A 144179-nucleotide genomic window follows, 5' to 3' on the forward strand; every position below is an offset into this window, starting at 1 on the left:
AGCAGGGCAGGACAGGACTGCCAGAGCAGCGGGCAGAAGCAGGGCAGGACAGGACTGCCGGAGCAGCGGGCAGAAGCAGGGCAGGACAGGACTGCCGGAGCAGCGGGCAGAAGCAGGGCAGGACAGGACTGCCGGAGCAGCGGGCAGAAGCAGGGCAGGACAGGACTGCCGGAGCAGCGGGCAGAAGCAGGGCAGGACAGGACTGCCGGAGCAGTGAGCAAGGAGTCAGAGCAGGACGGACAGGGCTCTGTTCACACGGAACAGACAGGAAGGGAAAGGCAGAGCCAGATACCCACAGGGTACTTGCAGTGAAGTAGCGAGGGGACCACAAACTCACAAACGGGAGTACAGAGACAACAAGCAGGAGTTAGGTACGAGTTCAGACTCTGCAGAAAAAGGAAAGGAACAGACAGAGGCAAAACAGGTAAAGGATAGGAGAGAGTTCAGACTGGAACTGAGTGTACGGAAGAGACCGACACTGCAGCGGGATACAGGAGCGCGTCTGGGAATACGGCCCCCAGAGAGGCGGGACGAACAGGCAAGGAGCGTGTTCAGACAGGACAGACAAGATACAGGAACGGATCTAGGTAATCGGCCCCTAGAAGGCGGGAGGAACAGGCTAGGAGCGTGTTCAGACAGGCCTGGAAATACAGCCTCCAGGAAAGGCAGCAGGCAAGAGTACACAGACAGGACTCAGTTCAGACACGGGAACTGATACCACAAGGCAGGAGACATAGACAGGACTCAGTTCAGACACGGGAACAGATACTGCAAGACAGGAGAAATAGACAGGACTCAGTTCAGACAGGAACAGATACCACAAGGCAGGGACACAAACAGGACTCTGTTCAGACGGGAACAGATACCGCAAGGCACAGACAGGCAGATCTAGGAATACGGCCCCTAGAAGGCGAAAGAACAGGCAAGAAGCGTGTTCACAAAAACAGACCACAGTTCAGACACAGAACTGGAAAACAGGCAGGAAAACAGGATAGGACCTGGCATGTCAGAGACAAAAAGCCGACTGACAGGACACAATGCTCAGGCGCCATCTTGAGGAAGAAGGTGGTATAAATACCCAAAGATGGACAGCAATAGGCTGAAGGTGCAACAGGGGCGTGTCCACAGCAGGTACAAGAAACAGGAAGTTCAGCGGGTGTCGCCCTATGCAGCCAAAACAGACAAACAGACAGCAAGGAGGGAAGCCAGAGAGACATTCTGGACTGGAGATCAAGTGCGCGCTCTTGCACAGTGGGAGATGGACCACCATGCAAGGACGCCGCCAGGTATGTTACAATTTTGCTTGTTTGTCGGATTTTGGGATGGACTCTTTGGCTTTGCTTTTCTTCTCCTCATTGGATTTTTCATGTTCAAAGTTGCAGAAGCCAGATTACAAGCTCATTTTGGTTCAACTTCAGCAACTGTGCATTGCATTGCCATGTAATGTGATGCAATGCTATCTTTCTAGCTCTCCCTTTTTACTTCCTTTTGGATAAACAGACATATTAGGCAAGTATTTTGGAGCTTTCACCTAAATAACTACAGGTGGTGAGATAAGCTGCACAATATAATTGACCTTTCAGTATATTGTTGCACACACACCATCTATTTAGCAAATGCCCTTGTTATCAACAGCAGCCTTTTAAACTCACCTGAGCTAACAGGTATGTGCGCTGGTTACTCTGCTGCGCTTAAAATTTCTTTTTTGGTTTGCTACAATGCCTTTTCTGAAACGTTGTCTCCTTCTGCTGGAACACTGACTTCTTTCATTTAATGCCTGCAGACTATAAAAGAGAACCCAACCCAAAAAGTTTGGTTGATTAGTCTGTGGCATTCTGTTAAACTGATGCTTATGGCGGTCTCTGTGAGCTTCTCAGCGACATTCAGCCAGCCAGGTATCCTGCCTGCAGTAGATGGAATGTGGCAATGGAACGCTGGCTGCGCGTGTCATAATAGGCTCTGAGCCTTTATATACCTGTGCACAGCAGCAGCCACCTTCAGTCTGCTGCTGGACAGCCAGCAGCAGCAGCAGGAGAGGTATGTAATCAGGAGCCCTCCTGCTAAGGGTAGACAGCTGCTCATTCCACCCCACCCCCCGCCTTAATTGGTTCTCCTCCCTTCCAACGGTGTTGAGGCGGGTGGGAACAGCAGGGGGTGAAGGTGCTGTGTTTAAAGAGGTGGAGTTATGCAGATCTAAAACGCGTGGATTGCAGCAGCAGCAAGCCGAAAAGTGCAGGCATGTAAGGGATCTAGAGGTTGACAACATGTCTTCTTAACGGGAGTCCAGGAGCTCATCTCCACAAATGGACTTTTCAGGATCCTTGGGTGGCTCCATAGTTTGAAACCAATTCTGGTTATCGCTTCTCGGCCTTTTGGCTAAGATCAAGTGTAGTATCTGTTCTTATCAGTTTAATATCTGATACGTCCCCTATCTGGGGACCATATATTAAATGGATTTTTAGAACAGGGAGATGGAAAAAGAGCTTGCTCTGTCCACTCCACGCATTGACCTGGTATTGCAGTATCTCCAGGACCGGTGCACCCCTTCTTTAATGCAGTTTCTAAAATCAGAAAGAATTGAATTCAATGTTTTTTGTTCATTTTGCTTGTTTGTCGGATTTTGGGATGGACTCTTTGGCTTTGCTTTTCTTCTCCTCATTGGATTTTTCATGTTCAAAGTTGCAGAAGCCAGATTACAAGCTCATTTTGGTTCAACTTCAGCAACTGTGCATTGCATTGCCATGTAATGTGATGCAATGCTATCTTTCTAGCTCTCCCTTTTTACTTCCTTTTGGATAAACAGACATATTAGGCAAGCATTTTGGAGCTTTCACCTAAATAACTACAGGCGGTGAGATAAGCTGCACAATATAATTGACCTTTCAGTATATTGTTGCACACACACCATCTATTTAGCAAATGCCCTTGTTATCAACAGCAGCCTTTTAAACTCACCTGAGCTAACAGGTATGTGCGCTGGTTACTCTGCTGCGCTTAAAATTTCTTTTTTGGTTTGCTACAATGCCTTTTCTGAAACGTTGTCTCCTTCTGCTGGAACACTGACTTCTTTCATTTAATGCCTGCAGACTATAAAAGAGAACCCAACCCAAAAAGTTTGGTTGATTAGTCTGTGGCATTCTGTTAAACTGTTGCTTATGGCGGTCTCTGTGAGCTTCTCAGCGACATTCAGCCAGCCAGGTATCCTGCCTGCAGTAGATGGAATGTGGCAATGGAACGCTGGCTGCGCGTGTCATAATAGGCTCTGAGCCTTTATATACCTGTGCACAGCAGCAGCCACCTTCAGTCTGCTGCTGGACAGCCAGCAGCAGCAGCAGGAGAGGTATGTAATCAGGAGCCCTCCTGCTAAGGGTAGACAGCTGCTCATTCCACCCCACCCCCCGCCTTAATTGGTTCTCCTCCCTTCCAACGGTGTTGAGGCGGGTGGGAACAGCAGGGGGTGAAGGTGCTGTGTTTAAAGAGGTGGAGTTATGCAGATCTAAAACGCGTGGATTGCAGCAGCAGCAAGCCGAAAAGTGCAGGCATGTAAGGGATCTAGAGGTTGACAACATGTCTTCTTAACGGGAGTCCAGGAGCTCATCTCCACAAATGGACTTTTCAGGATCCTTGGGTGGCTCCATAGTTTGAAACCAATTCTGGTTATCGCTTCTCGGCCTTTTGGCTAAGATCAAGTGTAGTATCTGTTCTTATCAGTTTAATATCTGATACGTCCCCTATCTGGGGACCATATATTAAATGGATTTTTAGAACAGGGAGATGGAAAAAGAGCTTGCTCTGTCCACTCCACGCATTGACCTGGTATTGCAGTATCTCCAGGACCGGTGCACCCCTTCTTTAATGCAGTTTCTAAAATCAGAAAGAATTGAATTCAATGTTTTTTGTTCATTTTGCTTGTTTGTCGGATTTTGGGATGGACTCTTTGGCTTTGCTTTTCTTCTCCTCATTGGATTTTTCATGTTCAAAGTTGCAGAAGCCAGATTACAAGCTCATTTTGGTTCAACTTCAGCAACTGTGCATTGCATTGCCATGTAATGTGATGCAATGCTATCTTTCTAGCTCTCCCTTTTTACTTCCTTTTGGATAAACAGACATATTAGGCAAGCATTTTGGAGCTTTCACCTAAATAACTACAGGCGGTGAGATAAGCTGCACAATATAATTGACCTTTCAGTATATTGTTGCACACACACCATCTATTTAGCAAATGCCCTTGTTATCAACAGCAGCCTTTTAAACTCACCTGAGCTAACAGGTATGTGCGCTGGTTACTCTGCTGCGCTTAAAATTTCTTTTTTGGTTTGCTACAATGCCTTTTCTGAAACGTTGTCTCCTTCTGCTGGAACACTGACTTCTTTCATTTAATGCCTGCAGACTATAAAAGAGAACCCAACCCAAAAAGTTTGGTTGATTAGTCTGTGGCATTCTGTTAAACTGTTGCTTATGGCGGTCTCTGTGAGCTTCTCAGCGACATTCAGCCAGCCAGGTATCCTGCCTGCAGTAGATGGAATGTGGCAATGGAACGCTGGCTGCGCGTGTCATAATAGGCTCTGAGCCATTATATACCTGTGCACAGCAGCAGCCACCTTCAGTCTGCTGCTGGACAGCCAGCAGCAGCAGCAGCAGGAGAGGTATGTAATCAGGAGCCCTCCTGCTAAGGGTAGACAGCTGCTCGTTCCACCCCACCCCCCGCCTTAATTGGTTCTCCTCCCTTCCAACGGTGTTGAGGCGGGTGGGAACAGCAGGGGGTGAAGGTGCTGTGTTTAAAGAGGTGGAGTTATGCAGATCTAAAACGCGTGGATTGCAGCAGCAGCAAGCCGAAAAGTGCAGGCATGTAAGGGATCTAGAGGTTGACAACATGTCTTCTTAACGGGAGTCCAGGAGCTCATCTCCACAAATGGACTTTTCAGGATCCTTGGGTGGCTCCGTAGTTTGAAACCAATTCTGGTTATCGCTTCTCGGCCTTTTGGCTAAGATCAAGTGTAGTATCTGTTCTTATCAGTTTAATATCTGATACGTCCCCTATCTGGGGACCATATATTAAATGGATTTTTAGAACAGGGAGATGGAAAAAGAGCTTGCTCTGTCCACTCCACGCATTGACCTGGTATTGCAGTATCTCCAGGACCGGTGCACCCCTTCTTTAATGCAGTTTCTAAAATCAGAAAGAATTGAATTCAATGTTTTTTGTTCATTTTGCTTGTTTGTCGGATTTTGGGATGGACTCTTTGGCTTTGCTTTTCTTCTCCTCATTGGATTTTTCATGTTCAAAGTTGCAGAAGCCAGATTACAAGCTCATTTTGGTTCAACTTCAGCAACTGTGCATTGCATTGCCATGTAATGTGATGCAATGCTATCTTTCTAGCTCTCCCTTTTTACTTCCTTTTGGATAAACAGACATATTAGGCAAGCATTTTGGAGCTTTCACCTAAATAACTACAGGTGGTGAGATAAGCTGCACAATATAATTGACCTTTCAGTATATTGTTGCACACACACCATCTATTTAGCAAATGCCCTTGTTATCAACAGCAGCCTTTTAAACTCACCTGAGCTAACAGGTATGTGCGCTGGTTACTCTGCTGCGCTTAAAATTTCTTTTTTGGTTTGCTACAATGCCTTTTCTGAAACGTTGTCTCCTTCTGCTGGGACACTGACTTCTTTCATTTAATGCCTGCAGACTATAAAAGAGAACCCAACCCAAAAAGTTTGGTTGATTAGTCTGTGGCATTCTGTTAAACTGTTGCTTATGGCGGTCTCTGTGAGCTTCTCAGCGACATTCAGCCAGCCAGGTATCCTGCCTGCAGTAGATGGAATGTGGCAATGGAACGCTGGCTGCGCGTGTCATAATAGGCTCTGAGCCTTTATATACCTGTGCACAGCAGCAGCCACCTTCAGTCTGCTGCTGGACAGCCAGCAGCAGCAGCAGCAGGAGAGGTATGTAATCAGGAGCCCTCCTGCTAAGGGTAGACAGCTGCTCGTTCCACCCCACCCCCCGCCTTAATTGGTTCTCCTCCCTTCCAACGGTGTTGAGGCGGGTGGGAACAGCAGGGGGTGAAGGTGCTGTGTTTAAAGAGGTGGAGTTATGCAGATCTAAAACGCGTGGATTGCAGCAGCAGCAAGCCGAAAAGTGCAGGCATGTAAGGGATCTAGAGGTTGACAACATGTCTTCTTAACGGGAGTCCAGGAGCTCATCTCCACAAATGGACTTTTCAGGATCCTTGGGTGGCTCCGTAGTTTGAAACCAATTCTGGTTATCGCTTCTCGGCCTTTTGGCTAAGATCAAGTGTAGTATCTTTTGAAAAGGCAGTTTTGTCCTTGGGCTGCCCTAGTAAATTGATGCATATTACACACTGGTTTGGTGCACTTGTTAGTACGCCAGGTGGCTCATAGAGTTATCTGATGGAAAACATGGCCCTCCAGGATCGAAGTCACTTGGCTGGGTAAGTGTGAGGGCTTTGGAGCAATGTGCCCCAGGAGTAGGCGCCCTGGTGGGAGTCCAAGCTTACTGGGACTGGGAACCCCAGAAAGACTTGGCTTCGTAGCACGCCGCACCTTTGCCAATCATACTTTCTGAGCAACCCCCCCTATTCCTGGCCTCCGGGCTATGAAGGGGAATTTTTATAAACCCGGTCGGAGGTCCGGTCAGCTTTGGGCTGAGAAACCAACACAGGCTCCAGCTCCACTAGGGTGGCAGCCTAGATGGAAGCTGGGAGCACGAAAACGGCTCTTCTCCGGCTTCGGCTAGGGAGAGCATCGGAGATCCCTGACCCTCGCTGTGGCCTTCTGGCTCAGAGGGATGGGGATGGTTTATTGGGGACCCTCTCCTCCGGGAAGGGTCCACATGAATCCTCGCCTCGTGCGCTGTTTTGGTGTGACTTCGGTCACATTTTTCAGTGCCTTGGATGCAGCTTCAATCAAAAAAATCTGTTCTTATCAGTTTAATATCTGATACGTCCCCTATCTGGGGACCATATATTAAATGGATTTTTAGAACAGGGAGATGGAAAAAGAGCTTGCTCTGTCCACTCCACGCATTGACCTGGTATTGCAGTATCTCCAGGACCGGTGCACCCCTTCTTTAATGCAGTTTCTAAAATCAGAAAGAATTGAATTCAATGTTTTTTGTTCATTTTGCTTGTTTGTCGGATTTTGGGATGGACTCTTTGGCTTTGCTTTTCTTCTCCTCATTGGATTTTTCATGTTCAAAGTTGCAGAAGCCAGATTACAAGCTCATTTTGGTTCAACTTCAGCAACTGTGCATTGCATTGCCATGTAATGTGATGCAATGCTATCTTTCTAGCTCTCCCTTTTTACTTCCTTTTGGATAAACAGACATATTAGGCAAGCATTTTGGAGCTTTCACCTAAATAACTACAGGTGGTGAGATAAGCTGCACAATATAATTGACCTTTCAGTATATTGTTGCACACACACCATCTATTTAGCAAATGCCCTTGTTATCAACAGCAGCCTTTTAAACTCACCTGAGCTAACAGGTATGTGCGCTGGTTACTCTGCTGCGCTTAAAATTTCTTTTTTGGTTTGCTACAATGCCTTTTCTGAAACGTTGTCTCCTTCTGCTGGAACACTGACTTCTTTCATTTAATGCCTGCAGACTATAAAAGAGAACCCAACCCAAAAAGTTTGGTTGATTAGTCTGTGGCATTCTGTTAAACTGTTGCTTATGGCGGTCTCTGTGAGCTTCTCAGCGACATTCAGCCAGCCAGGTATCCTGCCTGCAGTAGATGGAATGTGGCAATGGAACGCTGGCTGCGCGTGTCATAATAGGCTCTGAGCCTTTATATACCTGTGCACAGCAGCAGCCACCTTCAGTCTGCTGCTGGACAGCCAGCAGCAGCAGCAGCAGGAGAGGTATGTAATCAGGAGCCCTCCTGCTAAGGGTAGACAGCTGCTCGTTCCACCCCACCCCCCGCCTTAATTGGTTCTCCTCCCTTCCAACGGTGTTGAGGCGGGTGGGAACAGCAGGGGGTGAAGGTGCTGTGTTTAAAGAGGTGGAGTTATGCAGATCTAAAACGCGTGGATTGCAGCAGCAGCAAGCCGAAAAGTGCAGGCATGTAAGGGATCTAGAGGTTGACAACATGTCTTCTTAACGGGAGTCCAGGAGCTCATCTCCACAAATGGACTTTTCAGGATCCTTGGGTGGCTCCGTAGTTTGAAACCAATTCTGGTTATCGCTTCTCGGCCTTTTGGCTCAGACCTAGTGTTTGGACAAGAGGTTCCTTGTGTACTAGCCCTCGGCCTTCCAGCATCGCCACTTCGGTGGCTTAAGCTGGATGCTGCTATAGGGGGAGAGTGAGGAGGAAACGAGAAGGCGATTCCTGAAGCGACCATGGGTGTCAAGCTTCGCTTTGCTGGGACCGGGGATCCCCGGGTCAAGAATGCTTTCCGTATCGAGGTCTCTGAGGAGAAGAAGGACCATTTCTCGTTGTCATACCTGGTCAACGCCATTTTCTATGAAATCCTGAAGATCCAGAAGTCGGAGATCATCTGTTTGCAGGAGTTCAGAAGGGAGCATAGGTACGTCTTGGTGCTTTCTTCTATGGCGGCTTGCCAAAACCTTTTCAAAACTCTTCAAGTCCTTTCAGAGCACCCTCAGCTGGATGGACTTATCTTCACTGTACTCTACTCTAAGGGGGATATCCCGGTGGTAGTATTCATGCACAACCCCTTTATCTCCCGGGATGATATCACTGCATTCCTGAGAAGACACTGCATTTTTGTGCAATTCTCCCATAAAATCTTAAATGGAGAAGGGCTGTGGACTGGGAAGTATAAATACTTTGTGAGGTTTGGGATAGACCCTCATGGTCCTGGAGGTATTCACTATCCTCCCCTGAACTTTACAATTGGAAGAGACTCTGGATATCTGTTTTTTCCCGAGGCGCCATTGTTCTGCAGGAGATGCAACATGTTCGGGCATATCCAGGATTTCTGCAAACAATTGCCAAACTGTAGAAAGTGCAACAAGTACGGTCATCTGGCGAAGGATTGTTCCAACCCGGTGGTATGTGATGCCTGCGGGGAGGAAGGACATGTGATTCGGGATTGTAAGGCTAAAGTCAAGCCTAGGTCCTTCTCCGAAGTGACCAAAGGTAAGCCTACTGTCCCTGATGTTACCCCACAGGTGACTACTGCAGAGATCAATGAGGAGACGGAGCCCCCTGAGGTTGAAGATCTGGTGGGTGAGGCCCAGACCCTGTTGGACCCTCCAGCCCCTGCTGGGCCAAGTATGGAGATCTCCGGGTTGGATATGGACCTCCCTCATCAGTCCGAAATATGTGGTGAGGGTGACATGGATGTGTCTCTTGCTCGAACCCCTGCATTGTCCTGGGGTGCTACAGACGAAGAGGTGGCCAGGGATGGTGGCCAAGGAGACTTTACTTCTGGGAGGTCTTTTGATGATGATGATACTCCTGAACTGGCCAATAAAAAACCCAGACGAGAGTACTCACCTGCCAGCGGAGGGTGCGACAGTCCTGCAAGTGACCGCATTTACCCGCAGGATGTCTTCTCCCCTGATGCTCCTTACCTTGGCATTCCTGAGAGCATCAACACCTTTGGGGTGCTTTCCCAGTCTGATGATAATGGATGAGTATGGTGTGATCAACATTGAGTCATGTATTTCTTTTCTTTAATTAATGTCTTGCCAATCTGGTTGGGATGTAGTGTCCCTAAATGTAAGGCAGATCAGATCTAAAATCAGAAGAACAACTGTTCTGGACTACCTGAAACATTTAGGTGCTGATGTTTTTTGCCTTCAGGAGTGTGGGATTCAGGATGCTCCTTGTGACAAAGACTGGCCTTACGGACAGCATATCTGGTCAGGGTCTAATCATAATAAAAATGATGGGGTGGGGATATTAGTTGGGAATAAAGAAATCTCTATTGATAGTTATATTGTGGTGGAGGTGGGCCGATGTTTAATTGCATTTTTGAGTTATAGAGGGTGGCGGGTCAGAATTATTAATTTATATTGCCCTACAGGGAAGGAAGAGCGGCTTGCTCTTCTTGAAAAATTAAGTTTTTTTCTTCCAGGGAAATCTCCCACTATTTTTGTTGGGGACGTTAATTGTGTCACAGAAGGAAAGTGTGACATAACAGGAAAGAAATTGTCCCATTTAATTTGTGATTTTTCCTTTTTAGATGCAGCAGTTATTGTTCTTGGCATGCCACCACCGCCGACATACCATGCTGACCGTGGTGAGATTCATTCCAGAATTGATTTAATGTTATTTTCTAAAAATATGGTATGTTTGGATTTTTCTCAACAAAAGGTACCTTTTTCGGACCATGAATGTTTGAGAGGCGTGTTTTGTGCGAATGGTGACCAAGTGTATGGCGGTGGGGTATGGAAGTTGAATGCAAGGCTGTTAGAGGATGATGAGGTGATGAATGAGTTTAATGTAAAGTATGAAAGATGGAGAATGCGTAAGAAGGATTTTGTGTGTGTTCTTGACTGGTGGGACTGGGTGAAAGTGCAATTTAAAACTTTCTTCAAAAAGTGGGGCTATAGAAAAGCTGCCAGATATAGGAATAGGTTTAATGACCTTAATAGACGGATTGACTGGTTGAGAAAGTGTGTTGCAAGTGGTTTGGAGATGTCTGATCAACTTACTGAGGCTAAGAATGAATTGAAGCGTGTGTTGGATGAGAAAGGAAAGGAAATTATATATCGTACTAAAATTGAGCACCTGGAGAAAAATGAGAAGTGTACGAGGTTCTTTTTTAAAAAAATGAATGGTAGGAAGACTGATATGAATGAAGTTGTGAATGAAAGTGGAACCAACTGTATGGGTGAGGATGTGCTGAAAGAAGTGAATAGGTTTTATAGCAAGTTGTATGATGAGAAATGGATTGACTCTGGGCTTGTGTCATATGTTCTGAATGGTGTGGAGAAAAAACTTGATTCTGAGGAGCGTGATCTGTTGTGTGAGGATGTAGTTCTGGATGAAGTGAAGAATGTGGTGTGGAGTGCTAAAAAGAGTAAGACTCCTGGGAAAGATGGTATACCTGTAGAGTTGTATGTGAAAGCATGGGAAGTTTTGGGAACAGATTTGACTGAGGTATGTAAGTATATGTGGGTGAATGGTAGGTTGTGTGAATCAATGAAAGAAGGAGTGGTTGTGCTTGTGTATAAAAAGGGTGAGAGGAAACGTTTGGAAAACTGGAGACCAATAACACTGCTGAATTCGGATTATAAGGTCTACAGTAAGTTACTGGCAAATCGTATGCGTGAAGTGATTGGTAGTGTTGTGGAGGAGGACCAAGTATGTGCAGTGCCTGGAAGAAGTATGAGTGATAACTTGTTATTGTTGAGAGATATGATTGGGGATTGCAAGGATAGAAAGCAGAAATGTATGACTTTAGCTATTGATTTTGAGAAGGCGTTTGACAGGGTTTCGCATGTGTTTCTGTTTAAAGTACTGGAAAGAATGGGGTTTCCTAGAGAATTTGTGAATTGTGTAAAATCATTGTATGATTGTGTGTCAAGTGAGTTCTTGGTTAATGGGTGGCTGTGTGACAAAGTGAAGATTAGGTCAGGAGTAAGGCAGGGGTGTCCTATGTCCCCCGTCTTATTTGTATGTGTAATAGAACCATTGTTATGTTTGATTAGACGGGATAAAATGATGAGAGGTTTGTTGGTGCCTGGTAGTGGTGGTAAGCATGTGAAAGTGTTAGGTTATATGGATGATGTTGTGGTTGTGAGTGAAAGTATGGCTTCTTTGAGTAGAATTAAATTGCTTTTGGATTTTTTTGTTGGTGCGTCTGGTTTTAGGGTAAATTGGAATAAATGTAGTTTTAAATGTTTTGGAGATAGTAGTATTCGTATGGATGGTGTAAAGTGTGAAGTGGGTGCAATCAAGATTTTGGGCGTATTATTTAATGATGACTTAAAAGGGAATGAAAGTTGGGAAGAGTGTGGTATGCGGGTTGAACGTAAATTGAATTTTTGGCGAATGAGAGAATTGACTCTGCGTGGTAAGGTATTAATTATCAAAGCAGTGATTCTCCCTATCCTGCTTTATGTGGCGACTGTTTTTCCTTCTCCTTACAGGAAAATTAAGAGAATAGAGAAGTTGGTATTCACATTCCTGTGGTGTAGTAAGATGGAGAAGTTGAAGCGGGAGAGCCTTTTTAAGGCTTGTCAGCATGGTGGGCTGGCCTTTCCCAATATTGAAGTTTTTTTAGGCCTTAATTATATTAAGACTGTGGTTATTTTGCTGGGTAAAGGCAATAAAGGTGCTTTTATGGCTAATTATTCTGCTGGATGGATGTTGTATGGGTTATGCTGGAGGAAGAGAGATGCGAGTGTGCCTGTGGCCTTTAAGTGTCCTGTTTGGTATGAGGTGATTGAGAAATTTGTGAGAAAGCATGATTTGTTGAGTGTGGGAATGAATGATTTTAGAATGACCAAGAATGTGGTGAAAAGAATGAGTGCAAATGAGGTAGAGTGTAATATTGTTGGGCTGAGAGGGAATGAGGTTTCAGATGCATGGAAGAAGTTAGATACGTATGGGATGTCAAACAAACAGAAGGATGTGGTGTGGATGACTTTACATAATATTTTACCTGTGAGAGAAGTGCAGAAGAAAAGAGAGTTGATAAGAACAGATGTGTGTCCGAGAGTGGGATGTGGTGGTTGTGAGACTGTGAGGCATGTTATGTGGGATTGTGAGTACGCGTACAGTGTGTGGAAGTGTGTAGGTGGATTGTGTAAGGGTTTAGCAGGCGTGAATTTTGTGGATTGGCGTGTGGCGATGTTTGGAATTGGTGCGTGTAGTCGGTCTAAAGATAGAATTTTATGGTTGATAATGGCTTGTGTGATGGAGAGTTTGTGGGATGCAAGGAACCTTGGACTTTTCAAGAGGAAATCTTTATCAGTGAATGAATGTGTTAGACTTATTCTTTCAAGACTATACCTGATATATAAGTTGGACAGCAGAGGCGGTGGTGGCACAGATGCCGAAGGGATTTGGAAATTTAAAAAGTGGCATTACCTTATCAAATACCAGTGATTTTTTTCTTTGTGATTCCTTGAAGTTTCTGCATTTGTGTTACGTAAAGGATGTTCCCTTGTGATTATATTTCGTCTTATACTACTGCTGAATAAATAGAACCATGATGATGAGAAGTTTTAAGTAGCAAATTTTGGAGAAATTCATACTGTTTGCTAAAAAACTAAACTGAATGGTTTAAAAAAAAAAAAAAAAAAAAAATCTGTTCTTATCAGTTTAATATCTGATACGTCCCCTATCTGGGGACCATATATTAAATGGATTTTTAGAACAGGGAGATGGAAAAAGAGCTTGCTCTGTCCACTCCACGCATTGACCTGGTATTGCAGTATCTCCAGGACCGGTGCACCCCTTCTTTAATGCAGTTTCTAAAATCAGAAAGAATTGAATTCAATGTTTTTTGTTCATTTTGCTTGTTTGTCGGATTTTGGGATGGACTCTTTGGCTTTGCTTTTCTTCTCCTCATTGGATTTTTCATGTTCAAAGTTGCAGAAGCCAGATTACAAGCTCATTTTGGTTCAACTTCAGCAACTGTGCATTGCATTGCCATGTAATGTGATGCAATGCTATCTTTCTAGCTCTCCCTTTTTACTTCCTTTTGGATAAACAGACATATTAGGCAAGCATTTTGGAGCTTTCACCTAAATAACTACAGGTGGTGAGATAAGCTGCACAATATAATTGACCTTTCAGTATATTGTTGCACACACACCATCTATTTAGCAAATGCCCTTGTTATCAACAGCAGCCTTTTAAACTCACCTGAGCTAACAGGTATGTGCGCTGGTTACTCTGCTGCGCTTAAAATTTCTTTTTTGGTTTGCTACAATGCCTTTTCTGAAACGTTGTCTCCTTCTGCTGGAACACTGACTTCTTTCATTTAATGCCTGCAGACTATAAAAGAGAACCCAACCCAAAAAGTTTGGTTGATTAGTCTGTGGCATTCTGTTAAACTGTTGCTTATGGCGGTCTCTGTGAGCTTCTCAGCGACATTCAGCCAGCCAGGTATCCTGCCTGCAGTAGATGGAATGTGGCAATGGAACGCTGGCTGCGCGTGTCATAATAGGCTCTGAGCCTTTATATACCTGTGCACAGCAGCAGCCACCTTCAGTCTGCTGCTGGACAGCCAGCAGCAGCAGCAGCAGGAGAGGTATGTAATCAGGAGCCCTCCTGCTAAGGGTAGACAGCTGCTCGTTCCACCCCACCCCCCGCCTTAATTGGTTCTCCTCCCTTCCAACGGTGTTGAGGCGGGTGGGAACAGCAGGGGGTGAAGCTGCTGTGTTTAAAGAGGTGGAGTTATGCAGATCTAAAACGCGTGGATTGCAGCAGCAGCAAGCCGAAAAGTGCAGGCATGTAAGGGATCTAGAGGTTGACAACATGTCTTCTTAACGGGAGTCCAGGAGCTCATCTCCACAAATGGACTTTTCAGGATCCTTGGGTGGCTCCGTAGTTTGAAACCAATTCTGGTTATCGCTTCTCGGCCTTTTGGCTAAGATCAAGTGTAGTATCTGTTCTTATCAGTTTAATATCTGATACGTCCCCTATCTGGGGACCATATATTAAATGGATTTTTAGAACAGGGAGATGGAAAAAGAGCTTGCTCTGTCCACTCCACGCATTGACCTGGTATTGCAGTATCTCCAGGACCGGTGCACCCCTTCTTTAATGCAGTTTCTAAAATCAGAAAGAATTGAATTCAATGTTTTTTGTTCATTTTGCTTGTTTGTCGGATTTTGGGATGGACTCTTTGGCTTTGCTTTTCTTCTCCTCATTGGATTTTTCATGTTCAAAGTTGCAGAAGCCAGATTACAAGCTCATTTTGGTTCAACTTCAGCAACTGTGCATTGCATTGCCATGTAATGTGATGCAATGCTATCTTTCTAGCTCTCCCTTTTTACTTCCTTTTGGATAAACAGACATATTAGGCAAGCATTTTGGAGCTTTCACCTAAATAACTACAGGTGGTGAGATAAGCTGCACAATATAATTGACCTTTCAGTATATTGTTGCACACACACCATCTATTTAGCAAATGCCCTTGTTATCAACAGCAGCCTTTTAAACTCACCTGAGCTAACAGGTATGTGCGCTGGTTACTCTGCTGCGCTTAAAATTTCTTTTTTGGTTTGCTACAATGCCTTTTCTGAAACGTTGTCTCCTTCTGCTGGAACACTGACTTCTTTCATTTAATGCCTGCAGACTATAAAAGAGAACCCAACCCAAAAAGTTTGGTTGATTAGTCTGTGGCATTCTGTTAAACTGTTGCTTATGGCGGTCTCTGTGAGCTTCTCAGCGACATTCAGCCAGCCAGGTATCCTGCCTGCAGTAGATGGAATGTGGCAATGGAACGCTGGCTGCGCGTGTCATAATAGGCTCTGAGCCTTTATATACCTGTGCACAGCAGCAGCCACCTTCAGTCTGCTGCTGGACAGCCAGCAGCAGCAGCAGCAGGAGAGGTATGTAATCAGGAGCCCTCCTGCTAAGGGTAGACAGCTGCTCGTTCCACCCCACCCCCCGCCTTAATTGGTTCTCCTCCCTTCCAACGGTGTTGAGGCGGGTGGGAACAGCAGGGGGTGAAGGTGCTGTGTTTAAAGAGGTGGAGTTATGCAGATCTAAAACGCGTGGATTGCAGCAGCAGCAAGCCGAAAAGTGCAGGCATGTAAGGGATCTAGAGGTTGACAACATGTCTTCTTAACGGGAGTCCAGGAGCTCATCTCCACAAATGGACTTTTCAGGATCCTTGGGTGGCTCCGTAGTTGAAACCAATTCTGGTTATCGCTTCTCGGCCTTTTGGCTAAGATCAAGTGTAGTATCTGTTCTTATCAGTTTAATATCTGATACGTCCCCTATCTGGGGACCATATATTAAATGGATTTTTAGAACAGGGAGATGGAAAAAGAGCTTGCTCTGTCCACTCCACGCATTGACCTGGTATTGCAGTATCTCCAGGACCGGTGCACCCCTTCTTTAATGCAGTTTCTAAAATCAGAAAGAATTGAATTCAATGTTTTTTGTTCATTTTGCTTGTTTGTCGGATTTTGGGATGGACTCTTTGGCTTTGCTTTTCTTCTCCTCATTGGATTTTTCATGTTCAAAGTTGCAGAAGCCAGATTACAAGCTCATTTTGGTTCAACTTCAGCAACTGTGCATTGCATTGCCATGTAATATGATGCAATGCTATCTTTCTAGCTCTCCCTTTTTACTTCCTTTTGGATAAACAGACATATTAGGCAAGCATTTTGGAGCTTTCACCTAAATAACTACAGGTGGTGAGATAAGCTGCACAATATAATTGACCTTTCAGTATATTGTTGCACACACACCATCTATTTAGCAAATGCCCTTGTTATCAACAGCAGCCTTTTAAACTCCCCTGAGCTAACAGGTATGTGCGCTGGTTACTCTGCTGCGCTTAAAATTTCTTTTTTGGTTTGCTACAATGCCTTTTCTGAAACGTTGTCTCCTTCTGCTGGAACACTGACTTCTTTCATTTAATGCCTGCAGACTATAAAAGGGAACCCAACCCAAAAAGTTTGGTTGATTAGTCTGTGGCATTCTGTTAAACTGTTGCTTATGGCGGTCTCTGTGAGCTTCTCAGCGACATTCAGCCAGCCAGGTATCCTGCCTGCAGTAGATGGAATGTGGCAATGGAACGCTGGCTGCGCGTGTCATAATAGGCTCTGAGCCTTTATATACCTGTGCACAGCAGCAGCCACCTTCAGTCTGCTGCTGGACAGCCAGCAGCAGCAGCAGCAGGAGAGGTATGTAATCAGGAGCCCTCCTGCTAAGGGTAGACAGCTGCTCGTTCCACCCCACCCCCCGCCTTAATTGGTTCTCCTCCCTTCCAACGGTGTTGAGGCGGGTGGGAACAGCAGGGGGTGAAGGTGCTGTGTTTAAAGAGGTGGAGTTATGCAGATCTAAAACGCGTGGATTGCAGCAGCAGCAAGCCGAAAAGTGCAGGCATGTAAGGGATCTAGAGGTTGACAACATGTCTTCTTAACGGGAGTCCAGGAGCTCATCTCCACAAATGGACTTTTCAGGATCCTTGGGTGGCTCCGTAGTTTGAAACCAATTCTGGTTATCGCTTCTCGGCCTTTTGGCTAAGATCAAGTGTAGTATCTGTTCTTATCAGTTTAATATCTGATACGTCCCCTATCTGGGGACCATATATTAAATGGATTTTTAGAACAGGGAGATGGAAAAAGAGCTTGCTCTGTCCACTCCACGCATTGACCTGGTATTGCAGTATCTCCAGGACCGGTGCACCCCTTCTTTAATGCAGTTTCTAAAATCAGAAAGAATTGAATTCAATGTTTTTTGTTCATTTTGCTTGTTTGTCGGATTTTGGGATGGACTCTTTGGCTTTGCTTTTCTTCTCCTCATTGGATTTTTCATGTTCAAAGTTGCAGAAGCCAGATTACAAGCTCATTTTGGTTCAACTTCAGCAACTGTGCATTGCATTGCCATGTAATGTGATGCAATGCTATCTTTCTAGCTCTCCCTTTTTACTTCCTTTTGGATAAACAGACATATTAGGCAAGCATTTTGGAGCTTTCACCTAAATAACTACAGGTGGTGAGATAAGCTGCACAATATAATTGACCTTTCAGTATATTGTTGCACACACACCATCTATTTAGCAAATGCCCTTGTTATCAACAGCAGCCTTTTAAACTCACCTGAGCTAACAGGTATGTGCGCTGGTTACTCTGCTGCGCTTAAAATTTCTTTTTTGGTTTGCTACAATGCCTTTTCTGAAACGTTGTCTCCTTCTGCTGGAACACTGACTTCTTTCATTTAATGCCTGCAGACTATAAAAGAGAACCCAACCCAAAAAGTTTGGTTGATTAGTCTGTGGCATTCTGTTAAACTGTTGCTTATGGCGGTCTCTGTGAGCTTCTCAGCGACATTCAGCCAGCCAGGTATCCTGCCTGCAGTAGATGGAATGTGGCAATGGAACGCTGGCTGCGCGTGTCATAATAGGCTCTGAGCCTTTATATACCTGTGCACAGCAGCAGCCACCTTCAGTCTGCTGCTGGACAGCCAGCAGCAGCAGCAGCAGGAGAGGTATGTAATCAGGAGCCCTCCTGCTAAGGGTAGACAGCTGCTCGTTCCACCCCACCCCCCGCCTTAATTGGTTCTCCTCCCTTCCAACGGTGTTGAGGCGGGTGGGAACAGCAGGGGGTGAAGGTGCTGTGTTTAAAGAGGTGGAGTTATGCAGATCTAAAACGCGTGGATTGCAGCAGCAGCAAGCCGAAAAGTGCAGGCATGTAAGGGATCTAGAGGTTGACAACATGTCTTCTTAACGGGAGTCCAGGAGCTCATCTCCACAAATGGACTTTTCAGGATCCTTGGGTGGCTCCGTAGTTTGAAACCAATTCTGGTTATCGCTTCTCGGCCTTTTGGCTAAGATCAAGTGCTTTATTGCAGGAGATTGTGGTTGAAGGGCACTCGGGTACCCCTCTCCTTGGCCTGGCAGGATCGTCCACTTTGGTGGACTTAGCCTGCTTGCTGCTATTAGGGAGAGGGCTTAGTCCCAGGGTAACGAGTTGCGATCCCCCAGCTTCCAGGTGTTTTTCGCTGCAAGAACACTGGGAGCGCAGATTGCAAGCGGCTGCAATTTGCAACCTTGTTGCGTTTTTCCATGGAGGTTGACCCTAACCTCGTGCCTCTTTATGCGAGGCTAAAAAACTCTATCCGAGTTCACTTCACGGCGGGTGGCTCGGATATGAGGAAATTAGGGTATGTAGTCCAGGACGTGCTCAGGAACCTTCTTGGCGTACAAAGGAATGAAATTCTCTCCATCCAGGATTATCCCAGAAGAGGTGACTATGACATCACATTCACCGGAGAAGGTATTTTTAGAGATGTACTAGAAAAGTTAAAAAAAGTTGAAAATAGTCCTGTTTTGAAAGGGATACAAATTGTTGAGCACGTCCTGGATGAGGTAAGACTGGTTATTGTAAAAATATTTTCGCCCTTTGTTTCTGCTCCAGAAGTAATGTCATTTCTAGCAATTTATTTTAAAAGTGTTAAATGTATTGGGAAGATATTAAACGAATATAACATATGGACATCTAAGTGGAAATTCCTTGTGAAGTGTACAAGAGATCCAAATACACCAGGTGGTATACGGCTCCCCCCTGCCCGTTTCAAAATTGGGCAAACAAATGGGGATTTCTTCTTTTCTGGGATGCCAGTATATTGCAGAAATTGTGGGCGCTATGGTCATTCAAAAGAAAACTGTCATGTATCATGTAGAAATTGTGCTAGTGAAGAACATGAGACAAAAGAATGCCCTAAGGAAAAGAAATGCAGTTTTTGCCAGACTCCAGGTCACTTTTATTTTTCTTGCCCTCACAGATTTCGGGAAGATGAGCAAAAGGGGAAGTCCAAGACGTCCGACCAAGGACCAAAAGATCAGACCACCCCTCAGGAGGAGGAACAACAACCTGGAGCCTCTGGAGACAATAAGGGCGTACCAAATAGTGAAGTGTCTCCAGAGTCTATGACAGGTAAAATACCAAATCCCAAAACCTGGCTGCAGGACCTGCGGGAGTCCAAAAGGAGGGCTGAGAAGGAGCAGAAGGGCACTACTGGTAAGGTCAAAAGGGACCGGCAAAAGGCCGACACAGAAGCCCATGCCCAGTCTGGGTCTCCTAGTGCTGAGGGCGCTGAGTGGATAAAGGTGGGTCCTAAGAAAAAGAAAAAGGGTGGTTCGGAGGAGGCAGCAGGAGGTGAACAGATGGACACTTCTCCAGAAGGGGACGTGGACGCTGGACCCTCAGGGGTTTCGGTCTCCGCTGCTACAGGTGGGGACCGGGATCTTGCTGCCTCTGAAGAGTCAGAGGCTCTGCCTTGTGCGCAACCTCCTCCTATAGGACGACCTTCTACAGGTCAAACAGGGGCGGCGGAACCCCTCGGGGACCCACCTGATGAGGAACTGCATGGCCAGCCAATGGAGACCCAGCGGGTTCTGCCAGCCAGCCCTCCGAGCTATGCCAGTGTAGCGTCGGGTTTATATAAATGTGGTAATCTTTCCTCCTCCACGGAGACTCTCGTGACGATACTATCAGATGAGGAGGGAGGCGCAAGCCCAGTGGTCTGATCAGGTTCATCGGACAGGTAAATCCGTTGCTCTTAGTTACCTAAGTAAAATTTCTACATTTTCTAATGATGGCTGAACTGAAAGGTATTTCCCTCAACGTGAGAGGCATAAAATCTAACACGAGAAGAACTGCTCTTTTTAATTTTTTTACGTGTTTTACTGCATCTGTATTTTTTCTGCAAGAATGTAATATCCCACATGAAATGTCATATCAAAAATATAAAGATGAGTGGAAGTGTGGGCCATCTGTCTGGTCCGGATCGAATGCTGCAGGATCAGCGGGTGTAGCCATACTTTTTAAAGGGAACGTTTTAATTGATTTTATTCAGGAAATTTTACCAGGTCGTATTTTATTAGTAAAAGCTTTTATTGATGGTATTAGATGGCAGTTTTTAAATTTTTATGGATCCCCAGAGAAAAATGAAAGAGCCGAAATGCTTGATCTTTTACCATTATTTATTAATAACTCTGAACCTTTTATCTTAGCAGGGGATTTTAATTGTGTTTTAAAAGGTGAAAACCGGCGCTCCAGCTCTGTAAGCAGGAACTACGATAAAACCTCAGGTATGCTACATGATATAGTCAAAGATGCTAAATTGATAGACATATATAAAGAGTGTCATAGTGACAGCCCAGAGGACGCCGGTTTCACTTGGAGCAATGCTAATTGTAGCTCTAGGATTGATTTTATTTTTGGTTCAGATAAAACAATACCTGCCAAATGTGAAGTTTTAGCTAATATATTTTCAGACCATAAACTTTTATCCTTTACCATAAAAGTAAATGACAACAAAAAATGTGGTAAGAAAAGCTGGAAAATGAACGTATCCCTTTTAACCGACCCGCAGATTTTATCAGATTTTATTGAGTTTTATAGGAAATGTAGAAAAGGGAAAAAAACAAATGAGACTATGAGTGTATGGTGGGATAGAATGAAAGTAAAAATAAAAGACTTTTTTATTAAAAAGAGTATATGTAGAGCCAAAGAAAAATATGAAGAATATAGAATTTTAAATACCCGCCTACAAACATTATTTAAGCTCAGAGACAATGGGATAGATGTACAACTTGATATTTCAAACTTAAAAGAAGAGATTTCAAAATGGCTAGAACAAAAAGGAAAAGAGATAATTTTTCGTTCTAGAGTACAACATATAGAAGAAAATGAAAAGTGTTCCAGATATTTTTTTAGGAAAAATAAAAAAGAAAAAGTGATAATTGACCATATAGATGGTGAGAATAATATAAAAAATATGCTGGGTAAAGTTGAGGTTTTTTTTTCTAATCTTTTTAATGGAAAAAATATAGATAATAAATTAATGGATGATTCGCTGCAAGGACTAACAGCTGTTTTAGATCCCGCATCCCAAGAGTTTTTATCCCAAGTTTTAACGGAACAAGAAGTGTTAAAAACTATTAAAAGTTTTAAAACTGGAAAGGTCCCTGGTCCTGATGGCATCCCAATAGAATTTTATGTATGTTTTTATGATATTTTAAAAGATGATTTGTTTTATTTGTTTACTGAGGTTTTTAATAATAAGGTTTTATTAAATTCCTGGAAGAAAGGTGAAGTCTCCCTCCTATACAAAAAAGGCGATAAATCAAAATTAGAAAACTGGAGACCAATAACACTTTTAAATTGTGACTATAAAATAATGGCTAAAATTTGTGCAAATCGTCTAAAAGAAGTCATCAGCAAAGTTATTCATTCTAATCAAGTGTGTGGGGTGCCGGGGCGCAGTATATGGGACAATCTGAATTTAGTGAAAGACTGTATTGAGGATGTGAAAGACAGAAAGGGGAAAATGGCGATTTTATCTATTGATTTTGAAAAAGCATTTGACCGTGTCTCACACTTTTATCTTTTTAAAGTTTTAGAGAAAATGGGCATACCAGAAGGGTTTTTACTATCGCTTAAAGCATTTTACAAGGATTGTACAAGTAAGATTTTAGTGAATGGTTTTAAGACACAAGAGGTATTTTTACGGTCAGGGGTGAAACAGGGATGCCCTCTGTCCCCCCTACTGTTTATCTGTGCACTGGAACCAATGTTATGTGCAATACGCCAAAATAAACAGATATGCGGTGTCCCTCTGCCTGGAAGCGGTGGTTTGGAGGCCAAGGTTGTAGGCTACATGGATGACGTGGCGGTCTTGTGTACAGATGCACCATCACTTACGGCCACTCTCCATCAAGTGCAATCCTTTTGCCTAGCTTCTGGTTTTAAAATCAATTTTAATAAGTGTAACATTTTAAGTGTTGGGGGGATGATTTTACGTGATGTACCAATTAATGTCTCCGAATCCATTTCCATTTTAGGTATATCATTCACTGAAAATAATGATGGTTATAATAGTTGGGAAACAGTTATACAGAAAGTAAATACGAAAATATGTATGTGGAACATGAGGAGACTTACAATGGAGGGTAAAGTATTGGTTTTAAAGATGGTGATTTTACCTCTTTTATTGTATCTTAGCATGGTTTTCCCCCCGCCTGTTAATGTTTTAAAAAAGATAACCAAAACCTGTTTTACCTTCTTTTGGAACTCAAAAATGGAAAAGCTGAAAAGAGAAATCGTGATGAAATCAAAAGTAAAAGGTGGTAAAGATTTTCCAGATTTTAATAGGTTTCTTTTAATCCATCTGTTCGTTTACTGTTTTAATGCCCTTTTTAAGAATCACTATTGGTCCTTTTTTATGCGTTTTAATACAGGATTTTTTATGAGAAAGTTTGGATGGTATGAAGTTAATATATCTGTGCCCCATGCTTTTAATTTGTCGACGCATTATGAGATTTTAAGGAAAATAGTGTCCGATTTTAATTTAGGGACTAAGAAAATAGAGGAATTAAGAAATAGTAAGAAACTAATTAAAGAAATACGTAAAAGTGAGGAAATATGTAATGTTGACAGATATGATGATGACAAATCTATGTCTATCTGGAAAATGATTAACGTTTTTTATCTTTTTAATGAACAGAGAGATCTGGCTTGGAGTTGCATGCACCGCTGTCTTCCTTGCCGGGCATTCCAATACAGAAGAGGATTTGTGAGGTCTGCCATCTGCCCAAGAGCCGGATGCCAAGACGAGGAAACGGTGGAACATCTATTATGGACATGTAATTTTGCAAAGGATTTCTGGAGAAGACTGCTCCCCCTACTGGAAAGGGTGGCAGACCTCAAGGACTTTACATATAAAACTGTGCTATACGGACTTATGGAATGCCCCACAATGGACCAGTACACAATGGCTTGGAAGACAGTGAACTGCGCCAAGTCATCTCTCTGGAAAGCGCGCAACATTGCTATTTTTAAACAAGATGTTTTATCAGTGAATGATGTTTTAAGTTTATGTTTATGTGAAATGTATACTTATTATTTAATTGACAAAAAGAAGAATGTACATATTTCCAAAAAATGGCTTGTTGACCAATGGAACCTAATTATTTAAAATCTTTGTATTTTTTTGTTTTGTAAATTTCATTTGTCTTTTAACGTTTGGTATTTGTTTAATTATGCTTGTAATTTGTTAAAGTTTTAATAAACGGTTTTATCCCTCTGCAGGGGATAGCCAAATTAAAAAAAAAAAATCTGTTCTTATCAGTTTAATATCTGATACGTCCCCTATCTGGGGACGATATATTAAATGGATTTTTAGAACAGGGAGATGGAAAAAGAGCTTGCTCTGTCCACTCCACGCATTGACCTGGTATTGCAGTATCTCCAGGACCGGTGCACCCCTTCTTTAATGCAGTTTCTAAAATCAGAAAGAATTGAATTCAATGTTTTTTGTTCATTTTGCTTGTTTGTCGGATTTTGGGATGGACTCTTTGGCTTTGCTTTTCTTCTCCTCATTGAATTTTTCATGTTCAAAGTTGCAGAAGCCAGATTACAAGCTCATTTTGGTTCAACTTCAGCAATTGTGCATTGCATTGCCATGTAATGTGATGCAATGCTATCTTTCTAGCTCTCCCTTTTTACTTCCTTTTGGATAAACAGACATATTAGGCAAGCATTTGGAGCTTTCACCTAAATAACTACAGGTGGTGAGATAAGCTGCACAATATAATTGACCTTTCAGTATATTGTTGCACACACACCATCTATTTAGCAAATGCCCTTGTTATCAACAGCAGCCTTTTAAACTCACCTGAGCTAACAGGTATGTGCGCTGGTTACTCTGCTGCGCTTAAAATTTCTTTTTTGGTTTGCTACAATGCCTTTTCTGAAACGTTGTCTCCTTCTGCTGGAACACTGACTTCTTTCATTTAATGCCTGCAGACTATAAAAGAGAACCCAACCCAAAAAGTTTGGTTGATTAGTCTGTGGCATTCTGTTAAACTGTTGCTTATGGCGGTCTCTGTGAGCTTCTCAGCGACATTCAGCCAGCCAGGTATCCTGCCTGCAGTAGATGGAATGTGGCAATGGAACGCTGGCTGCGCGTGTCATAATAGGCTCTGAGCCTTTATATACCTGTGCACAGCAGCAGCCACCTTCAGTCTGCTGCTGGACAGCCAGCAGCAGCAGCAGCAGGAGAGGTATGTAATCAGGAGCCCTCCTGCTAAGGGTAGACAGCTGCTCGTTCCACCCCACCCCCCGCCTTAATTGGTTCTCCTCCCTTCCAACGGTGTTGAGGCGGGTGGGAACAGCAGGGGGTGAAGGTGCTGTGTTTAAAGAGGTGGAGTTATGCAGATCTAAAACGCGTGGATTGCAGCAGCAGCAAGCCGAAAAGTGCAGGCATGTAAGGGATCTAGAGGTTGACAACATGTCTTCTTAACGGGAGTCCAGGAGCTCATCTCCACAAATGGACTTTTCAGGATCCTTGGGTGGCTCCGTAGTTTGAAACCAATTCTGGTTATCGCTTCTCGGCCTTTTGGCTAAGATCAAGTGTAGTATCTGTTCTTATCAGTTTAATATCTGATACGTCCCCTATCTGGGGACCATATATTAAATGGATTTTTAGAACAGGGAGATGGAAAAAGAGCTTGCTCTGTCCACTCCACGCATTGACCTGGTATTGCAGTATCTCCAGGACCGGTGCACCCCTTCTTTAATGCAGTTTCTAAAATCAGAAAGAATTGAATTCAATGTTTTTTGTTCATTTTGCTTGTTTGTCGGATTTTGGGATGGACTCTTTGGCTTTGCTTTTCTTCTCCTCATTGGATTTTTCATGTTCAAAGTTGCAGAAGCCAGATTACAAGCTCATTTTGGTTCAACTTCAGCAACTGTGCATTGCATTGCCATGTAATGTGATGCAATGCTATCTTTCTAGCTCTCCCTTTTTACTTCCTTTTGGATAAACAGACATATTAGGCAAGCATTTTGGAGCTTTCACCTAAATAACTACAGGTGGTGAGATAAGCTGCACAATATAATTGACCTTTCAGTATATTGTTGCACACACACCATCTATTTAGCAAATGCCCTTGTTATCAACAGCAGCCTTTTAAACTCACCTGAGCTAACAGGTATGTGCGCTGGTTACTCTGCTGCGCTTAAAATTTCTTTTTTGGTTTGCTACAATGCCTTTTCTGAAACGTTGTCTCCTTCTGCTGGAACACTGACTTCTTTCATTTAATGCCTGCAGACTATAAAAGAGAACCCAACCCAAAAAGTTTGGTTGATTAGTCTGTGGCATTCTGTTAAACTGTTGCTTATGGCGGTCTCTGTGAGCTTCTCAGCGACATTCAGCCAGCCAGGTATCCTGCCTGCAGTAGATGGAATGTGGCAATGGAACGCTGGCTGCGCGTGTCATAATAGGCTCTGAGCCTTTATATACCTGTGCACAGCAGCAGCCACCTTCAGTCTGCTGCTGGACAGCCAGCAGCAGCAGCAGCAGGAGAGGTATGTAATCAGGAGCCCTCCTGCTAAGGGTAGACAGCTGCTCGTTCCACCCCACCCCCCGCCTTAATTGGTTCTCCTCCCTTCCAACGGTGTTGAGGCGGGTGGGAACAGCAGGGGGTGAAGGTGCTGTGTTTAAAGAGGTGGAGTTATGCAGATCTAAAACGCGTGGATTGCAGCAGCAGCAAGCCGAAAAGTGCAGGCATGTAAGGGATCTAGAGGTTGACAACATGTCTTCTTAACGGGAGTCCAGGAGCTCATCTCCACAAATGGACTTTTCAGGATCCTTGGGTGGCTCCGTAGTTTGAAACCAATTCTGGTTATCGCTTCTCGGCCTTTTGGCTAAGATCAAGTGTAGTATCTGTTCTTATCAGTTTAATATCTGATACGTCCCCTATCTGGGGACCATATATTAAATGGATTTTTAGAACAGGGAGATGGAAAAAGAGCTTGCTCTGTCCACTCCACGCATTGACCTGGTATTGCAGTATCTCCAGGACCGGTGCACCCCTTCTTTAATGCAGTTTCTAAAATCAGAAAGAATTGAATTCAATGTTTTTTGTTCATTTTGCTTGTTTGTCGGATTTTGGGATGGACTCTTTGGCTTTGCTTTTCTTCTCCTCATTGGATTTTTCATGTTCAAAGTTGCAGAAGCCAGATTACAAGCTCATTTTGGTTCAACTTCAGCAACTGTGCATTGCATTGCCATGTAATGTGATGCAATGCTATCTTTCTAGCTCTCCCTTTTTACTTCCTTTTGGATAAACAGACATATTAGGCAAGCATTTTGGAGCTTTCACCTAAATAACTACAGGTGGTGAGATAAGCTGCACAATATAATTGACCTTTCAGTATATTGTTGCACACACACCATCTATTTAGAAAATGCCCTTGTTATCAACAGCAGCCTTTTAAACTCACCTGAGCTAACAGGTATGTGCGCTGGTTACTCTGCTGCGCTTAAAATTTCTTTTTTGGTTTGCTACAATGCCTTTTCTGAAACGTCTCCTTCTGCTGGAACACTGACTTCTTTCATTTAATGCCTGCAGACTATAAAAGAGAACCCAACCCAAAAAGTTTGGTTGATTAGTCTGTGGCATTCTGTTAAACTGTTGCTTATGGCGGTCTCTGTGAGCTTCTCAGCGACATTCAGCCAGCCAGGTATCCTGCCTGCAGTAGATGGAATGTGGCAATGGAACGCTGGCTGCGCGTGTCATAATAGGCTCTGAGCCTTTATATACCTGTGCACAGCAGCAGCCACCTTCAGTCTGCTGCTGGACAGCCAGCAGCAGCAGCAGCAGGAGAGGTATGTAATCAGGAGCCCTCCTGCTAAGGGTAGACAGCTGCTCGTTCCACCCCACCCCCCGCCTTAATTGGTTCTCCTCCCTTCCAACGGTGTTGAGGCGGGTGGGAACAGCAGGGGGTGAAGGTGCTGTGTTTAAAGAGGTGGAGTTATGCAGATCTAAAACGCGTGGATTGCAGCAGCAGCAAGCCGAAAAGTGCAGGCATGTAAGGGATCTAGAGGTTGACAACATGTCTTCTTAACGGGAGTCCAGGAGCTCATCTCCACAAATGGACTTTTCAGGATCCTTGGGTGGCTCCGTAGTTTGAAACCAATTCTGGTTATCGCTTCTCGGCCTTTTGGCTAAGATCAAGTGTAGTATCTGTTCTTATCAGTTTAATATCTGATACGTCCCCTATCTGGGGACCATATATTAAATGGATTTTTAGAACAGGGAGATGGAAAAAGAGCTTGCTCTGTCCACTCCACGCATTGACCTGGTATTGCAGTATCTCCAGGACCGGTGCACCCCTTCTTTAATGCAGTTTCTAAAATCAGAAAGAATTGAATTCAATGTTTTTTGTTCATTTTGCTTGTTTGTCGGATTTTGGGATGGACTCTTTGGCTTTGCTTTTCTTCTCCTCATTGGATTTTTCATGTTCAAAGTTGCAGAAGCCAGATTACAAGCTCATTTTGGTTCAACTTCAGCAACTGTGCATTGCATTGCCATGTAATGTGATGCAATGCTATCTTTCTAGCTCTCCCTTTTTACTTCCTTTTGGATAAACAGACATATTAGGCAAGCATTTTGGAGCTTTCACCTAAATAACTACAGGTGGTGAGATAAGCTGCACAATATAATTGACCTTTCAGTATATTGTTGCACACACACCATCTATTTAGCAAATGCCCTTGTTATCAACAGCAGCCTTTTAAACTCACCTGAGCTAACAGGTATGTGCGCTGGTTACTCTGCTGCGCTTAAAATTTCTTTTTTGGTTTGCTACAATGCCTTTTCTGAAACGTTGTCTCCTTCTGCTGGAACACTGACTTCTTTCATTTAATGCCTGCAGACTATAAAAGAGAACCCAACCCAAAAAGTTTGGTTGATTAGTCTGTGGCATTCTGTTAAACTGTTGCTTATGGCGGTCTCTGTGAGCTTCTCAGCGACATTCAGCCAGCCAGGTATCCTGCCTGCAGTAGATGGAATGTGGCAATGGAACGCTTGCTGCGCGTGTCATAATAGGCTCTGAGCCTTTATATACCTGTGCACAGCAGCAGCCACCTTCAGTCTGCTGCTGGACAGCCAGCAGCAGCAGCAGCAGGAGAGGTATGTAATCAGGAGCCCTCCTGCTAAGGGTAGACAGCTGCTCGTTCCACCCCACCCCCCGCCTTAATTGGTTCTCCTCCCTTCCAACGGTGTTGAGGCGGGTGGGAACAGCAGGGGGTGAAGGTGCTGTGTTTAAAGAGGTGGAGTTATGCAGATCTAAAACGCGTGGATTGCAGCAGCAGCAAGCCGAAAAGTGCAGGCATGTAAGGGATCTAGAGGTTGACAACATGTCTTCTTAACGGGAGTCCAGGAGCTCATCTCCACAAATGGACTTTTCAGGATCCTTGGGTGGCTCCGTAGTTTGAAACCAATTCTGGTTATCGCTTCTCGGCCTTTTGGCTAAGATCAAGTGTAGTATCTGTTCTTATCAGTTTAATATCTGATACGTCCCCTATCTGGGGACCATATATTAAATGGATTTTTAGAACAGGGAGATGGAAAAAGAGCTTGCTCTGTCCACTCCACGCATTGACCTGGTATTGCAGTATCTCCAGGACCGGTGCACCCCTTCTTTAATGCAGTTTCTAAAATCAGAAAGAATTGAATTCAATGTTTTTTGTTCATTTTGCTTGTTTGTCGGATTTTGGGATGGACTCTTTGGCTTTGCTTTTCTTCTCCTCATTGGATTTTTCATGTTCAAAGTTGCAGAAGCCAGATTACAAGCTCATTTTGGTTCAACTTCAGCAACTGTGCATTGCATTGCCATGTAATGTGATGCAATGCTATCTTTCTAGCTCTCCCTTTTTACTTCCTTTTGGATAAACAGACATATTAGGCAAGCATTTTGGAGCTTTCACCTAAATAACTACAGGTGGTGAGATAAGCTGCACAATATAATTGACCTTTCAGTATATTGTTGCACACACACCATCTATTTAGCAAATGCCCTTGTTATCAACAGCAGCCTTTTAAACTCACCTGAGCTAACAGGTATGTGCGCTGGTTACTCTGCTGCGCTTAAAATTTCTTTTTTGGTTTGCTACAATGCCTTTTCTGAAACGCTGTCTCCTTCTGCTGGAACACTGACTTCTTTCATTTAATGCCTGCAGACTATAAAAGAGAACCCAACCCAAAAAGTTTGGTTGATTAGTCTGTGGCATTCTGTTAAACTGTTGCTTATGGCGGTCTCTGTGAGCTTCTCAGCGACATTCAGCCAGCCAGGTATCCTGCCTGCAGTAGATGGAATGTGGCAATGGAACGCTGGCTGCGCGTGTCATAATAGGCTCTGAGCCTTTATATACCTGTGCACAGCAGCAGCCACCTTCAGTCTGCTGCTGGACAGCCAGCAGCAGCAGCAGCAGGAGAGGTATGTAATCAGGAGCCCTCCTGCTAAGGGTAGACAGCTGCTCGTTCCACCCCACCCCCCGCCTTAATTGGTTCTCCTCCCTTCCAACGGTGTTGAGGCGGGTGGGAACAGCAGGGGGTGAAGGTGCTGTGTTTAAAGAGGTGGAGTTATGCAGATCTAAAACGCGTGGATTGCAGCAGCAGCAAGCCGAAAAGTGCAGGCATGTAAGGGATCTAGAGGTTGACAACATGTCTTCTTAACGGGAGTCCAGGAGCTCATCTCCACAAATGGACTTTTCAGGATCCTTGGGTGGCTCCGTAGTTTGAAACCAATTCTGGTTATCGCTTCTCGGCCTTTTGGCTAAGATCAAGTGTAGTATCTGTTCTTATCAGTTTAATATCTGATACGTCCCCTATCTGGGGACCATATATTAAATGGATTTTTAGAACAGGGAGATGGAAAAAGAGCTTGCTCTGTCCACTCCACGCATTGACCTGGTATTGCAGTAACTCCAGGACCGGTGCACCCCTTCTTTAATGCAGTTTCTAAAATCAGAAAGAATTGAATTCAATGTTTTTTGTTCATTTTGCTTGTTTGTCGGATTTTGGGATGGACTCTTTGGCTTTGCTTTTCTTCTCCTCATTGGATTTTTCATGTTCAAAGTTGCAGAAGCCAGATTACAAGCTCATTTTGGTTCAACTTCAGCAACTGTGCATTGCATTGCCATGTAATGTGATGCAATGCTATCTTTCTAGCTCTCCCTTTTTACTTCCTTTTGGATAAACAGACATATTAGGCAAGCATTTTGGAGCTTTCACCTAAATAACTACAGGTGGTGAGATAAGCTGCACAATATAATTGACCTTTCAGTATATTGTTGCACACACACCATCTATTTAGCAAATGCCCTTGTTATCAACAGCAGACTTTTAAACTCACCTGAGCTAACAGGTATGTGCGCTGGTTACTCTGCTGCGCTTAAAATTTCTTTTTTGGTTTGCTACAATGCCTTTTCTGAAACGTTGTCTCCTTCTGCTGGAACACTGACTTCTTTCATTTAATGCCTGCAGACTATAAAAGAGAACCCAACCCAAAAAGTTTGGTTGATTAGTCTGTGGCATTCTGTTAAACTGTTGCTTATGGCGGTCTCTGTGAGCTTCTCAGCGACATTCAGCCAGCCAGGTATCCTGCCTGCAGTAGATGGAATGTGGCAATGGAACGCTGGCTGCGCGTGTCATAATAGGCTCTGAGCCTTTATATACCTGTGCACAGCAGCAGCCACCTTCAGTCTGCTGCTGGACAGCCAGCAGCAGCAGCAGCAGGAGAGGTATGTAATCAGGAGCCCTCCTGCTAAGGGTAGACAGCTGCTCGTTCCACCCCACCCCCCGCCTTAATTGGTTCTCCTCCCTTCCAACGGTGTTGAGGCGGGTGGGAACAGCAGGGGGTGAAGGTGCTGTGTTTAAAGAGGTGGAGTTATGCAGATTTAAAACGCGTGGATTGCAGCAGCAGCAAGCCGAAAAGTGCAGGCATGTAAGGGTTCTAGAGGTTGACAACATGTCTTCTTAACGGGAGTCCAGGAGCTCATCTCCACAAATGGACTTTTCAGGATCCTTGGGTGGCTCCGTAGTTTGAAACCAATTCTGGTTATCGCTTCTCGGCCTTTTGGCTAAGATCAAGTGTAGTATCTGTTCTTATCAGTTTAATATCTGATACGTCCCCTATCTGGGGACCATATATTAAATGGATTTTTAGAACAGGGAGATGGAAAAAGAGCTTGCTCTGTCCACTCCACGCATTGACCTGGTATTGCAGTATCTCCAGGACCGGTGCACCCCTTCTTTAATGCAGTTTCTAAAATCAGAAAGAATTGAATTCAATGTTTTTTGTTCATTTTGCTTGTTTGTCGGATTTTGGGATGGACTCTTTGGCTTTGCTTTTCTTCTCCTCATTGGATTTTTCATGTTCAAAGTTGCAGAAGCCAGATTACAAGCTCATTTTGGTTCAACTTCAGCAACTGTGCATTGCATTGCCATGTAATGTGATGCAATGCTATCTTTCTAGCTCTCCCTTTTTACTTCCTTTTGGATAAACAGACATATTAGGCAAGCATTTTGGAGCTTTCACCTAAATAACTACAGGTGGTGAGATAAGCTGCACAATATAATTGACCTTTCAGTATATTGTTGCACACACACCATCTATTTAGCAAATGCCCTTGTTATCAACAGCAGCCTTTTAAACTCACCTGAGCTAACAGGTATGTGCGCTGGTTACTCTGCTGCGCTTAAAATTTCTTTTTTGGTTTGCTACAATGCCTTTTCTGAAACGTTGTCTCCTTCTGCTGGAACACTGACTTCTTTCATTTAATGCCTGCAGACTATAAAAGAGAACCCAACCCAAAAAGTTTGGTTGATTAGTCTGTGGCATTCTGTTAAACTGTTGCTTATGGCGGTCTCTGTGAGCTTCTCAGCGACATTCAGCCAGCCAGGTATCCTGCCTGCAGTAGATGGAATGTGGCAATGGAACGCTGGCTGCGCGTGTCATAATAGGCTCTGAGCCTTTATATACCTGTGCACAGCAGCAGCCACCTTCAGTCTGCTGCTGGACAGCCAGCAGCAGCAGCAGCAGGAGAGGTATGTAATCAGGAGCCCTCCTGCTAAGGGTAGACAGCTGCTCGTTCCACCCCACCCCCCGCCTTAATTGGTTCTCCTCCCTTCCAACGGTGTTGAGGCGGGTGGGAACAGCAGGGGGTGAAGGTGCTGTGTTTAAAGAGGTGGAGTTATGCAGATCTAAAACGCGTGGATTGCAGCAGCAGCAAGCCGAAAAGTGCAGGCATGTAAGGGATCTAGAGGTTGACAACATGTCTTCTTAACGGGAGTCCAGGAGCTCATCTCCACAAATGGACTTTTCAGGATCCTTGGGTGGCTCCGTAGTTTGAAACCAATTCTGGTTATCGCTTCTCGGCCTTTTGGCTAAGATCAAGTGTAGTATCTGTTCTTATCAGTTTAATATCTGATACGTCCCCTATCTGGGGACCATATATTAAATGGATTTTTAGAACAGGGAGATGGAAAAAGAGCTTGCTCTGTCCACTCCACGCATTGACCTGGTATTGCAGTATCTCCAGGACCGGTGCACCCCTTCTTTAATGCAGTTTCTAAAATCAGAAAGAATTGAATTCAATGTTTTTTGTTCATTTTGCTTGTTTGTCGGATTTTGGGATGGACTCTTTGGCTTTGCTTTTCTTCTCCTCATTGGATTTTTCATGTTCAAAGTTGCAGAAGCCAGATTACAAGCTCATTTTGGTTCAACTTCAGCAACTGTGCATTGCATTGCCATGTAATGTGATGCAATGCTATCTTTCTAGCTCTCCCTTTTTACTTCCTTTTGGATAAACAGACATATTAGGCAAGCATTTTGGAGCTTTCACCTAAATAACTACAGGTGGTGAGATAAGCTGCACAATATAATTGACCATTCAGTATATTGTTGCACACACACCATCTATTTAGCAAATGCCCTTGTTATCAACAGCAGCCTTTTAAACTCACCTGAGCTAACAGGTATGTGCGCTGGTTACTCTGCTGCGCTTAAAATTTCTTTTTTGGTTTGCTACAATGCCTTTTCTGAAACGTTGTCTCCTTCTGCTGGAACACTGACTTCTTTCATTTAATGCCTGCAGACTATAAAAGAGAACCCAACCCAAAAAGTTTGGTTGATTAGTCTGTGGCATTCTGTTAAACTGTTGCTTATGGCGGTCTCTGTGAGCTTCTCAGCGACATTCAGCCAGCCAGGTATCCTGCCTGCAGTAGATGGAATGTGGCAATGGAACGCTGGCTGCGCGTGTCATAATAGGCTCTGAGCCTTTATATACCTGTGCACAGCAGCAGCCACCTTCAGTCTGCTGCTGGACAGCCAGCAGCAGCAGCAGCAGGAGAGGTATGTAATCAGGAGCCCTCCTGCTAAGGGTAGACAGCTGCTCGTTCCACCCCACCCCCCGCCTTAATTGGTTCTCCTCCCTTCCAACGGTGTTGAGGCGGGTGGGAACAGCAGGGGGTGAAGGTGCTGTGTTTAAAGAGGTGGAGTTATGCAGATCTAAAACGCGTGGATTGCAGCAGCAGCAAGCCGAAAAGTGCAGGCATGTAAGGGATCTAGAGGTTGACAACATGTCTTCTTAACGGGAGTCCAGGAGCTCATCTCCACAAATGGACTTTTCAGGATCCTTGGGTGGCTCCGTAGTTTGAAACCAATTCTGGTTATCGCTTCTCGGCCTTTTGGCTAAGATCAAGTGTAGTATCTGTTCTTATCAGTTTAATATCTGATACGTCCCCTATCTGGGGACCATATATTAAATGGATTTTTAGAACAGGGAGATGGAAAAAGAGCTTGCTCTGTCCACTCCACGCATTGACCTGGTATTGCAGTATCTCCAGGACCGGTGCACCCCTTCTTTAATGCAGTTTCTAAAATCAGAAAGAATTGAATTCAATGTTTTTTGTTCATTTTGCTTGTTTGTCGGATTTTGGGATGGACTCTTTGGCTTTGCTTTTCTTCTCCTCATTGGATTTTTCATGTTCAAAGTTGCAGAAGCCAGATTACAAGCTCATTTTGGTTCAACTTCAGCAACTGTGCATTGCATTGCCATGTAATGTGATGCAATGCTATCTTTCTAGCTCTCCCTTTTTACTTCCTTTTGGATAAACAGACATATTAGGCAAGCATTTTGGAGCTTTCACCTAAATAACTACAGGTGGTGAGATAAGCTGCACAATATAATTGACCTTTCAGTATATTGTTGCACACACACCATCTATTTAGCAAATGCCCTTGTTATCAACAGCAGCCTTTTAAACTCACCTGAGCTAACAGGTATGTGCGCTGGTTACTCTGCTGCGCTTAAAATTTCTTTTTTGGTTTGCTACAATGCCTTTTCTGAAACGTTGTCTCCTTCTGCTGGAACACTGACTTCTTTCATTTAATGCCTGCAGACTATAAAAGAGAACCCAACCCAAAAAGTTTGGTTGATTAGTCTGTGGCATTCTGTTAAACTGTTGCTTATGGCGGTCTCTGTGAGCTTCTCAGCGACATTCAGCCAGCCAGGTATCCTGCCTGCAGTAGATGGAATGTGGCAATGGAACGCTGGCTGCGCGTGTCATAATAGGCTCTGAGCCTTTATATACCTGTGCACAGCAGCAGCCACCTTCAGTCTGCTGCTGGACAGCCAGCAGCAGCAGCAGCAGGAGAGGTATGTAATCAGGAGCCCTCCTGCTAAGGGTAGACAGCTGCTCGTTCCACCCCACCCCCCGCCTTAATTGGTTCTCCTCCCTTCCAATGGTGTTGAGGCGGGTGGGAACAGCAGGGGGTGAAGGTGCTGTGTTTAAAGAGGTGGAGTTATGCAGATCTAAAACGCGTGGATTGCAGCAGCAGCAAGCCGAAAAGTGCAGGCATGTAAGGGATCTAGAGGTTGACAACATGTCTTCTTAACGGGAGTCCAGGAGCTCATCTCCACAAATGGACTTTTCAGGATCCTTGGGTGGCTCCGTAGTGTGAAACCAATTCTGGTTATCGCTTCTCGGCCTTTTGGCTAAGATCAAGTGTAGTATCTGTTCTTATCAGTTTAATATCTGATACGTCCCCTATCTGGGGACCATATATTAAATGGATTTTTAGAACAGGGAGATGGAAAAAGAGCTTGCTCTGTCCACTCCACGCATTGACCTGGTATTGCAGTATCTCCAGGACCGGTGCACCCCTTCTTTAATGCAGTTTCTAAAATCAGAAAAAATTGAATTCAATGTTTTTTGTTCATTTTGCTTGTTTGTCGGATTTTGGGATGGACTCTTTGGCTTTGCTTTTCTTCTCCTCATTGGATTTTTCATGTTCAAAGTTGCAGAAGCCAGATTACAAGCTCATTTTGGTTCAACTTCAGCAACTGTGCATTGCATTGCCATGTAATGTGATGCAATGCTATCTTTCTAGCTCTCCCTTTTTACTTCCTTTTGGATAAACAGACATATTAGGCAAGCATTTTGGAGCTTTCACCTAAATAACTACAGGTGGTGAGATAAGCTGCACAATATAATTGACCTTTCAGTATATTGTTGCACACACACCATCTATTTAGCAAATGCCCTTGTTATCAACAGCAGCCTTTTAAACTCACCTGAGCTAACAGGTATGTGCGCTGGTTACTCTGCTGCGCTTAAAATTTCTTTTTTGGTTTGCTACAATGCCTTTTCTGAAACGTTGTCTCCTTCTGCTGGAACACTGACTTCTTTCATTTAATGCCTGCAGACTATAAAAGAGAACCCAACCCAAAAAGTTTGGTTGATTAGTCTGTGGCATTCTGTTAAACTGTTGCTTATGGCGGTCTCTGTGAGCTTCTCAGCGACATTCAGCCAGCCAGGTATCCTGCCTGCAGTAGATGGAATGTGGCAATGGAACGCTGGCTGCGCGTGTCATAATAGGCTCTGAGCCTTTATATACCTGTGCACAGCAGCAGCCACCTTCAGTCTGCTGCTGGACAGCCAGCAGCAGCAGTAGCAGGAGAGGTATGTAATCAGGAGCCCTCCTGCTAAGGGTAGACAGCTGCTCGTTCCACCCCACCCCCCGCCTTAATTGGTTCTCCTCCCTTCCAACGGTGTTGAGGCGGGTGGGAACAGCAGGGGGTGAAGGTGCTGTGTTTAAAGAGGTGGAGTTATGCAGATCTAAAACGCGTGGATTGCAGCAGCAGCAAGCCGAAAAGTGCAGGCATGTAAGGGATCTAGAGGTTGACAACATGTCTTCTTAACGGGAGTCCAGGAGCTCATCTCCACAAATGGACTTTTCAGGATCCTTGGGTGGCTCCGTAGTTTGAAACCAATTCTGGTTATCGCTTCTCGGCCTTTTGGCTAAGATCAAGTGTAGTATCTGTTCTTATCAGTTTAATATCTGATACGTCCCCTATCTGGGGACCATATATTAAATGGATTTTTAGAACAGGGAGATGGAAAAAGAGCTTGCTCTGTCCACTCCACGCATTGACCTGGTATTGCAGTATCTCCAGGACCGGTGCACCCCTTCTTTAATGCAGTTTCTAAAATCAGAAAGAATTGAATTCAATGTTTTTTGTTCATTTTGCTTGTTTGTCGGATTTTGGGATGGACTCTTTGGCTTTGCTTTTCTTCTCCTCATTGGATTTTTCATGTTCAAAGTTGCAGAAGCCAGATTACAAGCTCATTTTGGTTCAACTTCAGCAACTGTGCATTGCATTGCCATGTAATGTGATGCAATGCTATCTTTCTAGCTCTCCCTTTTTACTTCCTTTTGGATAAACAGACATATTAGGCAAGCATTTTGGAGCTTTCACCTAAATAACTACAGGTGGTGAGATAAGCTGCACAATATAATTGACCTTTCAGTATATTGTTGCACACACACCATCTATTTAGCAAATGCCCTTGTTATCAACAGCAGCCTTTTAAACTCACCTGAGCTAACAGGTATGTGCGCTGGTTACTCTGCTGCGCTTAAAATTTCTTTTTTGGTTTGCTACAATGCCTTTTCTGAAACGTTGTCTCCTTCTGCTGGAACACTGACTTCTTTCATTTAATGCCTGCAGACTATAAAAGAGAACCCAACCCAAAAAGTTTGGTTGATTAGTCTGTGGCATTCTGTTAAACTGTTGCTTATGGCGGTCTCTGTGAGCTTCTCAGCGACATTCAGCCAGCCAGGTATCCTGCCTGCAGTAGATGGAATGTGGCAATGGAACGCTGGCTGCGCGTGTCATAATAGGCTCTGAGCCTTTATATACCTGTGCACAGCAGCAGCCACCTTCAGTCTGCTGCTGGACAGCCAGCAGCAGCAGCAGCAGGAGAGGTATGTAATCAGGAGCCCTCCTGCTAAGGGTAGACAGCTGCTCGTTCCACCCCACCCCCCGCCTTAATTGGTTCTCCTCCCTTCCAACGGTGTTGAGGCGGGTGGGAACAGCAGGGGGTGAAGGTGCTGTGTTTAAAGAGGTGGAGTTATGCAGATCTAAAACGCGTGGATTGCAGCAGCAGCAAGCCGAAAAGTGCAGGCATGTAAGGGATCTAGAGGTTGACAACATGTCTTCTTAACGGGAGTCCAGGAGCTCATCTTCACAAATGGACTTTTCAGGATCCTTGGGTGGCTCCGTAGTTTGAAACCAATTCTGGTTATCGCTTCTCGGCCTTTTGGCTAAGATCAAGTGTAGTATCTGTTCTTATCAGTTTAATATCTGATACGTCCCCTATCTGGGGACCATATATTAAATGGATTTTTAGAACAGGGAGATGGAAAAAGAGCTTGCTCTGTCCACTCCACGCATTGACCTGGTATTGCAGTATCTCCAGGACCGGTGCACCCCTTCTTTAATGCAGTTTCTAAAATCAGAAAGAATTGAATTCAATGTTTTTTGTTCATTTTGCTTGTTTGTCGGATTTTGGGATGGACTCTTTGGCTTTGCTTTTCTTCTCCTCATTGGATTTTTCATGTTCAAAGTTGCAGAAGCCAGATTACAAGCTCATTTTGGTTCAACTTCAGCAACTGTGCATTGCATTGCCATGTAATGTGATGCAATGCTATCTTTCTAGCTCTCCCTTTTTACTTCCTTTTGGATAAACAGACATATTAGGCAAGCATTTTGGAGCTTTCACCTAAATAACTACAGGTGGTGAGATAAGCTGCACAATATAATTGACCTTTCAGTATATTGTTGCACACACACCATCTATTTAGCAAATGCCCTTGTTATCAACAGCAGCCTTTTAAACTCACCTGAGCTAACAGGTATGTGCGCTGGTTACTCTGCTGCGCTTAAAATTTCTTTTTTGGTTTGCTACAATGCCTTTTCTGAAACGTTGTCTCCTTCTGCTGGGACACTGACTTCTTTCATTTAATGCCTGCAGACTATAAAAGAGAACCCAACCCAAAAAGTTTGGTTGATTAGTCTGTGGCATTCTGTTAAACTGTTGCTTATGGCGGTCTCTGTGAGCTTCTCAGCGACATTCAGCCAGCCAGGTATCCTGCCTGCAGTAGATGGAATGTGGCAATGGAACGCTGGCTGCGCGTGTCATAATAGGCTCTGAGCCTTTATATACCTGTGCACAGCAGCAGCCACCTTCAGTCTGCTGCTGGACAGCCAGCAGCAGCAGCAGCAGGAGAGGTATGTAATCAGGAGCCCTCCTGCTAAGGGTAGACAGCTGCTCGTTCCACCCCACCCCCCGCCTTAATTGGTTCTCCTCCCTTCCAACGGTGTTGAGGCGGGTGGGAACAGCAGGGGGTGAAGGTGCTGTGTTTAAAGAGGTGGAGTTATGCAGATCTAAAACGCGTGGATTGCAGCAGCAGCAAGCCGAAAAGTGCAGGCATGTAAGGGATCTAGAGGTTGACAACATGTCTTCTTAACGGGAGTCCAGGAGCTCATCTCCACAAATGGACTTTTCAGGATCCTTGGGTGGCTCCGTAGTTTGAAACCAATTCTGGTTATCGCTTCTCGGCCTTTTGGCTAAGATCAAGTGTAGTATCTGTTCTTATCAGTTTAATATCTGATACGTCCCCTATCTGGGGACCATATATTAAATGGATTTTTAGAACAGGGAGATGGAAAAAGAGCTTGCTCTGTCCACTCCACGCATTGACCTGGTATTGCAGTATCTCCAGGACCGGTGCACCCCTTCTTTAATGCAGTTTCTAAAATCAGAAAGAATTGAATTCAATGTTTTTTGTTCATTTTGCTTGTTTGTCGGATTTTGGGATGGACTCTTTGGCTTTGCTTTTCTTCTCCTCATTGGATTTCTCATGTTCAAAGTTGCAGAAGCCAGATTACAAGCTCATTTTGGTTCAACTTCAGCAACTGTGCATTGCATTGCCATGTAATGTGATGCAATGCTATCTTTCTAGCTCTCCCTTTTTACTTCCTTTTGGATAAACAGACATATTAGGCAAGCATTTTGGAGCTTTCACCTAAATAACTACAGGTGGTGAGATAAGCTGCACAATATAATTGACCTTTCAGTATATTGTTGCACACACACCATCTATTTAGCAAATGCCCTTGTTATCAACAGCAGCCTTTTAAACTCACCTGAGCTAACAGGTATGTGCGCTGGTTACTCTGCTGCGCTTAAAATTTCTTTTTTGGTTTGCTACAATGCCTTTTCTGAAACGTTGTCTCCTTCTGCTGGAACACTGACTTCTTTCATTTAATGCCTGCAGACTATAAAAGAGAACCCAACCCAAAAAGTTTGGTTGATTAGTCTGTGGCATTCTGTTAAACTGTTGCTTATGGCGGTCTCTGTGAGCTTCTCAGCGACCTTCAGCCAGCCAGGTATCCTGCCTGCAGTAGATGGAATGTGGCAATGGAACGCTGGCTGCGCGTGTCATAATAGGCTCTGAGCCTTTATATACCTGTGCACAGCAGCAGCCACCTTCAGTCTGCTGCTGGACAGCCAGCAGCAGCAGCAGCAGGAGAGGTATGTAATCAGGAGCCCTCCTGCTAAGGGTAGACAGCTGCTCGTTCCACCCCACCCCCCGCCTTAATTGGTTCTCCTCCCTTCCAACGGTGTTGAGGCGGGTGGGAACAGCAGGGGGTGAAGGTGCTGTGTTTAAAGAGGTGGAGTTATGCAGATCTAAAACGCGTGGATTGCAGCAGCAGCAAGCCGAAAAGTGCAGGCATGTAAGGGATCTAGAGGTTGACAACATGTCTTCTTAACGGGAGTCCAGGAGCTCATCTCCACAAATGGACTTTTCAGGATCCTTGGGTGGCTCCGTAGTTTGAAACCAATTCTGGTTATCGCTTCTCGGCCTTTTGGCTAAGATCAAGTGTAGTATCTGTTCTTATCAGTTTAATATCTGATACGTCTCCTATCTGGGGACCATATATTAAATGGATTTTTAGAACAGGGAGATGGAAAAAGAGCTTGCTCTGTCCACTCCACGCATTGACCTGGTATTGCAGTATCTCCAGGACCGGTGCACCCCTTCTTTAATGCAGTTTCTAAAATCAGAAAGAATTGAATTCAATGTTTTTTGTTCATTTTGCTTGTTTGTCGGATTTTGGGATGGACTCTTTGGCTTTGCTTTTCTTCTCCTCATTGGATTTTTCATGTTCAAAGTTGCAGAAGCCAGATTACAAGCTCATTTTGGTTCAACTTCAGCAACTGTGCATTGCATTGCCATGTAATGTGATGCAATGCTATCTTTCTAGCTCTCCCTTTTTACTTCCTTTTGGATAAACAGACATATTAGGCAAGCATTTTGGAGCTTTCACCTAAATAACTACAGGTGGTGAGATAAGCTGCACAATATAATTGACCTTTCAGTATATTGTTGCACACACACCATCTATTTAGCAAATGCCCTTGTTATCAACAGCAGCCTTTTAAACTCACCTGAGCTAACAGGTATGTGCGCTGGTTACTCTGCTGCGCTTAAAATTTCTTTTTTGGTTTGCTACAATGCCTTTTCTGAAACGTTGTCTCCTTCTGCTGGAACACTGACTTCTTTCATTTAATGCCTGCAGACTATAAAAGAGAACCCAACCCAAAAAGTTTGGTTGATTAGTCTGTGGCATTCTGTTAAACTGTTGCTTATGGCGGTCTCTGTGAGCTTCTCAGCGACATTCAGCCAGCCAGGTATCCTGCCTGCAGTAGATGGAATGTGGCAATGGAACGCTGGCTGCGCGTGTCATAATAGGCTCTGAGCCTTTATATACCTGTGCACAGCAACAGCCACCTTCAGTCTGCTGCTGGACAGCCAGCAGCAGCAGCAGCAGGAGAGGTATGTAATCAGGAGCCCTCCTGCTAAGGGTAGACAGCTGCTCGTTCCACCCCACCCCCCGCCTTAATTGGTTCTCCTCCCTTCCAACGGTGTTGAGGCGGGTGGGAACAGCAGGGGGTGAAGGTGCTGTGTTTAAAGAGGTGGAGTTATGCAGATCTAAAACGCGTGGATTTCAGCAGCAGCAAGCCGAAAAGTGCAGGCATGTAAGGGATCTAGAGGTTGACAACATGTCTTCTTAACGGGAGTCCAGGAGCTCATCTCCACAAATGGACTTTTCAGGATCCTTGGGTGGCTCCGTAGTTTGAAACCAATTCTGGTTATCGCTTCTCGGCCTTTTGGCACGATCTATCAGGTTTACCTGTGTGGTCTTGCCTGTGAGGTGCTCTTGGTACCCTTTCTCTCGGCCTGGGGGGATCGTTCCTCTTCGGAGGGACTTAACCCCCCTGCTGCTATTGGGAGGAAGGATTAGTCCGGGAGCAACGGGAAGGGATCCCATGAAGGCTTGCGCCTTTCAGAGAGAAGAGTCGGTACGTTCCTGAGTGAAGGATGCCGGCAACGCTCACATATTCATCGGGTGATGCCCGGATGCGGAACACCGTGAGGATTGAAGTTGGAGCAGGATTGAGGACGGAGAAGAACTTGGACTACATCTGCCATAGGATTCTGCTTGGAGTTCTGGAGTTTCGGCGGGAAGACATATTCTGCTTCCAGGACAATGAGTACAAGGGGACTTACACCATCACCTTCAAGAGCCAGGGATGCTGTCACCAACTCGTACAAAAGGTAAATGAGAAAAACTACTTAGATGAATTGGATGGACTAACCTTTTGTCTCTTGTATGCCTATGACGAGATCCCTATCGTGGTGCATTTCCCGAACCCCTTTGTGGAAGCTGCAGACATCTCGACCTACCTTATCCGTTATTGTGATGATCTGAGATACCTGGGCACTGTGAAGAACGCGGTAGGCTTCTGGTGCGGCAAGAGGAGGTACATGGCCCGTCTAAAGAGGGACCCAAGCGGAGTGGGAGGAATGCTACACCCTCCCTCAACATTTGTGATCGGTAAGAGCAGAGGCTACTTATTTTACCCTGGAATGCCGGTATGTTGCAGGAACTGTGGACAAATGGGTCATACCCAAACGTCCTGCACGGGCAGGAAAGTAGACCGCTGCAATAATTGCAGCTGTTACGGACATTTAATGAAGGACTGTCCCGCTGGGAGGAAATGCAATCTTTGTGGTGAGGCGGGGCACATGTTCCGTGGATGCCCCAACAGGACCAGGACCAGGACCTACGCAGAAGCTGCATCTTCTGCAGCTGAGCCGATGCGCCCGCCGGTCTTCACTGGCGGGCCGGCGTCGGAGGGCGGTTCGAAGGGCGAGAAGGCTGGGATGGAGCAGGGAGCCGGAGGCCCCTCTGGGGCGGCCCCTGCATCGAAGTCCCTTAACGATGGGCGGACCTCGCATGGACCGGAGCGGAGGGGTCCTCCTTCTGGGAGGGTATCCTCCGTGTCGATGGTTCCCGATACCGATCCTGTTGGGCTGGAGGGTGGTGCCCCTGTGCGGTTGGCTACAGGGGACCACGCAGCGATGGCCTCAGGATCTTCCAGGGCGATTAGCCAGCCAGATGAGGGGGCTTTGCTTCTAGGTGGCGAACATCAGGGAATCTGTGTTGGTAATCTTATCCTGATGGACCAGTCTCTCCCCCTGGAGGAGGTGGAGGAAGAGGAGGACTGCACCAGTGACCTGGTGGAGTCTGCCCCGAAAAAGAGACGGAATGTCGAAGCCCCAGCGTCTCCTGGAATGTGGCTGGGAACCGTGACCTACGAGGGGGCAACCGCCGGCTCACAGAATATCGAGTCGTTTGGGTCCTCTAGCCCGGATGTCCTGGAGCAATTTGACATACAGGGCTTTGAGTCAGGTGTCCTCATGGAAGATCCACCACCCTGACCTATGAATGCCCACATTAAGACTTGTCTCACTGAATGTGAGGTCATTAAAGAGCCCAGTTCGTAGGGCTGCTCTATTTAAGTACTTAGAAACCACTGACTTTGACATATGTTTATTACAGGAATGCGGGATACAACATGCACTAAATTATAATGACATCAAGACAGATTGGAGACTGGGGCCCTCCATCTGGTCTGGCTCCAATGACAACAAGTCAGCGGGGGTGGGCTTCCTCTGTCGTGGGAGAAATATTACTATAAATACTGTCACAGAAATAGTACCAGGCAGAGTGGTTTTAGTGCATTTTAAATTTAATGGTTTTACCCTACGTGTAATGAATGTTTATGCTTCCCCTGATAAGCAAGAGAGAATTAATTTATTTGGGATATTGCCATTGTACTGTACTGGGTCATCTCCCCTGATCGTAGGGGGTGATTTTAATTATCTTTGTGCTAGTGAACAACGAGCGGGGGGTGACCCTTTACGCAAATTGGATAAGTCATGTCATCTATTGAAAGATTTTATAACTGATTTTAAATTATGCGATGCGTGGAGGTCACTTCTGCCGACGGACCCTGGTTATACGTGGTCCGGAAGAGGGGTGTCTTCCAGGATCGATTTTATTTTCCTATCAGATGATTTTAACCCTGTAAAATGTGTTTTAACATCAAATATATTTTCTGACCATAAGGGCTTGGAGGTGCACCTAGAATACCGGGATGAACAGAGGGTCAACAGGGGCCTCTGGCGTCTAAGTACTTACCTGCTGGAGGACCCTCTGATTCGACAAGACTTTTTTAAAGCCTATCAAGCCTGGCGGCGACAAAAACCTTCTGATGCCCCTATGGTAACCTGGTGGGAAAATTTGAAAAAAAAAGTCAGAATGTTTTTTATAAAAGCAGGGAGACGTAAAGCTAGAGAGAAAAAAAGATGTTTTAGTGATCTTAACACCAAACTGCAAACACTTTTTAAATTCAAAGAGCTAGGGGTGGAGGTGGGAGATGATATTGCTAGCCTAAAAACTGAAATCCAGAACTGCATAGACACAAAGGGGAAAGAGATTATTTTTAACTCTAGAGTGCAGCACTTGGAGGAGGGGGAGAAGTGCTCTCGCTTCTTCTTCAAAAAAGTCATTGATAAAAGAGAAGTGATCACAAATCTAGAGGGTGAAACATCTATGCAGGGAATGTTGAATGCTACTTTTAACTTTTATAAGCATCTTTTTAGTAAAAAGTGTATAGATGAGTCCTTTTTATCTGATGCTCTTAATGATCTCGATTTTAAGTTAAATTTTACAGACCAGGAGTTTTTAGAACGCGATATTGTTTTAGAGGAATTATTTTATGTTTTTAAAAGTTTCTCTAAGGGTAAAGCACCTGGGTGTGACGGTCTACCTGTAGAATTTTACCTTACTTTTTGGGACATTTTAAAAGAGGACCTTTTTATGCTTTTTAAAGAAGTTTTTATTTCTGAACAGTTGCCATTTTCGTGGAGGAGAGGAGTGGTGTCTTTGATATATAAAAAAGGTGATCGCAGTGCTCTAGCGAATTGGAGACCCATAACTCTCCTAAATGTTGATTACAAGGTACTTGCTAAGGTGGTTGCTGACCGGCTCAGGAGTGTCATTGCCAAACTGATCCGGCCTGAGCAGGTATGTAGTGTACCAGGCAGAAGTATTTCAGAGGTTTTAAACGTATTAAGGGATGTAATTTGGTATTCCAGAGACCGGGGTCAAAATGTAGCTCTTTTAGCCCTAGATTTTGAAAAAGCTTTCGATAGAGTCTCTCATAGATTTCTTTTTAGAGTTTTAAAAAGAATGGGTATCCCTAATATGCTTTTAAATTGTATTAAGATTTTATATAAAAATTGTTTTAGTCAAATTTCTCTTAATGGCTTTTTAACAGATGGAGTTCCCCTTGAGTCCGGAGTGAAGCAGGGATGCCCCTTGTCGCCCATCCTGTTCATCTGCGCCATGGAGCCCCTGCTGAGCGCAATAAGGAAAGACAAAGTGATTAGAGGGGTTCCTGTTCCTGGCGGAGGTGGCAGTGATGTGAGAGTCTTTGGCTACATGGATGACGTGACGGTTGTGTGCGTGGACCCTGCTTCCCTCCGGAGGGCGGTGTTGCGCATTGATTTTTTTTCCCAGGCATCCGGTTTGAAACTTAATTTAAATAAATCTGAATGTCTGACTTTGGGATCCTGGGACACCGCCCAACTCCCGCAGCTCACTATAAAACGAGACAATGTAAAAATTCTTGGAGTTGTTTTTAACGAGGAGAATGTGGGAACTCAAAGCTGGGAGAATGTCATAGAAAAAATGTCAAAGAAAATATCATTTTGGGGTTTGAGGTCCCTAACAATGGAGGGGAAAATTTTAATTATAAAATCAGTGTTGTTACCCCTCATACTGTATATAGCTATGGTGTACCCCCCCTCTGATGTTTTAATTAAAAAAATGACTAGGATGATCTTTATGTTTTTATGGAACTCCAAAATGGAAAAATTAAGGCGAGAAATAATGAGGAAGAATAAAATGAACGGCGGAAGGGATGTCCCCGATTTACATATTTATTTGTATTTAAATTATTTCTGATTTTGTTTCAAACATTTTAATGGTAATAGTGCGCTAAGTTATTTTTTAAAATATACTTGTGGGATGATTTTTAAAAGATGGTTTAAGTTGTCGTTGAATTCCCCTGTTTTACTATGCCCCCCCAAACACCAAGCAATCTTAGAAAAGACTGTTCGATTTTATAGCCTTGGTGATTTTAATATGGACATTTTTAAAGACCGCAAGAAGCTTTTATCTTTTTTGAGGAGGAATGAAGATGTGACCCCCATAGTAAATTTCTCAGAAGAGAGATCGAAGCAAGTTTGGAAGAATGTCTTCGGGAAATTCTTAGCAAATGGACATAAGGACATCGCATGGATGGTGGTCCACCAGTGCCTCCCCACCAGAGAGTTTCAACACAGGAGAGGCCTGGTGGCCAGAGCAAAATGCCCCAGAGACTCATGTGTTTATGACGAAACCACCTTGCACCTTATGTGGAATTGCCCATTTGCACAGGAACTTTGGCACAAAGTTGGGATTCTTTTAAAATGGACTTGCGGTTTAAGAGATTTTAACCATGAATATGTTTTATATGGCCTTTTTAAATGTCCGACCCCTCAACAGTATTGTATATGTTGGTGTATGATTAACTGTTTTAAAGACGCCCTTTGGAAGGCACGCAATATTTTACTTTTTAAACGTGATGCTATTTCTGTGAAGGATTGTCTTAAAATTGCTTTTAGCCAGATGTATATTTATTACTTGAGGGATGTCAAATGTATTGGGAGAAGGGATGCCAATCGTATATGGGGTTTTTATGGGTGGAATTCTGTGTTTTAATAATGTACTGTTTGTGTTGTTGTTTTTGATTGTAAACCATCTTTTACGCACTTAATAAAATATGTTGAAACCTGATCTATTCTTATCAGTTTAATATCTGATACGTCCCCTATCTGGGGACCATATATTAAATGGATTTTTAGAACAGGGAGATGGAAAAAGAGCTTGCTCTGTCCACTCCACGCATTGACCTGGTATTGCAGTATCTCCAGGACCGGTGCACCCCTTCTTTAATGCAGTTTCTAAAATCAGAAAGAATTGAATTCAATGTTTTTTGTTCATTTTGCTTGTTTGTCGGATTTTGGGATGGACTCTTTGGCTTTGCTTTTCTTCTCCTCATTGGATTTTTCATGTTCAAAGTTGCAGAAGCCAGATTACAAGCTCATTTTGGTTCAACTTCAGCAACTGTGCATTGCATTGCCATGTAATGTGATGCAATGCTATCTTTCTAGCTCTCCCTTTTTACTTCCTTTTGGATAAACAGACATATTAGGCAAGCATTTTGGAGCTTTCACCTAAATAACTACAGGTGGTGAGATAAGCTGCACAATATAATTGACCTTTCAGTATATTGTTGCACACACACCATCTATTTAGCAAATGCCCTTGTTATCAACAGCAGCCTTTTAAACTCACCTGAGCTAACAGGTATGTGCGCTGGTTACTCTGCTGCGCTTAAAATTTCTTTTTTGGTTTGCTACAATGCCTTTTCTGAAACGTTGTCTCCTTCTGCTGGAACACTGACTTCTTTCATTTAATGCCTGCAGACTATAAAAGAGAACCCAACCCAAAAAGTTTGGTTGATTAGTCTGTGGCATTCTGTTAAACTGTTGCTTATGGCGGTCTCTGTGAGCTTCTCAGCGACATTCAGCCAGCCAGGTATCCTGCCTGCAGTAGATGGAATGTGGCAATGGAACGCTGGCTGCGCGTGTCATAATAGGCTCTGAGCCTTTATATACCTGTGCACAGCAGCAGCCACCTTCAGTCTGCTGCTGGACAGCCAGCAGCAGCAGCAGCAGCAGGAGAGGTATGTAATCAGGAGCCCTCCTGCTAAGGGTAGACAGCTGCTCGTTCCACCTCACCCCCCGCCTTAATTGGTTCTCCTCCCTTCCAACGGTGTTGAGGCGGGTGGGAACAGCAGGGGGTGAAGGTGCTGTGTTTAAAGAGGTGGAGTTATGCAGATCTAAAACGCGTGGATTGCAGCAGCAGCAAGCCGAAAAGTGCAGGCATATAAGGGATCTAGAGGTTGACAACATGTCTTCTTAACGGGAGTCCAGGAGCTCATCTCCACAAATGGACTTTTCAGGATCCTTGGGTGGCTCCGTAGTTTGAAACCAATTCTGGTTATCGCTTCTCGGCCTTTTGGCTAAGATCAAGTGTAGTATCTGTTCTTATCAGTTTAATATCTGATACGTCCCCTATCTGGGGACCATATATTAAATGGATTTTTAGAACAGGGAGATGGAAAAAGAGCTTGCTCTGTCCACTCCACGCATTGACCTGGTATTGCAGTATCTCCAGGACCGGTGCACCCCTTCTTTAATGCAGTTTCTAAAATCAGAAAGAATTGAATTCAATGTTTTTTGTTCATTTTGCTTGTTTGTCGGATTTTGGGATGGACTCTTTGGCTTTGCTTTTCTTCTCCTCATTGGATTTTTCATGTTCAAAGTTGCAGAAGCCAGATTACAAGCTCATTTTGGTTCAACTTCAGCAACTGTGCATTGCATTGCCATGTAATGTGATGCAATGCTATCTTTCTAGCTCTCCCTTTTTACTTCCTTTTGGATAAACAGACATATTAGGCAAGCATTTTGGAGCTTTCACCTAAATAACTACAGGTGGTGAGATAAGCTGCACAATATAATTAACCTTTCAGTATATTGTTGCACACACACCATCTATTTAGCAAATGCCCTTGTTATCAACAGCAGCCTTTTAAACTCACCTGAGCTAACAGGTATGTGCGCTGGTTACTCTGCTGCGCTTAAAATTTCTTTTTTGGTTTGCTACAATGCCTTTTCTGAAACGTTGTCTCCTTCTGCTGGAACACTGACTTCTTTCATTTAATGCCTGCAGACTATAAAAGAGAACCCAACCCAAAAAGTTTGGTTGATTAGTCTGTGGCATTCTGTTAAACTGTTGCTTATGGCGGTCTCTGTGAGCTTCTCAGCGACATTCAGCCAGCCAGGTATCCTGCCTGCAGTAGATGGAATGTGGCAATGGAACGCTGGCTGCGCGTGTCAAAATAGGCTCTGAGCCTTTATATACCTGTGCACAGCAGCAGCCACCTTCAGTCTGCTGCTGGACAGCCAGCAGCAGCAGCAGCAGGAGAGGTATGTAATCAGGAGCCCTCCTGCTAAGGGTAGACAGCTGCTCGTTCCACCCCACCCCCCGCCTTAATTGGTTCTCCTCCCTTCCAACGGTGTTGAGGCGGGTGGGAACAGCAGGGGGTGAAGGTGCTGTGTTTAAAGAGGTGGAGTTATGCAGATCTAAAACGCGTGGATTGCAGCAGCAGCAAGCCGAAAAGTGCAGGCATGTAAGGGATCTAGAGGTTGACAACATGTCTTCTTAACGGGAGTCCAGGAGCTCATCTCCACAAATGGACTTTTCAGGATCCTTGGGTGGCTCCGTAGTTTGAAACCAATTCTGGTTATCGCTTCTCGGCCTTTTGGCTAAGATCAAGTGTAGTATCTGTTCTTATCAGTTTAATATCTGATACGTCCCCTATCTGGGGACCATATATTAAATGGATTTTTAGAACAGGGAGATGGAAAAAGAGCTTGCTCTGTCCACTCCACGCATTGACCTGGTATTGCAGTATCTCCAGGACCGGTGCACCCCTTCTTTAATGCAGTTTCTAAAATCAGAAAGAATTGAATTCAATGTTTTTTGTTCATTTTGCTTGTTTGTCGGATTTTGGGATGGACTCTTTGGCTTTTCTTCTCCTCATTGGATTTTTCATGTTCAAAGTTGCAGAAGCCAGATTACAAGCTCATTTTGGTTCAACTTCAGCAACTGTGCATTGCATTGCCATGTAATGTGATGCAATGCTATCTTTCTAGCTCTCCCTTTTTACTTCCTTTTGGATAAACAGACATATTAGGCAAGCATTTTGGAGCTTTCACCTAAATAACTACAGGTGGTGAGATAAGCTGCACAATATAATTGACCTTTCAGTATATTGTTGCACACACACCATCTATTTAGCAAATGCCCTTGTTATCAACAGCAGCCTTTTAAACTCACCTGAGCTAACAGGTATGTGCGCTGGTTACTCTGCTGCGCTTAAAATTTCTTTTTTGGTTTGCTACAATGCCTTTTCTGAAACGTTGTCTCCTTCTGCTGGAACACTGACTTCTTTCATTTAATGCCTGCAGACTATAAAAGAGAACCCAACCCAAAAAGTTTGGTTGATTAGTCTGTGGCATTCTGTTAAACTGTTGCTTATGGCGGTCTCTGTGAGCTTCTCAGCGACATTCAGCCAGCCAGGTATCCTGCCTGCAGTAGATGGAATGTGGCAATGGAACGCTGGCTGCGCGTGTCATAATAGGCTCTGAGCCTTTATATACCTGTGCACAGCAGCAGCCACCTTCAGTCTGCTGCTGGACAGCCAGCAGCAGCAGCAGCAGGAGAGGTATGTAATCAGGAGCCCTCCTGCTAAGGGTAGACAGCTGCTCGTTCCACCCCACCCCCCGCCTTAATTGGTTCTCCTCCCTTCCAACGGTGTTGAGGCGGGTGGGAACAGCAGGGGGTGAAGGTGCTGTGTTTAAAGAGGTGGAGTTATGCAGATCTAAAACGCGTGGATTGCAGCAGCAGCAAGCCGAAAAGTGCAGGCATGTAAGGGATCTAGAGGTTGACAACATGTCTTCTTAACGGGAGTCCAGGAGCTCATCTCCACAAATGGACTTTTCAGGATCCTTGGGTGGCTCCGTAGTTTGAAACCAATTCTGGTTATCGCTTCTCGGCCTTTTGGCTAAGATCAAGTGTAGTATCTGTTCTTATCAGTTTAATATCTGATACGTCCCCTATCTGGGGACCATATATTAAATGGATTTTTAGAACAGGGAGATGGAAAAAGAGCTTGCTCTGTCCACTCCACGCATTGACCTGGTATTGCAGTATCTCCAGGACCGGTGCACCCCTTCTTTAATGCAGTTTCTAAAATCAGAAAGAATTGAATTCAATGTTTTTTGTTCATTTTGCTTGTTTGTCGGATTTTGGGATGGACTCTTTGGCTTTGCTTTTCTTCTCCTCATTGGATTTTTCATGTTCAAAGTTGCAGAAGCCAGATTACAAGCTCATTTTGGTTCAACTTCAGCAACTGTGCATTGCATTGCCATGTAATGTGATGCAATGCTATCTTTCTAGCTCTCCCTTTTTACTTCCTTTTGGATAAACAGACATATTAGGCAAGCATTTTGGAGCTTTCACCTAAATAACTACAGGTGGTGAGATAAGCTGCACAATATAATTGACCTTTCAGTATATTGTTGCACACACACCATCTATTTAGCAAATGCCCTTGTTATCAACAGCAGCCTTTTAAACTCACCTGAGCTAACAGGTATGTGCGCTGGTTACTCTGCTGCGCTTAAAATTTCTTTTTTGGTTTGCTACAATGCCTTTTCTGAAACGTTGTCTCCTTCTGCTGGAACACTGACTTCTTTCATTTAATGCCTGCAGACTATAAAAGAGAACCCAACCCAAAAAGTTTGGTTGATTAGTCTGTGGCATTCTGTTAAACTGTTGCTTATGGCGGTCTCTGTGAGCTTCTCAGCGACATTCAGCCAGCCAGGTATCCTGCCTGCAGTAGATGGAATGTGGCAATGGAACGCTGGCTGCGCGTGTCATAATAGGCTCTGAGCCTTTATATACCTGTGCACAGCAGCAGCCACCTTCAGTCTGCTGCTGGACAGCCAGCAGCAGCAGCAGGAGAGGTATGTAATCAGGAGCCCTCCTGCTAAGGGTAGACAGCTGCTCGTTCCACCCCACCCCCCGCCTTAATTGGTTCTCCTCCCTTCCAACGGTGTTGAGGCGGGTGGGAACAGCAGGGGGTGAAGGTGCTGTGTTTAAAGAGGTGGAGTTATGCAGATCTAAAACGCGTGGATTGCAGCAGCAGCAAGCCGAAAAGTGCAGGCATGTAAGGGATCTAGAGGTTGACAACAAGTCTTCTTAACGGGAGTCCAGGAGCTCATCTCCACAAATGGACTTTTCAGGATCCTTGGGTGGCTCCGTAGTTTGAAACCAATTCTGGTTATCGCTTCTCGGCCTTTTGGCACGATCTATCAGGTTTACCTGTGTGGTCTTGCCTGTGAGGTGCTCTTGGTACCCTTTCTCTCGGCCTGGGGGGATCGTTCCTCTTCGGAGGGACTTAACCCCCCTGCTGCTATTGGGAGGAAGGATTAGTCCGGGAGCAACGGGAAGGGATCCCATGAAGGCTTGCGCCTTTCAGAGAGAAGAGTCGGTACGTTCCTGAGTGAAGGATGCCGGCAACGCTCACATATTCATCGGGTGATGCCCGGATGCGGAACACCGTGAGGATTGAAGTTGGAGCAGGATCGAGGACGGAGAAGAACTTGGACTACATCTGCCATAGGATTCTGCTTGGAGTTCTGGAGTTTCGGCGGGAAGACATATTCTGCTTCCAGGACAATGAGTACAAGGGGACTTACACCATCACCTTCAAGAGCCAGGGATGCTGTCACCAACTCGTACAAAAGGTAAATGAGAAAAACTACTTAGATGAATTGGATGGACTAACCTTTTGTCTCTTGTATGCCTATGACGAGATCCCTATCGTGGTGCATTTCCCGAACCCCTTTGTGGAGGCTGCAGACATCTCGACCTACCTTATCCGTTATTGTGATGATCTGAGATACCTGGGCACTGTGAAGAACGCGGTAGGCTTCTGGTGCGGCAAGAGGAGGTACATGGCCCGTCTAAAGAGGGACCCAAGCGGAGTGGGAGGAATGCTACACCCTCCCTCAACATTTGTGATCGGTAAGAGCAGAGGCTACTTATTTTACCCTGGAATGCCGGTATGTTGCAGGAACTGTGGACAAATGGGCCATACCCAAACGTCCTGCACGGGCAGGAAAGTAGACCGCTGCAATAATTGCAGCTGTTACGGACATTTAATGAAGGACTGTCCCGCTGGGAGGAAATGCAATCTTTGTGGTGAGGCGGGGCACATGTTCCGAGGATGCCCCAACAGGACCAGGACCAGGACTTATGCAGAAGCTGCATCTTCTGCAGCTGAGCCGATGCGCCCGCCGGTCTTCACTGGCGGGCCGGCGTCGGAGGGCGGTTCGAAGGGCGAGAAGGCTGGGATGGAGCAGGGAGCCGGAGGCCCCTCTGGGGCGGCCCCTGCATCGAAGTCCCTTAACGATGGGCGGACCTCGCATGGACCGGAGCGGAGGGGTCCTCCTTCTGGGAGGGTATCCTCCGTGTCGATGGTTCCCGATACCGATCCTGTTGGGCTGGAGGGTGGTGCCCCTGTGCGGTTGGCTACAGGGGACCACGCAGCGATGGCCTCAGGATCTTCCAGGGCGATTAGCCAGCCAGATGAGGGGGCTTTGCTTCTAGGTGGCGAACATCAGGGAATCTGTGTTGGTGATCTTATCCTGATGGACCAGTCTCTCCCCCTGGAGGAGGTGGAGGAAGAGGAGGACTGCACCAGTGACCTAGTGGAGTCTGCCCCGAAAAAGAGACGGAATGTCGAAGCCCCAGCGTCTCCTGGAATGTGGCTGGGAACCGTGACCTACGAGGGGGCAACCGCCGGCTCACAGAATATCGAGTCATTTGGGTCCTCTAGCCCGGATGTCCTGGAGCAATTTGGCATACAGGGCTTTGAGTCAGGTGTCCTCATGGAAGATCCACCACCCTGACCTATGAATGCCCACATAAAGACTTGTCTCACTGAATGTGAGGTCATTAAAGAGCCCAGTTCGTAGGGCTGCTCTATTTAAGTACTTAGAAACCACTGACTTTGACATATGTTTATTACAGGAATGCGGGATACAACATGCACTAAATTATAATGACATCAAGACAGATTGGAGACTGGGGCCCTCCATCTGGTCTGGCTCCAATGACAACAAGTCAGCGGGGGTGGGCTTCCTCTGTCGTGGGAGAAATATTGCTATAAATACTGTCACAGAAATAGTACCAGGCAGAGTGGTTTTAGTGCATTTTAAATTTAATGGTTTTACCCTACGTGTAATGAATGTTTATGCTTCCCCTGATAAGCAAGAGAGAATTAATTTATTTGGGATATTGCCATTGTACTGTACTGGGTCATCTCCCCTGATCGTAGGGGGTGATTTTAATTGTCTTTGTGCTAGTGAACAACGAGCGGGGGGTGACCCTTTACGCAAATTGGATAAGTCATGTCATCTATTGAAAGATTTTATAACTGATTTTAAATTATGCGATGCGTGGAGGTCACTCCTGCCGACGGACCCTGGTTATACGTGGTCCGGAAGAGGGGTGTCCTCCAGGATCGATTTTATTTTCCTATCAGATGATTTTAACCCTGTAAAATGTGTTTTAACATCAAATATATTTTCTGACCATAAGGGCTTGGAGGTGCACCTAGAATACCGGGATGAACAGAGGGTCAACAGGGGCCTCTGGCGTCTAAGTACTTACCTGCTGGAGGACCCTCTGATTCGACAAGACTTTTGTAAAGCCTATCAAGCCTGGCAGCGACAAAAACCTTCTGATGCCCCTATGGTAACCTGGTGGGAAAATTTGAAAAAAAAAGTCAGAATGTTTTTTATAAAAGCAGGGAGACGTAAAGCTAGAGAGAAAAAAAGATGTTTTAGTGATCTTAACACCAAACTACAAACACTTTTTAAATTCAAAGAGCTAGGGGTGGAGGTGGGAGATGATATTGCTGGCCTAAAAACTGAAATTCAGAACTGCATAGACACAAAGGGGAAAGAGATTATTTTTAACTCTAGAGTGCAGCACTTGGAGGAGGGGGAGAAGTGCTCTCGCTTCTTCTTCAAAAAAGTCATGGATAAAAGAGAAGTGATCACAAATCTAGAGGGTGAAACATCTATGCAGGGAATGTTGAATGCTACTTTTAACTTTTATAAGCATCTTTTTAGTAAAAAGTGTATAGATGAGTCCTTTTTATCTGATGCTCTTAATGATCTCGATTTTAAGTTAAATTTTACAGACCAGGAGTTTTTAGAACGCGATATTGTTTTAGAGGAATTATTTTATGTTTTTAAAAGTTTCTCTAAGGGTAAAGCACCTGGGTGTGACGGACTACCTGTAGAGTTTTATCTTACTTTTTGGGACATTTTAAAAGAGGACCTTTTTATGCTTTTTAAAGAAGTTTTTATTTGTGAACAGTTGCCATTTTCGTGGAGGAGAGGAGTGGTGTCTTTGATATATAAAAAAGGTGATCGCAGTGCTCTAGCGAATTGGAGACCCATAACTCTCCTAAACGTCGATTACAAGGTACTTGCTAAGGTGGTTGCAAACCGGCTCAGGAATGTCATTGCCAAACTAATCCAGCCTGAGCAGGTTTGTAGTGTACCAGGCAGAAGTATTTCAGAGGTTTTAAACGTATTAAGGGATGTAATTTGGTATTCCAGAGACCGGGGTCAAAATGTAGCTCTTTTAGCCCTAGATTTTGAAAAAGCTTTCGATAGAGTCTCTCATAGATTTCTTTTTAGAGTTTTAAAAAGAATGGGTATCCCTAATATGCTTTTAAATTGTATTAAGATTTTATATAAAAATTGTTTTAGTCAAATTTCTCTTAATGGCTTTTTAACAGATGGAGTTCCCCTTGAGTCCGGAGTGAAGCAGGGATGCCCCTTGTCGCCCATCCTGTTCATCTGCGCCATGGAGCCCCTGCTGAGCGCAATAAGGAAAGACAAAGTGATTAGAGGGGTTCCTGTTCCTGGCGGAGGTGGCAGTGATGTGAGAGTCTTTGGCTACATGGATGACGTGACGGTTGTGTGCGTGGACCCTGCTTCCCTCCGGAGGGCGGTGTTGCGCATTGATTTTTTTTCCCAGGCATCCGGGTTTAAACTTAATTTAAATAAATCTGAATGTCTGACTTTGGGATCCTGGGACACCGCCCAACTCCCGCAGCTCACTATAAAACGAGACAATGTAAAAATTCTTGGAGTTGTTTTTAACGAGGAGAATGTGGGAACTCAAAGCTGGGAGAATGTCATAGAAAAAATGTCAAAGAAAATATCATTTTGGGGTTTGAGGTCCCTAACAATGGAGGGGAAAATTTTAATTATAAAATCAGTGTTGTTACCCCTCATACTGTATATAGCTATGGTGTACCCCCCCTCTGATGTTTTAATTAAAAAAATGACTAGGATGATCTTTATGTTTTTATGGAACTCCAAAATGGAAAAATTAAGGCGAGAAATAATGAGGAAGAATAAAATGAACGGCGGAAGGGATGTCCCCGATTTACATATTTATTTGTATTTAAATTATTTCTGCTTTTGTTTCAAACATTTTAATGGTAATAGTGCGCTAAGTTATTTTTTAAAATATACCTGTGGGATGATTTTTAAAAGATGGTTTAAGTTGTCGTTGAATTCCCCTGTTTTACTATGCCCCCCCAAACACCAAGCAATCTTAGAAAAGACTGTTCGATTTTATAGCCTTGGTGATTTTAAAATGGACATTTTTAAAGACCGCAAGAAGCTTTTATCTTTTCTGAGGAGGAATGAAGATGTGACCCCCATAGTAAATTTCTCAGAAGAGAGGTCGAAGCAAGTTTGGAAGAATGTCTTCGGAAAATTTTTAGCAAATGGACATAAGGACATCGCATGGATGGTGGTCCACCAGTGCCTCCCCACCAGAAGAGTTTCAACACAGGAGAGGCCTGGTGGCCAGAGCAAAATGCCCCAGAGACTCATGTGTTAATGACGAAACCACCTTGCACCTTATGTGGAATTGCCCGTTTGCACAGGAACTTTGGCACAAAGTTGGGATTCTTTTAAAATGGACTTGCGGTTTAAGAGATTTTAACCATGAATATGTTTTATATGGCCTTTTTAAATGTCCGACCCCTCAACAGTATTGTATATGTTGGTGCATGATTAACTGTTTTAAAGACGCCCTTTGGAAGGCACGCAATATTTTACTTTTTAAACGTGATGCTATTTCTGTGAAGGATTGTCTTAAAATTGCTTTTAGTCAGATGTATATTTATTACTTGAGGGATGTCAAATGTATTGGGAGGAGGGATGCTAATCGTATATGGGGTTTTTATGGGTGGAATTCTGTGTTTTATTAATGTATTTGTGTTGCTGTTTTTTGATTGTAAACCATCTTTTACGCACATAATAAAATATGTTGAAACCTGATCTGTTCTTATCAGTTTAATATCTGATACGTCCCCTATCTGGGGACCATATATTAAATGGATTTTTAGAACAGGGAGATGGAAAAAGAGCTTGCTCTGTCCACTCTACGCATTGACCTGGTATTGCAGTATCTCCAGGACCGGTGCACCCCTTCTTTAATGCAGTTTCTAAAATCAGAAAGAATTGAATTCAATGTTTTTTGTTCATTTTGCTTGTTTGTCGGATTTTGGGATGGACTCTTTGGCTTTGCTTTTCTTCTCCTCATTGGATTTTTCATGTTCAAAGTTGCAGAAGCCAGATTACAAGCTCATTTTGGTTCAACTTCAGCAACTGTGCATTGCATTGCCATGTAATGTGATGCAATGCTATCTTTCTAGCTCTCCCTTTTTACTTCCTTTTGGATAAACAGACATATTAGGCAAGCATTTTGGAGCTTTCACCTAAATAACTACAGGTGGTGAGATAAGCTGCACAATATAATTGACCTTTCAGTATATTGTTGCACACACACCATCTATTTAGCAAATGCCCTTGTTATCAACAGCAGCCTTTTAAACTCACCTGAGCTAACAGGTATGTGCGCTGGTTACTCTGCTGCGCTTAAAATTTCTTTTTTGGTTTGCTACAATGCCTTTTCTGAAACGTTGTCTCCTTCTGCTGGAACACTGACTTCTTTCATTTAATGCCTGCAGACTATAAAAGAGAACCCAACCCAAAAAGTTTGGTTGATTAGTCTGTGGCATTCTGTTAAACTGTTGCTTATGGCGGTCTCTGTGAGCTTCTCAGCGACATTCAGCCAGCCAGGTATCCTGCCTGCAGTAGATGGAATGTGGCAATGGAACGCTGGCTGCGCGTGTCATAATAGGCTCTGAGCCTTTATATACCTGTGCACAGCAGCAGCCACCTTCAGTCTGCTGCTGGACAGCCAGCAGCAGCAGCAGCAGGAGAGGTATGTAATCAGGAGCCCTCCTGCTAAGGGTAGACAGCTGCTCGTTCCACCCCACCCCCCGCCTTAATTGGTTCTCCTCCCTTCCAACGGTGTTGAGGCGGGTGGGAACAGCAGGGGGTGAAGGTGCTGTGTTTAAAGAGGTGGAGTTATGCAGATCTAAAACGCGTGGATTGCAGCAGCAGCAAGCCGAAAAGTGCAGGCATGTAAGGGATCTAGAGGTTGACAACATGTCTTCTTAACGGGAGTCCAGGAGCTCATCTCCACAAATGGACTTTTCAGGATCCTTGGGTGGCTCCGTAGTTTGAAACCAATTCTGGTTATCGCTTCTCGGCCTTTTGGCTAAGATCAAGTGTAGTATCTGTTCTTATCAGTTTAATATCTGATACGTCCCCTATCTGGGGACCATATATTAAATGGATTTTTAGAACAGGGAGATGGAAAAAGAGCTTGCTCTGTCCACTCCACGCATTGACCTGGTATTGCAGTATCTCCAGGACCGGTGCACCCCTTCTTTAATGCAGTTTCTAAAATCAGAAAGAATTGAATTCAATGTTTTTTGTTCATTTTGCTTGTTTGTCGGATTTTGGGATGGACTCTTTGGCTTTGCTTTTCTTCTCCTCATTGGATTTTTCATGTTCAAAGTTGCAGAAGCCAGATTACAAGCTCATTTTGGTTCAACTTCAGCAACTGTGCATTGCACTGCCATGTAATGTGATGCAATGCTATCTTTCTAGCTCTCCCTTTTTACTTCCTTTTGGATAAACAGACATATTAGGCAAGCATTTTGGAGCTTTCACCTAAATAACTACAGGTGGTGAGATAAGCTGCACAATATAATTGACCTTTCAGTATATTGTTGCACACACACCATCTATTTAGCAAATGCCCTTGTTATCAACAGCAGCCTTTTAAACTCACCTGAGCTAACAGGTATGTGCGCTGGTTACTCTGCTGCGCTTAAAATTTCTTTTTTGGTTTGCTACAATGCCTTTTCTGAAACGTTGTCTCCTTCTGCTGGAACACTGACTTCTTTCATTTAATGCCTGCAGACTATAAAAGAGAACCCAACCCAAAAAGTTTGGTTGATTAGTCTGTGGCATTCTGTTAAACTGTTGCTTATGGCGGTGTTAGGATCATTCAGCCATGGAGGGTCCTTGTTGGAGTCGGGGTATCCCCGTAACAAGAAATACACAGACACGTAGTGTATAATCAAGTACTGGGAAGCCCCTGAGCGCGTCTCCCTCTATGGGTGCTGTCCCTTTATTTATAATAATAATCATTTTTTTTTTTTTTTTTTTTTTTTGTCAGACATGCGCAGTAAAATGCCTTTGTTTCACAAGCAGTGAAGTGATGATTCATAACAGTGGAATGTTGATAAGAAAGTTTCATAAACAGAAAAGTGATAATTAGTAGAAGGTTGCTGAGACAGCTAAAACAAGTTACAATCTAGTTTCTGGGCGTCAGTCCAAATGTCCAGATAAGGGAAGAATAACTTCATCTGTGTCTTACATCGTAGTCTTGGGTGTAGAATAACTCCTATCATCCTCTCAGTCCCCCCTTTGATTCTTCCTTATGGACTTTTGGTAGAAGACCTGGTCCGGGAGTTCTTTTCTTTCATATTCTTGAGTCCGTGTTACAAAGCTTATTTATGCATATTAAAATAATTTTTAATCCTATTTTAAACACTACATATATGACTACTATAATTAGCACAATCTGTAATATACCTTGCAGAATTCCAGCCACCCAACCTCCAATACCCTTAAACCAGTTCTTTGGGTTGAGAAAGGAGAAGGTGTCTGACCACCAGCTATCTTTATTTTGGTCATTGTGTCTGTCATATTCATCCCGTAATCGTTGTATATCTGCCAGCTTGAACCTCATACTCATTGTACTGTTTGGATCTATGTAATGACAACAGGTTGGACCAATAATTTGACACATTCCTCCCTGGGCCGCAGTTAGGTAGTCTAACACTACAGTATGTTGATTAGTAACAATTATAAGTTGATTTTGTACAGCTATACTAGTATTAAGTATATCCATAATATCCCATATCTGATCATCTAGATAGTCGGTGGCCTGAACTAATTTATCCCACATCTGCATCAACATTGGATACACAAAGAAAGTGCTGAATATTTTATTAGGAATTCCCATTTGGACCACATGTGGCCTACCTGAAGGTCTAGGCGAGTTGTCGGCTGCTCTTTTGTATAGTGTGTGTTTAGGTACTGCTTGCATATCTACCTGCTGATTCTGAACTATAAATGTGGCCGGTGTTAAGCGTCCTAGAGTACATGTACCTTTTATTCCTACTGGGAGCCATTTGTATGCTCCATTTCCACAATTCCAGAAGGTTCCTTCAGGCAGATCCCATATTGCAGAGTGTTGGAGCACCAACCTATGTACCAAATCTAAAAATTTAGATACATTCTGAAGTATACACCAAGGGGGTTTTTGACCTAATGGACTACAGTATCCTGCATCTGGATTTTCACAAGTCGGTGTACCTGGGTCATATGCACTTGACTCATTACATAATATATTACCTGGTATTTTTGAACATGTATCATTGTTTCCATCGGGGAATAATTGTGAATATTTCCAACCATTATTGTGTATGTATTTTTCTACTATATCAGGTTTAAAAGGTTGAGAAGAAGATACTGTGCTACTAAAACTGAGTTGTATATTTTCTGTAGGAATTAACCCTAAGTCTGTTAGTCCCGTCTTATTTCTAGGAACCCATACACCTCCTTTAAACGCTAAATATTGTAAGTTGTTTATTTTTCCGGTCATATTACCTTGCCACCAGGGAAATCCCACCCACCCCACAACTGGGATGGCAACAGTGGTGTTCCATAATCTAGAATTAACGGTTTGGTTATTTGCTAATTTGTCTGAGCAATTAGTCCATGTAAACACTTCCTCAGGGGTCATGGGTACGGCCAGGAAGGGTATGCTCGTGGCTGATATTGGAGAATGCGTACAAATCCAACAGTCTGCTATTTTCTGTCCGCCATCGAGCAACCCGTTTACCAATGTCTCATGATGTTTTATAAATTTATTATCTGTAGGTTTTGGGGAACTTAGTTTATCCCACAGGTCTCCCTGATCTATCGTTATAGCTAACACAAGTACAATCACCACTATTTCTTTTTGCAATGGCTTGCATGTACCCATGCTGATTTTCCTTCCAATTTTACTGCAGTTGGAGTTGTCAATAACACCTGATATGGACCCTCAAATCTGGGTTCTAGCGTTCTTCTGTTATGTCTTTTTACGTAGACTTCGTCTCCTGGTTGCAGCTTGTGCGTTCCCTCAATGGAATCTGGATCTGGAATGGAAGAGAACACTAAAGAGTGTATTTTAGACACATGCTTACATAAATTTTGTACATAAGCAGTTAAGCTTTCAGTTTCTAACATTAAAGTCTGTGGGAAATACAATCCTGTATTGGCAACTCTACCAAACAATATTTCATGGGGGGTGAGTTTGCTCTTTCCCTGGGGGGTGTTTCTGACTGAATACAATGCTATTGGGAGACACTCAGTCCATGGTTTCTGTGTTTCTGCCATGGCTTTCTGTATTTTTAACTTAAGTGTTCCATTCATTCTCTCAACCTTACCAGAACTCTGTGGGTGGTAAGGGGTGTGTAGTTCACTTTTTATACACAACATTTTCATTACATTCTGAAAGATCTCTCCAGTAAAATGTGTACCTCTATCTGACTCGATCACTTCTGGGATACCATAACGGGGTACCAGTTCATGTGCTATTTTTACTGCAGTGACTTTAGCCGTGGCTGTATGAACTGGATAAGCCTCTGGCCACCCCGAAAACATGTCCACACATACCAGTACATACTCATAGTGTCCATGCTTAGGCATCTGGATGTAATCGATCTGAAGTCTCTGGAACGGATATAGTGGTCTTACATGGTGCTTCTGGGGGGTCTTAACAGTCTGTCCTGGATTGTGGGCTAAACAGATTTCACAAGAACCACATTTTGCTCGAGCTACCTAGCCGAACCCTGGGGCTAACCACTTCTGTCTGACCCTCTGTATCATACCGTTTGCAGACACATGTGTAGGTCCGTGGGCTTCACTGACCACAACAGGGTACCACGCTCGGGGGAGACAAAGCTCATCTCCTTTTCTCCATAGTCCTTCTTTTTCTTCTGCCCCCTGTTTCTGCCACTCTTCTTTTTCTTCTCTACTCACCTGTTGGTGGGCTTCTTTGAGCCGTGTAATTAAGTCAAATTCTGATACTGCACTAATAGTGTGGTCAGTTGTCAGAGGTTTTACTGCAGCTCGCTTAGCAGCCTTGTCGGCTCGGTCATTACCCCTAGCTATCTCGGTGTCGAGTCTTACATGTGCAGGTACTTTTATTACTGCTACTTGTTTGGTTGAGGCAGCTGATTCTAGGATTTGTCTAATCATTTGTCCATGTTTTACTGGTTGACCTGAAGCTGTCATGTAACCTCTAGCTCTCCATATACATCCAAAATCATGTACAATACCATATGCATATCAGTAAAAATATTAGCGGTTTTTTCTTTTGCTAACTGTAATGCTTGTATTAGAGCTAATAGTTCAGCTTCCTGGGCTGAACAGCTGGCCTGCATTGGCTCAGCTTCAATAACATCATGATCTGATACAATGGCATAACCTGTGTGAAAGTTACCAGTTTCATCTGCATACCTACTACCATCTATATACATATGTAGGTCTGGATTGTCAAGAGGGGTGTCCTGTACATTAGGTAGCCCTTGTGTTTCTTGTTCTATACACTGTAAGCAATCATGTATTATATTGTCTTGTTCGTGGTATTGTAAAAAATTTTCATCTTCGTCTTCCTGACCTCCTTCCACTCCCCCCTTTGTCTCTAGTGGTAACAGAGTGGCTAAATTTAGAGACAATATGCGGCGAAAAGTGAGGTTTGGTGGCATTAGTAAGGAGCATTGTAATCTAAGATGTCTAGCCATTGAAATGTGTTTTGGCAATACCTGATTCAGTATGCCATGTACATCATGTGTAGTTTGTACTATTAGGGCATGGTCTAGTACTATTTCTGAGGCTTTTTCTACCAAAAGAGAGACAGCTGCTACTACTCTGACACATGATGGTGCAGCTTTGGTAACATTATCTAATTGAGCAGAATAGTATGCGACAGGTCTTTGTTTATTTTCATGTTTCTGTGTTAGTACTCCTGTAGCATGATTAGACATTTCCGCAGCCATTAATTGGAATGGTTTGGCGTAGTCTGGGATTCCCAAGGCCGGGGCTGACATGAGACCTTTCTTGAGGTCTTGAAAGGCTATGAGCGCTGATTCAGTTAACTGAAAAGGCTCGATTTTTAAACAATCATATAGAGGTTGCATAAGCTGACTAGCATGTATAACCCATTGTCTGCAGTGTGATACTATTCCCAAAAATGCTCTTAATGTTTTGTAGTTCTTGGGAGGAACAAGATCTCTAATGATTTTTAGTCTGTCGGCGGTGAGGTGCCGAATACCTTGTGAAATGCAGTGACCTAGAAATACTACCGTAGTCATACAAAGTTGTACTTTTTTCTTGTTAACTTTACAGCCCATGTCTGCTAGAAATATTAACAACCTTATTGTGTTGCTGTTTGCGGACTCTTGAGCAGGGGCACATAACAATAGGTCATCAACATATTGAAGAATTACAACCTCATCCGTAGGTTTGAAATTTTGAAGAACTGATCTCATAGCTTCTGAGTACAAGGTAGGTGAATGTATCATACCCTGTGGTAATCTTGTCCATGCTAATTGTCTATTCTTAAATGTAAATGCAAACAGTTTGTAACAGTCTGGGTGTAATGGTACTGAAAAAAATGCATTTGATAAGTCTATGACAGAAAATACTCGTGCTGTTGCTGGGATCTGTGATAGCAACGTGTGTGGATTTGGCACAACAGGAGTAATAGGTTCCAAAATTTTATTTATCTCTCTTAAATCATGTACCATCCGGTACCTAGCAGCTGACCCCTCAGTAGATTTCTTTTTTACGGGGTACAACGGTGTATTGGCTGGTGACTTTACTTCTATCAGTACTCCAGTTTTTAGATAATCTTTTATCTGTTCTCCTATGGCGTGTTCTTGTTGGGCACTAATAGGATACTGTCTCAATTGGGGTAGTGTCACACCTGGAACAGGAGTGACTTTTACTGGAGCTATTGGCATTAGTCCTACATCGGTGTCATGTTGTGCCCATAATTTTTCTGGTACCTCAGAAAGATCTAAAATAATTTGGGTAGGGGCAGGATCTTTCTCATCCTCTAAGGCTTGGACTTTTACAATGTTTTCTAGAGACTCTTGGTCATCAGGCACCAAAATTTGGACTCTACCATCCTCCAAAAATTGGATATTCATTTCTGTCTGCTTTAATAGGTCTGTACCTAGAAGACAAGTAGGTGCCCCTTTGACAAAAAGAAATTTAGATAAAAATATTTTAGATCCTATCTTTGTTTCAAGGGGAATACTATATGGGAGTGGCCTGATTCCTCCATCATACCCTTCGGTATAGGTTACATCATCTGATAAACAATCAGCATTTGGTAAGGCGTCTTCATTGAGGACGGAGGAAGTTGCTCCGGTATCTATTAGAAAAGGGCATTGTTTTCCTGCTACTTTTACCTGAATTATTGGGCGCCTTCCAGTCAAAGTGGTTTGCATCACGTCTAGTCACTCGCTTGCTGCAGGAGCAGAAGCCTGTACTGTCTTTTCTTGTGATTCTCTTGGGACATAGGTACCATCTTCTATATCCCTGGCTTTTTTCCTGCATTCTCTAATCCAATGTCCTGGTTTCTTACAGTAGTGACATGGATTAGTTTTCTTATCCGAATTCCCTTTGTCATAGGTCTGATTTGATCTGTTGTTTTTATTGACCAGACTATTATTTGCTGCTACTCTGATGGGTTTGGATGCTGCCTCACGCATATCCATTTCTATCCCTAATAGTTTTTGTCTGACTATCTGGGGATCATCTAGGGTTCTCCAATCAGGAGTTGCAGCCTTGAACTTTTCCCTAAGTTTTGGGTTAAGATTCTCTATAAAAGTTTTTGTCATCAGTCGAATGACTCCTTCATTGGTAAGGTCCATTCCCTCGTCTCTGTAACTGTTTTCTACCGCTAAGTAGTATTCATCTACAGGCTGTCCTGACTTCTGGGAGACAGTTCCTGAAGTCCCTCTCATTCGTTGTTTAGTTCTCATAAACTCCATAAGTCTGATCATAAAATTCTGTCCTGACAGTGCGGTATTTGGATCCTCACCATCTACTGGTTGAGGTCTATGAGGTTCTATAACTGTCATCAATTCCTGATACAACCCTGGTGTCATTTTCATTCTACATAATTCTGTTCCATCTGACCATGTTCCATTATGGGTGTGTATTATCTGCTGTATGTACGTAGCAAATCTTAGTGGGCATTGTATTGGATCTGGTGCATTCTGAAGTAGGGACATTCCCTCAGCGGGGGTCCATGGAAAATATTGTCTAGTCTGATGGTATCTAGTTACTCTACGCGGTGGATTGCCACCATCTTCTTCTCTGTATGGTCGACTGAGGATACGCACTGGTGCCAACATATCATGTGGTCGTGGTGCTCCACATCCTGCACATGTGTCTCTCCAGTCTGGATTCTGGAGTCCACAGTTTGTACATGTCCATCCACCCGGACCCCGAAGATCAGGATACGGTGTGGGTTCTGACCTGGGCTGATATGGTGGTGCCAATGGGTTCATTTGTTTACTGTTTTCTGTTTGTACAATGGGACCCTGTCTGACTGGAGTTCTCCATAATCCATTGTCTTTATTAAAAGTCCAATGGTCTGTCTCTGCTGTTTTTGATAGTTCGACCATGGCCTCTACTTGTTCCTGCCATCCTTTGTCTCTTATCACTCCTGCTTTTCTAACCCGAATGTCCTCCCATAGTTTCCTGTTAAACCTGTCATGCCTTGCTACCTGAAAAGTTTTGCAAACTTTCCCTAAATTCTTAGTTGCTTCTACACCACACCTTTCTTTCACGATCGTATAGACATCTTGTTCATCATTTGTGGTCTTAGTCTGTTTGTTGCCCATTTTTCCTGACTATTCATACCTTAGGAGGCTTTTTGGGTTAGATAAAATATATTCTATATTTTACCTTTCCTCGTTACCTATTCTGTCCTAAGGAGCCAGTATCTGAAACGGTTTCTCTGGACCGTTTTGTCTGAAGTGTAGAGTAATTCTAACACACATATATATGGCAACAAGGGCAAGACCAACAATACATAAAATGAACCATACAGTCTCCATTATATATCGTGTCCCTGGAGTATTATCATTACTTCCATGGGCTCATTCTGTCAATCTCTTATCCGTCAAAAAGGAGGACAAAGGTTCGGGAGTTAAGCGTGAGCGAAGGTTTCCCCGAAAGGACACAACCTTATGACTCAGTTAGGCAATCTCCGTAATACTTATGTCATCTACCTTAGTGCGGCTTATGAGGCTATTCCCGACATCCACATCTCTTTCATACCATCCATTTCATAACCTTCTCTGACCTCTCCTTCGGCAGATCCTACAGTATATACATGAATGACCCGAGCTATAGGTATCCTTCTCTACTAGTTCCTCAATCCCAACACAAGATATGCATGAAATTTACGGACTATCGCAGAGCAGATGTAAGAGAACTAACAGTGTCTCTTACCTGGCCAGGTTTGTCATCTGCTGTTCCGATGTCCCAATCTCAGCGGTTACTCGTGCCGGTCGATGAACTTGAAGGAATACGCAGACCTCGGGTCCCTGTTTCGGGCGCCAGGAATTGTTAGGATCATTCAGCCATGGAGGGTCCTTGTTGGAGTCGGGGTATCCCCGTAACAAGAAATACACAGACACGTAGTGTATAATCAAGTACTGGGAAGCCCCTGAGCGCGTCTCCCTCTATGGGTGCTGTCCCTTTATTTATAATAATAATCATTTTTTTTTTTTTTTTTTTTTTGTCAGACATGCGCAGTAAAATGCCTTTGTTTCACAAGCAGTGAAGTGATGATTCATAACAGTGGAATGTTGATAAGAAAGTTTCATAAACAGAAAAGTGATAATTAGTAGAAGGTTGCTGAGACAGCTAAAACAAGTTACAATCTAGTTTCTGGGCGTCAGTCCAAATGTCCAGATAAGGGAAGAATAACTTCATCTGTGTCTTACATCGTAGTCTTGGGTGTAGAATAACTCCTATCATCCTCTCAGCGGTCTCTGTGAGCTTCTCAGCGACATTCAGCCAGCCAGGTATCCTGCCTGCAGTAGATGGAATGTGGCAATGGAACGCTGGCTGCGCGTGTCATAATAGGCTCTGAGCCTTTATATACCTGTGCACAGCAGCAGCCACCTTCAGTCTGCTGCTGGACAGCCAGCAGCAGCAGCAGCAGGAGAGGTATGTAATCAGGAGCCCTCCTGCTAAGGGTAGACAGCTGCTCGTTCCACCCCACCCCCCGCCTTAATTGGTTCTCCTCCCTTCCAACGGTGTTGAGGCGGGTGGGAACAGCAGGGGGTGAAGGTGCTGTGTTTAAAGAGGTGGAGTTATGCAGATCTAAAACGCGTGGATTGCAGCAGCAGCAAGCCGAAAAGTGCAGGCATGTAAGGGATCTAGAGGTTGACAACATGTCTTCTTAACGGGAGTCCAGGAGCTCATCTCCACAAATGGACTTTTCAGGATCCTTGGGTGGCTCCGTAGTTTGAAACCAATTCTGGTTATCGCTTCTCGGCCTTTTGGCTAAGATCAAGTGTAGTATCTGTTCTTATCAGTTTAATATCTGATACGTCCCCTATCTGGGGACCATATATTAAATGGATTTTTAGAACAGGGAGATGGAAAAAGAGCTTGCTCTGTCCACTCCACGCATTGACCTGGTATTGCAGTATCTCCAGGACCGGTGCACCCCTTCTTTAATGCAGTTTCTAAAATCAGAAAGAATTGAATTCAATGTTTTTTGTTCATTTTGCTTGTTTGTCGGATTTTGGGATGGACTCTTTGGCTTTGCTTTTCTTCTCCTCATTGGATTTTTCATGTTCAAAGTTGCAGAAGCCAGATTACAAGCTCATTTTGGTTCAACTTCAGCAACTGTGCATTGCATTGCCATGTAATGTGATGCAATGCTATATTTCTAGCTCTCCCTTTTTACTTCCTTTTGGATAAACAGACATATTAGGCAAGCATTTTGGAGCTTTCACCTAAATAACTACAGGTGGTGAGATAAGCTGCACAATATAATTGACCTTTCAGTATATTGTTGCACACACACCATCTATTTAGCAAATGCCCTTGTTATCAACAGCAGCCTTTTAAACTCACCTGAGCTAACAGGTATGTGCACTGGTTACTCTGCTGCGCTTAAAATTTCTTTTTTGGTTTGCTACAATGCCTTTTCTGAAACGTTGTCTCCTTCTGCTGGAACACTGACTTCTTTCATTTAATGCCTGCAGACTATAAAAGAGAACCCAACCCAAAAAGTTTGGTTGATTAGTCTGTGGCATTCTGTTAAACTGTTGCTTATGGCGGTCTCTGTGAGCTTCTCAGCGACATTCAGCCAGCCAGGTATCCTGCCTGCAGTAGATGGAATGTGGCAATGGAACGCTGGCTGCGCGTGTCATAATAGGCTCTGAGCCTTTATATACCTGTGCACAGCAGCAGCCACCTTCAGTCTGCTGCTGGACAGCCAGCAGCAGCAGCAGCAGGAGAGGTATGTAATCAGGAGCCCTCCTGCTAAGGGTAGACAGCTGCTCGTTCCACCCCACCCCCCGCCTTAATTGGTTCTCCTCCCTTCCAACGGTGTTGAGGCGGGTGGGAACAGCAGGGGGTGAAGGTGCTGTGTTTAAAGAGGTGGAGTTATGCAGATCTAAAACGCGTGGATTGCAGCAGCAGCAAGCCGAAAAGTGCAGGCATGTAAGGGATCTAGAGGTTGACAACATGTCTTCTTAACGGGAGTCCAGGAGCTCATCTCCACAAATGGACTTTTCAGGATCCTTGGGTGGCTCCGTAGTTTGAAACCAATTCTGGTTATCGCTTCTCGGCCTTTTGGCTAAGATCAAGTGTAGTATCTGTTCTTATCAGTTTAATATCTGATACGTCCCCTATCTGGGGACCATATATTAAATGGATTTTTAGAACAGGGAGATGGAAAAAGAGCTTGCTCTGTCCACTCCACGCATTGACCTGGTATTGCAGTATCTCCAGGACCGGTGCACCCCTTCTTTAATGCAGTTTCTAAAATCAGAAAGAATTGAATTCAATGTTTTTTGTTCATTTTGCTTGTTTGTCGGATTTTGGGATGGACTCTTTGGCTTTGCTTTTCTTCTCCTCATTGGATTTTTCATGTTCAAAGTTGCAGAAGCCAGATTACAAGCTCATTTTGGTTCAACTTCAGCAACTGTGCATTGCATTGCCATGTAATGTGATGCAATGCTATCTTTCTAGCTCTCCCTTTTTACTTCCTTTTGGATAAACAGACATATTAGGCAAGCATTTTGGAGCTTTCACCTAAATAACTACAGGTGGTGAGATAAGCTGCACAATATAATTGACCTTTCAGTATATTGTTGCACACACACCATCTATTTAGCAAATGCCCTTGTTATCAACAGCAGCTTTTTAAACTCACCTGAGCTAACAGGTATGTGCGCTGGTTACTCTGCTGCGCTTAAAATTTCTTTTTTGGTTTGCTACAATGCCTTTTCTGAAACGTTGTCTCCTTCTGCTGGAACACTGACTTCTTTCATTTAATGCCTGAAGACTATAAAAGAGAACCCAACCCAAAAAGTTTGGTTGATTAGTCTGTGGCATTCTGTTAAACTGTTGCTTATGGCGGTCTCTGTGAGCTTCTCAGCGACATTCAGCCAGCCAGGTATCCTGCCTGCAGTAGATGGAATGTGGCAATGGAACGCTGGCTGCGCGTGTCATAATAGGCTCTGAGCCTTTATATACCTGTGCACAGCAGCAGCCACCTTCAGTCTGCTGCTGGACAGCCAGCAGCAGCAGTAGCAGGAGAGGTATGTAATCAGGAGCCCTCCTGCTAAGGGTAGACAGCTGCTCGTTCCACCCCACCCCCCGCCTTAATTGGTTCTCCTCCCTTCCAACGGTGTTGAGGCGGGTGGGAACAGCAGGGGGTGAAGGTGCTGTGTTTAAAGAGGTGGAGTTATGCAGATCTAAAACGCGTGGATTGCAGCAGCAGCAAGCCGAAAAGTGCAGGCATGTAAGGGATCTAGAGGTTGACAACATGTCTTCTTAACGGGAGTCCAGGAGCTCATCTCCACAAATGGACTTTTCAGGATCCTTGGGTGGCTCCGTAGTTTGAAACCAATTCTGGTTATCGCTTCTCGGCCTTTTGGCTAAGATCAAGTGTAGTATCTGTTCTTATCAGTTTAATATCTGATACGTCCCCTATCTGGGGACCATATATTAAATGGATTTTTAGAACAGGGAGATGGAAAAAGAGCTTGCTCTGTCCACTCCACGCATTGACCTGGTATTGCAGTATCTCCAGGACCGGTGCACCCCTTCTTTAATGCAGTTTCTAAAATCAGAAAGAATTGAATTCAATGTTTTTTGTTCATTTTGCTTGTTTGTCGGATTTTGGGATGGACTCTTTGGCTTTGCTTTTCTTCTCCTCATTGGATTTTTCATGTTCAAAGTTGCAGAAGCCAGATTACAAGCTCATTTTGGTTCAACTTCAGCAACTGTGCATTGCATTGCCATGTAATGTGATGCAATGCTATCTTTCTAGCTCTCCCTTTTTACTTCCTTTTGGATAAACAGACATATTAGGCAAGCATTTTGGAGCTTTCACCTAAATAACTACAGGTGGTGAGATAAGCTGCACAATATAATTGACCTTTCAGTATATTGTTGCACACACACCATCTATTTAGCAAATGCCCTTGTTATCAACAGCAGCTTTTTAAACTCACCTGAGCTAACAGGTATGTGCGCTGGTTACTCTGCTGCGCTTAAAATTTCTTTTTTGGTTTGCTACAATGCCTTTTCTGAAACGTTGTCTCCTTCTGCTGGAACACTGACTTCTTTCATTTAATGCCTGAAGACTATAAAAGAGAACCCAACCCAAAAAGTTTGGTTGATTAGTCTGTGGCATTCTGTTAAACTGTTGCTTATGGCGGTCTCTGTGAGCTTCTCAGCGACATTCAGCCAGCCAGGTATCCTGCCTGCAGTAGATGGAATGTGGCAATGGAACGCTGGCTGCGCGTGTCATAATAGGCTCTGAGCCTTTATATACCTGTGCACAGCAGCAGCCACCTTCAGTCTGCTGCTGGACAGCCAGCAGCAGCAGTAGCAGGAGAGGTATGTAATCAGGAGCCCTCCTGCTAAGGGTAGACAGCTGCTCGTTCCACCCCACCCCCCGCCTTAATTGGTTCTCCTCCCTTCCAACGGTGTTGAGGCGGGTGGGAACAGCAGGGGGTGAAGGTGCTGTGTTTAAAGAGGTGGAGTTATGCAGATCTAAAACGCGTGGATTGCAGCAGCAGCAAGCCGAAAAGTGCAGGCATGTAAGGGATCTAGAGGTTGACAACATGTCTTCTTAACGGGAGTCCAGGAGCTCATCTCCACAAATGGACTTTTCAGGATCCTTGGGTGGCTCCGTAGTTTGAAACCAATTCTGGTTATCGCTTCTCGGCCTTTTGGCTAAGATCAAGTGTAGTATCTGTTCTTATCAGTTTAATATCTGATACGTCCCCTATCTGGGGACCATATATTAAATGGATTTTTAGAACAGGGAGATGGAAAAAGAGCTTGCTCTGTCCACTCCACGCATTGACCTGGTATTGCAGTATCTCCAGGACCGGTGCACCCCTTCTTTAATGCAGTTTCTAAAATCAGAAAGAATTGAATTCAATGTTTTTTGTTCATTTTGCTTGTTTGTCGGATTTTGGGATGGACTCTTTGGCTTTGCTTTTCTTCTCCTCATTGGATTTTTCATGTTCAAAGTTGCAGAAGCCAGATTACAAGCTCATTTTGGTTCAACTTCAGCAACTGTGCATTGCATTGCCATGTAATGTGATGCAATGCTATCTTTCTAGCTCTCCCTTTTTACTTCCTTTTGGATAAACAGACATATTAGGCAAGCATTTTGGAGCTTTCACCTAAATAACTACAGGTGGTGAGATAAGCTGCACAATATAATTGACCTTTCAGTATATTGTTGCACACACACCATCTATTTAGCAAATGCCCTTGTTATCAACAGCAGCCTTTTAAACTCACCTGAGCTAACAGGTATGTGCGCTGGTTACTCTGCTGCGCTTAAAATTTCTTTTTTGGTTTGCTACAATGCCTTTTCTGAAACGTTGTCTCCTTCTGCTGGAACACTGACTTCTTTCATTTAATGCCTGCAGACTATAAAAGAGAACCCAACCCAAAAAGTTTGGTTGATTAGTCTGTGGCATTCTGTTAAACTGTTGCTTATGGCGGTCTCTGTGAGCTTCTCAGCGACATTCAGCCAGCCAGGTATCCTGCCTGCAGTAGATGGAATGTGGCAATGGAACGCTGGCTGCGCGTGTCATAATAGGCTCTGAGCCTTTATATACCTGTGCACAGCAGCAGCCACCTTCAGTCTGCTGCTGGACAGCCAGCAGCAGCAGCAGCAGGAGAGGTATGTAATCAGGAGCCCTCCTGCTAAGGGTAGACAGCTGCTCGTTCCACCCCACCCCCCGCCTTAATTGGTTCTCCTCCCTTCCAACGGTGTTGAGGCGGGTGGGAACAGCAGGGGGTGAAGGTGCTGTGTTTAAAGAGGTGGAGTTATGCAGATCTAAAACGCGTGGATTGCAGCAGCAGCAAGCCGAAAAGTGCAGGCATGTAAGGGATCTAGAGGTTGACAACATGTCTTCTTAACGGGAGTCCAGGAGCTCATCTCCACAAATGGACTTTTCAGGATCCTTGGGTGGCTCCGTAGTTTGAAACCAATTCTGGTTATCGCTTCTCGGCCTTTTGGCTAAGATCAAGTGTAGTATCTGTTCTTATCAGTTTAATATCTGATACGTCCCCTATCTGGGGACCATATATTAAATGGATTTTTAGAACAGGGAGATGGAAAAAGAGCTTGCTCTGTCCACTCCACGCATTGACCTGGTATTGCAGTATCTCCAGGACCGGTGCACCCCTTCTTTAATGCAGTTTCTAAAATCAGAAAGAATTGAATTCAATGTTTTTTGTTCATTTTGCTTGTTTGTCGGATTTTGGGATGGACTCTTTGGCTTTGGTTTTCTTCTCCTCATTGGATTTTTCATGTTCAAAGTTGCAGAAGCCAGATTACAAGCTCATTTTGGTTCAACTTCAGCAACTGTGCATTGCATTGCCATGTAATGTGATGCAATGCTATCTTTCTAGCTCTCCCTTTTTACTTCCTTTTGGATAAACAGACATATTAGGCAAGCATTTTGGAGCTTTCACCTAAATAACTACAGGTGGTGAGATAAGCTGCACAATATAATTGACCTTTCAGTATATTGTTGCACACACACCATCTATTTAGCAAATGCCCTTGTTATCAACAGCAGCCTTTTAAACTCACCTGAGCTAACAGGTATGTGCGCTGGTTACTCTGCTGCGCTTAAAATTTCTTTTTTGGTTTGCTACAATGCCTTTTCTGAAACGTTGTCTCCTTCTGCTGGAACACTGACTTCTTTCATTTAATGCCTGCAGACTATAAAAGAGAACCCAACCCAAAAAGTTTGGTTGATTAGTCTGTGGCATTCTGTTAAACTGTTGCTTATGGCGGTCTCTGTGAGCTTCTCAGCGACATTCAGCCAGCCAGGTATCCTGCCTGCAGTAGATGGAATGTGGCAATGGAACGCTGGCTGCGCGTGTCATAATAGGCTCTGAGCCTTTATATACCTGTGCACAGCAGCAGCCACCTTCAGTCTGCTGCTGGACAGCCAGCAGCAGCAGCAGCAGGAGAGGTATGTAATCAGGAGCCCTCCTGCTAAGGGTAGACAGCTGCTCGTTCCACCCCACCCCCCGCCTTAATTGGTTCTCCTCCCTTCCAACGGTGTTGAGGCGGGTGGGAACAGCAGGGGGTGAAGGTGCTGTGTTTAAAGAGGTGGAGTTATGCAGATCTAAAACGCGTGGATTGCAGCAGCAGCAAGCCGAAAAGTGCAGGCATGTAAGGGATCTAGAGGTTGACAACATGTCTTCTTAACGGGAGTCCAGGAGCTCATCTCCACAAATGGACTTTTCAGGATCCTTGGGTGGCTCCGTAGTTTGAAACCAATTCTGGTTATCGCTTCTCGGCCTTTTGGCTAAGATCAAGTGTAGTATCTGTTCTTATCAGTTTAATATCTGATACGTCCCCTATCTGGGGACCATATATTAAATGGATTTTTAGAACAGGGAGATGGAAAAAGAGCTTGCTCTGTCCACTCCACGCATTGACCTGGTATTGCAGTATCTCCAGGACCGGTGCACCCCTTCTTTAATGCAGTTTCTAAAATCAGAAAGAATTGAATTCAATGTTTTTTGTTCATTTTGCTTGTTTGTCGGATTTTGGGATGGACTCTTTGGCTTTGCTTTTCTTCTCCTCATTGGATTTTTCATGTTCAAAGTTGCAGAAGCCAGATTACAAGCTCATTTTGGTTCAACTTCAGCAACTGTGCATTGCATTGCCATGTAATGTGATGCAATGCTATCTTTCTAGCTCTCCCTTTTTACTTCCTTTTGGATAAACAGACATATTAGGCAAGCATTTTGGAGCTTTCACCTAAATAACTACAGGTGGTGAGATAAGCTGCACAATATAATTGACCTTTCAGTATATTGTTGCACACACACCATCTATTTAGCAAATGCCCTTGTTATCAACAGCAGCCTTTTAAACTCACCTGAGCTAACAGGTATGTGCGCTGGTTACTCTGCTGCGCTTAAAATTTCTTTTTTGGTTTGCTACAATGCCTTTTCTGAAACGTTGTCTCCTTCTGCTGGAACACTGACTTCTTTCATTTAATGCCTGCAGACTATAAAAGAGAACCCAACCCAAAAAGTTTGGTTGATTAGTCTGTGGCATTCTGTTAAACTGTTGCTTATGGCGGTCTCTGTGAGCTTCTCAGCGACATTCAGCCAGCCAGGTATCCTGCCTGCAGTAGATGGAATGTGGCAATGGAACGCTGGCTGCGCGTGTCATAATAGGCTCTGAGCCTTTATATACCTGTGCACAGCAGCAGCCACCTTCAGTCTGCTGCTGGACAGCCAGCAGCAGCAGCAGCAGGAGAGGTATGTAATCAGGAGCCCTCCTGCTAAGGGTAGACAGCTGCTCGTTCCACCCCACCCCCCGCCTTAATTGGTTCTCCTCCCATCCAACGGTGTTGAGGCGGGTGGGAACAGCAGGGGGTGAAGGTGCTGTGTTTAAAGAGGTGGAGTTATGCAGATCTAAAACGCGTGGATTGCAGCAGCAGCAAGCCGAAAAGTGCAGGCATGTAAGGGATCTAGAGGTTGACAACATGTCTTCTTAACGGGAGTCCAGGAGCTCATCTCCACAAATGGACTTTTCAGGATCCTTGGGTGGCTCCGTAGTTTGAAACCAATTCTGGTTATCGCTTCTCGGCCTTTTGGCTAAGATCAAGTGTAGTATCTGTTCTTATCAGTTTAATATCTGATACGTCCCCTATCTGGGGACCATATATTAAATGGATTTTTAGAACAGGGAGATGGAAAAAGAGCTTGCTCTGTCCACTCCACGCATTGACCTGGTATTGCAGTATCTCCAGGACCGGTGCACCCCTTCTTTAATGCAGTTTCTAAAATCAGAAAGAATTGAATTCAATGTTTTTTGTTCATTTTGCTTGTTTGTCGGATTTTGGGATGGACTCTTTGGCTTTGCTTTTCTTCTCCTCATTGGATTTTTCATGTTCAAAGTTGCAGAAGCCAGATTACAAGCTCATTTTGGTTCAACTTCAGCAACTGTGCATTGCATTGCCATGTAATGTGATGCAATGCTATCTTTCTAGCTCTCCCTTTTTACTTCCTTTTGGATAAACAGACATATTAGGCAAGCATTTTGGAGCTTTCACCTAAATAACTACAGGTGGTGAGATAAGCTGCACAATATAATTGACCTTTCAGTATATTGTTGCACACACACCATCTATTTAGCAAATGCCCTTGTTATCAACAGCAGCCTTTTAAACTCACCTGAGCTAACAGGTATGTGCGCTGGTTACTCTGCTGCGCTTAAAATTTCTTTTTTGGTTTGCTACAATGCCTTTTCTGAAATGTTGTCTCCTTCTGCTGGAACACTGACTTCTTTCATTTAATGCCTGCAGACTATAAAAGAGAACCCAACCCAAAAAGTTTGGTTGATTAGTCTGTGGCATTCTGTTAAACTGTTGCTTATGGCGGTGTTAGGATCATTCAGCCATGGAGGGTCCTTGTTGGAGTCGGGGTATCCCCGTAACAAGAAATACACAGACACGTAGTGTATAATCAAGTACTGGGAAGCCCCTGAGCGCGTCTCCCTCTATGGGTGCTGTCCCTTTATTTATAATAATAATCATTTTTTTTTTTTTTTTTTTTTTTGTCAGACATGCGCAGTAAAATGCCTTTGTTTCACAAGCAGTGAAGTGATGATTCATAACAGTGGAATGTTGATAAGAAAGTTTCATAAACAGAAAAGTGATAATTAGTAGAAGGTTGCTGAGACAGCTAAAACAAGTTACAATCTAGTTTCTGGGCGTCAGTCCAAATGTCCAGATAAGGGAAGAATAACTTCATCTGTGTCTTACATCGTAGTCTTGGGTGTAGAATAACTCCTATCATCCTCTCAGTCCCCCCTTTGATTCTTCCTTATGGACTTTTGGTAGAAGACCTGGTCCGGGAGTTCTTTTCTTTCATATTCTTGAGTCCGTGTTACAAAGCTTATTTATGCATATTAAAATAATTTTTAATCCTATTTTAAACACTACATATATGACTACTATAATTAGCACAATCTGTAATATACCTTGCAGAATTCCAGCCACCCAACCTCCAATACCCTTAAACCAGTTCTTTGGGTTGAGAAAGGAGAAGGTGTCTGACCACCAGCTATCTTTATTTTGGTCATTGTGTCTGTCATATTCATCCCGTAATCGTTGTATATCTGCCAGCTTGAACCTCATACTCATTGTACTGTTTGGATCTATGTAATGACAACAGGTTGGACCAATAATTTGACACATTCCTCCCTGGGCCGCAGTTAGGTAGTCTAACACTACAGTATGTTGATTAGTAACAATTATAAGTTGATTTTGTACAGCTATACTAGTATTAAGTATATCCATAATATCCCATATGTGATCATCTAGATAGTCGGTGGCCTGAACTAATTTATCCCACATCTGCATCAACATTGGATACACAAAGAAAGTGCTGAATATTTTATTAGGAATTCCCATTTGGACCACATGTGGCCTACCTGAAGGTCTAGGCGAGTTGTCGGCTGCTCTTTTGTATAGTGTGTGTTTAGGTACTGCTTGCATATCTACCTGCTGATTCTGAACTATAAATGTGGCCGGTGTTAAGCGTCCTAGAGTACATGTACCTTTTATTCCTACTGGGAGCCATTTGTATGCTCCATTTCCACAAATCCAGAAGGTTCCTTCAGGCAGATCCCATATTGCAGAGTGTTGGAGCACCAACCTATGTACCAAATCTAAAAATTTAGATACATTCTGAAGTATACACCAAGGGGGTTTTTGACCTAATGGACTACAGTATCCTGCATCTGGATTTTCACAAGTCGGTGTACCTGGGTCATATGCACTTGACTCATTACATAATATATTACCTGGTATTTTTGAACATGTATCATTGTTTCCATCGGGGAATAATTGTGAATATTTCCAACCATTATTGTGTATGTATTTTTCTACTATATCAGGTTTAAAAGGTTGAGAAGAAGATACTGTGCTACTAAAACTGAGTTGTATATTTTCTGTAGGAATTAACCCTAAGTCTGTTAGTCCCGTCTTATTTCTAGGAACCCATACACCTCCTTTAAACGCTAAATATTGTAAGTTGTTTATTTTTCCGGTCATATTACCTTGCCACCAGGGAAATCCCACCCACCCCACAACTGGGATGGCAACAGTGGTGTTCCATAATCTAGAATTAACGGTTTGGTTATTTGCTAATTTGTCTGAGCAATTAGTCCATGTAAACACTTCCTCAGGGGTCATGGGTACGGCCAGGAAGGGTATGCTCGTGGCTGATATTGGAGAATGCGTACAAATCCAACAGTCTGCTATTTTCTGTCCGCCATCGAGCAACCCGTTTACCAATGTCTCATGATGTTTTATAAATTTATTATCTGTAGGTTTTGGGGAACTTAGTTTATCCCACAGGTCTCCCTGATCTATCGTTATAGCTAACACAAGTACAATCACCACTATTTCTTTTTGCAATGGCTTGCATGTACCCATGCTGATTTTCCTTCCAATTTTACTGCAGTTGGAGTTGTCAATAACACCTGATATGGACCCTCAAATCTGGGTTCTAGCGTTCTTCTGTTATGTCTTTTTACGTAGACTTCGTCTCCTGGTTGCAGCTTGTGCGTTCCCTCAATGGAATCTGGATCTGGAATGGAAGAGAACACTAAAGAGTGTATTTTAGACACATGCTTACATAAATTTTGTACATAAGCAGTTAAGCTTTCAGTTTCTAACATTAAAGTCTGTGGGAAATACAATCCTGTATTGGCAACTCTACCAAACAATATTTCATGGGGGGTGAGTTTGCTCTTTCCCTGGGGGTTGTTTCTGACTGAATACAATGCTATTGGGAGACACTCAGTCCATGGTTTCTGTGTTTCTGCCATGGCTTTCTGTATTTTTAACTTAAGTGTTCCATTCATTCTCTCAACCTTACCAGAACTCTGTGGGTGGTAAGGGGTGTGTAGTTCACTTTTTATACACAACATTTTCATTACATTCTGAAAGATCTCTCCAGTAAAATGTGTACCTCTATCCGACTCGATCACTTCTGGGATACCATAACGGGGTACCAGTTCATGTGCTATTTTTACTGCAGTGACTTTAGCCGTGGCTGTATGAACTGGATAAGCCTCTGGCCACCCCGAAAACATGTCCACACATACCAGTACATACTCATAGTGTCCATGCTTAGGCATCTGGATGTAATCGATCTGAAGTCTCTGGAACGGATATAGTGGTCTTACATGGTGCTTCTGGGGGGTCTTAACAGTCTGTCCTGGATTGTGGGCTAAACAGATTTCACAAGAACCACATTTTGCTCGAGCTACCTGGCCGAACCCTGGGGCTAACCACTTCTGTCTGACCCTCTGTATCATACCGTTTGCAGACACATGTGTAGGTCCGTGGGCTTCACTGACCACAACAGGGTACCACGCTCGGGGGAGACAAAGCTCATCTCCTTTTCTCCATAGTCCTTCTTTTTCTTCTGCCCCCTGTTTCTGCCACTCTTCTTTTTCTTCTCTACTCACCTGCTGGTGGGCTTCTTTGAGCCGTGTAATTAAGTCAAATTCTGATACTGCACTAATAGTGTGGTCAGTTGTCAGAGGTTTTACTGCAGCTCGCTTAGCAGCCTTGTCGGCTCGGTCATTACCCCTAGCTATCTCGGTGTCGAGTCTTACATGTGCAGGTACTTTTATTACTGCTACTTGTTTGGTTGAGGCAGCTGATTCTAGGATTTGTCTAATCATTTGTCCATGTTTTACTGGTTGACCTGAAGCTGTCATGTAACCTCTAGCTCTCCATATACATCCAAAATCATGTACAATACCATATGCATATCAGTAAAAATATTAGCGGTTTTTTCTTTTGCTAACTGTAATGCTCGTATTAGAGCTAATAGTTCAGCTTCCTGGGCTGAACAGCTGGCCTGCATTGGCTCAGCTTCAATAACATCATGATCTGATACAATGGCATAACCTGTGTGAAAGTTACCAGTTTCATCTGCATACCTACTACCATCTATATACATATGTAGGTCTGGATTGTCAAGAGGGGTGTCCTGTACATTAGGTAGCCCTTGTGTTTCTTGTTCTATACACTGTAAGCAATCATGTATTATATTGTCTTGTTCGTGGTATTGTAAAAAATTTTCATCTTCGTCTTCCTGACCTCCTTCCACTCCCCCCTTTGTCTCTAGTGGTAACAGAGTGGCTAAATTTAGAGACAATATGCGGCGAAAAGTGAGGATTGGTGGCATTAGTAAGGAGCATTGTAATCTAAGATGTCTAGCCATTGAAATGTGTTTTGGCAATACCTGATTCAGTATGCCATGTACATCATGTGTAGTTTGTACTATTAAGGCATGGTCTAGTACTATTTCTGAGGCTTTTTCTACCAAAAGAGAGACAGCTGCTACTACTCTGACACATGATGGTGCAGCTTTGGTAACATTATCTAATTGAGCAGAATAGTATGCGACAGGTCTTTGTTTATTTTCATGTTTCTGTGTTAGTACTCCTGTAGCATGATTAGACATTTCCGCAGCCATTAATTGGAATGGTTTGGCGTAGTCTGGGATTCCCAAGGCCGGGGCTGACATGAGACCTTTCTTGAGGTCTTGAAAGGCTATGAGCGCTGATTCAGTTAACTGAAAAGGCTCGATTTTTAAACAATCATATAGAGGTTGCATAAGCTGACTAGCATGTATAACCCATTGTCTGCAGTGTGATACTATTCCCAAAAATGCTCTTAATGTTTTGTAGTTCTTGGGAGGAACAAGATCTCTAATGATTTTTAGTCTGTCGGCGGTGAGGTGCCGAATACCTTGTGAAATGCAGTGTCCTAGAAATACTACCGTAGTCATACAAAGTTGTACTTTTTTCTTGTTAGCTTTACAGCCCATGTCTGCTAGAAATATTAACAACCTTATTGTGTTGCTGTTTGCGGACTCTTGAGCAGGGGCACATAATAATAGGTCATCAACATATTGAAGAATTACAACCTCATCCATAGGTTTGAAATTTTGAAGAACTGATCTCATAGCTTCTGAGTACAAGGTAGGTGAATGTATCATACCCTGTGGTAATCTTGTCCATGCTAATTGTCTATTCTTAAATGTAAATGCAAACAGTTTGTAACAGTCTGGGTGTAATGGTACTGAAAAAAATGCATTTGATAAGTCTATGACAGAAAATACTCGTGCTGTTGCTGGGATCTGTGATAGCAACGTGTGTGGATTTGGCACAACAGGAGTAATAGGTTCCAAAATTTTATTTATCTCTCTTAAATCATGTACCATCCGGTATCTAGCAGCTGACCCCTCAGTAGATTTCTTTTTTACGGGGTACAACGGTGTATTGGCTGGTGACTTTACTTCTATCAGTACTCCAGTTTTTAGATAATCTTTTATCTGTTCTCCTATGGCGTGTTCTTGTTGGGCACTAATAGGATACTGTCTCAATTGGGGTAGTGTCACACCTGGAACAGGAGTGACTTTTACTGGAGCTATTGGCATTAGTCCTACATCGGCGTCATGTTGTGCCCATAATTTTTCTGGTACCTCAGAAAGATCTAAAATAATTTGGGTAGGGGCAGGATCTTTCTCATCCTCTAAGGCTTGGACTTTTACAATGTTTTCTAGAGACTCTTGGTCATCAGGCACCAAAATTTGGACTCTACCATCCTCCAAAAATTGGATATTCATTTCTGTCTGCTTTAATAGGTCTGTACCTAGAAGACAAGTAGGTGCCCCTTTGACAAAAAGAAATTTAGATAAAAATATTTTAGATCCTATCTTTGTTTCAAGGGGAATACTATATGGGAGTGGCCTGATTCCTCCATCATACCCTTCGGTATAGGTTACATCATCTGATAAACAATCAGCATTTGGTAAGGCGTCTTCATTGAGGACGGAGGAAGTTGCTCCGGTATCTATTAGAAAAGGGCATTGTTTTCCTGCTACTTTTACCTGAATTATTGGGCGCCTTCCAGTCAAAGTGGTTTGCATCACGTCTAGTCACTCGCTTGCTGCAGGAGCAGAAGCCTGTACTGTCTTTTCTTGTGATTCTCTTGGGACATAGGTACCATCTTCTATATCCCTGGCTTTTTTCCTGCATTCTCTAATCCAATGTCCTGGTTTCTTACAGTAGTGACATGGATTAGTTTTCTTATCCAAGTTCCCTTTGTCATAGGTCTGATTTGATCTGTTGTTTTTATTGACCAGACTATTATTTGCTGCTACTCTGATGGGTTTGGATGCTGCCTCACGCATATCCATTTCTATCCCTAATAGTTTTTGTCTGACTATCTGGGGATCATCTAAGGTTCTCCAATCAGGAGTTGCAGCCTTGAACTTTTCCCTAAGTTTTGGGTTAAGATTCTCTATAAAAGTTTTTGTCATCAGTCGAATGACTCCTTCATTGGTAAGGTCCATTCCCTCGTCTCTGTAACTGTTTTCTACCGCTAAGTAGTATTCATCTACAGGCTGTCCTGACTTCTGGGAGACAGTTCCTGAAGTCCCTCTCATTCGTTGTTTAGTTCTCATAAACTCCATAAGTCTGATCATAAAATTCTGTCCTGACAGTGCGGTATTTGGATCCTCACCATCTACTGGTTGAGGTCTATGAGGTTCTATAACTGTCATCAATTCCTGATACAACCCTGGTGTCATTTTCATTCTACATAATTCTGTCCCATCTGACCATGTTCCATTATGGGTGTGTATTATCTGCTGTATGTACGTAGCAAATCTTAGTGGGCATTGTATTGGATCTGGTGCATTCTGAAATAGGGACATTCCCTCAGCGGGGGTCCATGGAAAATATTGTCTAGTCTGATGGTGTCTAGTTACTCTACGCGGTGGATTGCCACCATCTTCTTCTCTGTATGGTCGACTGAGGATACGCACTGGTGCCAACATATCATGTGGTCGTGGTGCTCCACATCCTGCACATGTGTCTCTCCAGTCTGGATTCTGGAGTCCACAGTTTGTACATGTCCATCCACCCGGACCCCGAAAATCAGGATACAGTGTGGGTTCTGACCTGGGCTGATATGGTGGTGCCAATGGGTTCATTTGTTTACTGTTTTCTGTTTGTACAATGGGACCCTGTCTGACTGGAGTTCTCCATAATCCATTGTCTTTATTAAAAGTCCAATGGTCTGTCTCTGCTGTTTTTGATAGTTCGACCATGGCCTCTACTTGTTCCTGCCATCCTTTGTCTCTTATCACTCCTGCTTTTCTAACCCGAATGTCCTCCCATAGTTTCCTGTTAAACCTGTCATGCCTTGCTACCTGAAAAGTTTTGCAAACTTTCCCTAAATTCTTAGTTGCTTCTACACCACACCTTTCTTTCACGATTGTATAGACATCTTGTTCATCATTTGTGGTCTTAGTCTGTTTGTTGCCCATTTTTCCTGACTATTCCTACCTTAGGAGGCTTTTTGGGTTAGATAAAATATATTCTATATTTTACCTTTCCTCGTTACCTATTCTGTCCTAAGGAGCCAGTATCTGAAACGGTTTCTCTGGACCGTTTTGTCTGAAGTGTAGAGTAATTCTAACACATATATATATGGCAACAAGGGCAAGACCAACAATACATAAAATGAACCATACAGTCTCCATTATATATCGTGTCCCTGGAGTATTATCATTACTTCCATGGGCTCATTCTGTCAATCTCTTATCCGTCAAAAAAGGAGGACAAAGGTTCGGGAGTTAAGCGTGAGCGAAGGTTTCCCCGAAAGGACACAACCTTATGACTCAGTTAGGCAATCTCCGTAATACTTATGTCATCTACCTTAGTGCGGCTTATGAGGCTATTCCCGACATCCACATCTCTTTCATACTATCCGTTTCATAACCTTCTCTGACCTCTCCTTCGGCAGATCCTACAGTATATACATGAATGACCCGAGCTATAGGTATCCTTCTCTACTAGTTCCTCAATCCCAACACAAGATATGCATGAAATTTACGGACTATCGCAGAGCAGATGTAAGAGAACTAACAGTGTCTCTTACCTGGCCAGGTTTGTCATCTGCTGTTCCGATGTCCCAATCTCAGCGGTTACTCGTGCCGGTCGATGAACTTGAAGGAATACGCAGACCTCGGGTCCCTGTTCGGGCGCCAGGAATTGTTAGGATCATTCAGCCATGGAGGGTCCTTGTTGGAGTCGGGGTATCCCCGTAACAAGAAATACACAGACACGTAGTGTATAATCAAGTTCTGGGAAGCCCCTGAGCGCGTCTGCCTCTATAGGTGCTGTCCCTTTATTTATACTAATAATCATAGTTTTTTGTCAGACATGCGCAGTAAAATGCCTTTGTTTCACAAGCAGTGAAGTGATGATTCATAACAGTGGAATGTTGATAAGAAAGTTTCATAAGCAGAAAAGTGATAATTCATAGCAGTAGAAGGTTGCTGAGACAGCTAAAAACAAGTTACAATCTAATTTCTGGGCGTCAGTCCAAATGTCCAGATAAGGGAAGAATAACTTCATATGTGTCTTACATCGTAGTCTTGGGTGAAGTATAACTCCTATCATCCTCTCAATATATATGTATATTGTATATGGGTGTGTATATATGTATACTGTATGTGTGTGTATATGTATACTGTATATGTGTGTGTATATATGTATACTGTATGTGTGTATATATGTATACTGTATATGGGTGTGTATATATGTATACTGTATGTGTGTGTATATATGTATACTGTATGTGTGTATATATGTATACTGTATATGTGTGTGTATATATATGTGTATACTGTATGTGTGTATATATGTATACTGTATATGTGTGTATATATGTATACTGTATATGGGTGTATATATGTATACTGTATATGTGTGTATATATATGTATACTGTATATGGGTGTATATATGTATACTGTATATGGGTGTGTATATGTATACTGTATATGTGTGTATATGTATACTGTATATGGGTGTATATATGTATACTGTATATGTGTGTGTATATGTATACTGTATATGTGTGTATATGTATACTGTATATGTGTGTATATATATGTGTGTATATGTATACTGTATATGTGTGTGTATATATGTATACTGTATATGGGTGTATATATATGTATACTGTATATGTGTGTATATGTATACTGTATATGTGTGTATATATATGTATACTGTTTATGGGTGTATATATGTATACTGTATATGTGTGTGTATATATGTATACTGTATGTGTGTGTATATATGTATACTGTATATATGTGTATATATGTATACTGTATATGGGTGTATATATGTATACTGTATATGCGTGTATATATGTATACTGTATATGTGTGTATATATATGTATACTATATATGTGTGTATATGTATACTGTATATGTGTGTATATATATGTATACTGTTTATGGGTGTATATAAGTATACTGTATATGTGTGTGTATATATGTATACTGTATATATGTGTATATATGTATACTGTATATGGGTGTATATATGTATACTGTATATGTGTGTATATATGTATACTGTATATGTGTGTATATATGTATACTGTATATGGGTGTATATATGTATACTGTATATGTGTGTATATATATGTATACTGTATATGTGTGTATATGTATACTGTATATGTGTGTATATGTGTATACTGTATATGTGTGTATATGTATACTGTATATGGGTGTATATATGTATACTGTATATGTGTGTATATATATGTATACTGTATATGGGTGTGTATATATGTATACTGTATATGTGTGTATATATATGTATACTGTTTATGGGTGTATATATGTATACTGTATATGTGTATATATGTATACTGTATATGTGTGTATATATGTATACTGTATGTGTGTATATATATGTATACTGTATATGGGTGTATATATGTATACTGTATATGTGTGTGTATATATGTATACTGTATGTGTGTGTATATATGTATACTGTATATGTGTGTGTATATATGTATACTGTATGTGTGTATATATGTATACTGTATATGGGTGTGTATATATGTATACTGTATGTGTGTATATATGTATATTGTATATGGGTGTGTATATATGTATACTGTATGTGTGTGTATATGTATACTGTATATGTGTGTGTATATATGTATACTGTATGTGTGTATATGTATACTGTATATGAGTGTGTATATATGTATACTGTATGTGTGTGTATATATGTATACTGTATGTGTGTATATATGTATACTGTATATGTGTGTGTATATATATGTGTATACTGTATGTGTGTATATATGTATACTGTATATGTGTGTATATATGTATACTGTATATGGGTGTATATATGTATACTGTATATGTGTGTATATATATGTATACTGTATATGGGTGTATATATGTATACTGTATATGGGTGTGTATATATGTATACTGTATATGTGTGTGTATATGTATACTGTATATGTGTGTGTATATGTATACTGTATATGTGTGTGTATATATGTACACTGTATATGGGTGTATATATGTATACTGTATATGTGTGTATATGTATACTGTATATGTGTGTATATGTATACTGTATATGGGTGTATATATGTATACTGTATATGTGTGTGTATATGTATACTGTATATGTGTGTATATGTATACTGTATATGTGTGTATATATATGTGTGTATATGTATACTGTATATGTGTGTGTATATATGTATACTGTATATGGGTGTATATATATGTATACTGTATATGTGTGTATATGTATACTGTATATGGGTGTATATATGTATACTGTATATGTGTGTGTATATGTATACTGTATATGTGTGTATATGTATACTGTATATGTGTGTATATATATGTGTGTATATGTATACTGTATATGTGTGTGTATATATGTATACTGTATATGGGTGTATATATATGTATACTGTATATGTGTGTATATGTATACTGTATATGTGTGTATATATATGTATACTGTTTATGGGTGTATATATGTATACTGTATATGTGTGTGTATATATGTATACTGTATGTGTGTGTATATATGTATACTGTATATATGTGTATATATGTATACTGTATATGGGTGTATATATGTATACTGTATATGCGTGTATATGTGTATACTGTATATGTGTGTATATATATGTATACTGTTTATGGGTGTATATATGTATACTGTATATGTGTGTGTATATATGTATACTCTATATATGTGTATATATGTATACTGTATATGGGTGTATATATGTATACTATATATGTGTGTATATATGTATACTGTATATGTGTGTGTATATGTATACTGTATATGTGTATATATGTATACTGTATATGTGTGTATATGTATACTGTATATGTGTGTATATATATGTATACTGTATGTGTGTGTGTCTATATATGTATACTGTATATGGGTGTGTATATGTATACTGTATATGTGTGTATATAAATATACTGTTTATGGGTGTATATATGTATACTGTTTATGGGTGTATATATGTATACTGTATATGTGTGTGTATATATGTATACTGTATATATGTGTATATATGTATACTGTATATGGGTGTATATATGTATACTGTATATGTGTGTGTATATGTATACTGTATATGTGTGTGTAAATATGTATACTGTATGTGTATATATATGTATACTGTATATGTGTGTGTATATGTATACTGTATATGGGTGTGTATATATGTATACTGTATATGTGTATATATGTATACTGTATATGTGTGTATATATGTATACTGTATATGTGTGTATATATGTATACTGTATATGGGTGTGTATATATGTATACTGTATATGTGTATATATGTATACTGTATATGTGTGTATATATGTATACTGTATATGTGTGTATATATGTATACTGTATGTGTATATATATGTATACTGTATGTGTATATATATGTATACTGTATGTGTGTGTATATATGTATACTGTATGTGTATATATATGTATACTGTATATGTGTGTATATATGTATACTGTATGTGTATATATATGTATACTACATGTGTGTGTATATATGTATACTGTATATGTGTGTGTATATATATGTATACTGTATGTGTGTGTGTGTATATATGTATACTGTATGTGTGTGTGTATATATTTATACTGTATGTGTGTGTATATATGTATACTGTATATGTGTGTATATATATGTATACTGTATATGTGTGTATATATGTATACTGTATGTGTGTGTATATATGTATACTGTATATGTGTGTATATATTTATACTGTATGTGTGTGTATATATGTATACTGTATATGTGTGTATATATATGTATACTGTATATGTGTGTATATATGTATACTGTATGTGTGTGTATATATGTATACTGTATATGTGTGTATATATTTATACTGTATGTGTGTGTATATATGTATACTGTATATGTGTGTATATATATGTATACTGTATATATGTGTATATATGTATACTGTATATGGGTGTATATATGTATACTGTATATGTGTGTGTATATGTATACTGTATATGTGTGTATATATGTATACTGTATATGTGTGTGTATATATGTATACTGTATATGGGTGTATATATATGTATACTGTATATGTGTGTATATGTATACTGTATATGTGTGTATATATATGTATACTGTTTATGGGTGTATATATGTATACTGTATATTTGTGTGTATATATGTATACTGTATGTGTGTGTATATATGTATACTGTATATATGTGTATATATGTATACTGTATATGGGTGTATATATGTATACTGTATATGCGTGTATATATGTACAGTACAGACCAAAAGTTTGGACACACCTTCTCATTTAAAGATTTTTCTGTATTTTCATGACTATGAAAATTGTACATTCACAATGAAGGCATCAAAACTATGAATTAACACATGTGGAATTATATACTTAACAAAAAAGTGTGAAACAACTGAAAATATGTCTTATATTCTAGGTTCTTCAAAGTAGCCACCTTTTGCTTTGATGACTGCTTTGCACACTCTTGGCATTCTCTTGATGAGCTTCAAGAGGTAGTCACCGGAAATGGTTTTCACTTCACAGGTGTGCCCTGTCAGGTTTAATAAGTGGGATTTCTTGCCTTATAAATGGGGTTGGGAATATCAGTTGTGTTGTGCAGAAGTCTGGTGGATATACAGCTGATAGTCCTACTGAATAGACTGTTAGAATTTGTATTATGGCAAGAAAAAAGCAGCTAAGTAAAGAAAAATGAGTGGCCATTATTACTTTAAGAAATGAAGGTCAGTCAGTGCGAAAAATTGGGAAAACTTTGAAAGTGTCACCAAGTGCAGTTGCAAAAACCATCAAGCGCTACAAAGAAACTGGCTCACATGAGGACCGCCCCAGGAAAGGAAGACCAAGAGTCACCTCTGCTTCTGAGGATAAGTTTATCCGAGTCACCAGTCTCAGAAATCGTAGGTTAACAGCAGCTCAGATTAGAGACCAGGTCAATGCCACACAGAGTTCTAGCAGCAGACACATCTCTACAACAACTGCTAAGAGGAGACTTTGTGCAGCAGGCCTTCATGGTAAAATAGCTGCTAGGAAACCACTGCTAAGCACAGGCAACAAGCAGAAGAGACTTGTTTAGTCTAAAGAACACAAGGAATGGACATTAGACCAGCGGAAATCTGTGCTTTGGTCTGATGAGTCCAAATTTGAGATCTTTGGTTCCAACCACCGTGTCTTTGTGCGACGCAGAAAAGGTGAACGGATGGACTCTACATGCCTGGTTCCCACCGTGAAGCATGGAGGAGGAGGTGTGATGGTGTGGGGGTGCTTTGCTGGTGACACTGTTGGGGATTTATTCTAAATTTAAGGCATACTGAACCAGCATGGCTACCACAGCATCTTGCAGCGGCATGCTATTCCATCCGGTTTGCGTTTAGTTGGACCATCATTTATTTTTCAACAGGACAATGACCCCAAACACAACTCCAGGCTGTGTAAGGGCTATTTGACCAAGAAGGAGAGTGATGGGGTGCTACGCCAGATGACCTGGCCTCCACAGTCACCAGACCTGAACCCAATTGAGATGGTTTGGGGTGAGCTGGACCGCAGAGTGAAGGCAAAAGGGCCAACAAGTGCTAAGCATCTCTGGGAACTCCGTCAAGATTGTTGGAAGACCATTTCCAGTGACTACCTCTTGAAGCTCATCAAGAGAATGCCAAGAGTGTGCAAAGCAGTCATCAAAGCAAAAGGTGGCTACTTTGAAGAACCTAGAATATAAGACATATTTTCAGTTGTTTCACACTTTTTTGTTAAGTATATAATTCCACATGTGTTAATTCATAGTTTTGATGCCTTCATTGTGAATGTACAACTTTCATAATCATGAAAATACAGAAAAATCTTTAAATGAGAAGGTGTGTCCAAACTTTTGGTCTGTACTGTATACTGTATATGTGTGTATATATATGTATACTATATATGTGTGTATATGTATACTGTATATGTGTGTATATATATGTATACTGTTTATGGGTGTATATATGTATACTGTATATGTGTGTGTATATATGTATACTGTATATATGTGTATATATGTATACTGTATATGGGTGTATATATGTATACTGTATATGTGTGTGTATATGTATACTGTATATGTGTGTGTATATGTATACTGTATATGTGTGTGTAAATATGTATACTGTATGTGTATATATATGTATACTGTATGTGTGTGTGTCTATATATGTATACTGTATATGGGTGTGTATATGTATACTGTATATGTGTGTGTATATATATATACTGTTTATGGGTGTATATATGTATACTGTTTATGGGTGTATATATGTATACTGTATATGTGTGTGTATATATGTATACTGTATATATGTGTATATATGTATACTGTATATGGGTGTATATATGTATACTGTATATGTGTGTGTATATGTATACTGTATATGTGTGTGTAAATATGTATACTGTATGTGTATATATATGTATACTGTATGTGTGTGTGTATATATATGTATACTGTATATGTGTGTATATGTATACTGTATATGGGTGTGTATATATGTATACTGTATATGTGTATATATGTATACTGTATATGTGTGTATATATGTATACTGTATATGTGTGTATATATGTATACTGTATGTGTATATATATGTATACTGTATGTGTATATATATATGTATACTGTATGTGTGTGTGTATATGTATACTGTATGTGTATATATATGTATACTACATGTGTGTGTATATATGTATACTGTATATGTGTGTGTATATATATGTATACTGTATGTGTGTGTGTATATATGTATACTGTATGTGTGTGTGTATATATGTATACTGTATGTGTGTGTATATATGTATACTGTATATGTGTGTATATATGTATACTGTATATGTGTGTACATATATGTATACTGTATATGTGTGTATATATGTATACTGTATGTGTGTGTATATATGTATACTGTATATATGTGTATATATGTATACTGTATATGGGTGTATATATGTATACTGTATATGGGTGTATATATGTATACTGTATATGTGTGTGTATATGTATACTGTATATGGGTGTGTATATATGTATACTGTATATGTGTATATATATGTATACTGTATGTGTGTATATATATGTATACTGTATGTGTGTGTGTATATATGTATACTGTATGTGTATATATATGTATACTGTATGTGTGTGTGTATATATATGTATACTGTATATGTGTGTGTATATGTATACTGTATATGGGTGTGTATATATGTATACTGTATATGTGTATATATGTATACTGTATATGTGTGTATATATGTATACTGTATATGTGTGTATATATGTATACTGTATGTGTATATATATGTATACTGTATGTGTATATATATGTATACTGTATGTGTGTGTATATATGTATACTGTATGTGTATATATATGTATACTGTATATGTGTGTATATATGTATACTGTATGTGTATATATATGTATACTACATGTGTGTGTATATATGTATACTGTATATGTGTGTATATGTATACTGTATATGGATGTATATATATGTATACTGTATATGTGTGTGTATATGTATACTGTATATGTGTGTATATATATGTATGCTGTATGTGTGTGTATATATATGTATACTGTATATGTGTGTATATGTATACTGTATATGGATGTATATATATGTATACTGTATATGTGTGTGTATATATATGTATACTGTATGTGTATATATGTATACTGTATATGTGTGTATATGTATACTGTATATGGGTGTATATATGTATACTGTGTATGTGTATATATGTATACTGTATATGTGTGTATATGTATACTGTATATGGATGTATATATATGTATACTGTATATGTGTGTATATGTATACTGTATATGGGTGTATATATGTACACTGTATGTGTGTGTGTATATATGTATACTGTATGTGTGTGTATATATGTATACTGTATATGTGTGTATATATGTATACTGTATATGTGTGTATATATATGTATACTGTATATGTGTGTATATATGTATACTGTATGTGTGTGTATATATGTATACTGTATATATGTGTATATATGTATACTGTATATGGGTGTATATATGTATACTGTATGTGTGTGTGTATATAAGTATACTGTATATGTGTGTATATGTATACTGTATATGTGTGTATATATGTATACTGTATATGTGTGTGTATATATGTATACTGTATGTGTATATATATGTATACTGTATGTGTGTATATATATGTATACTGTATGTGTGTGTGTATATATGTATACTGTATGTGTATATATATGTATACTGTATGTGTGTATATATATGTATACTGTATGTGTGTGTGTATATATGTATACTGTATATGTGTGTATATATGTATACTGTATATGTGTGTATATATGTATACTGTATATGGGTGTGTATATATATATATATATGTATACTGTATATGTGTGTATATATGTATACTGTATATGTGTGTATATATATGTATACTGTATATGGGTGTATATATGTATACTGTATATGTGTGTGTATATGTATACTGTATATGTGTGGGTATATATGTATACTGTATGTGTATATATATGTATACTGTATGTGTGTATATATATGTATACTGTATGTGTGTGTGTATATATGTATACTGTATATGTGTATATATGTATACTGTATATGTGTGTATATATGTATACTGTATATGTGTGTGTATATATGTATACTGTATGTGTGTATATATATGTATACTGTATATGGGTGTGTATATGTATACTGTATATGTGTGTATATGTGTGTATATATGTATACTGTATATGTGTGTATATGTGTGTATATATGTATACTGTATATGTGTGTATATGTATACTGTATATGTGTGTGTATATATATGTATACTGTATATGTGTGTGTATATATATGTATACTGTATATGTGTATATATGTATACTGTATTTGTGTGTATATATGTATACTGTATATGTGTGTATATGTATACTGTATATGTGTGTGTATATATATGTATACTGTATATGTGTGTGTATATATATGTATACTGTATATGTGTATATATGTATACTGTATATGTGTATATATGTATACTGTATATGTGTGTGTATATATGTATACTGTATATGTGTGTGTATATATATGTATACTGTTTATGGGTGTATATATGTATACTGTATATGTGTATATATGTATACTGTATATGTGTGTGTATATATGTATACTGTTTATGGGTGTATATATGTATACTGTATATGTGTGTATATATGTATACTGTATATGTGTGTATATATGTATACTGTATATGTGTGTGTATATATGTATACTGTATATGTGTATATATGTGTACTGTATATGTGTGTGTATATATGTATACTGTTTATGGGTGTATATATGTATACTGTATATGTGTGTATATATGTATACTGTAAATGTGTGTATATATGTATACTGTATATGTGTGTGTATATATATGTATACTGTATATGTGTGTGTATATATATGTATACTGTATATGTGTGTGTATATATGTATACTGTATATGTGTGTATATATGTATACTGTATATGTGTGTATATATGTATACTGTAAATGTGTGTATATATGTATACTGTATATGTGTGTGTATATATATGTATACTGTATATGTGTGTGTATATATATGTATACTGTATATGTGTGTGTATATATGTATACTGTATATGTGTGTATATATGTATACTGTATATGTGTGTATATATGTATACTGTATGTGTATATATATATGTATACTGTATATATGTGTGTATATATATGTATACTGTATATGTGTGTGTATATATGTATACTGTATATGTGTGTATATATGTATACTGTATATGTGTGTATATATGTATACTGTATATGTGTGTGTATATATACGTATACTGTATATGTGTGTGTATATGTATACTGTTTATGGGTGTATATATGTATACTGTATATGTGTATATATGTATACTGTATATGTGTGTGTATATATGTATACTGTATATGTGTGTATATGTGTATACTGTTTATGGGTGTATATATGTATACTGTATATGTGTGTATATATGTATACTGTATGTGTGTGTATATGTATACTGTATATATGTGTGTATATATATGTATACTGTATATGTGTATATATGTATACTGTATATGTGTATATATGTATACTGTATATGTGTGTGTATATATGTATATTGTATATGTGTATATATGTATACTGTATATGTGTGTATATATGTATACTGTATATGTGTATATATGTATACTGTATATGTGTATGTATATATGTATACTGTATATGTGTGTATATATATGTATACTGTTTATGGGTGTATATATGTATACTGTATATGTGTGTGTATACATGTATACTGTATATGTGTGTGTATATGTATACTGTATATGTGTATATATGTATACTGTTTATGGGTGTATATATGTATACTGTTTATGGGTGTATATATGTATACTGTATATGTGTATATATGTATACTGTATATGTGTGTATATGTGTATACTGTATATGTGTGTATATATATATGTATACTGTATATGTGTGTATATATGTATACTGTATATGTGTGTATATATATGTATACTGTTTATGGGTGTATATATGTATACTGTATATGTGTGTATATATGTATACTGTATATGTGTATATATTTATACTGTATATGTGTGTATATATATATGTATACTGTATATGTGTATGTATATATGTATACTGTTTATGTGTGTGTATATATGTATACTGTATGTGTGTATATATGTATACTGTATATGTGGGTGTATATATGTATACTGTATGTGTGTATATATGTATACTGTATATGTGTGTGTATATATGTATACTGTATATGTGTGTATATGTATACTGTATATGTGTGTGTATATATATGTATACTGTATATGTGTGTATATATATGTATACTGTATATGTGTGTGTGTATATGCTGTATTACTGTATATATGCGTGTATATATGTTTACTGTATATGTGTGTATATATATGTATACTGTATATGTGTATATATATGTATACTGTATATGTGTGTGTATATATGTATACTGTATATGTGTGTATATATATGTGTGTATATATATGTATACTGTATATGTGTGTATATATGTATACTGTATATGTGTGTATATATGTATACTGTATATGTGTATATATATATGTATACTGTATGTGTGTATATATGTATACTGTATATATGTGTATATATATGTATACTGTATATGTGTGTATATATATGTATACTGTATATGTGTGTGTATATATGTATACTGTATATGTGTGTATATATATGTATACTGTATATGTGTGTATATATGTATACTGTATGTATGTATATATATGTATATATACAGTATATATGTGTGTATATATGTATACTGTATATGGGTGTGTATATGTGTACTGTATATGTGTGTGTATATATGTATACTGTATGTGTGTATGTATGTATACTGTATGTGGGTGTGTATATATGTATACTGTATATGTGTATATATATATGTATACTGTATGTGTATATATGTATACTGTATATGTGTGTATATATGTGTGTGTATATATATGTATACTGTATATGGGTGTATATATGTATACTGTATATGTGTGTATGTATGTATACTGTATATGTGTGTATATATATGTATACTGTTTATGGGTGTATATATGTATACTGTATGTGTGTATATATATGTATACTGTATATGTGTGTATATGTATACTGTATATGTGTGTGTATATATGTATACTGTATGTGTGTGTATATGTATACTGTATATGTGTGTGTATATATGTATACTGTATGTGTGTATATATGTATACTGTATATGGGTGTGTGTATATATGTATACTGTATATGGGTGTGTATATATATGTATACTGTATATGGGTGTGTGTATATATATATGTATACTGTATATGTGTGTATATATATATATATGTATACTGTATGTGTATATATGTATACTGTATATGTGTGTATATATGTGTGTATATATATATGTATACTGTATATGTGTGTATATGTGTATACTGTATATGTGTGTGTATATGTATACTGTATATGTGTGTATATATGTATACTGTATATGTGTGTATATATGTATACTGTGTATGTGTGTGTATATGTATACTGTATATGTGTGTGTATATATGTATACTGTATATGTGTATACTGTATATGTATGTATATATGTATACTGTATATGTGTGTATATGTGTATACTGTATATGTGTGTGTATATGTATACTGTATATGGGTGTATATATGTATACTGTATATGTGTGTGTATATATGTATACTGTATGTGTGTATATATATGTATACTGTATATGTGTGTATATGTATACTGTATATGTGTGTGTATATATGTATACTGTATGTGTGTGTATATGTATACTGTATATGTGTGTGTATATATGTATACTGTATGTGTGTATATATGTATACTGTATATGGGTGTGTGTATATATGTATACTGTATATGGGTGTGTATATATATGTATACTGTATATGGGTGTGTGTATATATATGTATACTGTATATGTGTGTATATATATATATATGTATACTGTATGTGTATATATGTATACTGTATATGTGTGTATATATGTGTATACTGTATATGTGTGTATATGTGTATACTGTATATGTGTGTGTATATGTATACTGTATATGTGTGTGTATATATGTATACTGTATATGTGTGTATATATGTATACTGTATATGTGTATATATATGTATACTGTATATGTGTGTGTATGTGTATACTGTATATGTGTGTATATGTGTATACTGTATATGTGTGTATATATATGTATACTGTATATGTGTATACTGTATATGTGTGTGTATATGTATACTGTATATGTGTGTGTATATATGTATACTGTATATGTGTATACTGTATATGTGTATATATGTATACTGTATATGTGTATATATGTATACTGTATATGTGTGTGTGTGTGTATATGTATACTGTATATGTGTGTATATATGTATACTGTATATGGGTGTGTGTATATATATGTATACTGTATAGTATGTATACTGTATATGTGTGTGTGTATATATGTATACTGTATATGTGTGTGTGTGTATATGTATACTGTATGTGTATATATGTATACTGTATATGGGTGTATATATGTATACTGTATATGTGTGTATATATTTATACTGTATATGTGGGTGTATATATGTATACTGTATGTGTGTATATATGTATACTGTATATGTGTGTATATATGTATTCTGTATATGGGTGTGTAGATATATGTATACTGTATGTGTATATATGTATACTGTATATGTGTGTATATATGTGTGTATATATATATGTATACTGTATATGTGTGTGTATATATATATGTATACTGTATATGTGTGTGTATATATATATGTATACTGTATGTGTGTATATATGTATACTGTATATGTGTGTGTATATATATGTATACTGTATATGTGTGTATATATATATGTATACTGTATATGTGTATATATGTATACTGTATATGTGTATATATGTATACTGTATATGTGTGTGTATATGTATACTGTATATGTGTGTATATATATGTATACTGTATATGTGTGTGTATATATGTATACTGTATATGTGTGTATATGTATACTGTATATGTGTATATATATGTATACTGTATGTGTATATATGTATACTGTATATGTGTGTATATATGTGTGTGTATATATATATGTATACTGTATATGGGTGTATATATGTATACTGTATATGGGTGTATATATGTATACTGTATATGTGTGTGTATATATGTATACTGTATATGCGTGTATATATATGTATACTGTATGTGTGTATATATGTATACTGTATATGTGTGTATATGTATACTGTATATGTATGTATATATGTATACTGTATGTGTGTATTTATATGTATACTGTATATGTGTGTGTATATATGTATACTGTATGTGTGTGTATATATGTATACTGTATATGTATGTATATATGTATACTGTATGTGTGTATATATATGTATACTGTATATGTGTGTGTATATGTATACTGTATATGTGTGTATATATGTATACTGTATGTGTGTGTATATATGTATACTGTATATGTGTGTATATGTATACTGTATATGTATGTATATATGTATACTGTATGTGTGTATTTATATGTATACTGTATATGTGTGTGTATATGTATACTGTATATGTGTGTATATATGTATACTGTATGTGTGTGTATATATGTATACTGTATATGTGTGTGTATATGTATACTGTATATGGGTGTATATATGTATACTGTATATGCGTGTATATATATGTATACTGTATGTGTATATATGTATACTGTATATGTGTGTATATATGTGTGTGTATATATATATGTATACTGTATATATATGTATACTGTATATCTGTGTGTATATGTATACTGTATATGTGTGTGTATATATGTATACTGTATATGGGTGTATATATGTATACTGTATATGTGTATGTATATGTATACTGTATATGTGTATATATATGTATACTGTATATGTGTGTATATATGTATGTATATATATATGTATATGTGTGTATATGTATGTATATATATATATATGTATACTGTATATGTTTGTGTATATATATGTGTATATGTGTATACTGTATATGTGTGTGTATATATGTATACTGTATATGTGTGTATATGTGTATACTGTATATGTGTGTGTATATGTATACTGTATATGGGTGTATATATGTATACTGTATATGGGTGTGTGTATATTTATGTATACTGTATATGTGTGTATATATGTATACTGTATATGTGTATATATATGTATACTGTATGTGTGTGTATATGTATACTGTATATGTGTGTATATATGTATACTGTATATGTGTATATATATGTATACTGTATATGTGTGTATGTATGTATATATATATATGTATACTGTGTGTATATGTATGTATATATATATTTATACTGTATATGTGTGTGTATATATGTATACTGTGTATGTGTGTATATGTGTATACTGTATATGTGTGTATATGTGTATACTGTATGTGTGTATATATATATGTATACTGTATATGTGTGTATATATATATGTATACTGTATATGTGTGTATATGTGTATACTGTATATGTGTGTATATGTGTATACTGTATGTGTGTGTATATGTGTATACTGTATATGTGTGTATATATATATGTATACTGTATATGTGTGTATATGTGTATATATGTGTATACTGTATATGTGTGTATATATATATGTATACTGTATATGTGTATATATATGTATACTGTATATGTGTGTATATATGTATACTGTATATGTGGGTGTATATATGTATACTGTATATGTGTGTATATATGTGTACTGTATGTGTGTATATATGTATACTGTATATGTGGGTGTATATATGTATACTGTATGTGTGTATATATGTATATTGTATATGTGTGTGTATATATATGTATACTGTATATGTGTGTATATATATGTATACTGTATATGTGTGTGTGTATATATACAGTATATGTGTGTGTATATGCTGTATTACTGTATATATGCGTGTATATATGTATACTGTATATGTGTGTATATATATATATGTATACTGTATATGTGTTTATATATGTATACTGTATATGTGTGTGTATATATGTATACTGTATATGTGTGTATATGTGTGTATATATATGTGTGTATATATATGTATACTGTATATGTGTGTATATATGTATACTGTATGTGTGTATATATATGTATACTGTGTATGTGTGTGTATATATGTATACTGTATATGTGTGTATATATATGTGTGTATATATATGTATACTGTATATGTGTTTATATATGTATACTGTATGTGTGTATATATATGTATATATACAGTATATATGTGTGTATATATGTATACTGTATATGTGTGTATATATGTATACTGTATATGTGTATATATATGTATACTGTATATGTGTGTGTATATATGTATACTGTATATGTGTGTATATGTGTATACTGTATATGGGTGTATATATGTATACTGTATATGGGTGTGTGTATATTTATGTATACTGTATATGTGTGTATATATGTATACTGTATATGTGTATATATATGTATACTGTATATGTGTGTATATATGTATACTGTATGTGTGTGTATATGTATACTGTATATGTGTGTATATATGTATACTGTATATGTGTATATATATGTATACTGTATATGTGTGTATATATATGTATACTGTATATGTGTGTATGTATGTATATATATATATGTATACTGTGTGTATATGTATGTATATATATATTTATACTGTATATGTGTGTGTATATATGTATACTGTGTATGTGTGTATATGTGTATACTGTATATGTGTGTATATGTGTATACTGTATATGTGTGTATATATATATGTATACTGTATATGTGTGTGTATATATATATGTATACTGTATATGTGTGTATATGTGTATACTGTATATGTGTGTATATGTGTATACTGTATATGTGTGTGTATATGTATACTGTATGTGTGTGTATATATGTATACTGTATATGTGTATATATATGTATACTGTATATGTGTGTGTATATATATGTATACTGTATATGTGTGTGTGTGTGTATATATGTATACTGTATATGTGTGTATATATATGTATACTGTATATGTGTATATATATGTATACTGTATATGTGTGTATATATGTATACTGTATATGTGGGTGTATATATGTATACTGTATATGTGTGTATATATGTGTACTGTATGTGTGTATATATGTATACTGTATGTGTGTATATATGTATACTGTATATGTGGGTGTATATATGTATACTGTATGTGTGTATATATGTATACTGTATATGTGTGTGTATATATATGTATACTGTATATGTGTGTATATATATGTATACTGTATATGTGTGTGTGTATATATACAGTATATGTGTGTGTATATGCTGTATTACTGTATATATGCGTGTATATATGTATACTGTATATGTGTGTATATATATATGTATACTGTATATGTGTATATATATGTATACTGTATATGTGTGTGTATATATGTATACTGTATATGTGTGTATATGTGTGTATATATATGTGTGTATATATATGTATACTGTATATGTGTGTATATATGTATACTGTATGTGTGTATATATATGTATACTGTGTATGTGTGTGTATATATGTATACTGTATATGTGTGTATATATATGTGTGTATATATATGTATACTGTATATGTGTGTATATATGTATACTGTATGTGTGTATATATATGTATATATACAGTATATATGTGTGTATATATGTATACTGTATATGTGTGTATATATGTATACTGTATATGTGTATATATATGTATACTGTATATGTGTGTGTATATATGTATACTGTATATGTGTGTATATATATGTGTGTATATATATGTATACTGTATATGTGTGTATATCATAGAATCATAGAATCATAGAATGGTAGAGTTGGAAGGGACCTCCTGGGTCATCTGGTCCAACCCCCTGCTCAAAGCAGGATTCACTAGATCATCTCAGACAGATGTCTGTCCAGCCTCTGTTTGAAGACGTCCATTGAAGGGGAACTCACCACCTCTCGTGGCAGCCTGTTCCACTCATTAATCACCCTAACTGTCAAAAAGTTTTTTCTAATATCTAATCTGTGTCTCCTCCCATTTAATTTCATCCCATTGCTTCTAGTCTTTCCTTGTGCAAATGAGAATAAAGATGATCCTTCTACAATGTGACAGCCCTTGACATATTTGTAGACAGCTATTAAGTCTCCTCTCAGTCTTCTTTTTTGCAAGCTAAACATTCCCAAATCCTGCAACCGTTCCTCATAGGACATGGTTTGCAGACCAGTCACCATTCTGGTCGCTCTTCTCTGAACTTGCTCCAGTTTGTCTATGTCTTTTTTAAAATGTGGTGCCCAAAACTGTACACAGTATTCCAGATGAGGTCTGACCAAAGAGGAGTAAAGACTGATAATGACTTCACGTGATCTAGACTGTATGCTTCTGTTAATACATCCCAGAATTGTATTTGCCTTTTTTGCTGCTGCATCACACTGTTGACTCATGTTCAGTCTATGATCTATTAGTATACCTAAGTCTTTTTCACATGTACTGTTGCTTAGCTCTATTCCTCCCATTCTGTATATGCTTTTTTCATTTTTATTGCCCAGATGTAGTACTTTGCATTTTTCCCTGTTAAAAACCATTCTGTTGGTTGCTGCCCACTGCTCCAGTTTATTTAGGTCTTTTTGAATCCTCTCTCTCTCTTCTCTAGTATTAGCTATCCCTCCTAGCTTTGTGTCATCAGCAAATTTAATCAGCTTACCCTCAATTCCTTCATCTAAATCATTGATAAAGATGTTGAACAATACAGGTCCCAGGACGGAGCCCTGTGGTACCCCACTTGAGACATTCATCCAGCTGGATGTGAAGCCATTTACAACCACCCTTTGAGTCCGATCACTAAGCCAGTTATGAATCCACCTAACAGTTGCCTGGTCCATTGCATACTTGGTCATTTTTTCAATAAGGATGGTGTGAGATACTTTGTCAAATGCTTTGCTGAAGTCAAGATATACTATATCTACAGCATTTCCCTGATCCACCCAGTCAGTGATTCTGTCATAGAAGGAAATTAAGTTAGTCTGACATGACTTGTTAGTTACAAACCCATGCTGACTCTGGTTAATCACTTCATTCTTATCCATGTACTTACATACATGTTGTTTAATAATTTGTTCAAAGATCTTTCCTGGTATAGAAGTCAGACTCACCGGCCTATAGTTCCCTGGGTCCACCTTCTTCCCCTTTTTGAAGATAGGAACAACATTTGCTCTTCTCCAGTCTTCTGGGACTTCTCCTGTTCTCCAAGAATTTTCAAAGATTATGGAGAGTGGTTCTAAAATTTCTTCTACGATCTCCTTCAGTACTCTGGGGTGTAATTCATCTGGACCTGGAGACTTGAACTCATTTATGTTAGCTAAATATTCCCTCACAATCTTTCTGTTTACAGATAACTTGGATTCCTCTATTCCTTTAAAAGGACAGTGAAGATCAGTTGATGTTACATTTTCTTTCTGAGAGAAAACAGATGCAAAATAGGAATTAAAAAGTTTGGCCTTCTCAACATCCTCTCTTACCATTTCTCCATTTTCATCCTGTAAAAATCCTATAGCATCTTTGACTTTTCTTTTACTTTTGACATACCCCCAAAATCCTTTTTTATTGCTTTTGACATCTCTTGCAAGCCTTAATTCATTGTCAGCTTTAGCTAACCTGATACGTGCCCTACAGGATCTGCAGACTGCATTATAATCTTCTTTAGATATGCCTCCCTCTTTCCATTTAATAAACATTTCTTTCTTTCTTTTTAGCATGTGTTTAAGTTCTGTGTTCATCCATCCTGGTTTCCTTAAAAGCTTCCCATTCTTCCTACTTTTCGGGATTGTTAACGATTGTGCTTTGAGAATCTCATTTTTAAAAATTTCCCATCCTTCCTGGACATTTTTGTCCTTAAGGACATCCAGCCATTGGATCCCTCCTATTCTCTTTCTGAGTCTCTTAAAATCTGCCTTTCTAAAATCTAACCTTGAAGTTTGAGTCTTCACATGTCTTCCTCCTCTAGTTATCCAAAATTCTATAATAGCATGATCGCTGCCTCCTAGGGTCCCAGCCACCTTTACCTCCTCAACCATTTCCTCCCTGTTTATAAGGATTAGATCCAAAGTAGCAGATCCCCTTGTTTTCTCCCCTACCTTTTGGAAGATAAAGTTGTCAGCAAGAGAGGATAAGAATTTGCTTGACCTGTTAGTTTTACTTGAGAGAGATTCCCAACAAATGTCTGGATAGTTGAAATCTCCCATGACCACTACGTCATATTTTTTGGAGAACTTGGTCATTTGATACATAAAGAGTTCATCCATATCTTCAGCTTGCCCAGGTGGCCTGTAGTAAATGCCTACAATGGTGTCCTTTCCGTTGTTCTCTCCTTGTATTCTTACCCAAACAGTTTCCACAGAACTCCCAGTCTCTGAAGCTTCAATCTCTGTGCAGATATACGCTTTTCTAACATACAATGCAACACCTCCTCCTCGTTTATCAAGTCTGTTTCTTGCAAATAAGTTGTATCCTTTTAGCCTTTTATTCCAATCATGTGTATCGTCCCACCAAGTTTCAGTGATTCCAATGACATCATATTTCTTTTCCTGCGTTAGTAGTTCCAATTCTCCTTGTTTGTTGCCCATGCTTTGTGCATTTGTATAAAAACATTTTAGTTTGTGATTGGTTTCTCTTCCTCCCATATTTTTATTATTTAAATTGTTTTGTCTTTGTTCTTCTTTTCCACTTCCAGTAGCAGAGATCTCAATAGTATTTGTCAGCTGCATGGCTTTTTCTGGCCTTTTGCTTCCCTTCCCACATTGTTCTAGTTTAAAGCTCTTCTGATGAGTGTAGCAAGGCGACTTCCAAATACATGTTTTCCAGTCTTCGTAAGGTGCACCCCATCTCTAGCAAGTAGTCCATCGTATAGGTAATTCATTCCGTGATCCAGAAATCCAAATCCTTGTTGACGGCACCATCGACGTAGCCAGTTGTTCACCTGTAGAATCTTATTCCACCTCATTGTTCCATGGCCATCCACTGGGAGGATGGATGAGAAGACCACCTGCGCTCCCAATTCTTTCACTTTCTTGCCTAAGTCTTCAAAGTCACTGCAGATGGTTTCCAGGTCCTTTCTTGCGGTGTCATTTGTCCCCACATGTATTAGCAGGAATGGGTAGTGATCTGTAGGTCTGAAGAGTCTTGATATCCTGTCAGACACATCTTTAATTTTTGCTCCTGGAAGACAGCACATTTCTCTTGAGGTTATGTCTGGTCTGCAGATAGCGGCCTCTGTTCCTCTTAACAGGGAATCCCCCATGACCACCACTCTCCGTTTTTTCTTCACAACATTCTTCTTTCTCCATCCAGGAGGATTCTGAGGGCTTACAAGGTTATTCATTGCTGGCAAAGTCTTATTTTGCTGTATTTCTTCATGGTTCTCCTGCGTGAGAGCCTGGTACTGGTTCCTGAGCAGTATGGGTGCTGACTGCCTCTCGATCCTCCTGCTTCTCTGGGTCACATGCTTCCATTCCTCAGTTTCGTCAGGTGCAGTTCGAATTTCTTCTCTTTCTGAATCATGAAGAGATATTTCTGCTCTGTCTAAGAACTCTTCACCTTCCTTAATGATTTTCAAGGTAGTTAACCTCTCTTCTAGATTTCGCAACTTTTCCTCCAACAGGGACACAAGCTTGCATTTCTGGCATGTGAAGTTTGGCTTTTCCACTGGCAAGTCTGTGAACATGTAGCAGGATATGCAGCTCACCAAATGGCTCCTGGACTCTTCCATGTTCTTATTGTTAATGTTCTGAAAACAGTGAAAAAAGCTTAAAAAAAAAGCTTCAAAATGCGCGGTTTACCGATGTCCTCTTTTCAGCTCCAACAGCCAAAATCCAGTGTTCTTTGAGCTCGCGGAGACTCTTCACTTACCCCAAAATGCAGTGGGAATATGCAAATTATCTCCTCAGGACTCCTCCCCTGGTTTACCGATGTCCTCTTTTCAGCTCCAACAGCCAAAATCCAGTGTTCTTTGAGCTCGCGGAGACTCTTCACTTACCCCAAAATGCAGTGGGAATATGCAAATTATCTCCTCAGGACTCCTCCCCTGGTTTACCGATGTCCTCTTTTCAGCTCCAACAGCCAAAATCCAGTGTTCTTTGAGCTCGCGGAGACTCTTCACTTACCCCAAAATGCAGTGGGAATATGCAAATTATCTCCTCAGGACTCCTCCCCTGTATATATATGTATATATACAGTATATATGTGTGTATATGTGTATACTGTATATGTGTGTATATATGTATACTGTATGTGTGTGTATATATGTATACTGTATATGTGTGTGTATATATATGCATACTGTATATGTGTATATATATGTATACTGTATATGTGTGTGTATATATATGTATACTGTATATGTGTGTGTGTGTGTATATATGTATACTGTATATGTGTGTATATATATGTATACTGTATATGTGTATATATATGTATACTGTATATGTGTGTATATATGTATACTGTATATGTGTGTATATGTATACTGTATATGTGTGTATATATGTATACTGTATGTGTGTATATATATGTATATATACAGTATATATGGGTGTATATATGTATACTGTATATATGTGTGTATATGTATACTGTATGTATATATGTATATATGGGTGTATATATGTATACTGTATGTGTGTATATATGTGACGCGCCCCTGGGCCTGCTGCTTCGCGCGGCATCGCGCGCACGGGGGAGCTTACCCGGATCCGGATCAGATGGGGGTAGTAGTCTCGTGACGGTGACCCGGTCCGTGCCCAGGGAGTCAAACTGAGTGGCTGGCAGTCTTGGTAGATGTTGTACGACTACGCCACCCGTTGAGTACAGCTAAGGAGCTGCTGCTGCAGGGCAGACCGCTGAGGCCGGTGGTAGGATGGTGCAGCGTGATAGTATAACCCCCAACGGGAGGGGTAGGGCCTCAGGGCAGCCGACGTGGATGATGGAGGTAGCAGGAACCACTCGGAGACGGTACGGTGTAGTTCAGGGTCTTTACTGGTGACAAAGATAGACCCTCCCGGAGTACTGGCTAGCGATTGGGGCCTGGTCAGTCCTTGAGCAGATGGGATCTCCCCTGGCCAGGCGGAGTTGTAGGCCTCCCAAACTGACTGTACTCTTCTGGCTACCTTGCTAGAGGCGGGAATAAGTATCCCACGTCCCTGAGTGTACCGTGTGGTGCTCACCCGTATGGCCGGTGCTGGTCCCATGCGTGTGACCGTGCCTTCGGGTTTCTGGGCCAGAGGACCTGCAATCCCCTGCCTGTCGGTTTCTGCTGCTGGATAGGAGTTAGTCCCCACAGCCTCGGACTCCGGGTCCGGTAAGAAATCTTCTCAGTCAGGGCGAGCTCTGCAGCTGCCAGCCCCTGACTCCTTGTAGCACTGCTCCCACAGAGCTCCTGATGTTCTTTCCTATATCTGCTTCTCTGTCTCTACTTCTTCTCTACTCACTAACCCTGCCTCAGCCCTAGGTTTATATAGGGGAAGTTCTTCCCCTCCCAGGACTGGGCAGGAGGTGTGGCATGCATAGGATCCCTGACCAAGAGACCTCCCACCTGCTCTCAGACGTAATATTTCTATCACTGTGGCAACCAGACCCCTGGGGTGTTACATTCCCCCCTAGTGAAATTTAGTACTCCGGGACTAAACATATTTTTGGAAAAACATAACAAGGTATAACAATAACAATACAATAAAGAAACACATAAAGGTGGTCACGGCATGTCCGTAACCCGGGTGCAGTCTTTGAAGAAAGCAAGGTGTCCATTTCACCAAAACAGGGAGACGTAACCAGGTAGGGGTCTGTCCTGCCCCGAGTCCTTAACAGTCTTTAGTCCGTCCTGGGTTACGCTCCAACTATGTACACAGGATTCCCGGTAAATCCACCAAAGACTCCTATAAACAACTAGAAACACATAATTATACACAAGCAACAAGAAAAACAGGTAACCACAAATAAAACAATTTATACATTTCAAATCCTCCAACGTGCGGGTAACTGGCCTCTAGTGGCCCTAGTGGACCTACGGAGCTGACTGTCTAGCCCTGAACTACAGGGTGTAGGAGCTGTCAAGGGTAAACTGGGCAGCTGTCTACCGGCTCTTTGGCTCACTAGGGGTACGGCAGGCTCACTATAAGCAGAGGGTTGATCCTCCTGTTCTGCTTGTGTGGAGTCTTCTGCCTCCTGGACCGGCTGCTCTTCCAGCTCTACCTGTCGCTCCGTAGGTGCTTGGGATGCTGGTTGGAGGAAGGTGAGTACGGGTACCACAACTGCGCCATTGACTTGAGTCCAAGACCGAGGGAAGTCTCCGAGCACAGTACTAACCATGTCTTCCCTTTCCTCTACGGGTCGAGGGTCTTCTTGTTCCTCTTCAGGGTTCCGTAGCTGTTCGGGACACTTCTTCAGGTGATCCCGGGATACAATGGTTGTGGTTTCCCCTCCGTCTTTACTGATGGTACAGACCTTTGGGTTGTCGTGGCTTGAGGGCAGTACGGTGTACGGGTCCTTCTCCCACTGGTCGTCCAACTTGTGGAGCCGTCTTTTTCTCTTCAAGACCTGCTCTCCGGGTACCAGGGGAACAGCGGGAGCATACTGGTTGTAAGTTTTCTCTTGTCTTTCCCTAGCCTGACAGAGACTTCGCTCCACGCTCTCCTGTACTCTCCGGTACTGCTGCTGCCTCTCTGTGTCCCAGTCTGCTTCTGGTGAAGTGTCCTCGGGTGTCAGGACTCCCATTTCCAGGTCAACAGGTAACTTACCAGGTCTCGCCCTCATTAGGTAAGCCGGGGTACAGTTGGTGGAACCTACCGGGATGTGGTTGTATAGGTCCACCAGATCGGGCAGCTTCTCAGGCCACAGACCGCGTTCTTCCAGGGGCAACGTTTTCAGAAGATCCATTACCACCTGGTTCATTTTCTCACAAAGTCCATTAGTTTGCGGATGATAGGGTGTCGTCCTTATCTTCCGGCAGCCATACAGAGTGCAGAATTCTTGGAAGACCTCCGCTTCAAAGGCAGGTCCCTGGTCTGTCAACACTTGGTCCGGGTACCCGTGTGGACGGCAGAAATGCTGCTGGAAGGCTCTAGCTGCTGTTCGAGCTGTTAAGTCCTTGACGGGGACGACAACCAAGAACCGGGAGTAGTGATCCACGATGGTTAGTGCGTAGACGTAGCCACTTCTGCTTGGGGTCAGTTTTACATGATCCAAGGCTACCAGTTCCAACGGCTGCCGGGTGACGATGGACTGCAGGGGAGTCTTCTGGCTGGCACGGTCCTTCCTTCTTAGGTTGCACGGGCCACAGTCTCTGCACCACCTCTCGATGGTTCCCCTCATGCCTACCCAGTGGAACCGCTCGCGCAGCAGGAACTCCAGCTTCTTCCATCCGAAGTGTCCAGCCCCGTCGTGGTATGCCTCCATCACCATGGCTGCGTCTCTTCGTGGCACCACTACTTGCCAGATTAGTTCATGCGTCCGGGAGTTAACCATTCTGCGGCACAACTTCCCCTTGTAAAGGAACAGTCTACTCTTTTCAGCCCACAGTTGCTTGGCTTCCTCCGGAGCGTCTGGGTCAAGGCGAGCCTCTGGCCGAGTCAGCATCTCCTTCACCAGCCGGACGGCAGAGTCACTGTCCTGCGTTTCCGCCCAGTTGTAGTGAGGTAAGGGGTTAAACATAGCGCCTTGCTTACTCCTTACCCGATGGGAATACTGGATAGTCCCATGACGGTGAAACGCGGGGAGTTCGACTTCTTCCAGTCCCTCTGGATCTTCTCCTACGTCCGGTAGGTTTGGCATCCTGGACAGGGCGTCCGCGTTGGTATTGGAGCGTCCTGCCCGGTATTTGATGGTGAACTCGTAGTTGGACAGGCGGGCCATTCATCTCTGCTCTAGGGCACCGAGTCTTGCCGTGTCCAGGTGTGTCAACGGGTTGTTATCCGTGTACACGACGAACCGGGAAGAAGCGAGGTAGTGCTTAAAGCGTTCGGTGACTGCCCACACCACTGCCAGGAACTCTAGCTTAAATGAGCTGTAATTCTCAGGGTTTCTTTCGGTGGGTCGCAGTTTCCGGCTGGCGTAAGCGATTACTCGCTCTTTCCCCTGCTGGATCTGGGACAGCACGGCTCCTAGCCCGATGTTACTTGCGTCGGTGTAGAGGATAAAGGGCTGGCTGTAATCCGGGTACGCCAGGATTTCATCCCCCGTGAGGGCCATCTTCAGCTGGCGGAAGGACTCTTCTTCCAACTTCTCCCATCTGAAGGGCGGCTTCTGGTTCTTGGCCTTCCGGGACTGGCCTATCAGGAGGTCTTGCATAGGAGCTGCCTTTTTGGTGAAATCGGGGATGAACCTGTGGTAGTAGCCTACCAACCCGAGGAACTGCCGCACTTCCTTTACACTGGAGGGACTTGGCAATTCCTTAATTGCGGTGATCTTATCAGGGTCGGGAGCCACTCCGTCAGCGCTCACCACGTGTCCCAGGTACTGCACCTTTGGTTTCAGGAGGTGACACTTGGAGGGTTTCACCTTTAGGCCGTAGCTTGCCAGAGCTTCGAACACTTCCGCCAGGTGTTTCAGGTGGTCCTCATAAGTCTTAGAATATACGATGACATCGTCCAGGTACAACAGGACCGTCTCGAAGTTTCTGTGGCCCAGACAGCACTCCATTAATCGTTGGAAGGTTCCTGGTGCGTTGCAGAGTCCGAACGGCATACAGGTAAACTTGCTAAGTCCCATCGGGGTGGTGAATGCGGTCTTCTCCCGGTCCGCCTCTGCTACAGGAACCTGCCAGTACCCACTAGTGAGATCCAAGGTAGAGAAGAAGTTAGCAGATCTTAAAGCAGCCAAAGACTCCTCTATCCTTGGTAAGGGGTACGCATCCTTGTGTGTGATACGGTTGATTTTCCGGTAATCTACACACATTCTCATGGTGTTGTCTTTCTTTTTGACTAAGACTAGTGGAGCTGCCCAGGGGCTACAGCTATCCCTGATCACCCCAGCCTCCTTCATGTCTCTAAGCATCCCCTTGGCGTGTTGGTAGTGTGCAGGGGGTACGGGTCGATACCTCTCTTTTATGGGAGGATGGTCTCCCGTGGGGATGTGGTGTTCTACCCCCTTGACTCGCCCGAAGTCTAACGGGTGTTTACTAAACACTCTCTCGTACTCTTGAACCACCCGATAGACTCCCTGTTTCTGGTGTGAGGGAGTGGAGTCAGTACCCAAATGTAGTTGCTGACACCAGTCCTCCATTGTTTTCTTAGAGCCGTTACCTTCCTCCGGGTGAGATGGAGGCAAGGGTTCCACAGATTGTATAGCATTTTGGTTAATGGTATATAATTTGGCTAGCGTGGCATACCGGGGCAGGTACACTTCCCTCTTCCCGATATTGATTATGCGAACGGGCACCCTCCCATGGCGTACATTAACCACCCCCCGTGCTGTCAAGATGGTGGGCCTACTGTCTGAGTAAACTGGTTCTACCATTGCCTGGTAATCTCTACCTCTCAGACCAATAGCTGCCCAGCACCAAATCATCATTTCACTTTTTGGGGGCATGGCAATAGGGAAAGGGTCACACATTCTCACGCTACCAATCTCACCGCCGGAGAGTTCCACCTGTTGCCGTCGCATCAGTGCCCGGATCTCTTTTTGGAGAACTCGCTGCTCGCCGGAGCTGGCGTTCTTGGCAACCTGCTGTAAAAGGAAAATCACCTCTGCAAGACAATTTTCAATTACATTAATTCCTAGAGTTATCTTTGGGTGACTCTCGTGTTTGTCAATGTCTACAATGATCAGTCCCTGTGCTGCCAGTTCAACTCTACCAATTTTAATGGTCACTTCTTTAAATCCGATCTGTGGCACGGGCTGACCATTGCTGGCGATGATACTCAAGTCGTCGTCAGGGTAGCGGGTAATATCCGAGTCATTCCAGTACTGCTTGAAGAGCACGTACGGGATGGTGGTGACCTGTGACCCGGTGTCCAGTAGGGCACTCATAGGAATGCCATCCAGTACTACTGGTAAGACTGGACGTCCTCTCACATATTTGTCGCGCCAGTTCGATGGGCCTGATGATCTTTTTCCTAGGGGTTGGCCCTCTACCCTAGGTTGTGCCAGTTTAAAGGACAGTACCTTGCCATATGTCCGGGTTGATTGCAGCGGCGGCAGATGGGTTGTCCGTCCTCGTTGTATCGGTCGCTGGGTCTTCCTCTGGCCGGTGGGGTCCTCCTTGGTCGACGCCACGGGATGTCCTCCGGTCCGGATGCCAGCTGGATCTTCCCTGGAGTGGAAACCTGTAAAGACTGCACAGTTCGGGTTAGCGCAGCAACGCTTTTAGCTAGCTCTTGGACCTGATGGTGCAGGTCTGGAGCCGAGTCATTGTTCAAAGCCTGCGCATCAGCTCCCTCAGGCCCTGCCGACAAGGGCGCCGCCTCCTGATGGTAAGTGGTAGTGGGGCGTCTGTGGGTCACAACGCCACCTGGTGCCGGTTCTCGGAGCACCCGGATGGCTCTGTCCTTCAACTGTGCAAATCCCAGATGAGGGTCCTGTAAGGCCATTGCCCGCAACTGGGTTCGGTGGGCATTGCAATATAAACCCTCTATAAATTGTTCAGTTAACAGCCTGTCCTCGTCTCCCACGCCGTCAGGGTCGGTCTGCTTAATGGCTCTCAGGGCCTCTTGTAGGTTCAGGGCATAGTCCCTTATACTCTCATGTGCCCGCTGTTTGCACCCGTAGAATCTAAGCTTGATCTCGGCTGAGGTGCGGGTATCAAAGGTGTCCCTCAGCTGGGTTAGTATCCCTGCGACAGTCCTCCCCCCAGGTGGCCAGGACTTTACCTCCCTTTTTGCTCTTCCGTGAGGGGGTACACCTGGAAGAGGCTATCCAGTTTTTCTCTAAAGTCCTGCAGGGTATGTGACTCCCCTGAGTACTGGGGTAGCCAGGCTGCCCCTGGGATATAGGGCATGGTGAAAGGCATGACCGCAACAGCGGTGGCGCTGGCGGGGGTTGGAGCGGTGAAGCTCTCCTCCGTATCCGACATCCTTCTCCCCCCTAGTGGACCGTGGCCTACCTTGCGATAATCCTCTTCCGTAGGCCGCGGCTCTGCAGTGGATCGTCAGGGTTGAGGACCTTCCGTCGCGCTCCTGTGACGTCGGCGTCTGCTGGGCTCCTTCCAGGACCTTACGCAACGTCCGGACGTGAGGCGGGGCTTCAGTTCTCGCGCGTTTTCGGAGTCCACGCCCCTCTTCTTCCCGCGCGGCGTCCTCAAGATGGCGTCCAATGGCGGGAAAACTCCACGGATGGCGGGAAGAAGGCCGAAGATGGCGCCGGATGGCGGGAAAACTCCACCGATGGCGGGAAGAAAGCGGAAGATGGCGCCGAATGGCGGGAATCTTCACCACGGGTAAGTTTTCACAGTCTTTTTCAGGCACGCAGTACCCGGTGGTTGCGGGCACGAAATCCTGCCGACTACGCCAAAAGTTGACGCGCCCCTGGGCCTGCTGCTTCGCGCAGGCATCGCGCGCACGGGGGAGCTTACCCGGATCCGGATCAGATGGGGGTAGTAGTCTCGTGGCGGTGACCCGGTCCGTGCCCAGGGAGTCATACTGAGTGGCTGGCAGTCTTGGTAGATGTTGTACGACTACGCCACCCGTTGAGTACAGCTAAGGAGCTGCTGCTGCAGGGCAGACCGCTGAGGCCGGTGGTAGGATGGTGCAGCGTGATAGTATAACCCCCAACGGGAGGGGTAGGGCCTCAGGGCAGCTGACGTGGATGATGGAGGTAGCAGGAACCACTCGGAGACGGTACGGTGTAGTTCAGGGTCTTTACTGGTGACAAAGATAGACCCTCCCGGAGTACTGGCTAGCGATTGGGGCCTGGTCAGTCCTTGAGCAGATGGGATCTCCCCTGGCCAGGCGGAGTTGTAGGCCTCCCAAACTGACTGTACTCTTCTGGCTACCTTGCTAGAGGCGGGAATAAGTATCCCACGTCCCTGAGTGTACCGTGTGGTGCTCACCCGTATGGCCGCTGCTGGTCCCATGCGTGTGACCGTGCCTTCGGGTTTCTGGGCCAGAGGACCTGCAATCCCCTGCCTGTCGGTTTCTGCTGCTGGATAGGAGTTAGTCCCCACAGCCTCGGACTCCGGGTCCGGTAAGAAATCTTCTCAGTCAGGGCGAGCTCTGCAGCTGCCAGCCCCTGACTCCTTGTAGCACTGCTCCCACAGAGCTCCTGATGTTCTTTCCTATATCTGCTTCTCTGTCTCTACTTCTTCTCTACTCACTAACCCTGCCTCAGCCCTAGGTTTATATAGGGGAAGTTCTTCCCCTCCCAGGACTGGGCAGGAGGTGTGGCATGCATAGGATCCCTGACCAAGAGACCTCCCACCTGCTCTCAGACGTAATATCTCTATCACTGTGGCAACCAGACCCCTGGGGTGTCACATATGTATACTGTATGTGTGTATATATGTATACTGTATATGTGGGTGTATATATGTATACTGTATGTGTGTATATATGTATACTGTATGTGTGTATATATGTATACTGTATATGTGTGTGTATATATGTATACTGTATATGTGTGTATATGTATACTGTATATGTGTGTGTATATATATGTATACTGTATATGTGTGTATATATATGTATACTGTATATGTGTGTGTGTATATATACAGTATATGTGTGTGTGTATATGCTGTATTACTGTATATATGCGTGTATATATGTATACTGTATATGTGTGTATATATATATATGTATACTGTATATGTGTATATATATATGTATACTGTATATGTGTGTGTATATATGTATACTGTATATGTGTGTATATGTGTGTATATATATGTGTGTATATATATGTATACTGTATATGTGTGTATATATGTATACTGTATGTGTGTATATATATGTATACTGTATATGTGTATATATATGTATACTGTATATGTGTGTGTATATATGTATACTGTATATGTGTGTATATATATGTGTGTATATATATGTATACTGTATATGTGTGTATATATGTATACTGTATGTGTGTATATATATGTATATATACAGTATATATGTGTGTATATATGTATACTGTATATGGGTGTGTATATGTATACTGTATATGTGTGTGTATATATGTATACTGTATGTGTGTATATATGTATACTGTATATGGGTGTGTATATATGTATACTGTATATGGGTGTGTATATATATGTATACTGTATATGTGTATATATATATATGTATACTGTATATGTGTGTATATATATATGTATACTGTATGTGTATATATGTATACTGTATATGTGTGTATATATGTGTGTGTATATATATGTATACTGTATATGGGTGTATATATGTATACTGTATATGTGTGCGTATATATGTATACTGTATGTGTATATATATATGTATACTGTATATGTGTGTGTATATGTATACTGTATATGTGTGTGTATATATGTATACTGTATGTGTGTATATATGTATACTGTATATGTGTGTGTGTGTGTATATACAGTGTATGTGTGTGTGTATATGTATACTGTATATGTGTGTGTATATATGTATACTGTATATGGGTGGGTATATATGTATACTGTATATGGGTGTGTATATATATATATGTATACTGTATATGGGTGTGTGTATATATATATATGTATACTGTATATGTGTGTATATATATATATATATGTATACTGTATGTGTATATATGTATACTGTATATGTGTGTATATATGTGTATACTGTATATGTGTGTGTATATGTATACTGTATATGTGTGTATATGTGTATACTGTATATGTGTGTGTATATGTATACTGTATATGTGTGTATATGTGTATACTGTATATGTGTGTGTATATGTGTATACTGTATATGTGTGTGTATATGTATACTGTATATGTGTGTATATATGTATACTGTATATGTGGGTGTGTATATGTATACTGTATATGTGTGTATATATATGTATACTGTATATGTGTGTGTATATGTATACTGTATATGGGTGTATATATGTATACTGTATATGAGTGTGTATGTGTATACTGTATATGTGTGTATATGTATGCTGTATATGTGTATATATGTATACTGTATATGTGTATATATATGTATATTCTATATGTGTGTGTATATATATATATGTATATGTGTGTATATGTATGTATATATATGTATACTGTATATGTATGTGTATATATATATATGTATATGTGTGTATATGTGTATACTGTATATGTGTGTGTATATATGTATACTGTATATGTGTGTGTATATGTATACTGTATATGTGTGTATATGTGTATACTGTATATGTGTGTATATGTATACTGTATATGTGTGTATATATGTATACTGTATATGGGTGTGTGTATATATATGTATACTGTATATGTGTGTATATATGTGTGTGTATATATATGTATACTGTATATGGGTGTATATATGTATACTGTATATGTGTGCGTATATATGTATACTGTATGTGTGTATATATATATGTATACTGTATATGTGTGTGTATATGTATACTGTATATGTGTGTGTATATATGTATACTGTATGTGTGTATATATGTATACTGTATATGTGTGTGTGTGTATATACAGTGTATGTGTGTGTGTATATGCTGTATTACTGTATATGTGTGTGTATATGTATACTGTATATGTGTGTGTATATATGTATACTGTATATGGGTGGGTATATATGTATACTGTATATGGGTGTGTATATATATATATGTATACTGTATATGGGTGTGTGTATATATATATATATGTATACTGTATATGTGTGTATATATATATATGTATACTGTATGTGTATATATGTATACTGTATATGTGTGTATATATGTGTATACTGTATATGTGTGTATATGTATACTGTATATGTGTGTATATGTGTATACTGTATATGTGTGTGTATATGTATACTGTATATGTGTGTATATATGTATACTGTATATGTGTGTATATATGTATACTGTATATGTGGGTGTGTATATGTATACTGTTTATGGGTGTATATATGTATACTGTATGTGTGTATATATGTATACTGTATATGTGTGTATATGTATACTGTATGTGTGTATATATGTATACTGTATATGTGTGTATATATGTATACTGTATGTGTGTGTATATATGTATACTGTATATGGGTGTGTATATATATGTATACTGTATATGTGTGTAGATATATGTATACTGTATGTATATATATGTATACTGTATATGTGTGTATATGTATACTGTATATGTGTGTATATATATATGTATACTGTATATGCGTGTATATATATATGTATACTGTATGTGTGTATATATGTATACTGTATATGTGTGTGTATATATATGTATACTGTATGTGTATATATGTATACTGTATATGTGTATATATATGTGTGTGTATATATATATGTATACTGTATATGTGTATATATATGTATACTGTATATGTGTGTGTATATATGTATACTGTATATGTGTGTATATGTATATTGTATATGTGTGTATATATGTGTGTGTATATATATATATGTATACTGTATATGTGTATATATATGTATACTGTATATGTGTGTGTATATGTATACTGTATATGTGTGTATATATATGTATACTGTATATGTGTATATATATATGTATACTGTATATGTGTGTATATATGTATACTGTATATGTGTGTGTATATATATGTATACTGTATATGTGTGTATATATATGTATACTGTATATGTGTGTATATGTATACTGTATATGTGTGTATATATGTGTGTGTATATATATGTATACTGTATATTGGTGTATATATGTATACTGTATATGGGTGTATATATGTATACTCTATATGTGTGTATATGTATACTGTATATGTGTGTATATATGTATACTGTATGTGTGTATATATATGTATATATACAGTATATATGGGTGTATATATGTATACTGTATATGTGTGTGTATATGTATACTGTATATGTGTATATATATGTATACTGTATGTGTATATATATGTATACTGTATGTGTGTATTTATATGTATACTGTATATGTGTGTGTATATATGTATACTGTATGTGTGTATATATGTATACTGTATATGTATGTATATATGTATACTGTATGTGTGTATATATATGTATACTGTATATGTGTGTATATATGTATACTGTATATGTGTATATATGTATACTGTATGTGTGTATTTATATGTATACTGTATATGTGTGTGTATATATATGTATACTGTATATGGGTGTATATATGTATACTGTATATGTGTGTATACATGTATACTGTATATGTGTGTATATATGTATACTGTATATGTGTGTATATGTATACTGTATATGTGTGTGTATATATATGTATACTGTATATGTGTGTGTATATATGTATACTGTATGTGTGTGTATATGTATACTGTATATGTATGTATATATGTATACTGTATGTGTGTATATATATGTATACTGTATATGTGTGTGTATATATGTATACTGTATATGTGTGTGTGTATATATATGTATACTGTATATATGTGTGTATATATGTATACTGTATGTGTGTGTATATATGTATACTGTATATGGGTGTGTATATGTATACTGTATATGGGTGTATATATGTATACTGTATATGCGTGTATATATATGTATACTGTATGTGTATATATGTATACTGTATATGTGTGTATATATGTGTGTGTATATATATATGTATACTGTATATATATGTATACTGTATATGTGTGTGTATATGTATACTGTATATGTGTGTATATATATGTATACTGTATATGTGTGTGTATATGTATACTGTATATGGGTGTATATATGTATACTGTATATGTGTGTGTATGTGTATACTGTATATGTGTGTATATGTATGCTGTATATGTGTATATATGTATACTGTATATGTGTATATATATGTATACTCTATATGTGTGTGTATATATATATATGTATATGTGTGTATATGTATGTATATATATATATGTATACTGTATATGTATGTGTATATATATATATGTATATGTGTGTATATGTGTATACTGTATATGTGTGTGTATATATGTATACTGTATATGTGTGTGTATATGTATACTGTATATGTGTGTATATGTGTATACTGTATATGTGTGTGTATATGTATACTGTATATGTGTGTATATATGTATACTGTATATGGGTGTGTGTATATATATGTATACTGTATATGTGTGTATATATGTATACTGTATATGTGTATATATATGTATACTGTATGTGTGTGTATATGTATACTGTATATGTGTGTATATATGTATACTGTATATGTGTGTATATATGTATACCGTATATATGTATATATATGTATACTGTATATGTGTATATATATATGTATACTGTATATGTGTGTATGTATGTATATATATATGTATACAGTGTGTATATGTATGTATATATATATGTATACTGTATATGTGTGTGTATATGTATGTATATATATATGTATATGTGTGTATATGTGTATACTGTATATGTGTGTATATGTGTATACTGTATATGTGTGTGTATATATATGTATACTGTATATGTGTGTATATATATATATGTATACTGTATGTGTGTATATATATGTATACTGTATATGTGTGTGTATATGTATACTGTATATGTGTGTATATGTATACTGTATATGTGTATATGTGTATACTGTATATGTGTGTGTGTGTATATGTATACTGTATATGTCTGTATATGTGTATACTGTATATGTCTGTATATATGTATACTGTATATGTGTATATATGTATACTGTATATGTGTGTGTGTATATGTATACTGTATATGGGTGTATATATGTATACTGTATATGTGTGTATATGTGTATACTGTATATGTGTGTGTATATGTATACTGTATATGTGTGTATATATGTATACTGTATATGGGTGTGTGTATATATATGTATACTGTATATGTGTGTATATATGTATACTGTATATGTGTATATATATGTATACTGTATGTGTGTGTATATGTATACTGTATATGTGTGTATATATGTATACCGTATATGTGTATATATATGTATACTGTATATGTGTATATATATATGTATACTGTATATGTGTGTATGTATGTATATATATGTATACAGTGTGTATATGTATGTATATATATATGTATACTGTATATGTGTGTGTATATGTATGTATATATATATGTATATGTGTGTATATGTGTATACTGTATATGTGTGTATATGTGTATACTTTATATGTGTGTATATATATATATGTATACTGTATGTGTGTATATATATGTATACTGTATATGTGTGTGTATATGTATACTGTATATGTGTGTATATGTATACTGTATATGTGTATATGTGTATACTGTATATGTGTGTGTGTATATGTATACTGTATATGTCTGTATATGTGTATACTGTATATGTCTGTATATATGTATACTGTATATGTGTATATATGTATACTGTATATGTGTGTGTGTGTATATGTATACTGTATATGGGTGTATATATGTATACTGTATATGTGTGTATATGTGTATACTGTATATGTGTGTGTATATATGAATACTATATATGTGTGTGTATATGTATACTGTATATGTGTATACTGTATATGTGTGTGTGTATGTATACTGTATATGTGTGTATATATGTATACTGTATATGGGTGTATATATGTATACTGTATATGTGTGTATATGTGTATACTGTATATATGTATACTGTATATGTGTGTGTATATGTATACTGTATATGTGTGTGTATATATGTACACTGTATATGTGCGTGTATATATATGTATACTGTATATGTGTGTGTATATATGTATACTGTATATGTGTGTGTATATATGTATACTGTATATGGGTGTGTATATATATGTATACTGTATATGTGTGTATATGTATACTGTATATGGGTGTATATGTGTGTGTATATATGTATACTGTATACATATACAGTATACATATATACACATATACAGTATACATATATACACCCATATACAGTATACATATATATACACACATATACAGTATACATATATACACACACATATACAGTATACATATATACACACACATATACAGTGTACATATATACACCCATATACAGTATATATATACAGTATACATATATATACACACACATATACAGTATACATATATATACACAAATACAGTATACATATACACACATACAGTATACATATATATACACACACATATACAGTATACATATATATACACACATATACAGTATACATATATATACACAAATACAGTATACATATACACACATACAGTATACATATATATACACACACATATACAGTATACATATATAAACACACATATACAGTATACATATATATACACACACATATACAGTATACATATATACACACATACAGTATACATATATATACACACCCATATACAGTATACATATATATACACATATACAGTATACATATATATACACATATACAGTATACATATACACACACACATACAGTATACACATATACAGTATACATATACACACACATACAGTATACACATATACAGTATACATATATATACACACATATACAGTATACATATATATACACACATACAGTATACATATATATACACACATATACAGTATACATATATATACACATATACAGTATACATATACACACACACATACAGTATACACATATACAGTATACATATATACACACATACAGTATACACATATACAGTATACATATATATACACACATATACAGTATACATATACACACACATATACAGTATACATATATATACACACATATACAGTATACATATATATACACATATACAGTATACATATACACACACACATACAGTATACACATATACAGTATACATATACACACACATACAGTATACACATATACAGTATACATATATATACACACATATACAGTATACATATATATACACATATACAGTATACATATATATACACACATATACAGTATACATATATATACACATATACAGTATACATATACACACACACATACAGTATACATATATATACACACACATATACAGTATACATATATATATACACACACATATACAGTATACATATACACACACATATACAGTATACATATATACACCCATATACAGTGTACATATATATACACACATATACAGTATACATATATATACACATATACAGTATACATATACACACACACATACAGTATACATATATATACACACACATATACAGTATACATATATATATACACACACATATACAGTATACATATATACACACATATACAGTATACATATATACACCCATATACAGTATACATATATATACACACACCCATATACAGTATACATATATACACACACATATACAGTATACATATACACACACATATACAGTATACATATATATACACACACATATACAGTATACATATATATACACACATATACAGTATACATATACACACATATACAGTATACACATATACACACACATATACAGTATACATATATACACATATACAGTATACATATACACACACATACAGTATACACATATACAGTATATATATATACACACATATACAGTATACATATATATACACACACATATACAGTATACATATATATACACAAATACAGTATACATATACACACATACAGTATACATATATATACACACACACATATACAGTATACATATATATACACACATATACAGTATACATATATATACACACACATATACAGTATACATATATGCACACATACAGTATACATATATATACACACCCATATACAGTATACATGTATATACACATATACAGTATACATATATATACACATATACAGTATACATATACACACACACATACAGTATACACATATACAGTATACATATACACACACACATACAGTATACACATATACAGTATACATATACACACACATACACACACACATATACAGTATACATATATACACACACATATACAGTATACATATATATATATATACACCCATATACAATATACATATATACACCCATATACAGTATACATATATATATACACCCATATACAGTATACATATACACACACACATACAGGATACATATATATACACACCCATATACAGTATACATATATATACACACATACAGTATACATATATATACACACACATATACAGTATACATATATATATACACACACATATACAGTATACATATATACACCCATAAACAGTATACATATATATACACACATATACAGTATACATATATATATATATACACACATACAGTATACATATATATACACACTCATATACAGTATACATATACACACATATACAGTATACATATATATACACACACATATACAGTATACATATATATACACACATACAGTATACATATATACACACACATATACAGTATACATATATATATACACATATACAGTATACATATATATACACACATACAGTATACATATATATACACACATATACAGTATACATACACACACATATACAGTATACATATATACACACACATATACAGTATACATATATATATACACCCATATACAGTATACATATATACACCCATATACAGTATACATATATATATACACCCATATACAGTATACATATACACACACACATACAGGATACATATATATACACACCCATATACAGTATACATATATATACACACATACAGTATACATATATATACACACACATATACAGTATACATATATATACACACACATATACAGTATACATATATACACATATACAGTATACATATATACACCCATAAACAGTATACATATATATACACACATATACAGTATACATATATATATATACACACATACAGTATACATATATATACACACTCATATACAGTATACATATATATACACACACATATACAGTATACATATATATACACACATACAGTATACATATATACACACACATATACAGTATACATATATATATACACATATACAGTATACATATATATACACACATACAGTATACATACATATACAGTATACATATACACACATATACAGTATACATATATATACACCCATATACAGTATACATATATATACACACACATATACAGTATACATATATATATACACACATACAGTATACATATATACACACATACAATATAAATATATACAGTATACATATATATATATATATATACACATATACAGTATACATATATACACCCATAAACAGTATACATATATATACACACCTATACAGTATACATATATATACAGTATACATATATATACACACATATACAGTATACATATACATACACACATACAGTATACATATATATACACACACATACAGTATACATATACACACATATACAGTATACATATATACACACATATACAGTATACATATATATACACACACATACAGTATACATATATATACACACATACAGTATACATATATATACACACATACAGTATACATATATATACACCCATATACAGTATACATATACACACACATATACAGTATACATATATACACATATACAGTATACATATACACACATATACAGTATACATATACACCCACATACAGTATACATATATACACACATATACAGTATACATATATACACACATATACAGTATACATATACATACACACATACAGTATACATATATATATACACACATACAGTATACATATACACACATATACAGTATACATATATACACACATATACAGTATACATATACAGTATACATATATACACCCATATACAGTATACATATATATATACACACATATACAGTATACATATATACACATACAGTATACATATACACACACATATACAGTATACATATACACACATATACAGTATACATATATACACCAATATAAATTGTACATATATACACCCATATACACACCCATATACAGTATACATATATATATATATACACATATACAGTATACATATATACACACACATATACAGTATACATATATACACACACATATACAGTATACACATATACACACACATACAGTATACATATATACACACACATATACAGTATACATATATACACCCATATACAGTATACATATATACACACACATATACAGTATACATATATACACCCATAAACAGTATACATATATATACACACATATACAGTATACATATATATACAGTATACATATATATACACACATATACAGTATACATATACACACATATACAGTATACATATATATACACACATAAACAGTATAAATATACACACATATACAGTATACATATATACACCCATATAAATTGTACATATATACACCCATATACACACCCATATACAGTATACATATATATATATATACACATATACAGTATACATGTATACACACACATATACAGTATACATATATACACATATACAGTATACATATATATACACACATACAGTATACATATATACACACACATATACAGTATACACATATATACACACATACAGTATACATATATACACACACATATACAGTTTACATATATACACCCATATACAGTATACATATATACACACACATATACAGTATACATATATACACCCATAAACAGTATACATATATATACACACATATACAGTATACATATATATACAGTATACATATATATACACACATATACAGTATACATATACATACACACATACAGTATACATATATATACACACATAAACAGTATACATATACACACATATACAGTATACATATATACACCCATATAAATTGTACATATATACACCCATATACACACCCATATACAGTATACATATATATATATATACACATATACAGTATACATATATACACATATACAGTATACATATATATACACACATACAGTATACATATATACACACATATACAGTATACATATATATACACACATACAGTATACATGTATACACACACATATACAGTATACACATATACACACACATACAGTATACATATATACACACACATATACAGTATACATATATACACACATATATACAGTATACATATATACACACATATACAGTATACATATATATACACATACAGTATACATATATACACCCATATACAGTATACATATATACACCCATATACAGTATACATATATATACACATATACAGTATACATATGACGCGCCCCTGGGCCTGTGTCGCGCTGCGTTGCGCATGCGGGAGCTTACCCGGAGCCGGATCTCTTGAGGGTTGTAGTCTCGTGGCGGTGATCCGGTCCGTGCCCAGGGAGTCAGACTAAGTGGCGCTGTATTAGCGGTAGATGTTGGACGACTACGCCACCCGTTGAGTACAGCTAAGGAGCTGCTGCTGCAGGGCAGACCGCTGAGGCCGGTGGTAGGATTGTGCAGCGTGATAGTATAACCCCCAACGGGAGTGGTATGGCCTCAGGGCAGCCGACGTGGATGATGGGGGTAGCAGGAACCACTCAGAGACGGTACGGTGTAGTTCAGGGTCTTTACTGGTGACAACGATAGACCCTCCCGGAGTACTGGCTAGCGATTGGGGCCTGGTCAGTCCTTGAGCAGATGGGATCTCCCCTGGCCAGGCGGAGTTGTAGGCCTCCCAAACTAACGATACTCTTCTGGCTACCTTGCTAGAAGCGGGTATAAGTAGCCCACGTCCCTGAGTGTACCGTGTGGTGCTCACCCGTATGGCCGGTGACTCGGGGCCTTCTAGTAGCTTCCGCTCCACGACGGCGGTGCTGGTCCCACGCGTGTGACCGTGCCTTCGGGTTTCTGGGCCAGAGGACCTGCAATCCCCTGCCGGTCGGTTTCTGCTGCTGGATAGGAGTTAGTCCCCACAGCCTCGGACTCCGGGTCCGGTGATAGCTTCTCAGTCAGGGCGAGCTCTGCAGCTGCCAGCCCCTGACTCCTTGTAGTACTGCTCCCACAGAGCTCCTGATGTTCTTTCCTATATCTGCTTCTCTGTCTCTACTTCTTCTCTACTCACTAACCCTGCCTCAGCCCTAGGTTTATATAGGGGAAGTCCTTCCCCTCCCAGGACTGGGCAGGAGGTGTGGCATGCACAGGATCCCTGACCAAGAGACCTCCCACCTGCTCTCAGACATAACATTGCTGTTACTGTGGAAACCAGACCCCTGGGGTGCCACATTCCCCCTTAGTGAAATTTAGTACTCCGGGACTAAACATATTTTTAGAAAAACATAACAAGGTATAAACAATAATAATAGTACAATAAGAAAAACATATAAAGATGGTCACGGCGTGTCCGCAACCGGGTGCAGTTTTTGAAGCAAAGCAAGGTGTCCATTTCACCAAAACAGGGAGACGTAACCAGGTAGGGGTCTGTCCTGCCCCGAGTCCTTAACAGTCTTTAGTCCGTCCTGGGTTACGCTCCAACTATACACAAAGGATTCCCGGTAAATCCACCAAAGACTCCTGTAAATAACTAGAAACACAAAATTATACACAAGCAACAATAACAGACAATCATTAATAAAATAATTTAAACACTTAGATCCTCCAACGTGCGGGTAACTGGCCTCTAGTGGCCCTAGTGGACCTACGGAGCTGACTGTCTAGCCCTGAACTACAGGGTGTAGGAGCTGTCAAGGGTAAACTGGGCAGCTGTCTACCGGCTCTTTGGCTCACTAGGGGTACGGCAGGCTCACTATAAGCAGAGGGTTGATCCTCCTGTTCTGCTTGTGTGGAGTCTTCTGCCTCCTGGACCGGCTGCTCTTCTAGCTCTACCTGTTGCTCCGTAGGCACTTGGGATGCTGGTTGGAGGAACGTGAGGACGGGTACCACAACTGCACCATTGACTTGAGTCCAGGACCGAGGGAAGTCTCCGAGCACAGTACTAACCATATCTTCCCTTTCCTCTACGGGTCGATGGTCTTCTTGTTCCTCTTCAGGGTTCCGTAGCTGTTCAGGACACTTCTTCAGGTGATCCCGGGATACAATGGCTATGGTCTCCCCTCCGTTTTTACTGATGGTACAGACTTTCGGGTTCTCGTGGCTTGAGGGCAGTACGGTGTACGGGTCCTTCTCCCACTGGTCGTCCAACTTGTGGAGCCGTCTTTTCCTCTTCAAGACCTGCTCTCCGGGTACCAGGGGAACAGCGGGAGCATACTGGTTGTAAGTTTTCTCTTGTCTTTCCCTAGCCTGACAGAGACTTCGCTCCACGCTCTCCTGTATTTTCCGGTACTGCTGCTGCCTCTCTGTGTCCCAGTCTGCTTCTGGTGAAGTGTCCTCGGGTGTCAGGACTCCCATTTCCAGGTCAACAGGTAACTTACCAGGTCTCGCCCTCATTAGGTAAGCCGGGGTACAGTTGGTGGAACCTACCGGGATGTGGTTGTATAGGTCCACCAGATCGGGCAGCTTCTCAGGCCACAGACTGCGTTCTTCCAGGGGCAACGTTTTCAGGAGATCCATTACCACCTGGTTCATTTTCTCACAAAGTCCATTAGTTTGCGGATGATAGGGTGTCGTCCTTATCTTCCGGCAGCCATACAGATTGCAGAATTCCTGGAAGACCTCCGCTTCAAAGGCAGGTCCCTGGTCCGTCAGCACTTGGTCCGGGTACCCGTGTGGACGGCAGAAGTGCTGCTGGAAGGCTCTAGCTGCTGTTTGAGCCGTTAATCCTTGACGGGGACGACAACCAAGAACCGGGAGTAATGATCCACAATGGTTAACGCGTAGACATAGCCACTTCTGCTTGGGGTCAGTTTTACATGATCCAAGGCTACCAGTTCCAACGGCTGCCGGGTGACGATGGACTGCAGGGGAGTCTTCTGGCTGGCACGGTCCTTCCTTCTTAGGTTGCACGGGCCACAGTCTCTGCACCACCTCTCGATGGTTCCCCTCATGCCTACCCAGTGGAACCGCCCACGCAGCAGGAACTCCAGCTTCTTCCATCCGAAGTGTCCAGCCCCGTCGTGGTATGCCTCCATCACCATGGCTGCGTCTCTCCGTGGCACCACTACTTGCCAGATTAGTTCATGCGTCCGGGAGTTAACCATTCTGCGGCACAACTTCCCCTTGTAAAGGAACAGTCGACTCTTCTCAGCCCACAGTTGCTTGGCTTCCTCCGGAGCGTCTGGGTCAAGGCGAGCCTCTGGCCGAGTCAGCATCTCTTTTACCAGCCGGACGGCAGGGTCACTGTCTTGCGTTTCCTCCCAGTCGTAGTGAGGCAAGGGGTTAAACGTAGCGGCTTGCTTACTCCTTACCCGATGGGAATACTGGATAGTCCCATGACGGTGGAACGCGGGGAGTTCGACTTCTTCCAGTCCCTCTGGATCTTCTCCTACGTCCGGTAGGTTTGGCATCCTGGACAGGGCGTCCGCGTTGGTATTGGAGCGTCCTGCCCGGTATTTGATTGTGAACTCGTAGTTGGACAGACGGGCCATCCATCTCTGCTCTAGGGCACCGAGTCTTGCCGTGTCCAGGTGTGTCAACGGGTTGTTATCCGTGTACACGGTGAACCGGGAAGAAGCGAGGTAGTGCTTAAAGCGTTCGGTGACTGCCCACACCACTGCCAGGAACTCTAGCTTAAATGAGCTGTAATTCTCAGGGTTTCTTTCGGTGGGTCGCAGTTTTCGGCTAGCGTAAGCGATTACTCGTTCTTACCCCTGCTGGATCTGGGACAGTACGGCTCCTAGCCCGATGTTACTTGCGTCGGTGTAGAGGATAAAGGGCTGGCTGTAATCAGGGTACGCCAGGATTTCATCCCCCGTGAGGGCCATCTTCAGCTGGCGGAAGGACTCTTCTTCTAACTTCTCCCATTTGAAGGGCGGCTTCTGGTTCTTGGCCTTCCGGGACTGGCCTATCAGGAGGTCCTGCATAGGAGCTGCCTTTTTGGTGAAACCGGGGATGAATCTGCGGTAATAGCCTACCAACCCGAGGAACTGCCGCACTTCCTTTACACTGGAGGGACTTGGCCATTCCTTAATTGCGGTGATCTTATCAGGGTCGGGAGCCACTCCATCAGCGCTCACCACGTGTCCCAGGTACTGCACCTTTGGTTTCAGGAGGTGACACTTGGAGGGTTTCACCTTTAGGCCGTAGCTTGCCAGAGCTTCGAACACTTCCGCCAGGTGTTTCAGGTGGTCCTCATACGTCTTGGAATATACGATGACATCGTCCAGGTACAACAGGACCGTCTCAAAGTTTCTGTGGCCCAGACAACACTCCATTAATCGTTGGAAGGTTCCTGGTGCATTGCAGAGTCCGAACGGCATGCAGGTAAACTCGCTAAGTCCCATCGGGGTGGTGAATGCGGTCTTCTCCCGGTCCGCCTCTGCTACAGGAACCTGCCAGTACCCACTAGTGAGATCCAAGGTAGAGAAGAAGTTAGCAGATCTTAAAGCAGCCAAAGACTCCTCTATCCTTGGTAAGGGGTACGCATCCTTGTGTGTGATACGGTTGATTTTCCGGTAATCTACACACATCCTCATGGTGTTGTCTTTCTTTTTGACTAAGACTAGTGGAGCTGCCCAGGGGCTACAGCTATCCCTGATCACCCCAGCCTCCTTCATGTCTCTAAGCATCCCCTTGGCGTGTTGGTAGTGTGCAGGGGGTACGGGTCGATACCTCTCTTTTATGGGAGGATGGTCTCCCGTGGGGATGTGGTGTTCTACCCCCTTGACTCGCCCGAAGTCTAACGGGTGTTTACTAAACACTCTCTCGTACTCTTGCACCACCCAATAGACTCCCTGTTTCTGGTGTGAGGGAGTGGAGTCAGTACCCAAATGTAGTTGCTGACACCAGTCCTCCATTGTTTTCTGAGAGCCGTTACCTTCCTCCGGGGAAGATGGAGGCAAGGGTTCTACGGACTGTATGGAATCTTGATTGATGGTATACAATTTGGCTAGCGTGGCATACCGGGGCAGGTACACTTCCCTCTTCCCGATATTTATTATGCGAACGGGCACCCTCCCATGGCGTACATTGACCACCCCCCGTGCTGTCAAAATGGTGGGCCTACTGTCTGAGTAAACTGGTTCTACATTGCCTGGTAATCTCTACCTCTCAGACCAATAGCTGCCCGGCACCAAATCATCATTTCACTTTTCGGGGGCATGGCAATAGGGAAAGGGTCACACATTCGCACGCTACCAATCTCACCACCGGAGAGTTCTAGCTGTTGCCGTCGCATCAGTGCCCGGATCTCTTTCTGGAGCACTCGCTGCTGGCCGGAGCTGGCGTTCTTGGCAACCTGCTGTAAAAGGAAAATCACCTCTGCAAGACAATTTTCAATTACATTAGTTACTAGAGTTATCTTTGGGTGACTCTCGTGTTTGTCAATGTCTACAATGATCAGTCCCTGTGCTGCCAGTTCGACTCTACCGATTTTAATGGTCACCTCTTTAAATCCAATCTGTGGCACGGGCTGACCATTGCTGGCGATGATACTCAAGTCGTCGTCAGGGTAGCGGGTGATATCCGAGTCATTCCAGTACTGCTTGAAGAGCACGTACGGGATGGTGGTGACCTGTGACCCCGTGTCCAGTAGGGCACTCATAGGAATGCCATCCAGTACCACGCGTAAGACTGGACGTCCTCCCACATATTTGTCGCGCCAGTTCGATGGGCCTGGTGATCTTTTTCCTGGGGGTTGGCCCTCTACCCCAGGTTGTGCCAGTTTAAAGGACAGTACCTTGCCATATGTCCGGGTTGATTGCAGCGGCGGCAGATGGGTCGTCCGTCCTCGTTGTATCGGTCGCTGGGTCTTCCTCTGGCCGGTGGGGTCCTCCTTGGTCGACGCCACGGGATGTCCTCCGGTCCGGATGCCAGCTGGATCTTCCCTGGAGTGGAAACCTGTAAAGACTGCACAGTTCGGGTTAGCGCAGCAACGCTTTTAGCTAGCTCTTGGACCTGATGGTGCAGGTCTGGAGCCGGGTCATTGTTCAAAGCCTGTGCATCAGCTCCCACAGGCCCTGCCGACAAGGGCGCCGCCTCCTGGTGGTAAGTGGTAGTGGGGCGTCTGGGGGTCACAACGCCACCTGGTGCCGGTTCTCGAAGCACCCGGATGGCTCTGTCCTTGAACTGTGCAAATCCCAGATGAGGGTCCTGTAAGGCCATTGCCCGCAACTGGGTTCGGTGGGCATTGCAATATAAACCCTCTATAAATTGTTCAGTCAACAGCCTGTCCTCGTCTCCCACGCCGTCAGGGTCGGTCTGCTTAATGGCCCTCAGGGCCTCTTGTAGGTTCAGGGCATAGTCCCTTATACTCTCATGTGCCCGCTGTTTGCACCAGTAGAATCTAAGCTTGATCTCGGCTGAGGTGCGGGTATCAAAGGTGTCCCTCAGCCGGGTTAGTATCCCTGCGACAGTCCTCCCCCCAGGTGGCCAGGACTTTACCTCCCTTTGGGCTGCTCCGGTTAATTGGGCCACCAGGATGCTCACTTTTTGCTCCTCTGTGAGGGGGTACACCTGGAAGAGGCTATCCAGCTTTTCTCTAAAGTCATGCAGGGTATGTGACTCCCCTGAGTACTGGGGTAGCCAGGCTGCCCCCGGGATATAGGGCATGGTGAAAGGCATGACCGCAACAGCGGTGGCGCTGGCGGGGGTTGAAGCGGTGAAGCTCTCCTCCGTATCCGACATCCTTCTCCCCCCTAGTGGACCGTGGCCTACCTTGCGATGATCCTCTTCCGTAGGCCGCGGCTCCGCAGTGGATCGTCAGGGTTGAGGACCTTCCGTCGCGCTCCTGTGACGTCGGCGTCTGCTGGGCTCCTTCCAGGACCTTACGCAACGTCCGGACGTGAGGCGGGGCTTCAGTTCTCGCGCGCTTTCGGAGTCCACGCCCCTCTTCTTCCCGCGCGGCGTCCTCAAGATGGCGTCCAATGGCGGGAAAACTCCACGTATGGCGGGAAGAAGGCCGAAGATGGCGCCGGATGGCGGGAAAACTCCACCGATGGCGGGAAGGAAGCGGAAGATGGCGCCGGATGGCGGGAATCTTCACCACAGGTAAGTTTGAACAGTCTTTTTCAGGCACGCAGTACCCGGTGGTTGCGGGCACGAAATCCTGCCGACTACGCCAAAAGTTGACGCGCCCCTGGGCCTGTGTCGCGCTGCGTTGCGCATGCGGGAGCTTACCCGGAGCCGGATCTCTTGAGGGTTGTAGTTTCGTGGCGGTGATCCGGTCCGTGCCCAGGGAGTCAGACTAAGTGGCGCTGTATTAGCGGTAGATGTTGGACGACTACGCCACCCGTTGAGTACAGCTAAGGAGCTGCTGCTGCAGGGCAGACCGCTGAGGCCGGTGGTAGGATTGTGCAGCGTGATAGTATAACCCCCAACGGGAGGGGTATGGCCTCAGGGCAGCCGACGTGGGTGATGGGGGTAGCAGGAACCACTCAGAGACGGTACGGTGTAGTTCAGGGTCTTTACTGGTGACAACGATAGACCCTCCCGGAGTACTGGCTAGCGATTGGGGCCTGGTCAGTCCTTGAGCAGATGGGATCTCCCCTGGCCAGGCGGAGTTGTAGGCCTCCCAAACTAACGATACTCTTCTGGCTACCTTGCTAGAAGCGGGTATAAGTAGCCCACGTCCCTGAGTGTACCGTGTGGTGCTCACCCATATGGCCGGTGACTCGGGGCCTTCTAGTAGCTTCCGCTCCACGACGGCGGTGCTGGTCCCACGCGTGTGACCGTGCCTTCGGGTTTCTGGGCCAGAGGACCTGCAATCCCCTGCCAGTCGGTTTCTGCTGCTGGATAGGAGTTAGTCCCCACAGCCTCGGACTCCGGGTCCGGTGATAGCTTCTCAGTCAGGGCGAGCTCTGCAGCTGCCAGCCCCTGACTCCTTGTAGTACTGCTCCCACAGAGCTCCTGATGTTCTTTCCTATATCTGCTTCTCTTCTCTGTCTCTACTTCTTCTCTACTCACTAACCCTGTCTCAGCCCTAGGTTTATATAGGGGAAGTCCTTCCCCTCCCAAGACTGGGCAGGAGGTGTGGCATGCACAGGATCCCTGACCAAGAGACCTCCCACCTGCTCTCAGACATAAGATTGCTGTTACTGTGGAAACCAGACCCCTGGGGTGCCACACATATATATACACACATATACAGTATACATATATATATACACACATACAGTATACATATATATACACACACATATACATTATACATATATACACATATACAGTATACATATATACACACACATATACAGTATACACATATACACACACATACAGTATACATATATACACACACATATACAGTATACATATATACACACATATATACATATATACACACATATACAGTATACATATATATATACACATATACAGTATACATATATACACCCATATACAGTATACATATACACACACATATACAGTATACATATACACACCCATATACAGTATACACACACATATACAGTATACATATATATATATACACACATACATTATACATATATACACACATACAGTATACATATATACACACATAAACAGTATACATATATATATACACCCATATACAGTATACATATATATACACACATACAGTATACATATATACACACATACAGTATACATATATACACATATACAGTATACATATATATACACATATACAGTATACATATATACACCCATAAACAGTATACATATATATACACCCATATACAGTATACATATATATACACATATACAGTATACATATATACACATATACAGTATACATATATATACACACATATACAGTATACATATATATACACATATACAGTATACATATATATACACACACATATACAGTATACATATATATACACATACAGTATACATATATATACACACATAAACAGTATACATATACACACATATACAGTATACATATATACACATATACAGTATACATATATATATGTAGCACCCTGAGGATTCGGCTGCTACAGGGGTATTGCACCTCAACCCAGAGGTGTGATATTCCACTCCCGGGTAAGGATGGAGTGTGGAACTGAGCTAGTAGGCTGCATGCACTACACACATCCCATTTCCGGGGAACAGACCGATGGTACTCCCACTAGAGAAATGTGCAGGTACGACAGTGTCTGTTCCTGGCTGGAGTGGGAGGGGGGTGGAACATCCCAGTAGTGTAGGGGCAGATAGGGGGAGCAGCCTGGGTAAAGCTAGGAGCTCATTGGGTGCTGGTCACCTGAGCTCACACATAGAGGGAGTATTTAAGGTGGGAACCATCTTAGATCAGGGTCAGTCAGCCACAGTCAGTCAGTCAGACAGTCTGTCTGAGAGCCTGAGAAGCAGAGCAGAGGAGAAGAGAGAGAGACCCAGAGGCGCAGAGGGGACCCCAAGAGCCCATAAGAGAGCTAATAGGGTGAAGGGTCAGCAACAGGGTACCGGATCCCAAGCTGGCAGAGGCTACAGCACACCTTAGCCAGGAACCGGAGGTCGTGGGCAGGATCTGCCACGATCACCCACTAAATCCACCCGGAAGGCAGACCAAGAATAGGGTCAGGGAGCCCAGAGGAGGCTTGACCAACAAGAGGCCCGAGGGAGCCGGACTTAGGTGGATCCCTGGTGGGAACGGCCAGAAGAAGGGAGAGACAGAAAGGAGCTCAGGACCACACTCCGGAGTTGCCTGGGAGTTGACCGAGTCCAGGACCTGGTGGACGCAGCACGGCTTGGGTGGTCACTGCTGTACACAGTGACCCGAGCAACACCAGTAAGTAAAACCCTGGAACTGCATTTTATGCCTCTGAGTCTCCTTGCTGCACCTTCACAACCACCATCCTCCACGGCTGACCCCCTGAGGCTATACCCCTCCCGTTGGGGGTTATACTACCTAAGCTGCACTCACATCATCAGCCTCAGCGGACCCTGCTGCAGCGGCGGCCGTATTGACCGCAAATCAACGGGTGGCGTAGTCGACACAAAAGAACATCTAGTAACATCATAAGGACTGCCACACACTGAGTTTGACACCCTGGGCACGGACCGGGTCACAGCCACTCGGAGACTACAACCCCCATCTGATCCGGCTCCGGGTATCCCCCAAACAACACTGGCCCAGGGGGCGCGTCATATACACACACATATACAGTATACATATACACACATATACAGTATACATATATACACCCATATACAGTATACATATATACACATACAGTATACATATATATACCCATATACAGTGAACATATATACACACATATACAGTATACATATATATACACCCATATACAGTATACATATATATACACACCCATATACAGTATACATATATACACACACATATACAGTATACATATATACACCCATATACAGTATACATATACACACATATACAGTATACATATATACACACATATACAGTATACATATATATATATATATATATATACACACATATACAGTATACATATATATATACACACATATACAGTATACATATACACACATATACAGTATATATATACACATACAGTTTACATATATATATATATATATACACCCATATACAGTATACATATACACACACATATACAGTGTACATATATACACACACATATACAGTATACATATATATATACACCCATATACAGTATACATATATACACATACAGTATACATATATATACCCATATACAGTGTACATATATACACACATATACAGTATACATATATATATATATATATATACACACACACATATACAGTATACATATATATATATGTATACACACACACATATACAGTATACATATATACACATATACAGTATACATATATACACCCATATACAGTATACATATACACACATATAACAGTATATATATATATACACACACATATACAGTATACATATATACACCCATATACAGTATACATATATACACATACAGTATACATATATATATACACACCCATATACAGTATACATATATATACCCATATACAGTGAACATATATACACACATATACAGTATACATATATATACACCCATATACAGTATACATATATATACACACCCATATACAGTATACATATATACACACACATATACAGTATACATATATACACCCATATACAGTATACATATACACACATATACAGTATACATATATACACACATATACAGTATACATATATATATATACACACACATATACAGTATACATATATATACAAACCCATATACAGTATACATATACACACATATACAGTATATATATACACATACAGTATACATATATATATATATATACACCCATATACAGTATACATATACACACACATATACAGTGTACATATATACACCCATATACAGTATACATATATACACATACAGTATACATATATATACCCATATACAGTGTACATATATACACACATATACAGTATACATATATATATATATATATATATATATACACACACACATATACAGTAAACATATATATATATGTATACACACACACATATACAGTATACATATATACACATATACAGTATACATATATACACCCATATACAGTATACATATACACACATATAACAGTATATATATATATACACATATACAGTATACATATATACACACATATACAGTATACATATATATACACACATATACAGTATACATATACACACACATATACAGTATACATATATACACACCCATATACAGTATACATATATATACAGACATACAGTATACATATATATACACACCCATATACAGTATACATATATATACACACATACAGTATACATATATATACACACATATACAGTATACATATATATACACACCCATATACAGTATACATATACAGTGTACATATACACACCCATATACAGTATACATATATATACCCATATACAGTGTACATATATACACACATATACAGTATACATATATATATACACACACATATACAGTATATATATATACACATATACAGTATACATATATACACCCATATACAGTATACATATACATACACACACATATACAGTATACATATATATATATATACACATACAGTATACATATATATACACACCCATATACAGTATACATATATATACACACCCATATACAGTATACATATACACACACATATACAGTATACATATATACATACATATACAGTATACATATATATATACACACATATACAGTATACATATATATACACCCATATACAGTATACATATATACACCCATATACAGTATACATATATACACACCCATATACAGTATACATATATACACCCATATACAGTATACATATATACACACATATACAGTATACATATATATACATCCATATACAGTATACATATATACACCCATATACAGTATACATATATACACACATACAGTATACATATATATACATCCATATACAGTATACATATATACACCCATATACAGTATACATATATATACACCCATATACAGTATACATATATACACCCATATACAGTATACATATATACACACATATACAGTATACATATATATACATCCATATACAGTATACATATATACACCCATATACAGTATACATATATACACACATACAATATACATATATACACCCATATACAGTATACATATATACACATATACAGTATACACATATACACACACATATACAGTATACATATACACACATATACAGTATACATATATACACATATACAGTATACATATATACACACACATATACAGTATACATATATACACACATACAGTATACATATACACACATATACAGTATACATATATACACCTATATACAGTATACATATACACACATATATACAGTATACACATATACACACACATACAGTATACACATATACACACATATACAGTATACATATATACACACATATACAGTATACATATATATACATCCATATACAGTATACATATATACACCCATATACAGTATACATATATACACACATACAATATACATATATACACCCATATACAGTATACATATATACACATATACAGTATACACATATACACACACATATACAGTATACATATACACACATATACAGTATACATATATACACATATACAGTATACATATATACACACACATATACAGTATACATATATACACACATACAGTATACATATACACACATATACAGTATACATATATACACCTATATACAGTATACATATACATACATATATACAGTATACACATATACACACACATACAGTATACACATATACACACATATACAGTATACATATACACACATATACAGTATACATATATACACACACATATACAGTATACATATATACACACATACAGTATACATATATATACACCCATATACAGTATACATATATATACATCCATATACAGTATACATATATACACCCATATACAGTATACATATATACACACATATACAGTATACATATATACACCCATATACAGTATACATATATACACATATACAGTATACATATATACACCTATATACAGTATACATATACACACATATATACAGTATACACATATACACACACATACAGTATACACATATACACACATATACAGTATACATATACACACATATACAGTATACATATATACACACATATACAGTATACATATATATACACACATACAGTATACATATATATACACACACATATACAGTATACATATATACACACACATACAGTATACATATATACACACATATACAGTATACATATACACACATATATACAGTATACACATATACACACACATATACAGTATACACATACACACACATATACAGTATACATATATACACCTATATACAGTATACATATACACACATATATACAGTATACACATATACACACACATACAGTATACACATACACACATATACAGTATACATATACACACATATACAGTATACATATATACACACACATATACAGTATACATATATACACACATACAGTATACATATATATACACCCATATACAGTATACATATATACACACATATACAGTATACATATATACACCCATATACAGTATACATATATACACATATACAGTATACACATATACACACACATATACAGTATACACATATACATATACAGTATACATATATATATATATATATATATACACAGCCATATACAGTATACATATATACACACACATATACAGTATACATATATACACACATATACAGTATACATATATACACACACATATACAGTATACATATATACACACATATACAGTATACATATATACACCCATATACAGTATACATATACACACATACAGTATACATATATATACACACATACAGTATACATATATATACACATATACAGTATACATATATATATACACATATACAGTATACATATATATATACACACATATACAGTATACATATACACACACATATACAGTATACATATACACACACATATACAGTATACATATATACACACATATACAGTATACATATACACACATATACAGTATACATATACACCCATATACAGTGTACATATATACACCCATATACAGTATACATATATACACACATATACAGTATACATATACACACATATACAGTATACACATATACACACATATACAGTATACATATATATGCATAAATATACAGTATACATATATATACACACATATACAGTATACATATATATACACACATACAGTATACATATATACACACACATATACAGTATACATATACACACATATACAGTATACATATATATATACATACATATATACACAGATACAGTATACATATACACACACATATACAGTATACATATATACACACATACAGTATACATATATATACACCCATATACAGTATACATATATATACATCCATATACAGTATACATATATACACCCATATACAGTATACATATATACACACATATACAGTATACATATATACACCCATATACAGTATACATATATACACATATACAGTATACATATATACACCTATATACAGTATACATATATATAAACACATATACAGTATATATATATACACCCATATATACAGTATACACATATACACACACATACAGTATACACATATACACACATATACAGTATACATATACACACATATACAGTATACATATATACACACACATATACAGTATACATATATACACACACATACAGTATACACATATACACACATATACAGTATACATATACACACATATACAGTATACATATATACACCTATATACAGTATACATATACACACATATATACAGTATACACATATACACACACATACAGTATACACATATACACACATATACAGTATACATATATACACACACATATACAGTATACATATATACACACATACAGTATACATATATATATACACCCATATACAGTATACATATATACACACATATACAGTATACATATACACACACATATACAGTATACATATACACACACATATACAGTATACATATACACACATATACAGTATACATATATACACACACATATACAGTATACACATATACACACATATACAGTATACATATATACACCCATATACAGTATACATATACACACACATATACAGTATACATATATATACACACATACAGTATACATATATATACACATATACAGTATACATATATATATACACATATACAGTATACATATATATATACACACATATACAGTATACATATACACACACATATACAGTATACATATACACACCCATATACAGTGTACATATATACACCCATATACAGTATACATATATACACACATATACAGTATACATATACACACATATACAGTATACACATATACACACATATACAGTATACATATATATATGCATAAATATACAGTATACATGTATACACACATATACAGTATACACATATACACACATATACAGTATACATATATATATGCATAAATATACAGTATACATATATACACACATATACAGTATACATATATATACACACATATACAGTATACATATATATATACACATACAGTATACATATATACACACACATATACAGTATACATATACACACATATACAGTATACATATATATATACATACATATATACACATATACAGTATACATATACACACACATATACAGTATACATATATATATACATACATATATACACATATACAGTATACATATACACACACATACAGTATACATATATACACACACATATACAGTATACATATACACACATATACAGTATACATATATACATACATATACACACACATATACAGTATACATATATATATACATACATATATACACATATACAGTATACATATACACACACATATACAGTATACATATATATACATACATATATACACACATATACAGTATACATATATATATACATACATATATACACATATACAGTATACATATACACACACATATACAGTATACATATATATATATACATACATACAGTACAGACCAAAAGTTTGGACACACCTTCTCATTTAAAGATTTTTCCGTATTTTCATGACTATCAAAATTGTACATTCACACTGAAGGCATCAAAACTATGAATTAACACATGTGGAGTTATATACTTAACAAAAACGTGTGAAACAACTGAAAATATGTCTTATATTCTAGGTTCTTCAAAGTAGCCACCTTTTGCTTTGATGACTGTTTTGCACACTCTTGGCATTCTCTTGATGAGCTTCAAGAGGTAGTCTCCGGAAATGGTCTTCCAACAATCTTGAAGGAGTTCCCAGAGATGCTTAGCATCCAGCTCACCCCAAACCATCTCGATTGGATTCAGGTCTGGTGACTGTGGAGGCCAGGTCATCTGGCGTAGCACCCCATCACTCTCCTTCTTGGTCAAATAGCCCTTACACAGCCTGGAGGTGTGTTTGGGGTCATTGTCCTGTTGAAAAATAAATGATGGTCCAACTAAATGCAAACCGGATGGAATAGCATGCCGCTGCAAGATGCTGTGGTAGCCATGCTGGTTCAGTATGCCTTTAATTTTGAATAAATGCCCAACAGTGTCACCAGCAAAGCACCCCCACACCATCACACCTCCTTCTCCAAGCTTCACGGTGAGAACCAGGCATGTAGAGTCCATCCGTTCACCTTTTCTGCGTCGCACAAAGACACGGTGGTTGGAACCAAAGATCTCAAATTTGGACTCATCAGACCAAAGCACAGATGTCCATTCCTTGTGTTCTTTAGCCCAAACAAGTCTCTTCTGCTTGTTGCCTGTCCTTAGCAGTGGTTTCCTAGCAGCTATTTTACCATGAAGGCCTGCTGCACAAAGTCTCCTCTTAACAGTTGTTGTAGAGATGTGTCTGCTGCTAGAACACTGCGTGGGATTGACCTGGTTTCTAA

General features: G+C 40.4%; 34 non-coding genes and 2 pseudogenes across 34 annotated transcripts; all 36 read left to right on the forward strand.

Annotated features, from left to right (window-relative positions):
- Positions 1-2356: 2356 nt before the first annotated feature.
- Positions 2357-2547, forward strand: LOC141208055 (U2 spliceosomal RNA). The gene has a single exon (XR_012278325.1). It is a non-coding gene; the product is annotated as a U2 spliceosomal RNA (small nuclear RNA).
- Positions 2548-3659: 1112 nt separating this feature from the next.
- On the forward strand, positions 3660-3850 carry LOC141208056 (U2 spliceosomal RNA). The gene has a single exon (XR_012278326.1). It is a non-coding gene; the product is annotated as a U2 spliceosomal RNA (small nuclear RNA).
- Positions 3851-4965: 1115 nt separating this feature from the next.
- LOC141208057 (U2 spliceosomal RNA) lies at positions 4966-5156 on the forward strand. Its single transcript, XR_012278327.1, has one exon. It is a non-coding gene; the product is annotated as a U2 spliceosomal RNA (small nuclear RNA).
- Positions 5157-6271: 1115 nt separating this feature from the next.
- LOC141208200 (U2 spliceosomal RNA) lies at positions 6272-6387 on the forward strand (annotated as a pseudogene).
- A 524-nt stretch (positions 6388-6911) lies between these two features.
- On the forward strand, positions 6912-7094 carry LOC141208145 (U2 spliceosomal RNA). Its single transcript, XR_012278411.1, has one exon. It is a non-coding gene; the product is annotated as a U2 spliceosomal RNA (small nuclear RNA).
- A 6106-nt stretch (positions 7095-13200) lies between these two features.
- LOC141208175 (U2 spliceosomal RNA) lies at positions 13201-13409 on the forward strand (annotated as a pseudogene).
- Positions 13410-14524: 1115 nt separating this feature from the next.
- Positions 14525-14715, forward strand: LOC141208059 (U2 spliceosomal RNA). Its single transcript, XR_012278329.1, has one exon. It is a non-coding gene; the product is annotated as a U2 spliceosomal RNA (small nuclear RNA).
- A 1114-nt stretch (positions 14716-15829) lies between these two features.
- Positions 15830-16020, forward strand: LOC141208060 (U2 spliceosomal RNA). Its single transcript, XR_012278330.1, has one exon. It is a non-coding gene; the product is annotated as a U2 spliceosomal RNA (small nuclear RNA).
- A 1115-nt stretch (positions 16021-17135) lies between these two features.
- On the forward strand, positions 17136-17326 carry LOC141208061 (U2 spliceosomal RNA). The gene has a single exon (XR_012278331.1). It is a non-coding gene; the product is annotated as a U2 spliceosomal RNA (small nuclear RNA).
- Positions 17327-23716: 6390 nt separating this feature from the next.
- Positions 23717-23907, forward strand: LOC141208167 (U2 spliceosomal RNA). The gene has a single exon (XR_012278430.1). It is a non-coding gene; the product is annotated as a U2 spliceosomal RNA (small nuclear RNA).
- Positions 23908-25021: 1114 nt separating this feature from the next.
- LOC141208062 (U2 spliceosomal RNA) lies at positions 25022-25212 on the forward strand. Its single transcript, XR_012278332.1, has one exon. It is a non-coding gene; the product is annotated as a U2 spliceosomal RNA (small nuclear RNA).
- Positions 25213-26327: 1115 nt separating this feature from the next.
- Positions 26328-26518, forward strand: LOC141208063 (U2 spliceosomal RNA). Its single transcript, XR_012278333.1, has one exon. It is a non-coding gene; the product is annotated as a U2 spliceosomal RNA (small nuclear RNA).
- A 1112-nt stretch (positions 26519-27630) lies between these two features.
- Positions 27631-27821, forward strand: LOC141208065 (U2 spliceosomal RNA). Its single transcript, XR_012278335.1, has one exon. It is a non-coding gene; the product is annotated as a U2 spliceosomal RNA (small nuclear RNA).
- A 1115-nt stretch (positions 27822-28936) lies between these two features.
- On the forward strand, positions 28937-29127 carry LOC141208066 (U2 spliceosomal RNA). The gene has a single exon (XR_012278336.1). It is a non-coding gene; the product is annotated as a U2 spliceosomal RNA (small nuclear RNA).
- A 1115-nt stretch (positions 29128-30242) lies between these two features.
- LOC141208093 (U2 spliceosomal RNA) lies at positions 30243-30433 on the forward strand. The gene has a single exon (XR_012278361.1). It is a non-coding gene; the product is annotated as a U2 spliceosomal RNA (small nuclear RNA).
- Positions 30434-31548: 1115 nt separating this feature from the next.
- Positions 31549-31739, forward strand: LOC141208067 (U2 spliceosomal RNA). Its single transcript, XR_012278337.1, has one exon. It is a non-coding gene; the product is annotated as a U2 spliceosomal RNA (small nuclear RNA).
- Positions 31740-32854: 1115 nt separating this feature from the next.
- LOC141208069 (U2 spliceosomal RNA) lies at positions 32855-33045 on the forward strand. The gene has a single exon (XR_012278338.1). It is a non-coding gene; the product is annotated as a U2 spliceosomal RNA (small nuclear RNA).
- Positions 33046-34160: 1115 nt separating this feature from the next.
- On the forward strand, positions 34161-34351 carry LOC141208070 (U2 spliceosomal RNA). Its single transcript, XR_012278339.1, has one exon. It is a non-coding gene; the product is annotated as a U2 spliceosomal RNA (small nuclear RNA).
- A 1115-nt stretch (positions 34352-35466) lies between these two features.
- LOC141208072 (U2 spliceosomal RNA) lies at positions 35467-35657 on the forward strand. Its single transcript, XR_012278341.1, has one exon. It is a non-coding gene; the product is annotated as a U2 spliceosomal RNA (small nuclear RNA).
- Positions 35658-36772: 1115 nt separating this feature from the next.
- Positions 36773-36963, forward strand: LOC141208073 (U2 spliceosomal RNA). The gene has a single exon (XR_012278342.1). It is a non-coding gene; the product is annotated as a U2 spliceosomal RNA (small nuclear RNA).
- Positions 36964-38078: 1115 nt separating this feature from the next.
- LOC141208074 (U2 spliceosomal RNA) lies at positions 38079-38269 on the forward strand. The gene has a single exon (XR_012278343.1). It is a non-coding gene; the product is annotated as a U2 spliceosomal RNA (small nuclear RNA).
- A 1115-nt stretch (positions 38270-39384) lies between these two features.
- On the forward strand, positions 39385-39575 carry LOC141208075 (U2 spliceosomal RNA). Its single transcript, XR_012278344.1, has one exon. It is a non-coding gene; the product is annotated as a U2 spliceosomal RNA (small nuclear RNA).
- Positions 39576-40690: 1115 nt separating this feature from the next.
- Positions 40691-40881, forward strand: LOC141208112 (U2 spliceosomal RNA). Its single transcript, XR_012278380.1, has one exon. It is a non-coding gene; the product is annotated as a U2 spliceosomal RNA (small nuclear RNA).
- A 6175-nt stretch (positions 40882-47056) lies between these two features.
- Positions 47057-47246, forward strand: LOC141208189 (U2 spliceosomal RNA). Its single transcript, XR_012278445.1, has one exon. It is a non-coding gene; the product is annotated as a U2 spliceosomal RNA (small nuclear RNA).
- Positions 47247-48364: 1118 nt separating this feature from the next.
- LOC141208076 (U2 spliceosomal RNA) lies at positions 48365-48555 on the forward strand. The gene has a single exon (XR_012278345.1). It is a non-coding gene; the product is annotated as a U2 spliceosomal RNA (small nuclear RNA).
- A 1115-nt stretch (positions 48556-49670) lies between these two features.
- On the forward strand, positions 49671-49861 carry LOC141208077 (U2 spliceosomal RNA). The gene has a single exon (XR_012278346.1). It is a non-coding gene; the product is annotated as a U2 spliceosomal RNA (small nuclear RNA).
- A 1110-nt stretch (positions 49862-50971) lies between these two features.
- LOC141208078 (U2 spliceosomal RNA) lies at positions 50972-51162 on the forward strand. The gene has a single exon (XR_012278347.1). It is a non-coding gene; the product is annotated as a U2 spliceosomal RNA (small nuclear RNA).
- A 6171-nt stretch (positions 51163-57333) lies between these two features.
- LOC141208185 (U2 spliceosomal RNA) lies at positions 57334-57523 on the forward strand. Its single transcript, XR_012278441.1, has one exon. It is a non-coding gene; the product is annotated as a U2 spliceosomal RNA (small nuclear RNA).
- Positions 57524-58638: 1115 nt separating this feature from the next.
- LOC141208079 (U2 spliceosomal RNA) lies at positions 58639-58829 on the forward strand. The gene has a single exon (XR_012278348.1). It is a non-coding gene; the product is annotated as a U2 spliceosomal RNA (small nuclear RNA).
- A 9252-nt stretch (positions 58830-68081) lies between these two features.
- LOC141208080 (U2 spliceosomal RNA) lies at positions 68082-68272 on the forward strand. The gene has a single exon (XR_012278349.1). It is a non-coding gene; the product is annotated as a U2 spliceosomal RNA (small nuclear RNA).
- A 1115-nt stretch (positions 68273-69387) lies between these two features.
- On the forward strand, positions 69388-69578 carry LOC141208081 (U2 spliceosomal RNA). Its single transcript, XR_012278350.1, has one exon. It is a non-coding gene; the product is annotated as a U2 spliceosomal RNA (small nuclear RNA).
- Positions 69579-70693: 1115 nt separating this feature from the next.
- LOC141208083 (U2 spliceosomal RNA) lies at positions 70694-70884 on the forward strand. Its single transcript, XR_012278352.1, has one exon. It is a non-coding gene; the product is annotated as a U2 spliceosomal RNA (small nuclear RNA).
- A 1115-nt stretch (positions 70885-71999) lies between these two features.
- Positions 72000-72190, forward strand: LOC141208085 (U2 spliceosomal RNA). The gene has a single exon (XR_012278353.1). It is a non-coding gene; the product is annotated as a U2 spliceosomal RNA (small nuclear RNA).
- Positions 72191-73305: 1115 nt separating this feature from the next.
- On the forward strand, positions 73306-73496 carry LOC141208086 (U2 spliceosomal RNA). The gene has a single exon (XR_012278354.1). It is a non-coding gene; the product is annotated as a U2 spliceosomal RNA (small nuclear RNA).
- A 1115-nt stretch (positions 73497-74611) lies between these two features.
- LOC141208087 (U2 spliceosomal RNA) lies at positions 74612-74802 on the forward strand. The gene has a single exon (XR_012278355.1). It is a non-coding gene; the product is annotated as a U2 spliceosomal RNA (small nuclear RNA).
- Positions 74803-75917: 1115 nt separating this feature from the next.
- On the forward strand, positions 75918-76108 carry LOC141208088 (U2 spliceosomal RNA). Its single transcript, XR_012278356.1, has one exon. It is a non-coding gene; the product is annotated as a U2 spliceosomal RNA (small nuclear RNA).
- The last annotated feature ends 68071 nt before the right edge of the window (positions 76109-144179 follow it).

The sequence above is a fragment of the Phyllobates terribilis genome, unplaced genomic scaffold, assembly GCF_046119375.1.
Source record: "Phyllobates terribilis strain yellow unplaced genomic scaffold, ASM4611937v1 Scaffold_168__1_contigs__length_4147262, whole genome shotgun sequence".
NCBI classification, from domain to species: Eukaryota; Metazoa; Chordata; class Amphibia; order Anura; family Dendrobatidae; genus Phyllobates; species Phyllobates terribilis.